The 116,273-nt window shown below is 49.5% G+C and overlaps 2 protein-coding genes across 2 annotated transcripts; one reads left to right on the top strand and one right to left on the bottom strand.

Moving 5' to 3' along the window:
* Positions 1-25,294: 25,294 nt before the first annotated feature.
* On the top strand, positions 25,295-35,138 carry TACR2 (tachykinin receptor 2; the record flags this gene model as incomplete). The annotated part of the gene is given in 6 exon segments (XM_081250673.1): positions 25,295-25,562; positions 25,565-25,685; positions 27,243-27,470; positions 30,754-30,904; positions 31,517-31,710; positions 34,629-35,138. Coding segments are annotated over 6 exon segments (1,179 nt in total). The 3' UTR covers positions 34,846-35,138.
* Positions 35,139-36,857: 1,719 nt separating this feature from the next.
* On the bottom strand, positions 36,858-108,035 carry HK1 (hexokinase 1). The gene is made up of 18 exons (XM_081227604.1): positions 107,830-108,035; positions 87,463-87,625; positions 76,411-76,559; positions 70,798-70,917; positions 68,483-68,578; positions 67,796-67,895; positions 67,499-67,682; positions 60,172-60,327; positions 57,317-57,550; positions 54,404-54,708; positions 52,878-53,026; positions 52,452-52,571; positions 50,998-51,093; positions 49,221-49,320; positions 45,222-45,405; positions 43,196-43,351; positions 39,620-39,853; positions 36,858-37,744 (listed from the first exon to the last, which is right to left on the bottom strand). The coding sequence occupies exons 1-18, from the start codon at positions 107,890-107,892 to the stop codon at positions 37,600-37,602; spliced, it is 2,754 nt and encodes a 917-aa protein (XP_081083730.1). The 5' UTR covers positions 107,893-108,035; the 3' UTR covers positions 36,858-37,599.
* Between the last annotated feature and the right edge of the window lie 8,238 nt (positions 108,036-116,273).

The following is a 116,273-nucleotide window of genomic DNA, read 5'->3' on the forward strand; positions in this document are numbered from 1 at the left end:
GGGGCTAAGAAGGCATCCTACCTCAAGGTTAGAAGTCATCCTTTCTGTCCTTTAAGGAGGAAGAAATTAACTCTTTACCCCTCTTTGCAGGACTACCTTCCCTCACCAGCCCCACAGAGTCAGGCTTACACCCACTCATGGAGGTGCTCATCTCCATGCCCAGGAGGGCTAGCTCAACACCTTGCCCTCCGAGGGGTTGTCTGTCTCCCTCTCCCTGGGGGTTCGCCTCCTAGCCTCCTTCCCCACTCTGGTTTTCTTTCAGTTGCCCCCCCCTTAGTCCTGACCTCTCCAGCTAGCTGCACTCTCTCCTCTTTCAAATCTTCCCTAGGGACACGCACACATCTGAGTGGTCGCTCTCAGCTCTCCCTGAGCCCCTAAACGACAACGCCCTGAGGGATGAGGCTGAGACACCCGCACAGAGGGAGCCTGGAGCTCTTTGGGGCTATAGCACAGCCTTTCCCGGGGTCCTGGGCAACTTCCTTGTCCCTCCCACCCCCAACCTGACCCCAAGCACTATGGGCTGCTCCTCAGACACACCTGCAAATACTGAAATCTCAGAAGAAGTAAAGACCTATTTTCAATTTTTCTCTCCTTTTGCCAGGAACTCTGGGCTGGGGGTCAGCAGGCCTGGTGCCAAGCCTGGCTTTGCCATTAACTTTGTTAGAATACGTGGCATAAATAGTATGACACAGAGGTGGGAGTGTGACCCTGGCTGCAGTTTCGAACCACATGGTGAGCTTTAAATGTATCCTGATATCCAAGCCCCACCCCAGTCCAGTTAAGTCAGAATCTACACCAACCAGGACCTGGGAATCAATATTGTTGTAAAGGTGCCAGGTAATTTCTAAAGTGCAGCTATGACTATCACCAAGTCTAGAAGTAGTCATGAGGGTGCGGTGGTCAGCCAGAATTTATCAGAAAGGCCACAGTCCAGAGGGCTCTAAGCTATCCAGTGGTGTGCTGGTCAGTGTTTAGTAACTGGCTCTCTGGTTGGTGGGGTGGGCAGGGAGACCCTGTTGCCACTTTCCATAGTGTAAATACTTCCACCATGTCTGAGATGTACACAATCACACCCAATCAGCTCAGCACAGCCCTGCAGCTCTCCCTATCTCAATAATGATTAGCCTAGAGAACGCCATAATGAATGCATCAGTGAAATTCATGGCTTATTAATTAGCACAACAGGTATTAGAAATAAGCTATCTTTTGGTGAAATTACTGCCGGCATACCTTGGAGATATTGTAAGCTGGGTTCCAGACCACTACAATAAAGCCAATATCGCAATAAAGCGAGCATGAATTTTTGTTACCCAGTTCATATAAAAGATACTTTTAGGGCTTCCCTGGTGGCGCAGTGGTAGAGAGTCTGCCTGCCGATGCAGGGGACACGGGTTCGTGCCCCGGTCTGGGAAGATCCCACATGCCGCGGAGCGGCTGGGCCCGTGAGCCATGGCCGCTGAGCCTGCACGTCCGGAGCCTGTGCTCCGCAGCGGGAGAGGCCACAACAGTGAGAGGCCCACGTACCGCAAAAAAAAAAAAAAAAAAAAAGATACGTTTATACTATACCACTGTCTACTAAGTGTGCAATAGCATTATGTCTAAAAAAGCAATGTATATGCCTAATTTAAAAATAGTCCACTGCTGGACTTCCTGGTGGCGCAGTGGTTAAGAATCTGCCTGCCAATTCAGAAGACATGGGTTCAGTCCCTGATCCAGGAAGATCCCACATGCCATGGAGCAACTAAGCCCACAAGCCACAACTACTGAGCCCGTGTGCTGCAACTACTGAAGCCCAAGCACCTAGAGCCTGTGCTACACTACAAGAGAAGCCACCACAATGAAAAGCCCGCGCACCGCAACGAAGAATGGCCCCCGCTTGCCACAACTAGAAGACCCAGCAACGAAGACCCAACACAGCCAAGAATAAGTAAACTTTAAAAAATATATATATAAACTTTTAAAAATTACAAAATAAATAAAAATACTTCATTGCTAAAAAATGCTAATCATCATCTGAGCCTTCATCGAGTCATAATTTTTCTGTAATAGTAACATTGAAGATCACTGATCACCATAACAAATATAATAATGAAAAATTTGAAATATTGCAAGAATTACCAAAATGTGACACAGAGACATGAAATGAGCAAATGCTGTTGGACTTGACACAGGGCTCCCACAAACCAATTTGTAAAAAAATGCAGTATCTTCAAAGCACAATAAAGCGAAGTGCAATAAAACAAGGTGTGCCTGTAGCATTCGAGATATGTAGATTGGCTAAAATGATGAGGGGCACCATCCATTCCTTCTTCAGAGTAAAAAAAAAAATCTCACTTAAGGATGATGCACTGGGATAAATCCTTGAGGCATCCCAAATCCTGAGGGATTCTGGTTGCCTGATGTGACCATCTGTCTAGCTGAATCCTGCCTCTAGAATGTTGTATCTTTCTTGAGTGGACCCTTCATGCAAGGTGACAGAGCTCCTAAAAGGACAGAGGGCTGAGCCTTCATTGACTTTACAGAACAGACTATATGAACCGGGTTTGTGGCTTCCTGCTAGTAAATGCTTGTTGTATACATATTTGTATGGGTAACAGAATTTGTTCTGAGATCTATTATCATGATAACCTGGCAGGGAGATTGTAGGGGGAAATAACTAACCTCACCTTTAGCGGCTACTACTGCTTATGAAAGTGAAACCTACGGATTGTACACAATCAACTTGGCTCTCCTAAGTGTGCATCCCTGCCTCTGCTTCCCCATCTGTGAAACCATGAGGCTGGACTGTTTTTCTTCTATCTAGTTCTAACAATCTTAGCTATAGTCCTCACAGACAAATCAGTCAGCCAATGTACACTGAGCTTCTACTATGACTCAGGCCCTGCCCCAGGCTCTGGGGATACAGCTGTAAACAAGATAGACAAGAGCTTCTATTCTCTTCTACTGGGGCATGGGAAGGGGTGGGGGGGACGGAGGGGGCGGGGACATGCAACACGCATGACAACTACTACATGAAAAGGGTAATTTCAGGTACTGATATGTGCTAAAGATGCGGGAGAAGAGCTTCTAGTGGAAGAAGCAGCAGGTACAAAGGCCATGAGAGAAGAAGCAGCTTTGAGAGGGTCCACGTGGCTCATGAAAGGACCTCAGGAGAGTAGAATGGGGAGAGGTCAGAGGCATAGGAAGAAGCCTCACAGCTTTCGTAAACAGTGTAGATTTGTTTCCAGTTTTAGTGAGGGCCACCGGTAGGTTTTAAGCAGGGACGTGATACTGAATGTGATTTAGCTTTAGAAGGTTGCAGCTGGGACTTCCCTGGTGGTCCAGTGGTTAAGACTCTGAGCTTCCACTGCAGGGGACACAGGTTCGATCCCTGGTCAGGGAACTAAGATCCCACATGCCGCATGGTGGCCACAAAATAAATAAATAAATAAGAAGGTTGCAACATGGAGGACAGACAGGAGACAGGGCTGGGGGTGAGGAAGGCTGGTTAGGAAGCCCTTGCACAGTCTCAGTGCAAAAGGCTGTGGACTAGGCGTACAGCACTGGGAAGAATGACAAGTGGCTGCACTGGGGGTATATCTTGGTAATAGAAACAACAGAGCTTACTGACAGATTGAGTGTAGAATGTGAAGAAAAGAGAAATCAAGATGCTCCCAAGTGCTTTTGCCTTGAGCTACTAGGTAAATGTTGCTGTCATTTGCAAAGGTGAGGGAGGTCACAAAGAATGCTGCTGGGGGGAAGTGGGTCAAAAATCAATTACTGGGGACTTCCCTGGTGGCGCAGTGGATAAGAATCTGCCTGCCAGTGCAGGGGACATGGGTTCGAGCCCTGGTCCGGGAAGATCCCACGTGCCACAGAGTAACTAAGCCTGTGTGCCACAACTACTGAGCCTGTGCTCTAGAGCCCGTAAGCCACAACTAGTGAGCCCACGTGCCACAAATACTGAAGCCTGTGTGCCTAGAGCCCGTGCTCCGCAACAAGAGAAGCCACCACAATGAGAAGCCCGCGCACTGCAACGAAGAGTAGCCCCCACTCGCTGCAACTAGAGAAAGCCTGCACATAGCAACGAAGACCCAACGCAGCCAAAAATAAATAAAATAAGTAAATTTTTTTAAAAAATCAATTACTGGACTTCCATGGCAGTCCAGTGGTTAAGACTCTGTGCTTCCACTGCAGGGGGCACCGGTTCGATCCCTGGTCGGGGAACTAAGATCCCACATGCCGCATGGTGTGGCCAAAAATAAAGAAAAAAGCTTTCCTTTAAAAAAAAAATCAATTACTTTGTTTGGCCATTTAACTTTTTGAGCTATCTTTTCAAAATCCGGGTGGAATTGTCCAGGGAACTCAGAGGTAAGGTTTAAGCTGGATGATATAAATTTGAGAGTCATCAGGTCAATTTAAATCATGGGTCTGGGCTTCCCTGGTGGCGCAGTGGTTGAGACTCTGCCTGCCGATGCAGGGGACACGGGTTCGTGCCCCGGTCCAGGAAGATCCCACATGCCGCGGAGCGGCTGGGCCCGTGAGCCATGGCCGCTGAGCCTGTGCGTCCAGAGCCTGTGCTCCGCAACGGGAGAGGCCACAACAGTGAGAGGCCCGCGTACCACAAAAAAAAATAATAATAATAAAATAAAATAAAATCATGGGCCTATGTGAGATCATCTAGGGAGAAAATGTAGCAAAAGTAGAGGGACAAAGACCCTGGGGCCCCTTCCTTTGAGAGGAAGAGAGGCTGGCAAAGAAAACAGAAAAGATACAGCCAGTGAGGTAGAAGGAAAATGAGGCCAGAAAGGTGACAGGGATGCCTAGAGAAGAAAGGGCTTCAAGAAGTTAAGAGACACACCATTGTAAAGCAATTATACTCCAATAAAGATGTTAAAAAAAAAAAAAAAAGAAGTTAAGAGATGCTCAACAGCACTTAATGTCCTGGGAACCCCCCTTAATACGCTGAGGTTTCAACTATGTTCTGAGAGGGCGGTGGGGGGTGGGTGGCACAGAGCAGAGAACTGACCATCAGCTTTGCAAGATGTGGGTCACTGGTGACTTTGATAAGAGCTCTTTCAATGGAACAATAGGAACAAAATCCTGATTGGAGTGGATGGAGGAGAGAAAGGAAGGGAAGAAATGGAGGCGGTAAGTGCAGACAACACGGGGATGTGTACGCTAGCAGGCAGGTGTACGAAGCCATTCACATGGGAGTGCAAACGTGGACTTCTTCCCAACCCACCAAACAGCCTCCCAGGCTAAATATGCAAGAGTTAGCACCTATGTGGAAGAGTTTCAATGGTCAGGAATTTCAGCAGCTTCTTCATCAAGAGATAGAATCTGTTTCCTTACCTCTTGAATCTATGCTGGCATTCTGACTTGCTTTCACCAACAGAATGTGACAGAAGTGAAGTTGGTTGAGTTCCAAGCCTAGGAATCAAGAGCCTTGCAGCTCCTGCTTTGGTCCCTCTTGGAATGACACTGCCATGGGAACAAGTATGAGCTAGTTGGAGAAACCACATGAGATAGAAGCAAGGTTCCTGGCTGGCAGTCCCCAACCACCAGACATGTGTGTGAAACTATCTTAGACCATCCAGCCCGTCCACGCCACAGCTGACTATATCTATGTGAATGAGTCCAGGCACGAGCAGCTGAGCCCAGCCTAAATGTGCCAACTTAGAGAACCAATTTAGAGATTGTTGTTTTAAGGCACTAAATTCTGGCATGGTTTGTTATACAGCAGAAGTTAACTGGTACATTCTTAGAGCCAAAAAAATTCTTTAAACTCAAATACCCATCTCCTTTTTTCCTCTTCCTCCAATTCTTCCCCCAAAGTACTGCATTTTTGAGTCTATATATTTCTTCTTGAGGAGAGACTTCTGTTGTCCTTCAGGTTTTCCTTGACTCCTTTTAGTGCCATCTCGTGGCTCAGAGCTTAGGCCACTTCTCCTTCCCATCCCATCTTAACTCTCAAGGATCTCCATTTATTCTTGACCAGTTATTTATTTAGCATCAGGCACTGAGCTGTGGGCCTTCACATAATCACCTCTTTTGTATTTTTGTATTTTTGTTTTTTTTGGCTGTATTGGGTTTTCGTTGCTGCGTGTGGGCTTTCTCTAGTTGTGAGCGGGGGCTGCTCTTTGTTGCAGTGCACGGGCTTCTCATTGCAGTGGCTTCTCTTGTTGCGGAGCACAGGCTCTAGGCACGCGGGCTTCAGTAGTTGTGGCGCACGGGCTCGGTAGTTCTGGCTCGCAGGCTCTAGATCGCAGGCTCAGTAGTTGTGGCGCACGGGCTTAGCTGCTCCGCAGCATGTGGGATCTTCCCGGACCAGGGTTCGAACCTGTGTCCCCTGCATTGGCAGGGGGATTCTTTTTTTTTTTTTAACATCTTTATTAGAGTATAATTGCTTTACAATGGTGTGTTAGTTTCTGCTTTATAACAAAGTGAATCAGTTATACATATACATATGTCCCCATATCTCTTCCCTCTTGCATCTCCCTCCCTCCCACCCTCTCTATCCCACCCGTCTTGGTGGTCACAAAGCACCAAGCTGATCTCCCTCTGCTATGCGGCTGCTTCCCACTAGCTATCTATTTTATGTCTGGTAGTGTATATATGTCCATGCCACTCTCTCACTTTGTCACAGCTTAGCCTTATCCCCCCCATATCCTCAAGTCCATTCTCTAGTAGGTCTGCATCTTTATTCCCATCTTGCCCCTAGGTTCTTCAGACCATTTTTTTTCTTTTTTTTTTAGATTCCATATATATGTGTTAGCATACGGTATTTGTTTTTCTCTTTCTGACTTACTTCACTCTGTATGACAGTCTCTAGGTCCATCCACCTCACTACAAATAACTCAGTTTCATTCCTTTTTATGGCTGAGTAATATTCCATTGTATATATGTGCCACATCTTCTTTATCCATTCATCTCTTGATGGACACTTAGGTTGCTTCCATGTCCTGACTATTGTAAATAGAGCTGCAATGAACATTGTGGTACATGACTCTTTTTGAATTATGGTCTTCTCAGGGTATATGCCCAGTAGTGGGATTGCTGGGTCGTATGGTAGTTCTATTTTTAGCATTTTAAGGAACCTCCATACTGTTCTCCATAGTGGCTCTATCAATTTACATTCCCACCAACAGTGCAAGATGGTTCCCTTTTCACCACACCCTCTCCAGCATTTATTGTTTGTAGATTTTTTGATGATGGCCATTCTGACCAGTGTGAGATGATATCTCATTGTAGTTTTGATTTGCATTCCTCTAATGATTAATGACGTTGAGAATTCTTTCATGTGTTTGTTGGCAATCTGTATATTTTGTTTGGAGAAATGTCTATTTAGGTCTTCTGCCCATTTTTGGATTGGGTTGTTTGTTTCTTTGATATTGAGCTGCATGAGTTGCTTGTATGCTTTGGAGATTAATCCTTTGTCAGTTGCTTCATTTGCAAATATTTTCTCCCATTCTGAGGGTTGTCTTTTCGTCTTGTTTATGGTTTCCTTTGCTGTCTAAAAGCTTTGAAGTTTCCTTTGGTCCCATTTAGTTTTGTTTTTATTTCCATTTCTCTAGGAGGTGGGTCAAAAAGGATCTTGCTGTGATTTATGTCATAGAGTTTTCTGCCTATGTTTTCCTCTAACAGTTTGATGGTGTCTGGCCTTACATTCAAAATCCATTTAGAGTTTATTTTTGTGTACGTGTTAGGAAGTGTTCTAATTTCATTCTTTTACATGTAGCTGTCCAGTTTTCCCAGCACCACTTATTGAAGAGGCTGTCTTTTCTCCACTGTATATTCTTGACCATATGTGTGTGGGTTTATCTCTGAGCTTTCTATCCTGTCCCATTGATCTGTATTTCTGTTTTTGTGCCAGTAACATACTGCCTTGATTACTGTAGCTTTGTAGTATATAGCCTGAAGTCAGGGAGCCTGATTCCTCAAGCTCCGTTTTTCTTTCTCCAGACTGCTTTGACTATTCGGGGTCTTTTGTGTTTCCATAGAAATTGTGAAATTTTGTGTTCTAGTTCTGTGAAAAATGCCCGTGGTAGTTTGATAGGGATTGCATTGAATCTGTAGATTGCTTTGGGTAGTAGAGTCATTTTCACAATGTTGATTCTTCCAATCCAAGAACATGGTATATGTCTCCATCTATTTGTATCATCTGTAATTTCTTTCATCAGTGTCATAATTTTCTGCATACAGGTCTTTTGTCTCCTTAGGTAGATTTATTCCTAGATATTTTATTCTTTTTGTTGCAGTGGTAAATGGGAGTGTTTTCTTAATTTCACTTTCAGATTTTTCATCATTAGTGTATGCAAGAGATTTCTGTGCATTAATTTTGTATCCTGCTACTTTACCGAATTCATTGATTAGCTCTAGTAGTTTTCTGGTAGCACCTTTAGAATTCTCTATGTATAGTATCATGTCATCTGCAAACAGTGACAGCTTTACTTCTTCTTTTCCGATTTGGATTCCTTTCATTTCTTTTTCTTCTCTGATTGCTGTGGCTAAAACTTCCAAAACTATGTTGAATAATAGTGGTGAGAGTGGGCAACCTTGTCTTGTCCCTGATCTTAGTGGAAATGGTTTCAGTTTCTCACCATTGAGAACGATGTTGGCTGTGGGTTTGTCATATATGGCCTTTATTATGTTGAGGAAAGTTCCCTCTATGCCTACTTTCTGGAGAGTTTTTATCATGCATGGGTGTTGAATTTTGTCGAAAGCTTTCTCTGCATCTATTGAGATGATCGTACGGTTTTTTTCCTTCAATTTGTTAATATGGTGTAACACGTTGATTGATTTGCGTATATTGAAGAATTCTTGCATTCCTGGGATAAACCCCACTTGATCATAGTGTATGATCCTTTTAATGTGCTGTTGGATTCTGTTTGCTAGTATTTTGTTGAGGATTTTTGCATCTATGTTCATCAGTGATATTGGCCTGTAGTTTTCTTTCTTTGTGACATCTTTGTCTGGTTTTGGTATCAGGGTGATGGTGGCCTCGTAGAATGAGTTTGGGAGTGTTCCTCCCTCTGGCAGGCAGATTCTTAACCACTGCACCACCAGGGAAGTCCCTCACATAATCATCTCTTAATTCCCCACCACCCATGGAATTTGATGTGATGAATCCCACTTTACAGATGAGGAAACTGAGGTTCAGAGAAGTAAACTGATTTTTCTCCAGTGGGAAGTTCAAATACTCTGAGCCAGCAAATGATGTGCTTTCTACTGAATGCAGTTGTGGCCCAGTTACACTAGAATGAAATGTGTTAACTATGTACCTTAAAAAGCAACTAGAAATAATACACAACAGTGCAAACATTAAGAGTTCAGGGCTTCCCTGGTGGCGCAGTGGTTGAGAGTCCGCCTGCCGATGCAGGGGACACAGGTTCATGCCCTGGTCAGGGAAGATCCCACATGCCGCGGAGCGGCTAGGCCCGTGAGCCATGGCTGCTGAGCCTGTGCGTCCGGAGCCTGTGCTCCGCAACGGGAGAGGCCACAACAGTGAGAGGCCTCCGTACCGCAAAAAAAAAAAAAAAAAAAAAAAGAGTTCAATACTGATCAGAGCTGAAACTTTACGTAGTGTTATTGTGTGTTTCTGCAAGATAGTAGTTCTGTGAGTTTTTACGTGTTTCCTTAAAAAGGATCTATCAAAAAAGCCTGGGAGGGCTTCCCTGGTGGCGCAGTGGTTGGGAGTCCGCCTGCCGATACAGGGGACACGGGTTCGTGACCCGGTCCGGGAGGATCCCGCATGCCGCGGAGCGGCTGGGCCCGTGAGCCATGGCCGCTGGGCCTGCGCGTTCGGAGCCTGTGCTCCACAACGGGAGAGGCCGCAGCAGTGAGAGGCCCGCGTACCACAAAAAAAAAAAAAAAAAAAGCCTGGGAAATGCTGCAGGACTTTTTCATATCCTTTAACATGAGAATGGATATTGTTTCTCTCCAGGAGGAAAGATGGGGATGCAGCTTTTCCCCCAGACAACAGCTGTTAACATCTCAATAACTAGTATCTATCAGTGGCTTGGGGTACATGGCACATTCAGTTTTAAAACTGGGACAGTCCCTAGAAACCATAACAGTTCACCTGGGATTGAGGGGTTTCCTGGGATCTAGGAGTTTTGGTGCTAAAACCAGAAGAGTCCTGTGCAAAACCAGGACAAGATGGTCATCCTATTCCTTTCTACTCTTCCCATGATCTCACAGATGTTCAGAAGGGACCAGCCAGTGGTGAGAGGGCTTCAAACTGTGCCCTCAGAGGAAAAGTCAGAGAAAGAGGAAGGGAAGACTCAGGGGATAGGACCAGTGTCTTCAGCTATCTGAAGGTTATCGTGGGGGAAAGAGGAAAACTCATTCTAAGGGATCCCTTGGGATAGGAGTGGGACAAAGGGGACCTGCTGAGGGTGAGTCAAGCTCCCTGAAGCAGCACAGCTTCGTGAAAAACATTTGATTCACAGTCAGGGGGCAGGTTACATGCCAGACCTACCACGTGCAAGCCGTCTCTGAATGAGGACACTGGGAACTTTCGTTACCCTCCTGGGACACCAATGCCATCTGTGAAATGGGACGCTTCAAGGTAACCAAATGAAATTATCAAACACTGCACCTAGAACAAAACAGCTCCTAAAGAACTGAGTCAAATCTGCCCACAGCGGGCCTGCCTCTGTCCAATCCAATGGGGACCAGTAGACATGGAGGGGGCCAGGCCTCGGAGACGACCGGAACCCCTTCCATCTCTTCACAGCCCAGGTGCTGGCCCTGAGCCTGGCATCCACCCTCCTAGGACATTTATCCTCTGGCTGGTTTTCTCCTTCAAAATTTTTGGAGCCACCTGCCAGCGCTGGGAGGTAGGCTGGATAGGTGTTTGTATGCCCAATTACAAATGAGAAAACAGGGAGGTTAGGATATTTCCCCTGGCCACAGAGGGAATTAGCAGTAAACCAAGGCTGACAGTGGTGATTCAAGGAGTACCCGAGCTGGGAGGATCTTCAGATATCATTAGGTCCACCCGCCTCATAAATGGACAGAGGAACTCAAGCTCAAAGAAGGCCAGAATCCTGCTTACAGCTACCTATTTATGTTTTATGCCCTTTTATACATGTGTGCTATATTGCACAATAAATGTTTTGTTTGTTTGTTTGTTTGTTTGCGGTACGCGGGCCTCTCACTGTTGTGGCCTCTCCCGTTGCGGAGCACAGGCTCCGGACGCGCAGGCCCAGCGGCCATGGCTCATGGGCCCAGCTGCTCCGTGGCACGTGGGATCTTCCCGGACCGGGGCACGAATCCGTGTCCCCTGCATCGGCAGGCGGACTCTCAACCACTGCGCCGCCAGGGAAGCCCTAAATGTTTTTTAAAAAGAAAAATGTTCCCTTTTATTTTGCATTTCCCTGATAATTAGTGAGGTCAAGTGTATTTTTACATGTTGATCAGTCATTGGGGGTTCTATAAATTTTGTTTTTATCCTTTGTACATTTTTAAATTAAGTAATAGATTCTTTTAAGTGGGCAATGCCAAGGGCTGACAGACTGAGAAAACACCATTCCCATCTCTTCTCCTCATAAGGGAGGGGCCCTTCTGGAGGAGATTCCAGGCTGGCCTCACAGAGCTTTGACAGAGAAGTCTTGCAGCCGGCCACCTGTAGGGCTTGGTCTCGCTGGGGCCCAGCCAGGCGTTCTGGGAAAGCAGTGCGGGAACACTGGCTGCTGGGCCAGGCCTGCGTGACTCACTGGGAGTGGTGAGTGCCAGGCATCAGGGCGGCAGCAATAGCTCCACCTGTCACTCGGGAGGGCAGGGCACTTGTTTCTGGAAGGCTGGGTGCTGCTGGGGGAGGGGAGCCTCAGAGGAGGTGGCTGGGCCCCCAGGGTGGTCAGAAGGTACCAGGAACAGGCCTTGGGGGACACAGAAGTGGAGTCTGGACTTGATCTTGTCGCTATTGAGGAAGGGGTGTAAGGTTTTACACTCAGAAAACGTACATGGATCTGCTGGCCTATGCCAGGAAGGTTAACAGGCCACAGCATCCTGCCCTGTGCTGGTTGCTAGGGGACCCCCTTAAAGGTAGACTGCCCAGTTTATAGCTAAGTGATTTCACCCACATATTAGAACCCTCACCACCCCCAGATTTACTTAGATATCGCCCCCCTCCCCACTGGGTTGTCGGCAGGGGCCATCTCACCACCTGGTATCTGGGGGTCTGGGGTGGTGCTGGGCACATGTAGCTACTCATTAAACATGGAAACCACAGGTCAGCTGTCCCTCGCCGTGCAGGCCGGCTCTGCCTGCAGCCCCGTTCAGACTGCAGGTTCCGTCCTCCCCCGGGCTCCCACCAGAAAGCCAGTCACACAGACATTTGAGGAAAAACTTGTCCCAGGAGGAGCCAGTTCTCTTCTCCCAGAAACGCAGACTCCTTTCTCCTACTTCCGGTATTTTCCCTCAGGCCATTTCAACTTCCTCTTTCTGTTTGCTGAGCAAATTCACTTCAGCTGCAGCATCTACGTTCTGTCTTACATTCCCAAGTCCCCCTCTGCCCGGCTCAGAGAAAACAAAAGGCCTTCCACTAGCAAAATGCCATTTTCTGTTACAAACATGTGTTGACTGAAATGTGGTTTTTTTCCTTTTCTGTGGGTCATCAGAATCGTTTTGTGTGGGAAACAAGACAAGGAGGATACTTCTTGCTTTACTCATGAGGAAACACAGTCTCGGAGTGTGCGTCCAAAGTCACACAGCCCTTCAGGGTCCGCGCAGGAACTCGGACCCGGGGCTGATTTCCACCTCCTGCTCAGCCTCCTCAAGCTTCCCTCCAAAGCCTGGAGCAATGCTGGCTCCCTCTGCCCCAGCAAATGGCCCCGAGATTTCACGAGGACTGCAGAGAAAGCAGGCTAGTCTGACTTCTGGAGGGTCAAGTAGGGGCTGGGGAAAAAACACCATGAGTTTAGGCTGCTAAACAGTAGTTAGTTCTAGTGCATCATAAATGCCATAGGAACCTGGATTTAAAGTCAGCTGGGGGGGATTCCCTGGTGGCGCAGTGGTTAAGAATCCACCTGCCAATGCAGGGGACATGGGTTCGAGCCCTGGTCCGGGAAGATCCCACACGCCGCGGAGCAACTAAGCCCGTGTGCCACAACTACTGAGCCTGCGCTCTAGAGCCTGCGAGCCACAACTACTGAAGCCCGTGTGCCTAGAGCCTGTGCTCTGCAACAAGAGAAGCCACCACAATGAGAAGCCCAAGCACCGCAACTAGAGAAAAGCCTGCGCGCAGCAACGAAGATGACGCAGCCAAAGATAAATTTAAAAAAAAAAAATTTTAATAAATAAATAAAGTCAGCTGGGGTGGAGGGAGTTATGGAATTCTTCTAGTAAAGGATCTCATCTTCCTCTAATTTTATTCTCTTGTGAAGCCAAAACAACTGTCCCCAGAACATCCTCCAATTCAATACCACTTATACATTTTTTTTGTTTTTGGCTGCGCTGCATGGCTTGTGGGATCTTAATTCCCCGACCAGGGATTGAACCAGGCCACAGCAGTGAAAGCGCAGAGTCCTAACCACTGGACCGCCAGAGAATTCCCCTGCTTATACATTTTTTTTAACATGACCCACAACTGTAGTTTACGTTACAGCCCAATGTACATACAAAACACACAACTGAGCAAAAGTTGCATGAAACAAACTCACCCTTGCCACAGAATGCGTTCTTATATTTTCTATACTGTCCCTTTTAACACTAGTCATAACCCACTGTTTGAAATAACTAATTCAAACTCCTGACAAAATGCCTCCAGAGAAGCCCTACCAGGCCTGTTTTAGCAAACAGGTAAGTCACACCTGGATTTATAACATTTGTTTGTACAGAGTGTACCCAGGTATTAAGCAAAAGCCAAACCTTTATAAACTGGGCTCAAGTGAATCCCGAGATGGCCTTGATTGAGCACTGATTGCACATCCCTTACCCCCTCCCCCTGCCTGCCACCCACGCTCTGCGTGACATAAACCGGAAGCCAGGAAGGAGCACCTGAGGCCGCAGGGAGACCCTACATCTCCAAGGGCAAGAGCAGGTTTGGGGCTCCACCGTCCTGAGCTACAGCTGAAGGACCAGAGGTGGGAGAAGGGGCACAGCCTCCTTTTGGCACCAGGTAGAAGGGACTTTCTGGTTCCCAGAGTTGACCTGCCCCCGCCCCCGTGGAACCCTAACTCTTCTCAGGGAGGGGCTCCTTCTGCCTGCAGGCCGTGTGTGGTCCTGGGGGCCTGCGCCGCCCAGCTGACCACCACGGAGCGGGGGGCGGCACTGGTGGACTGATGGGTCGCAGGTGGCCAGCGAGCCTCCGGGGATGCCTAGAGTGGACAGAGGTGAAGGAGTGACTGTTTGCCAGACCTTTCCTTCGCCAAAGGCCCAGGAGAGCATAAACTGCTGTGTCTTCCACCGCTTACTGGCTTGGCCCATGTTCTAGACATGTCAACAGCCTGGCCTCTATGGGGACAAAATATGAGCAAGGAAAGAAAAATCACACCTATTTAAAAGGACTCAGTAACATAAGGGAGGAAGCCCTAGGTGAGCGCGTTAAGTAGCAAGAAAGAGAGGACTTTAAAGAAAGAAAAAATGGTTATGGGAAGATGCAGTTGGAGGACACACAAAAAAATTCCTGCTAACTAAAAAATATGACTTTCTTTTTTTTTTTTGTTTCTTTTGGCCGTGCTGCACAGCTTGCGGGATCCTAGTTCCTGACCAGGGATTGAACCCATGCCCTCAGCAGTGAGAGGGCAGAGTCCTAACCAGTGGACTGCCAGGGAATTCCCTAAAAAGTATGACTTTCAAATATAACAATTTAATAGAGACAGTCAGTGATGGGAATTGAGTCTGGAAGACAAAGGGAGAGAAGTACCTCACAATTCAGAGCAAAAAACACAAAGAAGTGGAAATCAGAAGAAAAAGATAAGAGATGTGGAGGCCAGATCCAGGATGAAGAAATGTAGCAGATGCCGCTGGCTGACTAGCTGAACCCCGTGCCCAACCTCCTCCTCCCTTCTCTGACTCCACTATGGAGGCTGGACACTTACTACCAGCTTCCCTTGCTATGTGACACTGTTCCAGCCCATGAGACATAAGCATCCAGAAACATTTTTGTCTTTTCTGATATAAAATGCATATGCAATTAGTGCCGCACATTTTTCTCCTTTCTTCCTAACTTGACTGCAGACACAGTGCCTGGAGCTGTGGCAACCGTCCTGTGACCACAAGAGAGAGGCCAAGAGAATTGAGGAGATACCAGCCCAAACCCTGATGTTGTCAAATGACAGAACCCAAGCCAGCAGCTGCCTACCCAGGGCCTTGTGAAGTGAGGAAAATAAGCACCTATTTATTCAAGTAATTCTTTACTCAAATGTTCTGCTACTTATACCTGAAAACACTCTTACCTAATATGAAAAGAAATAGAGAAATTATAGAAGAAAAGTTCCCTGTGAAGAAAAACTTGTGCTTTCAAACTGAAAGGACTCACTGAGCACCATATTTAAAATTGATACTCCTTTATACACAGGGTATAAATTGGCAAATTCCTGAATTCCACAGAGAAAAGAGAAAAAGCCACAACCTTCCAGCAGAGAGAACAGGTTCCTTAAAAGAGTATCAAGCAAACATTAGATTCTTCATTTTTAGCTCTTGAATCTAGACCACAGAAAAGCAACATCGATAGATGATTGAGAAGAAATAACCATAATCTATGATCAGCTTTAAATATGGGGTATTTTCCATAGTCTCAAGGTCCCTCAGGAATTATTAGCTACAGCTTGGGCATTTCAAACAGAAAACAGGAAAACACTGGCTTTAAGAGTATTAAGAACAAACATCTTTGTATCTACATCCACATTTAAAGAGAAAATGCTTTCCTTTATGCTTCAAACACTGTAAACAGATAAACTGCAAAAATAAAAACCTGGGGCAATATTCAAAATCATAAGATTAATAATACTTACCTCTCGTGTTGTTGTGAGGATTGGTTCCACTAATGTTTCCACTCAGTGAGGAAGGGGGTGGTGGTGGGGGGGGAAGGCAGACATTTGAAAAAGCAATAACAACACAGAGTGGTTAAGTGTTGAGGGGAGGAGCAGTTGCTTAGATCTGTCTGTTCCAGAAAGGCTTTCAGGAGGCAGCAATGTTAAAGAGAGGCCTGCCAGGGACTCCCCTGGTGGCACTGGATAAGACTCTGTGCTCCCAATGCAGGGGGCCCGTTTTGATCCCTGGTCAGGGAACTAGATCCCACATGCATGCCGCTACTCAGAGTTCACATGCCACAACTAAGGAGCTGGTGAGCCGCAACTAAGGAGCCCTGGAGCCACAACTAAGGAGCCCGCCTGCCACAACTAAGCCTCAGTGCAACCAAATAAATACATTTTAAAAAAAGAAAGAGAGACCTGCCAGATTAAGTGGAAGCTGCCCAAGTGAAAGTGTGTGGAAGAGTCTCAGAACAAGGGAAGAGTAGTTCCCAAACTTGGCTGCAAACTGGAACCACCTGGGGATTTCTAAAAACATTGATGCCTGCCTCCCACCCCCATACCTCCTGCCTTAATTGGTCTGAGGTGTGACGTGGCATCAGGCGTTTTCAAAGCTCCCAGGTGATTCTAATGTGCAGCAAAGCTTGGGAACCACAAGACTTGAGGCAAGAGCCTGTGGCTCTCAGTAGATTGAATGGGGAATTGGAGGGGGGAGGACAAACAGTGGGAATGGAGAGAAGTGGATGGGTTAAGATTTAGGATGTAGAAAGGATGGGAGTAGGTGATAGTGGGGAGAGAGCGAGGGCAGAAGTTGCTGATGGTGATGGCCCAGTTTCAGGCTTGGGGAACTGGGTGGATGTGGTCAGTTTTCTGAGATGCAGTAGAACACAGCGGGAGGAAGGGGTGTGTGCGGGAAGACCTGCTGATTAGAGATTATGCACACTTATTACAAGGAGGTTTGGCTCAATAAATCTTAACCCTGGCCATGGTTCTCGTTATCATCATCATCAATCATCATTTGAGACTGAGAGACTGCTTGAAGCCCTTGTGTTCACAAGGATTAAAACAATGATGGTGTCCTCAGTGTCGCCATCTGTGTACTACAGGCACTCAGGCAGCAGTTGACACACGTGCAGGGGACGGACCCAGGACCTTGGCCCAGGTAGGAACAGGGCTGGAGGTGAAAGATCAGAGATGATCTCCCTTAGTGCTCAGGCCAGGATCCCCCAGTGATCCCCACGCTCAGTCCAACCTGAATGAGGGTGTCCTTTGGATGAGCTGCTGTTTCTGCAAAGTGCTCACATCATGGAGGGAGCCCTGAGGAAACGGCACTGCATGGGGAACTTGGAGGCTGGAGCTCCAGACACAGCTCTGTTAGTACTGGCTGTCTGACATGGAGTGAGTGCCTTACCTGGGCATCAGTGTCCTTATCAGGACTAGGTGCCCCGGAGGGCTAAGACTGTATCTGTGTTGATGACCACAACAGTGGCCGAGACTGACATTCTCTGCCCTCCAAGGAAGAGACAAGGGGCAGCTCCCATGTCCTCCAGAAAAGCTTCCATGTGCCAGTGAGGAGTAGAGAGAAAGTATCCAGGGAGGCTTCCAGGAGGAGGCAGCATTCCATCCGGGCCCTAAAAGCACTCATACATAGTGTCTGTGGCAAGACACCCCACCCTTGGAACATTCAGGACAAATGTGTCATCTCAGAGAAGCCCTGTGGTAGGAGAAAAAAGTGTGTGGGCTCTGGAGTCAGACAGATCAGGCTTTGACTGTTGGCTCCCCCAACTGCATGACCTTGGGCAAGTTCTTTAACCCTTCTGAGCATATATTCCCATGTGTGAAATGGGGATATAATGAAATAACAACAGCAAACTCTTACTTAGCCCTATGCGCCAGGTACTGGCACAAAAACAGTCCCATGAGATAGGACAACTAGTCCCACTTGACAAATGAGGAAGATGAGGCATGAAGAGGTTATATAACTTGTTCAATCACCAGGCACAAGGGCACGTGGTTGGTGCACAGCTATTGCTGTGACCACAGAGATGATAGTTGATGGACTGTACTGGAACAGGTGAGCTCATTGGCAGAGCTCAGTCTCCTGGGCAGGCCAGTGTCCAGAAGACAATTTCAAGAGATAGAAAGTGACATTCTCCAGCAAGCATTAAGAACAATGCATGATTTGTGACCACATCATGATGCCCCATGGTCCCTTGGGCTTCCTGAATATAGTACCACGTGGGTAAGGAAGAGTCAAGGGCTCTTAGAACTGACTTCTTCCCACCAGCCCCAGTGAGTCCCACAGTACCAAAACCCAGTTGGGTCCTGAAGAAGGAAGACACTTCCTCTCCCAACTTCCCATGTAGCTAAGGGTGGTCATGTGACCTTGTTCTGGCCAATAAGATAAAAGGGACATCTACTGGGAGGGTCCTGGGAAAGATTTCCCTCCCTGACAAAAGAGAAAGACCTGGAAGGGGAGTTCTTTTCCTTCCTGCTCCCTTCCTGGGATGGGAAGGCTGTCACGTAAGGACATGATATTTGGAGCTGTTGCAGCCATCTTGAAGCCATGAGGTAAAGGCCAAGAAGAATCAAAATTCCCAAACAGCTTTGAAACCATTGAGCTGTTTAGCATGGAATCACTGACCTCCAGACTTCTGGTTATGTGAGAAAAATAAGCCCCCATTTGTTTAAGTCACTATTGTTTATAGCAAAAAGTATTCCTAATATTACACCCAAGCTGTTTCACTGTATTCATTCACTTAATCAGCAAATACCCTTGAGCATATACAATGTGCCCATCACAATGGAGGTAAGGGAAGATATGGCCATAATCAAAACAGACATGATTCCTGGCCTCATGAATTTCTTAGCTTAGCAGAGAAAACCCACTCTGAACAGATGTGATGGGTCAGGGTGTTAACAAGAAGGAAAGCACAGAAATACTACTGGAGTATAGAACAAAGACAGTTAACCTGAGTAAGCACCCAGGAAGTTCTTGAAGGATACTGTATTATGAAGGGTTAAGTGCTATAATAGAGCCCAACATGCAGTGCCTTAAATAAGAAAGAAGTTCATTTTGTTTTCTTTTTCTTTTTCATGTAACAGCCCTGGGCTCTGCCAGCCATAAGACAGGGCTGCCCTCTCTGGATTCAAGACGGCAGCTCCTGTTATTGCCATTTTCCAGCCAGTAGGAAGAGGGGAGTGGAAGTGAAAAGCAACCGGCTCCCTCTTTAAAGATGAGACCTTCATGACCATCATTAAAAAGTCTACAAATAACAAATGCTAGAGAGGGTATGAAGAAAAGGGAACCCTCCTACACTGTGGGAATGTAAGTTGGTGTGGCCACTATGGAAAACAGTATGGGGGTTTCTCAGAAAACTAAAAGTAGAATTACCATATGATGCAGCAATCCCACTCCTGGGCATATATCCAGACAAAAGTATAATTCAAAAAGATACATGCACCCCTATGTTCATAGTAGCACTATTCACAATAGCCAAGACATGGAAACAAGCTAAATGTCCATCAACAGATGAATGTGGCTTCCCTGGTGGCGCAGTGGTTAAGAATCCGCCTGCCAAAGCAGGGGACACGGGTTCGAGCCCTGATCTGGGAAGGTCCCACACGCCGCGGAGCAATTAAGCCCCTGCGCCACAACTGCTGAGCCTGTGTTCTAGAGCCCACAAGCCATGACTACTGAATCCCACGCACCTAGAGCCTGTGCTCTGCAGCAAGAGAAGCCACCGCGATGAGAAGCCTGCGCACCACAACAAAGAGAATCCCCCGCTCGCTGCAACTAGAGAAAGCCCGTGCGCAGCAACGAAGACCCAACACAGCCAAAAATAAATAAATAAATAAACATAAATTTTTTAAAAATAGCAAAAAACCCCCAGATGAATGGATAAAGAAGATGCGGTACATATATACAATGGAATACTACTCAGCCATAAAGGAGAATGAAATAATGCCATTTGCAGCAACATGGATGCAACTAGAGATTATCTTACTAAGTGAAGTCAGAGAAAGACAAATACCATATGATATCACTTATATGTGAAATCTAAAATATGACACAGATTAACCTATCTATGAAACAGAAACAGAATCAGGGACATACAGAATAGACTGGTGGTTGTCAAGGGGGAGAGGGGTGGGAGAGGGATGGATTGGGAGTTTTGAATTAGCAGATGCAAATTGGTATATATAGAATGGATAAACAACAAGGTTCCTACTGTATAGCACAGGGAACTATATTCAATATCCTGTGATAAACCATAATGTAAAAGAATATGAAAAATAATGTATATGTATGTATAACTGAGTCACTTTTCTGTACAGCAGTAATTAACACAACATTGTAATTCAACTATACTTTAATAAAAAATAAATTTAAAAAAAACGAGACCTTGAAGTTGTCCGTATACACCTCTAAATCGCTTTCTGCCCACATCCTATGGGCCAGATCTTAATCATGTGACCACACCTGGGTTGGAAGGGAGGCTTGGAAACGTAGTCCTTAGCTGGGCAGCCGGGTGACAGGTAACATCTGGGGAGGTTCTATTGCTAAAAGAAACAAGGGGAAAGTGGTCCTGAGGGAGAATTAGCAGTCACACCTGGTAAAGGAATAGGGCTATTTTTCTCTTAACCCAGAGAGCAATGGGAAGTCATTGAAGGGTTTCAAGCAGGAAATGCATGGTCAGATTTGTGTTTTCAAAAGATCATGGTGGCAGAGGATGGAGTGGAGGGGGACAGATAATACAGGGGGTAGTGAGTTCTCTCTGCTATTCCAGGACCCAGCTCCCCAACTTGGCTGGGAGCTTCATGAAGGTAGAGACATGACATTTTCTCCTAACTCTAGGCAGATCATCAGACCACCTGCCCAGTCGAGAGACCCACTGCAGGGCCCAGGACTCAGCCCTTTCAGTAGAAGCGCTGACCCTTTGTCACCCCCCTTTCCTTACCTCATCCCCCCTTTCCTCGCCACAGCACTTGCTGCCACATTTGCCAGCACCTGGGGCAGACACCAAGTCCCCTCTGCCTGCAACACCCAGGCTGCCTCTGGGATGACCCCAGTCATGCAACCAGCAAGCGGGTGTTAGGGTGTTCCCTCCTAGGGCAAGCCGTACCCAGTTCCTCCTCTGCCTGCCATAGATGGGCAGATTTTGCAGAAGCCTGATGTTGAGAAATGAACCCGTTTTGTGTTAAGAGCTTCTGAGCTCTGTGTACACCAGGACTACAGCAGATGTAAACACTCGCAGCCTCTCTTCTCCAGCTAGATAAACTTCAGGCTTTCAGGGGGAGGCACTGCCCCAGCACACTCACAGTGTTTAAAAAAGGTGTCAGCTGCAGCCCATGCTCTTGGCAGATGGCAACTCTCCCTCTCCCAGCTGAAGTCCCAGACTCTGGGCCAGGGGGTGGAGGGCCCAGAGCCCATCTGCTAAAGGGGCCAGGCTGGGACCCTCTAGTCTGTGGACAAGGTGGGGACTATCTGTGAGGAATAAATCCTGGAATGCTGCGGAGACCCTAACATCCTCCAAAAGGTCTGCCCGACCTACATGGACATGTTCTTTTAGTTTAAGCTTTAGATTCTGTGAAAATAAGAAGGCTACTCCCATCATCCCTGACAGGGTGATGTTTTAAACTTTATTCATTATTTGTTATTCATTTATTCATCTGGCATTTACTGAGCACTTACTGTGTGCCATGTACCAGGCTTTATACTGCCCTGCCCACTCAAAGTTCCCTAAAATCCCACTATTAGTGCCAGTGCCATTAGTATAAGGCTTTCAGATATATATATTAGATATAGATAGATGATATATGTTATATATACAATGTATCATCTCTCACCTCTGAGGCATATTTTAAATTTTATTCATCATTTGCATTCAATCAACATTTATAGTGCACCTGATATGCTGACTACTCTCCTAGACACCAGACATAAATAAGACACAATCCAGGTCCTGAGGAGCTCCCTGCCTGTGTGACAGGGAAGTAACTGGGAGGTGGCTTTGATGGGCCTCAAGCGAGCAGAGGTAGACAGGCCAGTGCAGGACAAGGGAAGCCCTCAGGAAGCGGCCCCCCTCAAGGGCCAGAGGACCCAGGGCAAGCCTTCCCCTCTCGGGGGCTCCCCCTCTCTTCTCCAAATGAGGAACTAGATCAGGGCTCCTGAATCTCTGAATTTCATAGACCAATAAAATATCAGAAACCTAATTGAAGGAACCACACAGCTCACCAGAATGTTATTCCACTGAGTAAGAAATATTAGAGAAAAAGAAAAACCAGGAACACAGCTACCATCTGCCATCACCATTATTTCATGAAAGGACACTTTAACCCAAAAAGCAAGAAGGGCATAGTCTCAGAACGAAGGCTGAGCCTTCAAACAGGATTCATTTACCAGAATAAAAAGCTCAGTGCGTTGTCCGCATCCTCATTTTGCCCACAGCCCTGTGAACTTCGTGGTGACTAGATGACCCACAGCTGCATGTGACCCGCCAAAGCCAGGACCAAGGGCCCAAGCCCAGCCAGAGACACGGTCAGGCGACTTCCAAAGGCATCTCTGGGACACTGCTGAGGGGCACCCAAGCCACAACGCTTCCCGGAGCCCCTTTTCTCTCCCTTCCCTCATCCCTGCAGCAGCTCCCACCTTCTTCTCCTCCAAACTCCCTGAAACACAAATCACTTCCGACTCTTGTCTTCAGGATGCTCTCTTCAAGACCACAATAGCACAAACCATGAGGGTAACTCTAACAGGCCATTCTAGCTCAGAGTGACTCAACCCGGGGCTGTCCAAGGCCGCTGTCTCACCATCACCGCTCAACTTCCTCTTCCGCCCACACCTGCTTCTTTCCCCTCCCTTCCCCAGGGGTGGATCCCATGCACTCCTTAATAAACATCCTGCACTCTAAAGTCTGAACCAGAGTCATCTCCCAAGGGTACCCAGCCTGCGCCATCACCTCAGCCCATCCAGCCAGGACCCACGGGCAGCCTTCCCCTCCACTTCCTGGCAGAGGGAACTTCCCACATACATGCTCGAAGAGCAAACTGGAGTCTTGACGCGTCCATAGGAGCTAAAGGAATTTAGAATGTTTTTCTGTTTTGACAAAGAGCAGCCTTCAAGGACATTGTTTAGCGATGAACTCAGCATGCCAGCTCTGAGCGGCAAGGCTGATTGGTAAACCCTTTGTCCGGGGCGGGGAGGCCCCCACCCTCTCCTTCCACAAGGACACGAGCACATAGTTGGAAAGCCTAAAGAGCACATGATTTAAGGGGGAAATAAAACTCTTAGATTCCACAGCTCCAAAACATAATCCTCACATACACAGTGGAGGTGGCGGGACGCTGTGGGGAGGAAGAAAGGGTGCTATTTGGGGCTTCTAGGGCAGGTGACACAGTCTTGGGTGTCCCAGCCCTGCACTGTGCTTGCACCTGAAACTCAACAAATTCTGGCTGCCTGGAGTAGAAGGCAGATCCGCAAACAGAGAAGACTGCCCTGTGGTTACGTCCTTATTTCTATACATTCTACCTCCAAAACCCTGGTCAGCTGAGCACGAGACAAACAAGCCCTAAAGTTGAGTGGCTACCGCTGCTACCAAAAAGCATCAAAGGCAGAGGCCCTTCAGCAAAGGGCAGACATCCAAACAGAGGCTGGTGGCCGGATCCAGACAAGGAACAAGCCTCTGCCCCACGGCCTGGCCGGGGCTGGAGCCAGTTGTGTCTGAAGCTGACTCTGGGCGAGAGGAGGCCCGGGGCCCCACGGGACACATACCCACGGGAGGAGCAGGGGCCCCTGCAAGCAGCCCCTCCTCAAGGAACGGGGCTGGCTTCCCAGGAGACCAAGCACACACTTAGCACAGCAGCCCAGCAGGGCCACCAATGCTGGTGACTGAGAGCCCTCCTCGGCTTTAATGAGGGACACGCCCTGCCCTTCTGAGCCTGCCCGGCCTTGAGGGTCCACACACCCACAGGTGTGCACAGGTGCACGAGTGTGTGTGTGCTCACACACGTCTGTCACACACACAATCACTCAGACACAGCACTGCAGCTTCAGGCAGCACCCGACACACATGCACACAGTCAATGACCGAGAGTAGAGTCTGTGGGCAGCCTCTCGGGGTTTTCTGGAGCTCACAGAAGAGGCAGCGAGCCCTGCCCTTGTCCTAAGACAGTGGTTCTCAAAGTGAGGTCCCTGGACCAGCAACACCAGAATCACCTGAGAAAGTATTAGAAGTGCTTTGCGTTCTGCCTCGGCCAGCAGAGCCCTGAGCTGTCTGGGGGCCTCCCACAGGGCTACAACTCCTTGTCATGTTTTTTAACCTGCCAGCTCCTGTGCTAAACAGACTTTACGTACGTTATCTCATTAAAACTCACTAATATCTTGTGAGATGGGCACCGTACTGTTCCTTTTTTTTTCAGATGGGAAAGTCGAAGCTGGGAAAGGTTAAAAGACTTGCCTGGAGTCCCTGGGGCTCCCAAGCCCATGCCCCTAATCACATTCTAGATGTAGCTCCAGCGCCACTGAATGTAAAGACCCTACCAAGGACTGTGCCCCCCACGCCAGGCCCCACCGCTGCCACCTCCCATTTCCCCTGGGTCTCTCCCTGCCTCAGCAGCCAGTCCTAAATCTTCCCTCAAGAGACAAGGCCGGGCCCTCCACGCAGGGGTGGGACGAAGGGCAGGAGGCAGCCCCACCTCGTGAGCAGAAAACACCTCCGCCAAGGCCCTCACCACCCAGCACGCCCCGCCCGGAGAGCAGCAGGGAAGCAACCATGGGCTGGCAGCCCTGCCTGCACCCCAATGCCTGGAGAGAGAGCCTGATGTGCAGTTGACCTATGGAATCCAAAGACGGCTGCTGTGTGCGCGTCTGATCCAGAATGTTCCCTGAATCGCATTAGCAAGGACCTGGGTTTGAGTCCTGGCTTTATCACCAACTTACTGTGTGGCCTGAGCTGGTCTCCTCTTGGAATCTGTTTTTCCATTTCTGCAGCGAAGGGGTTAACTGATGATTTATAAGGATGTTTCTTGCTCTGAAAGCATGTCTTGGATTCTAAATGTCCACATGACATTGGAGAAGTCTGGCCAGGACGTGGGAATGTAAAATGCCAACGGCTCTGGACCCGGCCCTCTGCTCAGCCTAACTCATCTTTGCTTCAGACTTGGGAGTGCCCCCCCGGCTCCCCAGATGTGCCTGGCTTTGCACAGAAGTGCTTCCCTCGCTCCCCCATACTCATGCACCAAAAAGGATTTGTCTTCTATAGCATATCCGGCAGGGCACCGGGGCCTGGAAGGAGCCAAGGAGCTAGACTGTTGTCCCAGACCCAGAGGCAGCCATGGGAGCCTATGCCATGGTGACTGACACCAACATCTCATCTGGCCTTGAGAGCAACACCACGGGCATCACAGCCTTCTCCATGCCTGGCTGGCATCTGGCATTGTGGGCAGCAGCCTACCTGGCCCTGGTGCTGGTGGCTGTGATGGGCAATGCTGCGGTTATCTGGATCATCCTGGCCCATTGGAGGATGCACACGGTCACCAACTACTTCATTGTCAACATGGCCCTGGCCGACCTCTGCATGGCCACCTTCAACGCCGCCTTCAACTCGTCTATGCCAGCCACAACATCTGGTACTTTGGCCGTGCCTTCTGCTACTTCCAGAACCTCTTCCCCATCACAGCCATGTTTGTCAGCATCTACTCCATGACTGCCATCGCCGCCGACAGGCAAGAGGGGGCAGCTGCGGGGAGTCGGCTCGCTTTTCTGGGTTCACACAGGGCTGGTAACTTGCCCACAGTCACACAACAAGTTAAGGGTAGAACCCAGTGAATTAACTGCCTCCTAACCTGATCATGATCCTAAACTGTGCATCTGGAAGACAGGGGACTGTGGAACCGAAGCAAGTAAGGTTCAGGTTAGACACAAGGAAAAACATTGCACTAGATGGCTGTTCAAGGCTACAGGGGAAGACCAACGGCGTTTTAGGGACCTTCTGAAGTGTTCTTCTCTGGAGTTGATCTTTGTTTTACTGAAAGGAAATTGCTTATATTGTCATCCTATTCCTAGATATATTATATGAGGGGAAATTTTAACACTGCACGCAGTTACTATATAATTAAGATGGGGCCAATTACTTCCCTGATGCTGCTCTCTGGGGCTGCAGACTGTGACGTTCTGATGGGGATGGGGTGGGGGCAGGAGGGGTGGAGGGGTGGAGGAGTGATCAGTCGGCAAATCTGAAAGTCCCCTAAGACTTTCTTTTCATTCACTCAGGTATTTAAGGCACTGTTTCAGGCATTGGGGAATAAACACCAGTGGCAAAAGAGTCCCGAAATCATGGTCTCATGGAACTTCCATTTTAAAGGCTGGGTGGAGGGTGGGTAGTACGGACTGTAGAGGGCAGGATGGGAGCAAGGAGACCAGACAGGAGGACATTGAATAATAACCCAGGTGAGGAAGGATGGTGGCTCAGGTCAGGATGGTAATAATGGTGACTTGTCCATTCATTTTTTCATTCATTCTTATGTTCAATGCCTACTATGTACAGATACTGTTCTGGGCATTGGGGGAAGAAACAGAATAAAGATGCCTGCCCTAGTGAGAATTTAAATAATAAACACAAGACTAAATAAATCATATGTTGTATTTTGACGTCATGAGTGCTATGGAAAAATATCAGGAAGGGGATCCGAGGCACCAGGGTACGTGTGCCGGGGTAGGGCAGGTTGTAGTGTTAGATAGGGTGTCAGGATCAGCTTTATTGTGAGAGTGGGATTTGAGCTGCGTCCTATTGTTCTGGCCTGGTCTCAAGGTTCAGATTAATCCCAGGGAGGAAGGCCCGGGGGTCATCTAGGACCAAAGCCGCTTCGGCGTATGTAGAGCAGTTCCTCCACAGCAGAAAGCTGGTGGGCAGCTGCTTCGGGCTTTGTCCAGGAGACCGTTGGGCTCTGTTAAGGTTTCTGAACAGAAGACAGGCTGTGTGACAGGCTGGGGAACTCGGCAGGGCTGAGCTTCAGGACAAGGCCCCAGACGGACTGCCAGTGTGGCCACACTGCTCTCTTGTGGCCATCCGAGAGCACATCCGCGCTCAGAGGGAGGCCATGTGGTAGAACGGGGTGGGGTGGGCTGGCGTTTAGGGCGCTAGTGTCCCACATGGCTGTGGGAGAGCACCAGCCCAGCTGGCTCTCTGCAGGTCGTCAGCCAGGGTGCGGGGAATGGGACTAGTGGATCTGGACTGGTCTGACGGGAGGGCACCCACCACTCACACCGCCCTCTGCTCACAGGTACATGGCTATCGTCCACCCCTTCCAGCCACGGCTCTCGGCCCCCAGCAACAGAGCAGTAATTGCTGGCATCTGGCCGGTGGCCCTGGCCCTCGCCTTCCCCCAGTGCTTCTACTGCACCATCACCATGGACCAGGGTGCCACCAAGTGCGTGGTGGCCTGGCCCGAAAGACAGCGGCGGCAAGATGCACCTTTTTTAAGGCCTGGGGGTGGGGGAGCATGGTATGTGTGTGCACGCGTGCATGTGTGTGCGTGCATGCACATATGTGCACGTACACATGTGCAGTGTGTATGCATGGGTGTGCACATGTGTCTGTGAGTGAACTGGGGATTATGTGAGTACAGTATCAACTAAAAGTAACACTTAGCACTTACTAAATGTCAGGTTTGGTCTAAGTACTTTACATATATGAACCCACTGGATTCTCCTAACAATATGGGTATGTATGTATTATTATTCCCATTTTTCAGATGAGGAAACTGAGGCACTAAAAAAAAACTAAGTAATGTGCCTAAGACCACACAGCTAGTAAGTGGTAAATCGAAGACTTTAATCCAGGCAGTCCTGCTTCAGAGCCCAGTCTCCTCACCACTCTTACTTAAATAAGGGACATGTCAGGGTACCGAGACAGAAAGAAAGGGCAGGTGCCAGAGCCTGGGATATTTTCAGGAGGAGCCTGGAGTGGACTTGACCTGAGGCAGGCACCGTGGGCTAGGGGATGGGGGGAGAAAACAGAACTCAGGCGTGGTGCAGCTGCTGTGTGACCCTGGCTAAGTCCTTTCCCTTTCTGGGAGTCAGTTTGCCCAGTTCTCACGGCGGGTGTGGCTTTGTCATCCCAAGCACGGCGGGGGTTGGTAGTAGAAGATAAAGAATTGGTTGAGGTTCTGGAGACAGTAGTCGAGTTGGAGTCCTGCGCTGTCCCCTGCTGGCCAGAGGACCCTTTGTAGTCACTTAACCTCTCTGACCCTTTGGCTCCTTCTCTCTTAAAGGGGATTAGTAAGAGAACCTTGCTCAGGGGTTGTTGTGAACACAGAAGAGAAAATGTACCTGACGCAACTTAGCACGGTGCCTGGCACAGAACCGGCGCCCAGCAGGTGGTAGTTTAAATGGGGAACAAACGAAAACAAACCTGGCAGATTTAGTCCAGGAAAAGCCCAGCTGCCCCAAGCATGAGGATGTGCACGCTCTGAGCCCAGAGCCTCCAGACCACAGAGATAACTCGACTCCCTCTCCCGCCTCCTTTAACACTCCTCCCCCAACGCCCGCCCCTACCTGGTCTCCTCCCGTCCCGAGCACCAGACAGAAGAGCGCCACGCTACGGGCTTCGGGGAAGGCGCCATTCCTCTGAGGAGCCTGCTCCTGGCAACTGCTGAATTTCCCGGGAAACTGCTGCCCTGGGTCTCTGCCCTCGTTCCGTAGCCCACGTTCTCAGGACTCACGGCTCCAGGGGCGGAGTCCACGCAGGGACCCGCCCTCCTTCTTGGCTTTGGAAAGGGGCGGAGAGCAGAACATTTCCTGACTGGCCACTGCGGGGCGGTGTTTCTCCACCTTAACAGTGAGCTTTTCTCTCTGAGGTGCGGACCAGTAAGAATTTAGGGTACCAACCACCACCTTTCTGGGGATGGTGATTTCCGACTCTGCTTCAGGCAACAGGGGAAAACAGGAGGGCAGAGGTGGGCTAGGAAGGCTATACTTTGGTGCTACTTCGAATTCTGAGAGGATCTGGGGGAAAGCCTGGTTTCTCATGTGTAAGAATATATTATTTGTTCTTGGGTTGGGGAGTTTCTGAGATTTAGACTGGGGGCTCCATCCGTACAGGCTCATATCCTGTGTGTGTAGGAATCTAGGAAAATGCACATACGCTCCCCAAATCAAAATACAAAAAAGGCAGTCCAGGCTATGAGATTCTGGCAGGCCCTAGAAGATGGTTACCAAAGCTCCTTGGCACTCCCTTCTGTGTGGGATCCTAGCCCAGAGTGAATTCCTATCCTGAACCGACTCAAGAAAGAATGAGGCAACAGAAAGGCATCACTCATACTTGGGAAGGATGGTAGAGATTAACTCCTTGTTTTACAAATGGGGAAACAGACTGAGGGAGAGATCTGACTTGCCCAAGGTCATGCTTTAAATTAGAGGCTAGGCAAGAACCCAGTTCTTCTGACTCCACAGGGCTGACCCTCAGTGGAAGGGAAATCATTTGTCTGTTAAGTCCGTATAGAGCTGTTTCACAGGACACAGACTTCCTGTGCCTCTCTGAGCCTCATTTTCCCGCTCTGGATGCTGAGACAGGTGGCCCTGCTGATCCTCAAGGTCTATCTATCTCAGACACTCTGTGACCTCACAGTGAAGGTAAGGTACAAGGGCCTGGCATCTGGCTGCTCCTCCGCCCTCACCTGCTCCACAGTAGGACAGATGATGATCAGGGAGTCTAGGAGCCCCCAAACCTTTTGTAATTAGCATGCTTGCCAAAAGAGAAAGCAAGCCGAATTCTAAACTCAGGCTTTAGGGAAGACATTTGCTGGAGCCACCTACTCCCCTCCCTCCAGGTGTCAGTACCTCTTGAAAGGGACCCAGCAAGGCTGGCACATGGGGAGGAAAGGAGGGGCTTGGGTACACCTCTGTTCCCCCAAAAAAAGGTCACATGACAGGGCCAGGGGTCTTGGGTCCATTCACCGGATGCTCCTGCTTGGGCCTTGTCAGAGAGAGGCTATAGCATCTCTCAGAAACCAGAATGGGCAGCATGCATCTTTCCAAAAGGAAATGAGAAGGCCTCAACACAGCCCCGGGTGTCCTCCACGGGGACTGGATGAGCGCCATCAATGGTGCTCTGGGCCACTTGCTCACAGGTGGTGTGAAAGAGTATCTGCAGATGTGAGCCATGTTCCCAACCAAATGCTCATGGTCAGGAAGGGATGATTCACTAGCACGTAGAGTGTGGCCTGTCTCCACTGCCCCCTTCCCTGCTAGGGATGTTGGTGCAGGATAGAACCATATCAACTCTAGGAAATCTATCTAGACAGAGAGATGCAGATATAGAAGATATACATAATCTATCTAATACATATGTGCATATACATATACACATATATTACATGATTTTGGAAGAAAGATTCCAAACCATTAACAGTGGTGGGGGTGAGATACATAATTTTACTTCCTCCTTTGTGCTTAAGGGCATTTTAAATTTTAAACAAATGTATTACTTGGTTAACTTTTTCGTTCCTATTTATTTCCTTGTTTGGTAACTTGTCTGTCACTTGGAAGGACTCAGAGCTAACACAGGTGTCCCTTTTGCAGCAGGGGAAACTCTCATTGGGCACATGTGCCAGTCTGCCCTTCTTTTTTTTTTACTCTTTTTTTTTTTTTCAAACCAAGCCCTTGGGAGGTGGCCCAGGGTAGCCCGCCAGGGACAGCTCAGGAGCGTCAGCAAGGTCCTGGGGATTGAGTGCTGGCGGATGCTGGAGTCGCCCTCAGGTCGCCCCGTGCCCAGGCCCTTGACTCTCCTTCCAGGTACCACCTCGCTGTGATCGCCCTCATTTACTTCCTGCCTCTCGTGGTGATGTTCGTCGCCTACAGTGTCATCGGCCTCACGCTCTGGAGACGCACTGTCCCAGGGTACGAGGTGCATGGCGCCAACTTGCGCCACCTGCAGGCCAACAAGGTGAACTCCGGGAGTGGGGCTGGAAGTTTGACCCCGCCTCGGGATCAGCCATTCCGGGCACGTCCCCTAGAGGGCGCCGCGGAGGATAGACTCCACCTGTAACTTGGCCTCGTCCCAAGTCCCTGGCCAGAGCATTCATTCCTTCTTCCCGGGGTGGGGCGGGCGGACTTGCTTTGGTCTTTGGGCTGTGGCAGACACAGATTGCAGGGAGAGGGAGACCTCGGAACCCGTAGCTGGCATAGTCTCCTCTAAGGATGGGGTTAGGAACGAGAGCTCATCCACTCTCCAGGGACGAGAGCTGCTCTGCTCAAAGAGGGATCCAAGACGCCTTTTAGAGGAGGTGGCCACCGAGCTGGGCTTTGAGGAGTGAGGACTTCAAAGGAAAGACAGCAGTGTGGACAGAGAGACCAGCCTGAGCAAAAGCCCCGAGGTGGAAGGCCCAGTAGTGTCTGGGTAGCAGAAGCTCTAGGGGCCTGAGCCTGTGGAGGTAGACAGGGCCTGCTTATTGAGGGCTTCTCAGGCTGGCCTGAGACATGCCTCATGCTTCCCCTCGGGAAAACTGGGGCTTGGGGCTTCCAGGCTAAGGAGTGACCTGAGTCTCTCCTGGACCAGTTTGTGAAGACCATGGTGCTGGTGGTGGTGACATTTGCCATCTGCTGGCTGCCCTACCACCTCTACTTCATCCTGGGCAGCTTCCAGGACATCTACTGCCACAAGTTCATCCAGCAGGTCTACCTGGCGCTCTTCTGGCTGGCCATGAGCTCCACCATGTACAATCCTATCATTTATTGCTGCCTCAACCACAGGTGAGCCCTCACCCCAGCCCCTCTCCTCAACCTGGCTCCATCTGGACTCCCCTGCACAGCTTGAGCCTGTGCCGGTCCATCCCCGCCACCATGGGATTACCATCCTCCCAGGGAGCCCCCAGCACGGTCCTCCCTCGGGTCCAGGCCTAGCTCGAGCCCCACCTCCTCCCCAAAGCTTTGCCCCATTGCCCAGGCCACAGCTCTCACGCCTGCCTGCTCCTGCTCTTTCTTCTGGCGGCTGCATCTGGGACAAGGATAAGAAAGGAGGGAGGGACAGAGAGGTGGAGGGAGGGGAGAGAGGGAGAAGGACAGCCAGAGAGGGCGGAAGGAAGGAGCCAGGTAAAGGAGGGAGGGACTGATGGTTCTAAGAGCTTCCTACACTGAGGAAGAACAGAGGACTGTCCCTGGGCGAGGAGAACAGTGCCAACCGCAGCAGAACGAAGCACTCAACCTGAGGCCCGGGGCCAAGACTAGAGGGGGAGCAGGTTGCTCCCTGGAAGATCACAGAAGGGGTTTTCAGGGCAGCTAGGAAGTGACCTTGGCAGAGACTGCCAGAAAGGAAGGAGCCAAGTTCTCACTTCCCCCCAACCCTTGTACTTCTAGAGGAGTGTAGTCCCAGAGAGGGGCTGGTGTTTGCTCAGGGGCGCTTGCACAGGTGAGGAGGTGCTGGGCCAGGCAGGAGCCCCAGCCCAGGAGTCCTGCTTGCAGAGCAAGTCGTTCAGCCTCAGAAAGCCTTGACGGTGGAGCCAGGTAAGAGGAGATGAGAGGTGGACACTGAGTCCTGGCCTTAACGAGGCAATGAAGTGGGTGAGGTTGGCCCTGGGCATCTTTTATCACCTCCCTGCCCACATGTCCACGCCACTCATAATGCCAGTAGGATCTTTGTTGCTCAGACATCCCACCCGGGGCAGGCCAGAAGGAAGTAAGAGACTGTACTTTTTTTTTTTTTTTTTTTTTTGACTGTTTAATGGCTGCCAGAACCCTCCATTGTCTCCTGAGAGGCAAGTATATAATGGGAGGGAGGTGTTATCCCCATTTTACAGATGAGGAAACTGAGCCTCCAAAAGGAAGACTCTCCTAAACTCATACAGCAGGAATTCCATGGGTCTCCAAGGCCTATAATCTCATCCCCACATCACACATTTCTCCTGCATGCAGTTGTAGGAGCGAGAGCTTGGAGACAGGGACAGTCACATCAGGGAGGGGCTCCCAGCCTTCTGTGTCTGTGCATTGGCCACTCTCCTGCTACCCAAAGACACAGTCCCTGGGAGTCAGAACACCCCGGGGCTTTACAACTTCTGAATCATTCAGTATTTGATGACACTAGCTCTGAAGACTGGTATTCCTGGCGGAATTTTCATTCTTCCGCAAAATGTTCACCAGGGGCTCTGTGTGCCCAGCACTGTTCCAGGCCCTTGGGATACCCCTGTGAACAAAAACAGTGATCCCTATCCTCGGGGAGCTGACCCTCTAGTGGGGAGGTGGAGATAGACAATAAGCAAATGTAATGAGTAAATATACATTGTGTATTAGGTGATAAATCCTATAGAAAAAAGAAAAACTAGAGCTGGGTAAGAGAGGACAGGAAGTGCTGGGGGAAGTAATGGGCATAAGGGTTGCGATTTTACAGGATGGTCAGGGTAGACTTTACTAAAGGGTCTTTTGAGCAAAGACTTGAGGATTGAGTGGGCCCTGTAGGTGTCTGGACAAGAATTCCAGGCAGAGGGAACAGCCAAGGCAAGGGCCCTGTGGTCAAGGTAAGGACTTACGCTGGTTCTCAGACATGAGGAGCCCTGCAGTGTTCTGAGTGGGGGAAACACATGCTCTGATTCCCTTTTAAAAGAATCAGTCTCGCAGCTGTGTTGGAACTGGACCACAGAGGGACAAGGGAGGCAGGGAGATGGTTAGGCAGGTGCAATAATCCAGGAGAGAGATGGTGGGTTTAGACGTGTGAGAAGTGGTCAGAGTCCGGAGATTGCTAAGGTAGAGCCAACAGAATTTGATGGAGAGGGAGTCAAGGATGACCCCAGGTGTCTGGCCTGAACTAGTGGAAGGACAGAGTGGTCAGTTGTCAGGAACTGAGACGAGGACGACTGGGGGGGTGTGGGGGGAAAAGGGTGGGGAGCTCGGGTTGGGACATGCTGAGTGTGGGCAGAGGCCATGAAGCTCCCATAATAAAGGCATTTATTGGGCTGCCCAACGGAACCTTCAGAGCCACAGGGGGAGGAACCAAAATCAGGCCTGCTCTTCTGAAACTCGGAACCCTGCGTCTCCTGGGAACAGACCATATAGTTCTCTCCCTCCCTCCGCATCACACAGGGTCTCATCTGTTTCTGCCCCTGACAGACCAGTGTCCTCTCTCTGCCAGCTCTTTCTCATTTCTTCCAGTCACTCTCTGCTTCCTCTGATCTCCAATTTACAGGTGGACCCTCTTTGCTGCCTTGGGGAAAGTTGTTTATTTTTTAAGCAAATGTACTAAAACTTAGTAGTTCCATGTGTATATTTTCTTTCAAAGCTGTCCCCTTGGGGGAGCATCCGTATGCTACCCAACATTGCCAAAGCCCCAAGTTTTTAAGACTCCTCTTTGCATATTCCTTTAGAAGCCAATTAACAAATCGAACAAGAAAATCTGTTGTGTCTTTATGATTATACTTGGTTTATTTTTGTTTGCTTGTAATAACAAACAGTCTCATTCGGCTCACTTCAGTCCTTGGACTTAGCTCCAGATTACTTCTGGTTGTTTCCAAAACCCGAATCCATTAAAGAACGTGTCTCCCCAGAGACCCTGAGCTCGTAAGAGCGAGGCAGCGACTTTCCTCTGGAGGAGAGATTGGCTCCTGGAGGTGGGAGCAGCCCCAGGACAGTTCCCATAACTGTCGCCCTCACTCCGTTGCTCAAGATGACCCTCCATTCCCCAGGTTCCGCTCTGGATTCCGGCTTGCTTACCATTGCTGCCCATGGGTCATGCCAACTGAGGAGGACACGATTGAGCTGACTCACACCTCATCCCTTTCCACAAGGGTCAACAGGTGTCACACTAAAGAGACTCTGTTCGTGGCTGGGGATGTGGGCCCCTCTGGGGCTGCCAGTGGGCAGGCTGGAAGTCTGCAAGCTGAAGTGTCTACTGACCCCTGAACCCTTGTGCCTGGCTGCAGGGGGAGGCTTAGCACCCTGGAGAAGTAGCCAGTTGAGAGGACCACATCGGAAAGTTTGGCCCATGCCTCACCCTTCAGTACATCAATGGAAAAACAAGATGGGGCCAGGAACTCTGCAGTGGGGGCTGACTCTCCCAGCCACCCCTCTGACAGTGCTTCAGGGCATCCAATAAGTCAAAGAAGACAGTGTGAGCTAACACTTATCTAATCCAGGAGTTGCAAGCTTGAATGCCTCCCTGGGGCATACAACATAACGAGTAAACCGAATCCAGTATAAAAGAAAAACTGTAGATATAATGATAAAAGGTAAGTGACTTCCAGCGTTGGGGCAAAAGGAAGGGTGGGGACTGTGGCAAACTGGAGAGCACAGGAATCTAAAGGGGACAACAGCCCATCAGCTCTGGACAGATGCTGCCACGTGGCTGGGAGCCCACTGTTGCCAGATCCTCCAAACCTTTCAAGAGAAGCCAGAAATCCAAAATTGTGAAACTTCCAGGTTTGTTAAACTGAGCTCACATTTTTACAAATGTTGCATAAACCAAACAAAACACACCTGTCAGCAGCACCCAACCATGACACTGACCTATTATTAGGCTAAAGACACAAGGAAAGAAGCCTCTTGTTCTGCAAAGCCCCTAACCTGTGAGCCAATCCAGGGCCTCTCTGCCTTAGCATCTAAGAACCCAGATCCACCCTAGTGTAGATGGTGGTTAAAAGGAGCCTCAGCTGGGTGGCCTCAGACTAGTCACAATGACCTTCAGCTCCTTTCTTTCAATGGCAAAACTACCTCACAGGGATGCTGTGAGGATGATGGGAGTGATGCCTATAAACTGGCAGGCCCAACACAGGTTAAGTGCTTCATAAACAGCAGCTGTGACTTTTATTACTACCAGGGCAGCCGTTTGACCTGAATTCCGCAAGTCAGCAACATAGCCCTCACCCTTACTTCTGCTCAAGGAGGTGGCAGACAGAGAACACCCACTGTCCCATCTCCCAGAAAGCTCCAGGCCCAACGCAGTCCACACCTCACCCTGCTTGCTGACTCACCCTTCCCACTTCATGGCCCCTTCAGAAGAATCACGTAACACTGTAAATGCACACCTAGAGTTCAATGTTACCTGTGTTCTCCACAAGATCACTGTCATAGGCACCAGCAGTGACAAATAAAGGGACTCTGGTCTCACCAAACCAAGGGAGCATGCAGCCTGGTGGGAAAAGCCACCAGAGGTGTGGTCAAGGCCTGGGAGGCTCACATCGCACCTCAATCACAGGGTACCAGAATGTGGACTGATGTGGGGCCCACAGACAGGCTGGGGGAGAACCCAAAACGGCAGCCACAGAGTGGAACAGCACCCTCAAGACTGCGGTGGGGCAGGGATGAAAGGGTCAGACAAAGGCCCACAGAAGGGGTTCGTTTATGAAGGGGGTTGCGGAGAGGACAGCAACCCTGCTACCCTGGGCTGCTGCAAGGCTTCATCTGCTCAGGGCAGGGGATCTCTTCATCCATCATCCTGGAGCTGGCAACGAGGGTCATGAGGGTAGGACCTGCTCTAGCACAGCAGGATGGAGGGCCAGTGTTGCCCTGTCCTCTCATGGGGCTTCCAACAGCCCCCGCAAGCCAAGCTGACTTTTGCTTTGTTCCAACTACAAGTGAGGAAGCCAGGCTACTGGAAGACGGAGGCCTTCCATCCCTTTACCTTCTGAGAGGTGTCGAGGCGGGGGCTGCAGGAGTCCCTCCCTGCGGTAGGCCCCCGCGGCTGGAGCAGGGAACTGGAAGGGCAGGTGCTAGAAGAAGGGGAGAGGCTACTTCTTGACCCTCTGCAGGGAGAGTACAGAAGTCCTCAAGCCAAAAGAAGGCTGCACGCTGAAGAACACAGCCTTCATTTCAAACTCTGCCCTGACCCAAAAGGCCACAAAACCCCCCAGGGTTTGGTTTCTGCCACATCCCCCGACGTCCTCCCCACTCCCCAGCCATTAAGCATCACTCGGGTCTTTGAATTGATACAAAGTTTACTAGGTCATACAACATGGCTCACAAAAGCGATGGGAAATTCCAATGAGCGTACTGTTTCTTGATTGGTTCGTTTTACCCAAACGGAGACAAGACACTTTCCCGCAGGACTGCCCACCTCCCCTCCCCAAGACAGACAGAATGCAAGACTGTCACAATGTGGCTATGACCAGTTCCACGGACACACAGTTCAGCGGCATTGACACGCCCTGATGGGACACCAGACAGCAATGGGTGCGGGGCCGGGAGGAAGCGGCGGCTGATGCACCCGTGGGAGGAGGAGTCCCGGCAGTGTCTGCTGGTGAAAATACATTGCACACAGGGGACACATCCCCAAGGACGGGCTGCAGAGGCCCATAAGGCCTGTCAGATGGTGTGACTTTTCATTTTGGGCCAATAAATAACTGTTGGACGAATGCATAAGTTAGAAATGGACGCCACTAAACTTCACATGTGGGGAACGTACGACCAGGTTGAAGTCAAATCATGCAAAGTGGCAGGGCAGGTGAGGAGGGATCTGGAGGTCAGGGAGATTACCAACAGCACACACTCTATTTTGTACCCTACGTTACGCGCCATTAGTTGGCTTCTCTTTTCCTCCCCGCGGTGGTGCTGGCGGGCTTTGGTGCCGGCGTCTCCCAGCACAGCTCGCTGGGCAGAACAGGGGGTCGCTGCTTGAAGAGAGAAGTGCTGGAAGGGCAGCAGGCTGGGGGGCCAGGACTCTTAGCTGCTCGTTTCTTGCCGGAGCCGAACGCCCACTGCCGTGATGAGGGCGGCTCCCTTGCCGCTACCGTCTTCGGATAAGAGGAAGGACACGTTACACTTTGGTGACAGTTCCTTCACGGTTTGGTGCATGATTCTGGAGAAGCTAAAAAGGACAAAAATAGAGAAGGGTAGATAGAGAAACATGAGGAGAGACGCCGGACCCACCTGAAGACGCTGAAGCACCCTAACAATAAGGAGGGAAGCGAGATGGGAGGGGCTGCTTGGAAGCAGCTGCGGCTTATTGAGAATGGCTGGGAGAAAGTGGGTTTACAGCCAGTCCTGTTACAACTTGCAGCAGGGAGGCACAACAGAGAATCCAAAACAAGCTGCTCTCTACACCTTCTGAGGGCTATGGCATGAGTAACACACCCAGACGGCTCCCATCCTCAAAGCCTGAGGCTCTGAGGGGACCGAAAACCATGAAGGGGTGCTGGGACCTGGGTGTGGACCACTGAGGCGGGCCAAGCTGGTCTGGCACTGGGTCAGCTCAGCAGGCTGCATGGAAACGAACATCACCCACCCCCAGCTGCAGTCCTCTGAGACCCCAGCCCAGCACCTGAAGCTAAGAGAGGGAGCCCCCCACCCCCGTGAACTATAATCTCTAAATGAGAGGTGACTCCGGGTTCTTGCATTTTGTGCTGAAAATGAGATAGCGCCAGGCTGTGGATGCTCAGGGCAGTGGGGCTCCTAGAGGAAATACTGACTGCCCTTTGCTGAGTACCTACTAGGTGTCCCACACTTTACGTATATATGTAATGTCTGGCCTGCTGGTGGTCATTTTCCCATGAAGAAGAGGAGACTTGGCAGAGATGAAGCCACTGAGCACAGCTCCTAAATGGTGGTACCAAGATTAAAACCAAGCGTGTCCATGTGCGGCTCCAAAGCCTAGCTCTAAACCACAGTGACAACGAGGACAGCTATGAAGGTGGAGAGATAGAGGTCGGCGTGGAGCCCAACAGATGCTTTCATCCCAAGCCACGGCCATGACGTAGGCAGGCAATGCCTACACTGAGTTGGGTGAGGTTGCTTTTAAGTGGAGTGAATGGCCCAGTTTACTGGGGACAGTCCCAGTGTGATTATTAGTAGCACTCTCTTGACTGGCAAAAGTACCTCCGTTTCGACAATAATATGGTCACTCTATTCATAAGAGCCAAGCTTTGGGATGTGTGGTAGATCAAAGAGCAGATGGGGGCTTCCCTGGTGGCGCAGTGGTTGAGGGTCCGCCTGCTGATGCAGGGGATGTGGGCTCGTGCCCCGGTCCGGGAAGATCCCACATGCCGCGGAGCGGCTGGGCCCGTGAGCCATGGCCGCTGGGCCTGCGCATCCGGAGCCTGTGCTCCGCAACAGGAGAGGCCACAAGAATGAGAGGCCTGCGTACCGCGCAAAAAAAAAAAAAAAAAAAAAAAAAAAAAAAGCAGATGGGCTCATTTCTCCTCCTCCAGCAATGGGGTGCTGGACACCCGACCAAAATGTCAGGGAGGTCACATCCCACCCGCCTCCCTGCTACAAAGCCCAGAGCCAAAACCGCTCCTGCCTTCCAAGGCTCTTGACAAACTGATTTAGCAGGTGGACAAGACAGTGGGCCCTCTTCCCCTTTCCTTCACTCCCTCGTCCCACTTACCAAACACAGCCTCCGGGCCAGGCTGATGGGTAAGTGCACGCCCACCCTTACCTCCTTTCCTGCTCCCCACCTGGATAAGAGAGGCCCAGGAGGAGGGGAAAGCAGGAAATGCCAGGCCACAGGTGTGAGCTGCCCAAGTGAAGCCGCTTCTCCACCTCCCCAGGCATCCCAGGTAAACTTCAGAGCAGCTCATTTCCTCGTCCCAGACAAGCCCCACCCTGACCACACAGCCTGCAGGTTGGCTGTGTCCTGGCGAGGAATTTTCCTGGTGGGAATCACATCCTGATGTCCCATAGCCATAAAGGGGCCTTGCCTGCCCAGGAAGCTCTGCCCATCCCCCCCGGAAGCCCCACTCACTGCGGATGAAGCTTGTAGAGCGTCCCGTCCACACCCACAGTCACGTTGAGGTGGTCCAGCCCCCTGTTCTCGCGGATCTTCTCCACCACGGCAGCCATGCCCGCGCCACACAGCTGTGCGGCCCTCTTGGACACTACCCCGCACACGGTCTTCACGAGGATGCTGTCGTCGCACGTGCTGTTCAGGCCAAGCTGCTGGAGGATGGCCCGGACCTGCAGCAGCGCTAATCGGTCACTGTAAGGGGACAAAAGCCAGGAGGCTGGATGAAGCAGGACCCACGAGAGCAGCACAGAAGCCGCCGACTCCAAACGAGCCGGCCCCAAATCACTGCACTTATCCACGAAAAGGGTCATGGCGTTTTCTCTCCCCTTCAAAACATTTGTCTATTTTTTTTAATGATCCCCATAGTATTACATGTTAAGCTGTAGAATAACTAGCAAAGCTAGAAAAATAAAAATTGGAAAATTAGAACTATCTACAATCCCAGCACTGGGGAAAATACTATTAATGTTTAAATATATTTCCTTCCAATCTATTTTTCTTGGATATCATTAAACAATGTCTTTGTCCTGATATGTGAATAGGCTTGTTCTTTATTTATTTATTTTTAAATTTTTGTTTTATATTGCAGTGTAGTTGATTAACAATGTTGCAGGCTTGTCCTTTATATATGGTTTTCTTTCTTGCTGTTTTTCATGCTTCATACATCTAAGCAAGTTCCCACCTCCTTATCTGAGACCAAGATTGGTAAAAGCTGCCACAGCAGTCTATTCTGGGGATGACCATAATTTATTTAGCCAGTTTAGAGAAATTTAAGTTGTTTGCAATTTTCTGCTAATATAAAGTAACACCCTGATGATGTTCCTGTTGGTGCAAGTCAGAGTTTTCCCTTAGGGTTTTTGATGCATATTGCCAAGCGCCTTTCTGAAAGTTATATCAATTTACTGTCTCTGACAGAGTATTTGGCCTTACTTGTCCCCAGTGGAAAGGGGCTTCCCTGGTGGCACAGTGGTTAAGAATCTGCCTGCCAATGCAGGCGACACGGGTTCAAGCCCTGGTCAGGGAAGATCCCACATGCCACAGAGCAACTAAGCCCATGCGCCACAACCACTGAGCCTGTGCTCTAGAGCCCGCGAGCCACTACTGAGCCCACGTGCCACAACTACTGAAGCCCACACACCTAGAGCCCGTCCTCTGCAACAAGAGAAGCCACTGCAACGAGAAGCCCGTGCACCACAACGAAGAGTAGCCCCCGCTCGCCTCAACTAGAGAAAGCCTGCGCACAGCAACAAAGACCCAACACAGCCAAAAGTAAAAATAAATAAATAAATTTTTTAAAAAAATTGAAAACACTGGACAATTTGGTAAGAATGGCATCACACTGGTTTAATCTGTGCTCCTCTCTGTTAGTGAGGATTACTGTTTTTGTTTTTGTTTACTGGCCACATGAACTACCTTATACCAAAACTCTTGTTCTCCTGAGATATTTGTCTCCTCATTAAACTGAAAGAGTTGACAATGACGGATGATGAACACAACAGCAGTGGTAAGAGCAGTCAGCCTTTTTGAGGACTTACTATGTGACACGTGCTTTACATACATCACCTCATTTCTCCTCCTAATAGCCAACTGATCCATGTATGATTATTCCCATTTTAAAGATGCAGAAATTGAGGCTCAGAGAGATCGAGTAACTCACCCAAAGCTCACAGCCAATGGGGTAGAACAGGTCTCAAGACCAGACCTGCCAAAGCTCTTGCCCACCATGCCACGCTCTGCATCTTGCATATATAATGCAAATGTTTTCCTTAGTTTTCTGTTTGTCTTTTAAGCTTGATGACTGATTTTGTTTTTATCTTACAGAACTATGCAGCTAAATTTGGCAATTTTTTCTTTATGATCTCTCCCTTTGCTATTACACCTGAAAGGACCTTCCCCAGCACTTCACACCCATCAGTATAGCTATTATTAAAAGAAAAACAAAAACAGAAAAGAATACGTGTTGGCGAAGATGTGGAGAAGTTGGAGCCATTGTATATACTGCTGGTGGGATGTTAAAATGGTACAGCCACTGTGGAAAACAGTATGGCAGCTCCTCCAAATAAATAAATACGTAAAATAATTATGTGATTCAGCAATTCCATTTTTGGGTATACATCCCAAAGAATTGAAAGCAGGGACTCGATCGTGTACTTGTACACTCATGTTCATAACAGCATTATTCACAACAGATAACAGGTGGAAGCGACCCAAGTGTCCATGGATGGATGAATGGATAAACAAAATGTAGTGTATACATACAAAGAATTATTCAGCCTTAAAAAGCAAGGAAATTCTGACACATACTACAACATGGATGCACCCTGAAGACATTATACTAAGTGCAATAAGCCAGATGTGAAAGGACAAATGCTATATGATTCCACTTACATGAAGTCACTAGAGGAGTCAAATTCATAGACACAGAAGGTAGAAGGGTGGTTGCCAGGGGCTGGGGGGAGGGGGGAAATGGGGAGTTAGTGTTTAATGGGTACAAAATTTCAGTTTGGGATGATGAAAGAGTTCTGGAGATGGATGGTGGCGATGGCTGAACAACAATGTGAATGTACTCAATGCCACTGAACTGTCCACTTCCAAAATGGTAACAATGGTAAATTTAATGTTACATATAATCTACCACAATAAAAAAATGTTAACAAGAAATATTCACTGATATTTTCTTCTCATTCTTCTCAGGCTCCTATTTTCCACACTTGGCCCTTGGGTGAACTTAGAATGAGGAGAGAAAGCAGTGGGGAGCTTGGTTCCCTAGCATGGTGCCCCCCCTCCCCCGCAGCTGTGAAATGCCACCACTCCACGTGCCCAAGTCCTCCAGGGTCAGTGCCGCAGGGCCGCTGTCTGCAGCTATAGCACTTCACTGCGTGGGTTCCGGTGGGAAGTGAGTTCTACCTGAAGGTTACAGACCCAGGCCTGGGCAAAAGCGAGGGGCAGACCCGAGCCAAGCCAATGTCAGTGCTGCTATCGTGACCATTCTAAACTGAAGGTGGCTTTTGCACAAGCTCTTTTGATGAGCACTTTTCCACCTCTTCTCACAGCTCACTGCGGAAGATGGCAAAGGCACAGGTGAAATGTTCACTCTACATGAGAAAAACAGGAGGAAGACAGAAGCAGCTCGCTGTGGGGCACGGTGGGCGGTGAGCTATGCATCCTAGGCTGCCTTTCAGAGGAAAAGAGGGTGAGGCCAGACTAGGGGTGCTTGGTGCTTGGCTCTTCTGGACTCAATGGTCCTTCAATACAAGTATCTGTGATGCACCTTTCCTATCCTGAAATGTAACCTACTTACACACAGGATGATTTCAAACAAATCAATATAATGCCCTAACATACAGGATGAATAAAAGGAAATGACTTATAGTAAAATTATGGAACTTCAAAATGCAATTGCTCAGGGCCTACGACTCCAGTGGAAGAAGAAAACCCTCCCAAATGGCCAAAATGTCCCCTATGTTGCCTACTGCCCCCATTACAGCCCCCTGGCCAGGTCCACCTCTAATAGGGAAGGCCCTGCCCACTCACCTCTCGATCTGAGAGAGATACTTGGTCTGAAAGATGCCCCGAGTCTTCAGCGGCTCAGAGATCTGCCCTCGGAAGAGGAATCCCCTCTTGGTGAAGTCAATCAAGATGTTGCGGACGATTTCACCCAGGTACATACCGCTGATCATCTTCTCATATCTGCAATGAGAGGAGGGGACTGGGTGTCTATATGAAGCCTGTGGTCTCACAGTAACCCCGGGCGCCTTACTGTGCCTCACCGGCATCACCAACCCGTGCACCCAGCCCTGTGCTCCCTGGCAGAGGCACAGTGTGAGACCGGGAAGGACTGAGGAATCCCCAACCCTCCCAGGGTCAGACGCGAAAGTACCAGCACTCTGTCTCACTGCTGGACCATCCACTTCCTCACCTGACTCCCTGCCTTTGCCTGGCAAAACCCCACTCCAGCTCTCAGCTCCCAACTTGCCCAGCACTGCTCCAAGAGGTCTGTCCTCCCCCTGCCTTTCTCAGCTCCCACACACCCTCCCTTCTTCACAGCACACACAGGTCCTCCGCCCCTTGGCACCCCTGCAGCGAAAGCCTTGAGGGGACAGAGAATGTGTGTCTTGCTCAGCTTTGAGTCCCAGGGCCCAGCACAGCTCAGCGTTGCTCTCAGTCAGGTGCTCAATCAATACCTGTAGAATCAGCAAACGGCTTAAAGGAACAAGACAACACAGGGAAAGTTCCCACTAGATTTTTGGAAGGTTTTGCCAAAACCCAGAGTGCTGGTCAAGTACCCACAGAGTGATAAAGCCACACAGGCTGGAGGACACAGGTGGCCACCACACCCCTGAGGGTCACCTGTTCTTGGGGGCTTTTAATTCCTGTCCTCTCCATGTTCAGGAGCCTCAAGAAATGACATGGGCTTTAAATGCTTCCATGCACACACCCCATCCCAGTGTCCCCAAGCTGGCATGACTCCACTGGAATCTGGATACTCCAGAAGACTTCGGGTGGTCCACAGGAAAAACACGAAATAGCACTATCATCAATTCCCATCTAGTCCTTTTCATTCCATCAAGGAGACATCTCCTTGGTGTTGATAAGTTTGATGCTGATATGGCTCTAATCCCTTCCAACCCCTACTGATCTCCCTTATAACAAAGGGGGTCTTCCTGTAGAGCTGTTGGTAGACACAGTAGCTAGGATTGAAATAACGCTGTTCTTCACTATATCCATTTTATGGTAATATTGGTTTTCCTCCCTCATTAAATGTAAGAATACAAGATGATTTAAAGAAAAACATTAAGCATAGGTGGTATTTGGAAAAGACAAAAATCTTGAGGTTAGTTGGAGAACCACTTATGTTTGGGAGGTATTACCCCCAGCTCTTCATTCTGTTCCTGGGGGCACGGCCTAGACCACCTCGTCTTGGCTATGGCAGAGGATGGCCTGATCCCTGGGAGCTTGAGACAAGGGGTCATTTGTCTCTATGCTGGGAAGGGTGGACACTGCCATCTTGGGGAGGGTCCCTGACACCCGAGCTGCAAAGATCCAAATAGCCACTAGGCGGTGCAAGAGGTCTGCCGTGGGAAAAGGAGGAATTGGCGGTGGCGGGCCTCTGCCTCACCCGTGACGGGGAGCCCCCCACTCCCACTGGCGACATCCTAATTTCCCTTGCCCTTTAACAACTGCAGGTCAAATGTGTCCTACTAAACAAGGCAAAAACCTGCCGACCAACAGATCTCTATGAGCCTGATGGGGAAGAAACAGAGCAATGAGAAGGCCAGAATGTTGCAGGATAAACACGCTCACTGAGAGGAGTGGTGTGGCCACTGCTACCCTGTCCCCAGAGACACCTGCACAGAACATCAACCCTGGGCCATCTTGTACCATGTGCTGCCACCACCCTCCACCCTTAAGTTCTCTGCTCTCCTTGGGCCAAAAGCCAAGGTCAGGAGTGAACCTGAGGGACCACAGTCTCCAGGCTTTGTGCAAACCCCACTCCTAGAAACTTCTTCCGTTGTAATAGGCAGGATGCCCTCCCGTCTCCTCCACCAGGTGGGATTACCTTTGCTTCCCGGCGTTTAGAGAATATTCATCCACCAGTTTGTCATAGATAGTTCTGATATCGTCCAGACACCCGTTGTCCCCAAAGGCACCCCACTCCATGTTGATACACATTCGGCCCTCGTTTCCTTCTAGCGTCTCGACGTTTTTCATTTCTTCCATGTAGCAGGCATTGCTGCCCGTCCCTGGAATACACGAGGAGAGAATGAATGGCCACACCACCGTGCTTAGTGGGGAGAGGGATTGCAGCTAGACTTGGGTGGGGCCTGGGGCTCCACAGAGAGGGGCACACTTTTCAGATGAACCAAGTAATAGCTTCACTTTCCGAATGTCTCCCAGGAAAGTCTCAAAATATAAAGGCAAAATCAGAGTTAAAACTGCCCAGAGCATTTGATTAACTTACTTTATACTAAGACATCAACACCGAGAGCCTCGTATGTTTACCTGTCCACACAGGGCTATGTCTATTTTAATACAAGATGGTCTTACAACAAAGGGATGTATTTTCAATTGTGGAAGTTCAGGCAGCATTCAGACTGGAAGGATATTTCTCTATTTCTCTTTTCTTCTCTCTCCACATATACATACACACACATATACTGTATTTATATGTATATACACACATACATATAAAATATTACATGGAGGGGTTGTCTACTATCCCACCATGCATGTCCACTTATCTTTTCTTATCAAACTTGGCCGTGGACTCTGCCTGAACAAACTCTCCTGTGGGTTCCAGAATGAGGCCCACAGTTCGTTCAGGGAAGGACAGTGCCCTGAGCATCTCCAGGGTGCCCTTCTAAAGCAATGGTTCCTCACCATTTGGTATCACAGATCTCTTTGAAATTCTGATGATTCTCCTGAGAAAAGAGATGTTTCCCTGAGTGCACCCCTACACTGTATACACACAAACAGACAAACGGCTGCCAGGGGATCAAGCGCCTCTGATCTCCATCCCTGACCTCCCCAGGGCAGGGCTAGTCAGACTGGGGCCCCCCCAAGGACTAGGGCTGGACCACAAACTGTTTGCTGTTCTCGACTAGGAGTAGTTAGGTACAGATGCTGAGAGGAAGCGTTCTAAAACTTTCACAGCAGATTTAATCGCCAGACATCCAAACTTGTGGTCACTGGCCTTGTCTCAGTGAATGGACGGGAAATTTAAAAACCAATCAACTAACCAAGGAGTCCCTCACACAGATATTTTAACATACACCTGAATCCCCTGAGGAGCTATTAAGATGGATTTTCTGATTCAGGAGGTCTGGGGTGAGGCCCAAGACCCTGCATTTCTAACATGCCTGCGGGTGATTCTGATGCTGCTGGCCAGGGATCACACTTGCAGCCCTTGCAAGGCCCTCGAGCACTGTGGACCCACCCTGGGTGGGAGACAGAGGTCGATGGATTTTCAACATCCTTAAGGGACACAAGGACACCTCTACCAGCTAGCCAAGTGGGCTCTGGCTGTTTTATGCCCTTTAAAGAAACTTAAGTAGAATTCACAGATGCTTCTGACTGTGTAACTGTAAGCAGATAGGGTAGGGAGTCCCCAGAGAAAGACAAATAGGCATGACTCTCTTGATATAAGAGGAGCCATTTTGGCCTAAGCCATTTTGTGATCTAAGCCTGGCCACAATGCTTGCTCTAGAACAGGTCTCAGTAATAATGATTTTAAGGGAACAAAAGGACAAACTGTTATCAGGCATGAGAAGTAACAATAGCAAAGATAACAAATCAGTTGTAAAGACTCCTAGCTCTGTTTCAGTGGTAAAGATTAGCCTGAAGCACTTTCCTGAGCTGTTTTGCAGAATTTAAACCCTCGCTGGGCACTCAACCACCAGATCAAGTGTAACCTAAGGGATGGTGATGTTGACCTTTTCTGACCCTCCTGACTTAAATCAACTGAAGCCTGGACTCTGTCAACCTTTGCCCCAATTCTATACTGAATTCTCCTCTGCCCAAGCCCCTTCATGAATATGCTCGTACCCTTAGCTTAAAACTTCCCCAATTTTTCTGTTCGAGGAGACACTGCTTTGGGAAAGACCCCCAGTGTTCTCTTTACTTGCTGCAAGTAATAAATCCTTCCTTCTGATCTTTGGTTTGGTTGTGTCTTTTGGCTCGACACCCACCAAGAAGCCAACCCAGTTTTCGGGTAACGTAATTTTTGTTTTCTCGGCTCCCTTTCACCCAAACTGTAAAACTGAGAGGAGAGGAGCCCCAGAAATGGAAGGGGTGCAAAGAAAGCCAAAACATGTAAATTATACTTCTTGTTCATGGGCGTTCTGAGCAGAGATCAACTGATGACAGAGGGAAAGAGTGACTTTGAAGGCAACGGGAGAACCCCCTACCCCCACCCCCCACCTCCGTCCCCACCCTGGCATTTGCGGGCCTGACCTCTGGGCAGGAAGGTGAGGTCAGGCCCGAAGCAGAGAAAGTGCTGTGTCACTCTAGCTTTGCATTTCACACCTAAGCCCATTCATAAGCAGAAGGAAGGGAGGGGCCGGGTGGAGAAAGAAAGCTTTGCAAAAGAAAGGAAGAAACAAAGAGCCCCAAAGCCAGGCCCCAAACAACATTTACCTGGAGCTGCTCCCTAGCTTTTAAAAATTTCCACAGGAGCCAAAAGTGGTTTAACAAATGAAAAGGGCTTCCTGGCACCAGGAAGGCAGCCTGCTGGGGCCTTCTCCCAATCTCCCAGGTGCACGCAGCAGGCTGCTTGCTGACTCTCTCCACCCAGGGATGTTCTGCAGGTGTTAGCTAAGAAACCGGGCCTTTTCCCAGCATCCCTGACATTAGGAACAGGACCAGTTAGGCGAATGTTTTTCTTGTAGCCTAAATCAAGATGCTTCTGGGATTTTGTGCTCTCAAGGCCCAGACCCCTACTGTGCTTGGATTATAAAGGAACAACCTGCAAAGCCAGATAATCCCTGTCTGTAACCGAGCAGGACCCTGTGGGGCCTTCCCGGGACAGCCCCCTCTCCCATATCCTCTGCTTTAGCTCCCCTCTGAAGTACCTAGATAATAGTGTCTGATGCACATTCCCTAAGTTGTTTTACTGATGCTAAAACCCCCACCAAATGGAAGATATTAGCTTCTTGTCGACCTTGAGAACATAGCCGCAGGCCTGCTGGAGCCTAAGGACCGATAATGTTGACCCCAGTGACACCGCCCTGTTACCTCGCCATCAACCAATCAGAGAATTGTGCATGAGCTGATCACAGACCCTGAGACGCCCCTCCCTCACCTGGCCTTTGAAAAGGCTGTGCTGAACTGCACTGAGGAGTTCAGGCGTTCTGAGCATTGGCTGTCCTGGACTCCTTGTACGGCGCCTCACAGTAAACGCTGCCCTTTCCGTCCTATGCTAATCTAACTCTTTGTCTATCCCCGCTCCCCCCCGACAAAAAAACCAAAAACATAACAAAACATAAAAAATGCTGCACTTTTCCTTCACCACAACCCAGTGTCAGTGGATTGGCTTTACTGTGCACAGGTGAGCAGACCCAGATTTTGGCTCAGTCATATACCTCCCACTTCAGCAGCTGGGACCATTGGTGCTAAAGGCCAAATGGTGCCCAGGCTGCCCTCTGGCCCTTCTCCACAGTCAGGAGAGGAGGAAGCTTGCTTTCTTCCCAGCCACAGGCCCCGGCCCTGCAACACCTGCCCGGGTCCCTCCCTACAAGCCCTGCTGACCAGGCCAGCTCCAAGCACTCCCACCCTGTCCGCCGGGGGCGTGTGAGCCACCTGGGGGCCGCACTCCTGGAGAGCTCCGTTCCTGACAACCTGCTTACAGTCACCTGGAAGCCTCGTGGGCTGGGTGTTGGGAGGGGAAACCCCTGGAGAGCCCTGCAGCCTCAGGCTATGATGAAACTCTGGAGGTGGTTAAGGGGACAGTGCTGACAGATACACTGTCTCACACCGAGGGCTGAGCTGTTGGCTCAGGGCCCCACAAAACAGGGAAACCCAGCCTACCCTGCCCCAGAAAAAGACCTTCCAGGACACCCACCTACGATGAGTCCAACCTCGCAGGTGGGCTCCTCATAAGCACAGGTCATCATGGTGCCCACCGTGTCATTGACCACAGCCACCACGTCCAGGTCAAATTCCTTTGGAAAGAAAGAGACACAGGTTTAGCTTTAGGGGAGGGACAGCGCTGCCCGGCTTGAGTTCTGCAGGGTCACTCTGCTGCACTGCGGTCAGAAAGCTGCTGGTGCATCATCTGAAATAGTTTCCTTACCAGCCTGTGAAAGGTAATGAAATGCTTCTTCACTAAACATCTACTATTAATGATGTATCTGAAGCTTGAGCTCTGAAGAAAGGAAGTATTCTACCCATTTCACAGATGGCAATGAGTCCTAGAGAGGCAGCCCAGTGAGCACTGCGGAATGGAGAAGAGACAAGGGACAATGGCCAAGTAGCTCTTTCTCTTGGCAGGTTAAAGTATTATAGCCTTTCAGAGGGCAAAATGGAAGTACCAAATCTATGTCTCAGAATCTGTTCTTCGGAGACAAGCATACAGGTACACAAAGGCACATACAAGGGTATTTGCGTGACTTATGTGAGCCAGAAGGAGAAACAACCCAAATCTAGATCAAAAGGGACATGTAAGGCCCGGTTCGGGCAAACTCTGGAATCCTGCACAGCCAAGAAAGTGAATGAAGTTGGCCTCTATGCAGCGAAACGAAAGACTCCTATTTCATAGTAAGTGAAAAAAGCCAGCTGTAATATAGTATACGTGGTATGACTCCTATTTTTTTAATGTATGTTGGTATATGCATGGAAAGTACATTGGAAGAACACTGAGATTAAGAGTTGTGAAATAGGCAAAAAGAGGGCATCAGGTTTCTTTTCAATGAAATATTAGCTGTCGTCTAGCACCCTCTTCCAGGAACAATCGACCCCTCTTCCAACTCATACATATCAGCTTCCCTGACTGCCTGTGTATATTAATTAATCTGCTCTTCTGAACTGGAGACACTTGAACAGACCTTTTTTCTTTTTTAACTTCTAACTGATTCCCTCATTAATTAATGAGTTAAATAAAAACTTCAGAATTTTTCATTTTATATTTTGTCAATGTCCTCCAGCCAAAGACCACCGGAAACATACCCACAGTGGACAAAGCTGCACTTCCTGATTGGTTGGTTGCAACACAGGCGAACACATCCCATGGTGCGTGCCAGAAAGTGCTAGAAAGCACAGTTATAGGATCTGAGCCTGTGCTGGTGGTTTTAGGGAGGGTTCTAAGAAGTGGGGTTTTGCTCAGGACTGGATGCTGTCAGAAAGCAGGGCCATCTCTGAGCACGTGCCAAGTTCTGCCATGATGACGCAGCGCTTCCTGCTCATTTGATTCCATTGCGGTCACAAGGGGGCTGTGATGACGGCTGTGCTCCGCGGCAGTGCCAGGCTGTGCCCCACGGTCAGGGGCTGCTTCTCCCTTTTTCAAGCTGGAGGAGAGCCATGATTTTACATTCCTTAAACTATCTTTTAATAACACAAAACTGTTCTGCTCTCTTTTATTGCCATCAGTTGGGGCAACCTTAATAACCTTGTCACAGGGTTCTGTATCATTTGAATTCTTTACAACAAGCAAGTACTTTTTTCTTTGGCTGCCGAGTGGCATGTGGGATCGTAGTTCCCCAACCAGGGATCGAACCCATGCCCCCTGCAGTGGAAGTGCGGAGTCCTAACCGCTGGACTGCCAGGGAATTCCCGAGCAAGTACAATTTTTATAACCTGAAAAAAACAGGAAAGATTTTTTAAAACATCCTTTTAATAGTTACCTCTCTCCTTTTTACCGCATCCCTCAGTAAGGTCGCTACATCCTGCCCCACGCAATCAGTTGCCTTAAAACCTTTCGTCCAGGTGATCAAGATTCCCTGCAATAGGAAGGGCAGTGGGAGAGTCCTGTGTCATTAATCCTTCTAGACAGAATACAAAATCCCACCCCCTCCTTCCAGAGTAAACACCTGCTAAGAATTTACAGTGAGACAATGCTGGAACATCTGAGGCACAAACCAATAAAATACAGAGTCCTCCGCAGGCCTGCCCCCTCTCACTGTCCTCACAGTGGTCTGGTTTGTAATCCCCACTTCACAGATGGAAAAACTGAGGCATAGAAAGTTAATGGTGCTGCCTGTGGTATAACCAACTAGTTCCTCTGAAGAACAGTTTACCAAAAACATAAGTGGAGAAATGCAAATTTTTAGTAACACTGTTACTACCTAAAGTAAACTTTAGGTTTGATTGGACTGTAGTGTATACACTTGCTGGGTGTGTACTCACTATGATGACGGTATAAGTGAACTGCTTTTAAAAATCACCAGACCTTTTAAAAACTGCAATACCAAGTTTACATGGATCCACCTGTTGAGATCTAAAAGAGTTATTAAGACGGAAAAAGACCCGAGTCAGCACTGTGCCTGGATTAACTGGCTTCTAGAGGCAGATGGTCCTGCCCAGCTTGCCAAGTGCTGCCAATCATGTGCCTCAAACCCTGGCCTAAGGCCCCGTGTGATGTGATGCCAACACCAGGGTCTGCTCCCTGGCCACACCTCTACCTGTGCAACACAGAGGATGGGCCTCGCCTGCAGGATTCTGCACAACCGCTCCCTTCCACACAGAACATCCCCCTGGGCCTGCCAACACCCCTAAGCGTGGTGCCGGCCGGTGTTGCTGGAGTAGGCTGGGATGCTCCACTAGACTGGCGGCTTCCTGAGGGCAGGAACTGTGTGGCCAGCTCATGGTCCTCAGCAGGCGCTCAAGCCCTGACCTTGAGCCCTGGTTCATTCCATTTATTGAATAAACATTTATTAAGCATCTTCTCTGATAGCACACTGTGCTGGGGCCTGTGGGGAACACAGGTCCTCGGCTCAAGGAGCATATGACGTTGCAGAAAAGAGAGACACCAAAGATCACTAAAAACTGTGTAAGAAGTGCTATAACCAGGCAACATTAGAGGAAACAGGGACCACTCATGAGGGTGAGATTCTTTTTGCCTGGAGGACCAGAAGGCTTCCCAGAAGAGGTGAATGCTTTAAATGATAAAAGAAGAGTAGAGTCTTAAGATGTACTGGAGGGTGTGGCGTAAGGCCTGAGTCAACCCACTGTGACGGCTAAACTGTCCCAGAATCGAGGGATGACACAGAGGCTGAAGGAGGCTTCAAGAGCTGACCCACACTGGCCAAGGGACAGTCAGCACCGCCCGGTGTCTGATGCCTGGAAAAAGGAGACTCACCGCATCCAAGCTCGTCTGCTTGCAGGGAAATGAAAACGTGAAGCCCAGAGGCATTCTGGGGCCCTTGATACCCATGTAATCCAGGAAGTCAGAGATGCAGGAAACGATGTGGTCAAACAGCTTTAGGAGAAAAGAAGGGCTTACTCATGTACCCTCTAGCTTCACACCTTCAGTGCATACATACAAGTACACACACACACACACACCCGCCCCCGACACATGCAGAGCAAGCCCCCTTCCCTAGTATCTTCCCAGCCCCTGAGCATCCTAAGCCCAGCATGGCTGAATGTACCTGATGCTTTCGGGCCACACAGACACAACTGCACAGCGGCATGTATCACATGCAGGTTCTGGGGCCCGACGGTGCCACTGGCCAGGTCTGTGACGCACATATGTCATGGTGGTGTAAAAGCAAAACTGTCTCACCTCTTCCCCGGTGCCCTGCATGATTTCCGTTGGAATGGCGTAGATCTTGTTGTGCATTTCCACTGTTCTCTTTTTCCCACTACGAATTTTCACCAGCAAGACGCGGAAATTTGTTCCTCCAAGATCCAGGGCCAAGAAGTCACCGTGCTCTGTTGTGGTCAAGAACATAAAGAAGGTCAAGAAGAGTTAGTATTGCCTCCTGACAGCCAGTAACCCCAAGACTTCAGACTTTCAAGGGAGGAAGCCGCATATTAAATATAGGGGAGAAGCTATTAAGTCTTCCCTCAGCACACAGCCCAGGCTCAGAGAGGGTGGGCATCAACTCATGACCACCACAGCCTCTGAGCCACACTAGAAGGACAAAAGGCCCCATGGATGAGCCATCTGTCACAGTAAACAAATAAATTTTACCAGGCTATTAAAAAGCTTGGCAACAATGCCCTGATCTTAGGGAACCTCATATAAAAATTAATAATATATGTCAATGTGTAGAGTGTTTGCAAAAATGGCCACAATCATTCCTCCCTGTATGCAGGCTTCTTTGTAAAGTGACTTTGCAGTTCTTCCCGTCAAAAGATGGAATCTATTTCCGCCTCACCTTGGATCTGGCCTGGCCTTATAACTTGCTTTGGCCAACAGAGTGTGGCAGAAGCGGAGCTGAGCCAGCCCCAGCCTAGGCCTCCAAGAGGCTTTGAGGTCTCCCTCTCCCTCGTGGACCCTGCTGTTACCATGTGAACAAGCCCAGCGACCCACTGGAGGATAAGACACGTGGCCAAGCACTCCTACACCCCAGCTGACAGACAAATGCTGGACATGTAAGGGAGAGCCCCCCAGGGACTGCAGACGCATGAATGAAAGATCAGCCAAGCCTGGCCCAGATGAGCAATGATAAGTTGCCGACCCAGGGGCCCCTGAGCAACAATAAGTGGTTTCTGTTTAAAGCCACTAAGTTTCAGGGTGGTATATTATGCTAGAGTAAGTAGCTGACACATAGGACATACTCATATCACAAACAGTCATCAGCATCCGCCCAGTGCTGAGCTCCAACAGGACCAGCAAGGTCAGCAGTATGGGGTTGGACGCTGAGCTCCAATCTGCCTGGGTATAACAATCCCCAGGCCTCTGTGTGCCTCTCCACCAGGACCTAGGAAGGGGGCAGTGAGTGTTTATCCTTCTTCTGCTTTCCTGTGTTTATCAGAGGCCCTATAGCAATCTCAGTGCTTTGGGATCTGCCCAGCTCTGTTCTCTTAAGAACACTTTCTAATTCTGAACAGGGCTGTGGTTTTGGAGACAGCGCCTGCCTGGGAGTCTGGACCAGGGGAAATAGACTGCCTTGAGTCACACACGCGGCAAGTCGGTGGTAAAAATGGAAGAGAGAGGTTTGAGTGAGTTTCTAGCTCTTGCCAATCATGCCACCCCAGTGTAAGCATCCACTGGAGAGGCCAACCACCCTGCAGCCCCACCGTGACTCAGCCACTGGTGTGAGAAGCAGGAGGGGCGTGTCAGCCCCCAACAGAGGTCCTCACCTGTCCCATCGGGAGTGCTCCGGACGAAGGAGGGCAGCATCTTGACGACGGCCTTGTCATGCGTCTGCTTGCCCAGCCCCAATTCCATCTCGGCCCGCATCCTCCTTTTCACCTCCAGCAGCATATCCTTCGTGAGACTGAAGTGGGCCAGGGTCTCCTCTATCTGCCGGTGCTGCTCAGCCAGGCGGTAGGCCACCGCGGTCACCATGGCAGCCCCCTTGCCACTGCCACTCTCCGAGAGGAGGAAACGCACATCGCAGTCGGGCACCAAGCGCCTCAGGGTCTTGTGGAAACGCCGGGAATACCTGGGGCGGGGAGGCCACAAAAGCCGACTGAGCCGGACTGTAGGGAGCTCTAGGACCCCTTTCTTTGGACACCTTAATTCCATTTTCTACACTTGCTTTCCGCATTACTCCAGTCACACAACACATCCACTGTAGAAAAGTTACCAAATGCAGACAGGTAAAAAGGGGAAACTGAAATCACCCACAGTGACACATAAAAAGAGAGGGCTCTCATTATTACATGAATATCGAGGGACTTCCCTGGTGGTCCAGTGGTTAGGATTCTGCACTTCCACTGCAGGGGACCACAGGTTTGATCCATGGTGAGAGAACTAAGATCCCACATGCCACGAGGCCAAAACAAACAAATAAAGAATATCAAATACAGAAAATTCAGGGTCCAAAAAAATGTTGTTGTCTACTATGACAAGGAGGTAATACAGCACAGTGGTCAAGAAGGAGCCCAAAAGAGCCCAGTGTTTAAAAGTCAGACCAGGAGACAGGGTGAGTGCCCCCACTTCTATACCAGGGGACCTTGTTCCGTTACTTAACCTTGGAGTCAATGTGGATGACAGCACCTGGCTGACAGTGATGTGGGAACTCAGTGAGTTCATCAAATCTTCGATGAATAACTGGCGCTGAGCAAGGGCTCAATCAAGCAAGAATCTCTCTTGTTTTCCATTTTCACTTGGCCCTTTCCCTCAGCCCCCAAGACCAGGTATATTTTTTAGTGGTTAGAAGAGGACTTTAGGACAGGACTCAGTGAGACACAGAACTTTCTCCAGGTCTGTGGTCTGTTGTAAATATGGAAGGCTGCCTGCCATGGGAAACTGGGAAACTGGAACCTCAAAATGTTAACAGCGGTCAACTCCAGGGGATGGGATTAATGATGACTTCTATTCTCTTTGTAATTTTTTGAACTATCTGAAGTTTCTATACCAAAAATATTTTATTCCTGAAATAATCAGTATTGAATCAGTTATTTTTTAAAATGTGATGTTGCAAATGACAGAGTTCTAGAGATGACTGGTGGTGATGCCTGCACAACAGTGTGAAGGTACTTAAATTTACTGAACTGTACACTCAAAAAATGGCTAAGATGATAAATTTTATATTATGTGTATTTTACCACAAGTAGAAAACTATTTTAATGTGATGTAAATCCCTAAGCTGTCTTGTCCAAAAATTAGCCAAGAAAAAAAAAAAAAAAAAAGATGGCTAATTGCATTATCAAGAATTTTACAAAAACTCTAAGAATATAAAGAAATAAAATTATGGGGCTTCCCTGGTGGCGCAGTGGTTGAGAGTCCGCCTGCCAGTGCAGGGGACACGGGTTCGTGCCCCAGTCGGGGAGGATCCCACATGCCGTGGAGCGGCTGGGCCCGTGAGCCATGGCCGCTGGGCCTGTGCGTCTGGAGCCTGTGCTCCGCAACCGGAGAGGCCACAACAGTGAGAGGCCCGCGTACTACAAAAAAAATATATATATATATATGAACCTGGCAGATAATAGCAGCTAACTAGCTCAAACCCTATCCCCTCAGCAACACTGAACTATTTCAGTTTAAGTCAATCCTTATTTAACTGTTACTAGAACTGGGTATGAAGGCACAGTATCTGCAAGGCCACTTCACAGGCACATTATATATACAATGGGAGAAATACCTGAGATCCCGTACAAAAAAATCATGTCACAGGCAGTTATTGTTAAAATTTGGAACATAAAGACTTAGAATTCACCTTTAGCCTTTTTAAAAGATTCAGGGGCTTCCCTGGTGGCGCAGTGGTTGAGAGTCTGCCTGCCAACGCAGGGGACACGGGTTCAAGCCCTGGTCTGGGAAGATCCCACATGCCGCGGAGCAAGTAGGCCTGTGTGCCACAACTACTGAGCCTGCGCGTCTGGAGCTTGTGCTCCACAACAAGAGAGGCCACAACAGTGAGAGGCCCGCGCACCGCGATGAAGAGTGGTCCCCGCTTGCCACAACTAGAGAAAGCTCTCGCACAGAAACGAAGATCCAACACAGCCATAAATAAATAAATAAATAAATATATTTAAAAAAAAAAAAGATTCAGGCCGTGTCCTTAGTGGCCACAGAAGGCTTCTGATGCTAAGGCGTCCAGTAGACAAGAAGGCAGCATCAATGGGGACCACTTAACAACTTAATCTCTCTCTGGCTCTCAGATGCAAAGCATCAACAAGTTACCCATTTTTAAAAAGTACTACCTGAGGGTTTGAGGGGCTTTAGAAACTCATCGGAGCTTCTAAAATAGGAATGTGGGCACTACACCTATGACCTGAGTGACAGTGAGGATGAAGGTCCCTGACGAAATGCAGAGAAGCAAGAGAATTCAAGATACAGACATATTCCGCCCAGTGCTCCTGGCAGCTACAGAAATCTCTAACAAGACTTACGAAACGAGGAGAGATCACAGTGCAGCGCAGAAGCAACACCAGCAGGAATCAGCTGAGGGCTGGATACTTCCCCAGGTGGGCAACTCTGACCTTTCTGCCCAGAACTACATGTTGTCTTGTCTGCCAGAGACCTTCACTGGGTGCAAAAGTCTGCCCTCTGGAGAAAGTCCTTAGCCCAGGCGGGTATTGAGTGCCAATCATAGCAAAGGGCAGACTCACTGTGGGTGCGTCTTGTAAAGAGACCCGTCGACACCAACCGTGGTCCGCAGCCTGGGCGTGCTCTTGTTATCTCGAAGACGATTCAGGATGGCGCCTAGCGTTGCAGCCACTAGGTTGGCAGAGCGGAACGAGACAATGGTGCACACGTGCTGGACCGAAACACAGTCGTCATCAGATGGCTCCACTCCCAGGCGGGTCAGGATTTCTCTGGCATTGTGGAGGCCTTCCTTATTCCTGTGAGGTCAGAGGCCAGTACTTGTGAGTTAAGGGCCACAGCAGGCAGGGCAAAGCACTGAGGTCTGAAGGTCCTGGAGAGGTGAACTCACCGTTCACCATGTGTGTACGACAGGGGATGAAGGCAGTCAAATGCCTGAGAAGAGCCTGAGAAAGGGTCTCCTCCATAAGAAGTCAGGAGGCAGCAAGAGGAAAAACTGTACTAGGCTGGGTTATGACATGTCAGACAAACGGAGAGAAGTGAACAAGCCAGACCACGTGGGCCCTGAACACGTGGAGAAATAGATGCTTCCACCCCAGGGCTCAGTGCCCAGGAGGCCTGGGGGAAATCTCCTGCTCTTTGGGTCTGTGAGTTGCCCCTGCATTCTTACACATTCTTCCTTGATGTCTTCCAGTCAAATTTTAATTTGCTGCATACATACATGCTTTGTATATCTTTTGCTGGATTCACTCCAGGGTATAGTTTTATTACTATTGTAGATGTGGTCTTTAAAAAGGAAAAGAAGGGCTTCCCTGGTGGCGCAGTGGTTGAGAGTCCGCCTGCTGATGCAGGGGACACGGGTTCGTGCCCCGGTCTGGGAAGATCCCACATGCCGCGGAGCGGCTGGGCCCATGAGCCATGGCCGCTGAGCCTGTGCGTCCGGAGCCTGTGCTCCGCAGCGGGAGAGGCCACAGCTCCGCAGCGGGAGAGGCCACAACAGTGAGAGGCCCGCGCACCTCAAAAAAAAAAAAAAAAAAAAAGGAAAAGAAGATATATATATTCTTTATACACACACACACACACACATATTTTAAATATACCATATTAAGGTAAAATGTTAACAGTGTGGAAAACTGGGTGAGGGATATGTACTATGTTTGCAATTTTTCTGTAAGTCTAAAAATATTCTAAAATAAAAGATTCAAAAATATATATTTTAATTACTGTCAATATATAGAAATATAATTAATTTTTGTATCTTATCTCCAGATATCTTCCTAACCTCTCCTGTTATTCTAATCACTTGTCTAGATATTTTTGGTGTTCCATACAAATACGATCTGCAAATAATGACAGTTTTACTTCCTCTATTTTTGATTCTTATGCCTTTAATTTCTTTTTCTTTCCTAAAAAAAATTTGGCTAAGGCTCCAGGACAATGCTGAATAGAAACAGGTGATACTGTCTTGCTCCTGATTTTAAAGAGAACGCTTCCAACATCTGCACTGGTAAGATGTTTTTAATAGGTTTTTTTGAGATAGACTTTACTACAATATAGACGCCTTCTTGAGCTAGTTCAAGTGGGTTTTGTTTCTTGGTAACCTAAGAGCCAACACCAGAAACAGGCCCAGAGGAAGGCAGGCATTTCCTGACTTTGTCAATGATTCTGAAGACAAACCATGAGCCTCTTTCTCCCTCCCCTCCCAACAGTTGACCAGGTGACTTGAGAAGAGAGATGACTGGAAACTCAGTAGTGTGCCTCCCTATTGACTGTAGTTCTGTACCAATTGCTCCTAAAGGAGAGATCCTAGGACAAATGCCAGGACTCGGATGGGAAATAAGAGTAAGTTCAGATAAACCCCTCTCCGCTTACATTAGCATCTTCTCCCAGGAGCCAGAGCTATGATGCCACTGGCTCTGAATTTCTAGGACCACAGCAGGGGCAGTGGGATGACCGCCTCGTGTGGAAATGAAAGGACATTTCTGGCAACAAGCTAGCCCTATCCTTAAACAGGTGGCCTCTCACAGCTACGTGGAGTCTCCTGAACCAGGAATAGAACCTGGTGGCGCACAGAACTGGCCACAGGACAGGAGCCCTTAAGATGTGGAGCCGCCTAACTACACCAAACTGCCTGGCATCAAGTTCACCCAAGGTCTACAAATAACAGTCAAGGCAGAGACGTCTGGGTTTCTTACATTGAGGCCAAAAGGTAGCAGCCTGGTGGCTGGCTGGACTGTCCTTCTGTCTATGTGTCCTATCTCATCTGTTAGCCAATGTTTCTCAAACTTGTGCCAGGGAACATCTGTGGCGATGAACAAGTGAGAGAATGTAGGGGCCGAGACAGAGTGGGGAGGGAGGAGGCGGAGGGTGTTTCAGGCACAAGGCAATTTTGGGAAATGACCAGTTAACCAAGGTGAACTGGGTTTTCTTTAATATGCTAATGAATACTGTACTTCTCTAAGTATTTTCCAATCCTATTGGTCACAGAACCCTTTTTTCAGGGAACACCTAATGATCTTGAGGTCACTAGGTTTCCCTGGAACATTGTCTGGAGAAGGTCCTGATATCCCAAGGGGGAATTAACCGGACCCGGGCTCGGTCAGCTCCTGTTCACCACCAGGATTCTACTCAGGTAGGTGTGGTGGGGGGTGGGGGGGGGCGGTGCGGAGTGAAGGAGAAGAGGCTACTTTCATAACTAAACCATCCACAAAGCATGTGCTGCTAACTAGATGGCTCTTTAATGCCACCAGGTGCCCGCAGGGAGAGCAGCCCAGCATGGGTGAGCTAAGAGAGGGGAGACTGGCCCAGAAAGCCCTGACACTCTTGAGAAGCCCAGCAAACCAGGACTTAAGTGGTAACAAGGGACCTGTCATTCTTCTCTGCCCCACACCCCCAGAAAGCCTTGAGGGGAGGCACCTACTTTTCAATGGCTGACACGTCACTGGTGTTAAACTTCCCTCTGGTGAGCAGCTCCGGGGTGATCCGCCCTTCAAATAAGAGGCCCTCCTTGGCCATCTTGACCAGGATCAATCGGACCAGCTCGCCCATGTACATGCCACTGACCATCTTCTCAAACCTGCAGGAGAAAAGCGCCCAGGCACTTGTCAGTCATTCTTACGTACCCACCAGTGGGGCAGCTCTTAAAGGGTGAGAGAAACACAAAAGGAGAGGAAGGCACGGCCCAACCCCTCACAAGCTCACGTTCTCACTGGCAGGCAAGACCACGCCTTCTGTGATCATACAGCGAGCACACAGTGGGGGAAGAGGAGTCATCCAGACCCCACCCCCAGGGTAGGAAACAGCGGTCATCCAGACCCCACACCCACCCCCAGGAGGAGAGCACCAAGGGGCAGGGGCAGGCAGGGAAGGCTGCCTGGAGGCGGGGGAAACATAAGGATTTAGATTGGGGTTGAAGAGAAGGCCCCTAGACAGAAATGAGCAGAATATGATCATCTCTTACAAAACTTTATGCCTTACTTTTTATTTTATTTTTATTTATTTATTTATTTATTTATATTTTTTTGGCCATTCCACACGGCTTTCAGGATCTTAGTTCTCCGGCCAGGAATCAAACCTGGGCCTCAGCAGTGTAAGCACAGAGTCCTAACCACTGGACCACCAGGGAATTCCCAATGCTGTACTTTCTAAAGGGCTTTCATCTTCATTACCCTATGAGGGAGCTCTCCAATTCCTGTGGGAAGGTGGCCAGGAAGTATTCTCTCCATTTCCCAGCTCAGAAAGGGAAAATGTCTTCCGCGACGGAAGATGACAGGGCTGAAGTTCAGCCTTTCCCCATGGGACCCTCTGTCGCTGGTCACCTCCCTGGCATCCATGATCGTCTCCAGCCAAAAGGACCAGGAATGTGCTTTGGGGAACTCACTCCTTCCCCAGTGACCGGCCCCTACACTCCAGGAGAGGGCTCCAAGTAGCTTAAAACCAGTCAGCTCATCCTACTGCTCCGGCCACATTCAGCCACAGGCCAGTCATAGTGGATCCGCTCTCCTGCCTCCCCTGGGAGGTGTGGTGGGAGGTGTGGGCTCTGTGGCTGCAACAGCATTTTGAGCCCAACACTGCAGGGGAGAGGCCGCCAGGGACTGGGGCTCGATGACATATCTGAGCCAGATCCAGGTCCCGAATCCTGGCTGACCAAGGGCCAGGAGGAAGCCCTGAGCAGGACAGATAAGAGGCAGGTCCACATCCGGGCAGCCAGCCTCTCCTCTGAGGGAGCCCAGCTGGCACACCCAGAGCTGGCTGTGACACAGCAAAACGATCGGTGCCATTCAGAGCCAGGCCCAGGAGCCAGGGATGCTGCTGGGACCTGAGCACGCGGCCCTCCCTAGCCCCAAAACAAGGTGCAGAGAAACACTAGTTCTCATTGTTCTGCTCTGGACAGGACCAGACAGGACCTCCCCAGCCACAGGTGTGTTGAGGATCCCTGGCAGGAGAGCACCCTTCTGAGTCCTAGCTGCCCTGCCCAGTGGCTGCCCCAAACACCTGTGGGAACAGCCTGTGTGCAGCCTAATCTGGAGGCTCAGAGCAGAAAGGAGCCAGACTGCCTGGGCTTAACCCCAGCCCTGACACTTACTGTGTTACTTACCTCTCTGGGCCTCAGTTTCTTTACCTGTCTAATGGGCCTCGTGGCAGGGCCTACCCTTAAGGTTGTTGTATGGAGGATAGGGATTGATGTAGGTAAAGTGCTATGGTGCCTGATTAATGAGTGCTGTGGCCCTGGCTATGTGTCTCATACTTAACTAAGCACCTTGTATGTATTAACTTATTTTCTCCTCATTACAACCCGATGAGATAGACATTATCATTATCCCCATTCCACAGATAAGAAAACTGAGGCATAGTAGGATGAATTGGGAGGTTGGGATTGACATATATACATTAATATGTATAAAATAGATAACTAATAAGAACCTGCTGTATAAAAAAATAAATTAAATTAAATTCAAAAAAAAAGTATTCATAACATGTTTACAGAAAATTTTTTAAAAAAGAAAACTGAGGCATAGAGAGGTTACATAACTTGCCCATCGTCACAGGGCTGATAAGTGGCAAATCCACATTTTTAATCCAGTTAAATCCAGCCTCAGATTCTGTGCTCTAATCATTGTGCTGTTCTGCCTCTCTCATAGACAGTATCATTAAATGTTACCTGTATTACTGTCGCGCTCGTGGCCACTAGCCCCACCCCTAACCCAGCCTGTGCTTGTCCACCTCCAGCTCACTTCCTCTAGGTAGTCTGCCCCCCTGTTGGGCAAGTATGACAATAGGAAGGTTCTTCCCCCTTCAGATGAACAAAAATCAGCCTCCTGCCTGAAACCCCTCTACCCACTGCTTTTTGCTCCGCCATCTGTAGACACTCAGAATGATCTGCTCCCCTTTCTACAAGATGGTCTCTTAGATGCATAGATACTGCCATCCCCCTTTCCAGATAAAGGAAGCCCGAGGCCAGGAGCCTGTCCTTTCTCAGTCCCCAGAGTCCCTGTCAAAGCAGTAGAACGAGGAAACAGCACTTCTCATGAGCCTCCAGTGAAACCAAGCAAGTCGTGATCTGCTTCTCAGCAGTCAGATGCCTACAACCACAGGCTGGTGGGCAGCACCACGGTGTTGCAACCTCACTGCCTGCTGGTGGGCACAGGCCTGGGGGAGACTGGGAAGCCGGGGGCGGGGACCATATTCAGAAAGGAGAGCAAGGACTTGCACACCGACCAGGAGTTCCCTTGGCAGCCAGGGTCTGCTCCGACAGGCAGCGCAGGGACAGAGAAGGAGGGTGTGGTCTGTGGCCACCTAATGAGGATTAGAGCTGCTGAGAGATTCTATGCAGCAGGCAGAGCCACAGCAAGTAAGCAGGTGTTTGGGGGATGACTTGAAAAGAAGTGGAGTTACTCCACCACCATTCAGGCCAAAGAATTTTCCAGACCAAACCTTCCTGCTGTTACGATCACTGCTACTGCTGTTTTGTGGGGTGGTGTCTCCTTTGTTTGGAAAGATGTGAGAAGGAATCACAGGGAAATGGGATTCAAAATTCCAGACAAAACAGAGAAAAAGAGCCAGAGGCCCAAGAAGACAGGGAGTTTAAAATGAAAGAAGGTAGGGCTGACATCTACAGTAGGAGACAGGTATGGGACCAAAACAACAAAGGCCCAGGATGGAGGGCGACAGGGAGGAAGGCCACTGCCTGATCCTTTTTAGAGAGAGATCACCTTGGGGGCTAGGGTAGCGGTCCTGAATACTCGGGGCCATTCGTTCCCCTGCGGTCCTGAAGCAGCAATCACGAATGAAGGCAGGAGCCACTGTGCCACTACCCCTCCTGTCAGCCATGTATGGTCAGTACTCAGTAAATGCAAACTTCAGTCAAAACAGATGAGGGGGTGCGTAGTGGGCTAGAGCCCACCTGGGCACAGAGCCTTTACAAAGAGCTAACACACCTATGTTTTTAACCCTGGTTAAAAACTGGAATCACTTTTAGGCTCCTGAAGACAGGCCTCAGCCCAGGCCAAATGAATCAGAATTGGAAGGGAAGGTCGGTAGGGTGGGAGGATGCCTGGGCAACAATATGCTTTTTAAAGGGCTCTATGTAATTCTTCTTTATTATTTTATTTTATTTTTATTTTTTTGGCCGCACCACGTGGCTCGTGGGATCTTAGTTCCGCGACCAGGGATTGAACCTGGGCCCTCAGCAGTGAAAGCACAGAATCCTAACCACGGGACCACCAGGGAATTCCCCTTTTTTAAAAAAATTATTTTTTTAAATGTAATTCTAATGAAAAACATTCCTCTAGGGGACTTCCCTAGCAGTCCAGTGGTTAGGACTCCATGCTTCCACTGCAGGGGGGCATAGGTTCAATCCCTGGTCGGGGAACTAAGATCCTGCACGCCATGTGGCACGGCCAAAAAAAAAAATAAAGAAAGAAAGAAAAGAAAAACATTTCTCTAAAAGGTTAATAGAATGAAAGCTCCATGAAAACGCGTTGTATGTGTGTTTTGGTTTTTGTTCCTTTCAGTCTATTTCGTCACTTCCATATCCACAGTGCCTAGAGCAGAACCTTGAGGATAGTATGCCCTTGGTAAATATTTTTTAATTAATGTCAAAGGCAGAGAAACAGATGTTGATATAGATTATTTGTTGGGGGGTTACCTTCCTATGTGAGCAGTGGTGCCACTCATCAAGATGGCTTAGGATAAACTATTTATGTAACAATAACTTGGTAATAGTTTGTCAATGCTTACCAGATACCAGGTATTGCTAAATGCTTTACATTCCTTATATTATTTGATCCCCAAACATCCATATGATAAAATTGTATTATTTCTATTCATTTTAAAGATAAATTTTAAAGATAAATGAATATTTCTATTCATTTTAAAGATAATATAATTATATCCATATGATATAATTGTATTATTTCTATTCATTTTAAAGATAAATGAACTGAGGCTTAAAGGGGCTAATTAATACATTAGATGCCAAAACTAAATGTATGATAGAAACAGAATCTGAACTTACAGAGACTTACATAGACTTAATTACATAAACCAGGACCTAAGATATACTTGGGTTACAAAATAAATAAAGAAAATTATCATAAGAAGTAGAAATCCTAAATACATAAGGAAGCATGTACCATAAGTTTTTAAAATGTTATAAAATTAAAATAAAAAAATCTATTCCTGAAAAAAAAAAAAAGAAAGAAAAACATTCCTCTAGACCATCCTTGATGATTTTTGTTCATAAATGATGAGATGCCTCTTAGACATTCTGGAAGTTCACTATGAAAAACATGTACTTTCCAACAGGACACAAAACCCCAAACTTAACCCAGATTAAACCTCAACAGAGAGCCTTGGGCCAGCTTTGCCCTATCCCCGTAGCCTAGTGCCTTAATTTCCCCATCAGTCAAATGAAGCAAACACCTTTCCCTTGTACAAGGAAAACAAAAGGGTTTTGAAGAACTTGGCATTGCACAGAAGACATAGGGAAGACCCCCAAAATCAGGCAGAAATCTAAGGGACCAGGTAAATTTACTTTGGCAAAACACTCTCTGGCCAATAGCCTAGTTCTAGGAATATATGATACAACTCAAGCATCTGTCATCTCTTTGGAACTGTTCCTACCAAGACCTGACCTATGGTAAGCAGGGAAGCATATTGGAGATGGACTTTACCCCACCCTTCCTACTCTTTTATCCATTTACCTGTTTAGCCAGCCACCCATTTCCCAGTCACTCAGCCACACCTCTCATCCACCATCCATCTTCCACTCCCCCATCCATCCATCCACCCATCCTTGCATCCATCCCCTATTCATCCACCATTCCAAGAATGTTTATTGCAAGACAACTGTGAGCCCAGTTCACAGTTCAGCCCTAGGATATGGTTCAGCCCTTTAGAGAAATTCAGAACTACGTCAAAACGGAGGGCAGAGAATCCAGGTTTCCACCCAAGCCAGGTAGGATCCCTACACTGCGCCTAAGGAAACAGACAAGGGCCTGGGCCATATCTGCTCAGTTATCACAGGTAACTGCTCTACCTGCTCTGCTAAGAAGGGTGACTTCTGATTAAGTGATTGATAGTAACTACAGGTACGTAATTTCTTATCTGAAACCCCCAGGGTCATATGTGCTTGGGAACGTGGACATTTGAGGATTTTAGAGATGTAATATGTTACATATGCCACACAGTACAGAATAACCCCAGAGGGGCCCGAGGCAGTAGGTATAATCAAGCACAGATCTCCACTGACATGTATAAACAGGCACAGTAAATCGTTTCATGTCAGCTGGGGGCAGGTTTTAGAATTGGGGGTTAGGTCAATAGATCGAGGGGAAAAAACCTTTGGCTATCAGAGCTGGGGGCTCTTTTTTTTTTTTTTTTTTGCCATACGCGGGCCTCTCACTGCTGTGGCCTCTCCCGTTGCGGAGCACAGGCTCCGGACGCGCAGGCTCAGCGGCCATGGCTCACGGGCCCAGCCTCTCCGCGGCATGTGGGATCTTCCCAGACCGGGGCACGAACCCGTGTCTTCTGCATCGGCAGGCGGACTCTCAACCACTGCGCCACCAGGAAAGCCCTGGGGGCTCTTTATTACCAAGCTGGTTGGTGCTTCGATTCCACGCTGGGCCTAAGAACTCAGGATTCTCTCAGTGAGAGACCTCCTTTATTCACTACCACAACTCCCAGTGGAGGGGGGCTGGCCATTTATGCGATTCCATTAACTCTGGTGGAAAGTCCAATCGCCAGCCTGGGTAATAGGTAAAATAGGCTTCCAAATGACAAATCAACCCCCTGACAGTGTCTCTCTAACATAGGATAAGGGCTGTTAAGCCAACAGGGTCAATGAACATCTCCCAGAGGGCTGACGGCATCCAACTCCAGGATAAGGCTGCTGGGAGGCCGATCAAAGAGAGCCGGCAGGACGCTAGCATGACAGAGAACCATGAGTGTGCGCTGCAGGGGACAAGGAGCTCAGAGGAAGCAATGCCCACACCAGCCTGAAGCATAACTCTCATACTTCTGTAGCCAGAGCTCCCCAAGGCCGAAACCCACTTGCCCAAGACGTCCGATGTGATGCGCTTTATCAGCTCTGACCCATCTGCCTATACATGACATGGAAGAAGGAGGTCTCACCGAGGTCTGCACGGCTCACATGGCTCTCACCCACTCCTCTGCATGACAGGTATTTGCATGTGTGACTTCCCTCCCCAACTAGACCTTAAGTCCTAGAAGGGAAGGTGCTACTCTGTCTCCCTGGAGCCTAGCACAGAGGTGGCACATCCTAAGTGTTCAAGGAATGTGTGCTGAATGAACGGATGGCCTCTCCCACCCTGAGCAGCAACCCTAGTGAGGACAGCATATGGAAACGCTTTTAAACCTCAGCTTGGTGCTAATGCCTCTGTGCTTTTAATTTTCAAAATGTTTTACAAGGACACAATCACAGTGTAATTAAACAAAGAGGAAATCATTTAAACTATGCTTTTTGATCCCTGGTCGGGGAACTAAGACCCCACAACCCGCCCCATGTGGCCAAAAAACATTTAAAAAGTAAAAATAAAATGAAATACGCTCTTAAATCTGCACACTTCACAGCTGTGTATCTCTCCAAAGTGAGAGATAACACACACTTGATGGGCTTTTCCTTTTCTGATCACCTGGCTTCCTGCCCCTCTCACCTCCCACCCCAAATCTTCCGTTAAGTGTCCCCTAAGTCCTCTATATGACTAGTTAGAAAGGGTGGGACTCACAGCTGCTTCCCGGGGTTGAGTGAGCCCCGGTCAATCTCCCGGTCGAACTCGGTGCGGATGTCCTCCAGGGCCCCGTCGTCCCCAAAGGCCCCCCACTCGGTGTTGATGCACATTCTCCCTTCGTCGCCTTCCACCAGGTCGATGTGCCTCAATTCCTCCATGTAGCACGCGTTGGTGCCCGTGCCTTGGAGAGAGAGACGAGATCAGAAGCTGTGACCTCACGAAGTCATGAGAGAGGAGGCGGTGCCTTCTGGAAACACCGGCTTCAGGAAGGGATGAGGACACGGTGGGCGTTACCAATGATGAGGCCGACTTCACAATGCTGGTCATCGTAGCCACAGGTCATCATGGTTCCCACAGTGTCGTTCACCACAGCCACAACGTTGGCGTCATAGTCCTTGGGGGAGAAAAGGGGGTGTCACCGTCCACACACACGTGGAGCAGAGATCACAAGCTTCAAGACAGCCTGGTGGGAGGGCTCCTATTCACAGCCGCCACTGCCCCCATGGGCGGTGCTGCTTTCATTACTGCTGGCACTCAGATTCACTGGATTGGAGCGTGCCCTTCATTATCTGGCTTAAGATTCTTTTCAGAATGGATCTTACTCACAGAGCCACAGCCCTGTGCAAACCACCCCACTGCATCCATGTGCCTTCTGCACTTGATGCAACACCGGCAGGCTGCACTCGACCATGACAGCTCCCTGCACAGCTGCCCTCCTGTTGGAAGGAGGCCATCCCCTGCCCAAGGGCTTGGCTCTTTGGGGCAGCACCTCGGACAGCTCTGCTTTGAACCAGCCCCGACCTTCCAGACCGTGAACTCTCACCACTCACCTGCCTGGGTCTTCAAGGACTGCCCTCCCCCACACCATGTAATGGGTCAGGCCATGTACTACTGTCCCCTGAAAAAGCCTTGGTCACACAGCCTTCTCCCCACACTCCCCCACCTCTGAGTAGTCAAGGCAAGTGGCCAGTGAGAAGTTACCCCACGCTTTTTGATGGCTTTCTCAAGCAGCTTCACCACATCCGTTCCCTCCACTCCACTCGCTTTAAATCTCTTTGTCCAGGTGATCAGGATAGCCTGCAAAGGAGAGCAGATGGGGTTGGAAGAGGGCTGGGAGGCCTCCAGAACCCCCAGATCCCTGGGGGGTCTGCTGAAGGACAGTGACAGAAGCAGAGGCCCAGAGGGGACAAGAGGTTCACTCCAGATCACAATGGGTAACAGAGCCAGACTCTGTCCTATCTCCTGTTTATCCATCCACACAATGGATTTCTCTGGGGGCTGCCATGGGGAAAAAACCTGCAGCTCATGCTCAAATACAGCCAGTGGTTGGCCAGTGCCATGGTGTCACATGGCACACAAATCTAACTGATGTCAACGGCACAGCCAGACTTCATTTAAAAAGAGAACAAGAGAGGGCCTCCCTGGTGGCGCAGTGGTTGAGAGTCCGCCTGCCGATGCAGGGGATACGGGTTCGTGCCCCGGTCTGGGAGGATCCCATATGCCGCGGAGCGGCTGGGCCCGTGAGCCATGGCCGCTGGGCCTGCGCATCCGGAGCCTGTGCTCCGCAACGGGAGAGGCCACAACAGTGAGAGGCCCGCATACCGCAAAAAGAAAAAAAAAAAAAAGAGAACAAGAGAAATGCATTATTACCTGATCACCTGTCTGCACTTTCAAACCAGACCTTGGCTTCCACAGCCCCAAGGAACTTTTGTCAGAGCCAAATTGGGAAGAGAAACAATATGCTAAGATAATTTTTGGCTACTGAACTTCTAAGAGCCACGTCCTGAGACTAAAGGATAACACTGACCATGTATGATTCATGCCTCTTCCCCAAGTTTGGAACTTAACCGTCATTTGTAAGCGGTGACACTGCAATTTATACAATATGATCCATCTCTGTGTGTATGTTAATGGAGAAACATTAAGGACAGACATCCAATGGTTATTCACTTGGGAATGTAGAAGGGTAGGAATTTTTACTTTTTGCTTTACACCTTTATATTATTTCAATAGTTTTACATATTGCATCTGTATTTTTTTTTTAATCAAGGATACTAGAAAAGAAAAATAATTGCTCTACTTGACTTTTTCTCCGAATGGAGGAAGTCACTATAAATGCGGCAGGGTTGGGAGGGGCTGCTGTTCAGGCCCTGTAGCCTCCGGGGTGACACAGCGATGGGGAGCTTGTCCACACTGGGCTGCCCTGCGCTCTGAAAGCCACAGAGCCTGCAGGATGCACCGGGGAGGGCGAGCAGCAGCCTGCAGCCGAGCCAGGCATTCCAAAAGCCGCTGGATACTCTGTTTTCTTCCCCTCAACCCTCAGGCCCCCAAAAGCCTCAGAGAACATGGTATTGTGGAAAGAACGTGGGTTGGAAATCAGGAGATTGATCCTATTCCCACCACTTCTGCCCATTTCCTTGTGGGCAGTTTCCCCAACTCCTCTGAGGCCCACTTTGCTCTTCTGTGGAAAAAGGCAGCTGGTCTAGATTTGGACAACTTTGAAGGTCCCGGGTAGCCTTGAGGAGTGGGCACAGGCCTCCAGATGGGTAATTAGGGCCTGTGATCCACTGGCCTCCTGGCAGTCAGCATGCCCAGTTTAGGAAGCTCTCTCAGGATGGAAATCAAGGCTGGCAGGTGGGGGGCACACTTTTGGCTCCTTCTCTGCCAGGCACATCTGCCCTGCCCTGCGGGGCTCTTGTGCCCCTGAGGACGTTCCCTCTCCACTTCTGGAATGCCTCCTTCCCTGAAAGACTGCACCTCTGGGGGGCAGGCCACGTCTGCGTGCAGCTCTTTCCCAGGGCCTAGCCCAGCCCACACAGGGATGGCACTCGGGCCACAGCCACTGATGAACACACATACAGCCAGCACTGTAACTTCCCAGGCCATCTCCCACCTCTCCTTGTGGGAGGAGGGGTGCCTCACCCTGTCTGCCCAGGGAGTGTGGCTATCAAGCCTCAGTTCTCAAAAGCAAGGGAAACTCGTACCAACAACAGGCCTTGTGAAAGGTCACTAAACCTACTTTGTTTTCCTTCACTTGCTTGAGTTTAAGAAATGGTCCTCTCTACCTAATGGCCACAAATACCATGATTTGTCTCCAAAAATACATATATAATTAAAGCAATTAAAAAATAAACATGATTATCATAACCTTACATTAATTTCTACAAATATTTCTAAAAAATACAAGATACACAAGCCATCCTGTAAGCAAAAGGGAAAAGTAGTCAAGGGAAAGGGTTCATTAGCATTTCCCCTATGGGGCTTCTGTGGAGCATTATAATCCCAGAATGTCTTACCTCATCTATTTTGGATTGCCGACAAGGGAAAGAAAATGTGAATCCGACAGGTAATTTCTTGTCCTTGATTTTTTTTTTCTCCATGAAGTCTCCCAGGCACTCAGCGACATGATCAAAAAGCTGGAGGAAGCACAAGAGAGCAGTCAGGAGGGAGGAAGGGGACTTAGCATTTCAGGAAAAATGTGAACAATTCTCTGCCCCACACAGAAAGGAGCACGGCTACCCCAGCTGCCCACACCCAAGGCACCCAGTGGCCCTGCATGAAAAGCCACACTGGGGACTTCCACTGCAGGGGGCGCAGGTTCAATCCCTACTGGGGGAACTAAGATCCTGCATGCCTCACAACACGGCCAAAAGAAAAAGAAAAGCCATGCTGTGTGTGACTGGCAAAGAAGAGTCCCTTGAAAAGAGCCTGCTTCATGGGCCACCACGGCTTAGGAAGCCTTTTAAAGGCTTCACACAGAACTGGCCTCTCGGTGGTCACTAAGATGTATTATCTGGGTACTGAGGAAATGTAAAATTAAGAGAAAATCAGCTCATCCTCCATAACACACAGGCCATGCATCACCAGCAGCCACCCAGGTGGAGTGGCCATTTGGCCCCTTCTCTGTATCTCTATCTTCATCTCTATCTCCCTCACTCTGTCAATTCCAGAAGCTCCGCGGAATACATATATATTCCTAGCCTCTAGCCCACTTGCGTGATTTCAGAATCTTCTGGTTAACAAATTTTTACTTTTTCCTCAAGTATAATATGCATGCAAAAAGGTGCAGACATCCTAAGTATAGGGTACACTGGATTCTCACAAGCTGCACTCACCTGTGTCACCAGCACCCAGATGGAGAAACACAATGTTATCAGCACCCAGACACCCACCTCGTGCAGCCGCTGCTGCTGGCACCCAACCCAAGGGCAATCGGCAGGCACTCTGACTTCCACCACCCTCGATTAGTTTTGCCTGGTTGTCTACTACGTATAAATGGAACAACAGTGTGCACTCGTTGGTATCTGCCTTCTTTTCCTCTACACTATGTGTGTGTCATCCACGTTGTGTGTCTCTGTAGATTCTTGATTCTCACTGCTGCACAGTATTCTATGGTGTGACTATACCACAGTTTATTTAGTGGATTGCAATTTAAGTTTGCCAGCTCCACAACATGTGGCCGGGATATGTATACATATCTTAGACTCCACTAGAAAGAACCCAGAACACTGTTTCCCTAGCCTCTGCGAGAATACTGTCAATGATGGGATGCTCACCATCTCTAAGGCAACCTATTGGATCTCTCCAATACCTCCCCTCTTCTCTAAAATGTATCCAGAACTGAATATAATACTTTATATGTGTTCTGACCAAGAGGAAAGCTTAGTTGAACTAAGAACCTCCCTTTCCCTTCACTCTATACCTCTATTAATGTAACCAAAGCATATATATGCTCCTTCAGCAACCATGCCACAGTCCAGGTAACCTCTCTGGTTTTTTTCACATGGCTGTCGTCTAACACAGACCACTAGACCTCCCTTGTATATGGGATTGACACAGCTAATGGAGCTTCTTGAAGCCGAGAGAAGGCAGTGTTGGCAGAGCCAAACCACATGGTCACAGGAAGCAACCCCAGCCCATGTTCCCAGACAAGGTCATCTGCCTGAAGGCTTTATTTGCAGGGTATCCTTTTCTTACCCCCATATTAAACTTATAGTTTTATTCAGGCTCAATTTTAACAAAAGTGTCAGGGAGAGAGCCCACAGTAAAGAGTGAAGCCCACGGGGGTAGGTCCTTCCCAGATGCCTGAGGAGGGGGCAGGTCCCCTCCCCTCTCCTTCTCTTCCCTCCGCATCTAAAGGGATTTGGGGAGAAACACAGGGGAGGGGGCTGGTCCCCAGTCTGTGCGGGTATGTTTTGGATCAAGGGCTATGGAGGAATAAGGGACCAGCCCAGGGAGGAGCGGGGGAAGGGCACAAGGACCACCTGCCAGAATCCACAGCTTTCTGATTCCTGCCTGAATTCAAAGACAAAACAAAACTAGACCACAAGCAGCACCCACTCCCTCTCCCTGACCAGGGCTGTAGTTCGAGGGGAGAAGAGGAGGCCTCTTCACCGAGGCCACGGTTCACTCACTCCTGGCCAATCTGCCGGGGCTCCCTGACAGATTGAGGGGGTTGAGGAAACTAAAATAAAACGTCACATAAATTGTCTAGGAGGAGTCCAGCCAAGGGCCAGGTCAGAGCGCGGCCAGGCTGGGGGACGGGGCCTCTGCAGGCTGGGGGATCACTGCTGCCCTCACAGCCACTGTGCAGGGTCTCCTTGAGAGACCTATCCCCATCTTTCCCCAGGTGTCCTTGACTCAGCTCTACAGTCTGACTTTCCTGCCAAGGTAAATGAAAAATTGTCAGTTTTGACTTGGGAGTCTCTATCCCTGAGTCACTATTACTCAGGTCATGGCTACAGCGGCGACTGACTAAGGAGACACGTGACCACCTTCCCCGGAGAAGCCCAGCTAAACTTCCTGCGACCTACATTTCTGAGCGATATAAACCCATTACTAAGCCCGTCAGCTCGCCCCACGTCATCTGCATTCAGAAGCTCCAGGCTCCCAGGCCCTCAGGAGAGCCGGCTGGGTGGAAGGAAGGAAGGAAGGCAGGCTGCGGGCAGGAAGAGGCAGGGAGAGCTCAGCCTCAGAAGTGGATTCACAGGGCTGGGGTGCTGGATGCAGCCCCCCGCCCCCATTCAAGCCAAACACACCCACCCCTTAGTGCCCTGCTAAGAAGGAAATGTCCCCAACCCAGGGGCGTGCGCCCAGGCTAACCCACGTCTGTGACCAGCCAGAAAGGGAAGTTACCCAGCCTCTCGGCACGCAAAATTTTAGTGTCTAAAAAACATTTTTTTTCTTTCCCGACAACGTGTACATTTATTTAATTTAAATAAATTTAAATTATTTATTTAGTACTCAAAATTCCCAAAACTAAATAAGTGATGTTTTAAGAAGGCTGCATTTATGCTTCTGAAATTATTACAGTTTAAAACTGCACTGAAACTTTCGAGATACCTTGTGTGTCTGTGTCTGTGTGTGTGTGTGTGCTTGTGTAGAGAAAGAGAGAAAGAAGGATAAAGCAAATAGTTAATTGGGAAATCTGGATAAAGGGTATAAAAAGCTCTTTGTGCGTATCTTAAAGCTTTTCTATAAGTTTAAAATTATTTTGAATAAAAGGTTTAAAAATCTAGCAAAAATTCCTGTACATTACAGAAGACGAGATCACAACCCCAAGAATTCAGCACAATTCAGTCTGTAAGTATGAGTTGCTTCATGGGCAAAATGGGGCCCTTGGTTTATTAGAATATTCGATAGGTCGATAAGAGATCTCAGAAAAATGGACCACCAATACTTATTGCTCATCTCACACCAAACTTCTGGACAAGAGGTTACGGTTTCACCCCTATTTTTAAACTGCTAACCTCCCTCAATCACTTGGATCTTCCTCCTTACCCATAGCCCTCACATTTCCACACCATCAAACATTTTTAATAAAAATATAAATTAATTTATTAATTAATTAAAGACAAAACCCAGCCTATGAGTGTCCCATGTTGCTAACATCTGGAGCCAGACTGCCTGGGTTCAAATCCCAGCTCTATCACTTATGTGCTGTGTGACCCAAGGGGCTGGTTACTTAACATCTAAGCCTCAATTTTCTCATCTGTGCAATGGGAATAGTAATAATAATACCCACCCCATAGGGTTGTTGTGATGATTAAATGAGTTAATCCAAATAAAGTGCTTAGATCAGTGACATACATAACAAGCTCTATGTAAGTTTTTGCTATGACAATATAACATTATCGTTATCATCATCACCATCTTTTCTCTGCAGGAAGAAACAGCAGGAAACAAAGTGATCCCGGGGCTGGGAAGATGGGGACAGAGGCTGGGAGAGTCAAGGTCCCAGGGGCAGCAATAAGAAGAAAGTCACGGGACTTCCCTGGCGGCCAAGTGGTTAGGACTCCGTGCTTCCACTGCAGGGGGCATGGGTTCGATCCCTGGTTGGGGAACTAAGATCCCACGTACCCCAACGCGGCCAAAAAAAAAGAAGGAAGTCACTGTGGAAGTGACAGGAGGTGGGAGGCATCCCCTTAATTTATAAACCCTGCTCCTAAAAGGTTAGGCCAAAGCACACAGGAATGTCTGCAGCACAGGGTGTGAGTCTCAATGGTGAAGCAAGAGGCAGAGGTGGCTCGACCCAAAGACCATGGGGAACAGAGTGACAGGTCAGTACTTTTGGCAAATGGAGAGAGCAGGATGCCAACCAGAGGCTGCTGGCCACCTGCAAAAAGGAGCAACGCAGCAACCACTGGGCAGGACGAGGAGACCTACTTGCTGGCAGCCTTCATGCACACACTGGATGAATGAGCCAGTCTCTGAAGCCCAGTATGGAGGGATAGGCAGGGGGACCTCCCGGCAGGCCCATCAGATGAGTGATGCACTCTTTCAGCGGCTGACTGAAAAGTGGCCCATCTGTCCTAGGGACAGTGTCCCCTTCAGTGCTCACCGTGACATGGTCTGAAAAGCTCTGAACCCAACCCACCAGCAGTAGGTTAAAGGCCGGGATTAGCCCTTTTCTCTCATAGAAGGAAAAGGCAGAGAGCTTGCATCAGGTCCCACCCACGTTAATTTAGGAACAAAGAGGAGCCAGGAGAAGGCTCTGGGTCTCATCTCAAAGTCCAGCCCAGAACCAATAAGTTTTCTGGAGAACTCAGTCATGAACCTTGCCGTGAACACACCCTCCCTAAAGCAAATATTTGGCAAGCTCTGAATAATACGTATCCTGACAACAGCCATGACTTGGGAGGCGAGCTTCAAATGGGAGCGGCCAGAACACCTGCAGGAGAGGGTGAGGAGTAGAACAGGACCCGGAAATGACTGAAAACCTGACCGGGGGCTGCCCACATCCTGATCACAGGGTCCTCAGTGAGCCTTCGGCCCATCACCCACCACGACCACATGGGGAAGCAGGGAGGGTGGACAGGCCCTTCTGAGCATGCCCACAGCCTCGACCAGCAAAGGAAGGCAGCGCTTCCGTTGGCAGGGGTTACGAGTGTGAGAGGAAGGGATGGTGACTTTCCAGGCAAGGCCCTGCCCTCGGTGCTTTCTGGGCCAAGGACTCATAGAAGACTATTAAATCAGGTAGCCAGGAGCCCTTTATAATAGCCCTGGGGGTATAAGCTCAGATGCCTGCTGCCCCACTAGGTGACAGTCATAACCTATGAGGCCTGGGCCTTTGGTGAACTGGGTGAGGACAATGGCTTGGAAGAAGGGTTTTCACCCAAGGGCTCTGCTACCCCTCGCTGGGGAACCAACCCCAGGATCCTTAGGGAATGGATGCATTTACCTGCTGGGCTTCCTCTTCGCACCCCTTACCTGAAAGTCCCAGCAGCCCCCTCCTATCCACCAGTTTACGCACATGGTGGGGTCTCTTCGGGCAGTCATACTCTTCCACCCAAGAGTCCTCCACTTGTGCCTATGATGGACTCCCAGTGCTTTGGGGTCTGGTTCCTGGAGGTACCCTGGGGCCTGATGCTTGGGCCACAGGGGCTGATCGGAAGGGAGCAGGGACCCACCTGGCTTCCACTGCCGTGCATGATGTTCTCCGGGGTGTCGTAAACCTCGGACTCCATATGAACAGTCTGTTTTTGCTCATGATTCACTTGCACCCGCAGAATTCGAAAGGAAGACCCGCCAAGATCCAGGGCAATGAAATCTCCCTTTTCTGTTTAGGGAGACAACAGTATCATATCAGATTCAAGGGCTCCGGGAAAGTCTCATGCTCTGCCCGCTTCTCAACAGGGTCCGGTCCCACCGCGCTGTGCTTTCGGCCAGAAGCAGGAGTCATTCAGACCCCATAGGACCACTGCCCCGCCTGGAAGAGTGGGCAAGAGAAACCCTCTCTCAGCCGGGCATCCCTAGACAGACAGCTTCACAGTCCTGCTCACTCCCGACTACAGGAGAATGGAAGTATGGACTTAAGTACCAAGCCCTACTCATCTTTCTCTAATATCTTACCCTTTTTCACAAATGGCTATGTTATCCATAAAGACAAAAACAGCATTTCAAGTCAGAGAAAACCCTACATCTGAGGTCCATTCCATGCCTTGGGTTCCTTCCCCATCAGCTCAGACACCAATTCCAGCTAGTCCAGAGCTCCACTGATTCCCCAGGGGATTTTTTTTTTTTAATTGTGGTAAAATATACATCACATAAAATTTTCCACTGCAACCATTTCTAAGTGTACAGTTCACTGACACTAAATACATTCGCAATGTTGTACAACCATCACCGCCATTCCCAAAATTTCTCATCATCCTAAACAGAACCTCTATAACCATTAAGCATTAACTCCCCATTTCCCCTGTCCCTAGTCCCAGGCAACCATGATTCTACTTTCTATCTCTATGAATTTGCCTATTCTAGATATTTCATGTAAGCAGAATCATACAGTATTTGTCCTTTTGTGTCTGGCTTATTTCACCTTGCATAGTCTCAAAGATTCATCCATGTTATAGCCTGTGTCAGTAGTTCACTCCTTTTTGAGGCTGGATGATACTCCATTGTATGTGTATCCATTCATCTGTTGCTGGACAACTGTGTTGTTTCCACCTGGGGGATGTTTTTAACAGAAGTCCCTCTTGGTCAGATAGGAGTCAACTGGCTTGATATGGTTATATTCCTCAAGACCAATGTGTGCAGTGATTGAGGTGGACCTCAGTGGGACAGAGAAAGATGACGGGACCATATGCCAAAACCACGATACAGCACCAATGGAGGAGGCCATGATGGGCAAGATTCCAAACCATTAAGCCACTATCTAATATTCTTTACCCTAGTTACCCTCACACATTCTCCTCCAAAATCAATTAAAATCTATTAATTTTACTTCTGATGTTACATTCTCACTGTCTCACTATCTTTTCATTTTCTTGATGGTGACTTTTGAAGCATAAAAGGTTTTAATTTTGATGAAGTGCAACTTATCTACTTTTTCCTTCTGTTGTTAGTGCTTTTGGTGTTATATCTAAAAATCCATTGCCAAATCCAAGGTCACAAAGATTTGCACCTATGTTTCCTTCTAAGAGTTTTATAGTTTTAGGTCATACATTTAGGTATTTGATCCATTTTGAGTTAATTTTTGTATATGATATGAGGTAGAGGTCCAACTTCATTCTTTTGCATGTGGATATCCACTGTCAAATTCCAGCACCATTTGTTGAAAAGTTTACTCTTTCCCTCATTGGCACCCTTGTCAAAAATCAAGTGACTATAAATGTATGGGTATTTCTGGACTCCCCATTCTTTTTTCCCCAGTTTTATTGAGATGTAATTGACATAGTGAACTCTCAGTTTTGATCCACTGATCTATATGTCTATCCTTATGGCAGTACCACACTGTCTTGACTACTACTGCTTAGAAATTTTGAAACTGGGAAGTGAAAGTCCTCCAACTTTGTTCTTCTTTTTCAAGATTGTTTTGGCTATTCTGGGTCCCTTGAGCTCTTTCATTTTTTTCTTACGTAGTGGTTGGCTTTTTTAAAAAAACAGCTTTTCTTTTATAAAGCTGACGCCATTTTGTATTTGATTCTACCAAGCTTTAAGCTCCGACACACTGCTCTATTTCTGGAACTTAGAATGGTTGCTTGGCATACAGTAAGAACACAACAAATACTTGAACTAATGAGGGTGGTAAAGGAATCAATGAATGAACCAAAGTCTTCTCACACTGAATTTCTGTTCTTACCCTCTCAAGCCCCTTGAGGGAAGAACCACAACTCAGGATTCTTTACATCTGCCCTTGGCACCCAGGACAGCTCAATAAATGCTTGGTAGCTGCTTGATCACAAGGGTTGGTGGCCCATTCGTTCATTCAAGGCAGCCTTGCTTGTTGTTCATAAAACAGGAAGCAGTTATACCGCTGGTTGGTTGGTTTTTTTTTTAATAATAGCTTTATTGAGAAATAATTCACCTATCACATTTTAAAGTGTACACTTTGGTTTTAGTATATTTACAGAGTTGCGCAACCATCACCACTATCTGATTATAGAAATTTTCCGTCATCTCCGAAAGAAACTCCATACCCATTTGCAGTCACTCCCCATTTCTTTCCAAACCCCCTCATTCACCAACAACCACTAATCCATTGTCTGTCTCTAGAGATTTCCCTATTTTGGACATTTCATATCAATGGACTACAATATGTGGTCCCCTGTGGTTGGCTTCTTTCATCTACCATGATGTTTTCAAGGCTCACCTATGTTGTAGCATGTATCAGTACCTCATTCCTTTTAATGACTGAGTTTTATTCCACTGTATAGATATACCACATGATGCCAATGTTTTGGGGGGGGGGGTTTTGGCCACACTATATGGCATGCAGAACCTTAGTTCCCCGACCAGGGGTCAAAGCCGTGCCCCCTGCAGTGAAAATGTGGAGTCCTAACCACTGGACCGCCAGGGAATTCCCCACGATGACGTTGTTTTTAACTTGCTCCTATCGTGACTTCCCTGATGGCGCAGTGGTTAAGAATCCGCCTGCCAATGCAGGGGACGCGGGTTCAAGCCCTGGTCCAGGAAGATCCCACATGCTGCGGAGCAACTAAGCCCGTGCGCCACAACTACTGAGCCTGCGCTCTAGAGCCCGCAAGCCACAACTACTGAGCCTGCGCTCCAGAGCCCGCGAGCCACAACAACTGAAGCCCGCGCGCCTACAGCCTGTGCTCTGCAACAAGAGAAGCCACTGCAATGAGAAGCCCGCGCACCGCAACAAAGAGTAGCCCCCGCTCGCTGCAGCTAGAGAAAGCCTGCGAAGACCCAATGCAGCCAAAAATAAATAACTACGTTAATTAAAACAAACAAACAAACAAAAAAAACTGCTTCTATGGTCCAAAGGAAGGAGACCAAGGGAGAATGCTGGGAAGCAGGTGTCACAGCTTTGTGGGAAATTCTGACCCTGATGTTACAGGTTGTTCAAATCAGTTTAGGGTTTTCTTTGGGCTCCCATCAGAATCCTAACCTCTATGGTGCTTACACTACTACTCAGTTAAAAAAATGAATTTGGTATGAGGTGCTTCCTCTCAGGAGGAAGAATTACTAGAATACCAAAAGCACTTTATTTAACCATCATTCATTGAGCCTTTCTGTACTCCAGTTGCTAAGTACTTCATATGCCTCATTTTGCTTTTAACCCTCTCCACCCTATGAAACAGGTACTACTATGATCCCCATTCTACAGATGAGCAAGTAAAGGCTGGGAGGGATTAGGTAACTTGCCAAAGCACACGGCCAGTAAGTGGCAGAGCCAGAAGTTGAATCCAAAGCCCCAATTCATAACCGTTGGATAAAACTGCCTCCTGGACAGACCTCGGGGACAAGGATCCCCAAGGACAGCATCAAAGTGATACTTCAGCACGTCAGGAACAGCTACATCTCTCTTTGGGGGTCTCGTCAACATCCATGATTCCTTGCAGCTTCTGTTCTTTTGCTTTGATCTTTAATGAAGATAATGAAAACTCCTTCCGGTAAGCAACTATAAACCACTTGTGCATAAGGAAATAATAGGCACAAAAGCAAATACCGTGCTAGGATGAAAATATGGGTACTTTTTATTTTGTTAACATTTTAATTTAATTAATTTATTTACTGTTTTAATGGTTTTCAAAAAATAAAACCATTTATTTATTTCATATTTTACACTGGCTTTCATCATAACTTAAAAACAATAGTTTGGGAAATTTTTCAGTTGCCAGCCTGGTCAAAGGTCTCATTTTCAGTTGAACGAAAGGCCTAAGTAAAAGCAGGTTCTTGTGCTCAAGTTCCAGGTGATGGTCGAGCATCTCCTGCTTATTGGTGTCAGTGTCAACACACAACGGGTAAGAGCTTTCAGCCCTTCATGCAGAAAGGGATCAGGTTTCAAGCAGCACCTTTGCAGGACCCAGGCCTGAAGTTTTCAAGCAAGATAAGTAAAATGGTCTCAGCTGCCTCTAGGTCGGGAAGGAACCTGGACTTAGGGTGCATGGGGCTGGCCCACACTTCTGCAGCTCTGCAAGGCCCCTGCCCCACCCCAGCTCTCCACTGCTCCCTTTTTTTTTTTAACACAAACACAGGTCAGTAGTGTTCCAAGGAGTTAGGGTCAGAGAAGGAGACCAGAAAGGCGGCCTTAAGATGTCAGGACAATGCTAAGTACTGCATACTCCAAACACCTGCTAGTGGGAGTTGATGGGTTTGAGGGGGGCCTTTCCCTGAAGGCATTTTACAAGAGGTCACTGTTAAGCCCAGTGCAGCTCCTGATCTATCCCTGAGCAGTGACCTTGATTCCAGGGTGTGTTTGTGATTGCTAAAAGAAATGGTAGTTGGCCTCTCTTCTGTAAATCACATTTGCACCTCAGGAAATGCGAGACAAATATTAACTTACCTTCTCGGTTTATGGATAAGGAAGTTCCAACCAAATCAGGTGATTGACTTGCTCACAGTCACGCCTGTGGGAAGGCCAGGGCCCTTCCCTTTTCTTAGTCACTCATGTACTTGCAAATACTGGGATGCTCCTAATTTTTTATGTATATATGTCTTATCTTCCTCAGTTGGATGATAAGCAATTTGAAGGCCAGGGCAATTTAACATGCTTACTTCCCTCCCCCAGTACTGAGTCCTGCAAATCAGTACATGTTTGCTGCTAGTTTGATAAGAACTACCTGGGTTAAATGCATGGTCTGTTCAGTCCTATCCTCTGTCAGGCAAAGGACACCAAGGAACAACTTCTGGAAAGGGCAGCAAGATTTCCGGTAAGCTTTGTTTGCTGTCTAGCACCTCTTTAGATAACTACCCTTCCTGGTTTTCACCTGAGTTGGGGGTGGGGCTGACCACCCACTCCAGCTCCAAGGGAACCAATGTCTGACCCAAGAGCACCCAGAGTCCCCCACTTTGGCCATAATGATTGGTTCAGGATGGGCACGTGATCCACGTCAGCCAATCATTACCCTCTCCAAGACCACCTCTGGGACCTCTAGTTCTTAGGTGAGATGTCACCTAGGGCTGCCAGGGCTGTCTCTGCCACCATAAGGGAGAGGTGGCCTATGAAAGAAGCCGACACAAAGACTGAAAGAATAAGAGACAGATGAGTCCCTGTCAACTAAAGCCAACTTACAACTCCATTTCCCAGTTATGTGAACCTAGAATTCCCTTTCTTGCTTATACAACTTTGAGTTAGATTTCTTTCAGCTACAACCAGAGGCTTCTGGGTTCAATATTCTTTATTAGGCAATGAGTCCCCCAAATACCAACTTGCCCACCATAAAGGATCTATCCTCCCCTTTATGTCAGTTGGTTCCCCCATTCAGAGCTGTGGTGTCCAGTCACCCTGCTGCAGAGGCACCAGAGCTGCAGCCTATGGGCTTGTCCACATTATGTGGGGATACTGGGGTGGGGATGAGACAGCCTGCCTCTGCTTCCCCCTTTTTCCTGCCCCCTCACCCTGTAACATCACCGGGATGCCAGTGAATTCTGAAAAGCTCTGACTCTTTCCTCCAGGGCTAGACCTACACATTTAGGTCTGATGGGTGGGGGACTTTGACTGGCTGCATCAGCTCGGAAGGGGCCGCCCAAAGAATTCTTACAAAGTCGGTTATTAAGTTACAGTGATGATCAGGAGAACAATGACGCCTGTAACTCTCAAGGTGGTTTGCAGTTTCCAAAGCACTTTCATCTGATCCTCTTGACAGCCTTGTAAGGCAGGCAGGGCATCACACCTATTTTACAGATGAGGAAACGGAGGCTTAGAAAATTAAGTGACTTCTCCAAGGTCTCAGAGATAATAAGTAGCAGAGCCAGAGATGAAGCCAGTGTTCTGGGTTTCTATTTTATTTTATTTTTTCCTTTAAATTCAAGTTCAGCTTCTTTTTGCAGCAGTTGGCTTCCCTCTAACTTCCTCTTCAAATCTTTGGCCTCAACCTTCCTGCCGGCCGCTGCTGAGACTTCGTCCCACATTTCCCATTTCCACTGAAGCCAGAAAAAGTGCTCTTCTAGAGAAGGCTCATTAAACAAAACATCTGAAGGGCCCCGGCAACGCTCCACTTTCTAACGACAACCATTATTACCAGCAAATAATGGAAAACAAACACGGGGACAGATGTCTCTCTTGAGTCCAGACCTGCGCTGGAATACAGGGCAAACAAAAACTCTGCTTTCATGAAATGCCTACCTTTGCTCTGCTCGATGAATTAATTCTGTACATGAGATACAAAGCCTTCCCTTCTGTCTGCAATCCAGCTAGTTGATGAGAGTTTACACCTTCGTCAGAAACCCACCCAGAACGCTAGACATTCAGGAGATTTTATGGATGGAGAGAATTTCTGAGACAATCCAACCACCTTCCCAGATAAGGAAACAGGCAGAGAAAGGTGACCAGCCCAAATGCCGTGGAAAAAGGAAATATTTTCCTTCCTTTGGCTGGAAAGTAGTATATTTTAAGCCCCCAGAATTTCACTGTGACCACACTGCAAATCAAACTTTTTTTTTTTTTTTTTTTTTTTTTGCGGTACACGGGCCTCTCACTGTTGTGGCCTCTTCCGTTGCGGAGCACAGGCTCCGGATGCGCAGGCCTAGTATCCATGGCTCACGGGCCCAGCCGCTCTGCGGCATGTGGGATCTTCCCAGACCGCGGCACGAACCCATGTCCCCTGCATCGGCAGGCGGACTTTCAACCACTGCGCCACCAGGGAAGCCCAAAATCAAACATTTTTAACTTAACCTTTGAGCAAAGAGCCTGCTAGGAACCATGAAACAGAAACAAGGAAATGTTCAACTCAATTTACCCTCGAGAAGCTTACGATCCAATTGGTATTTATGGATACAATATCCTGAGTGATAAATGACAAGAGGAGAAAAAAGGGGAGGTTTCACAAGTGAGACAAAGTGTTGGCCAGGCCTTCTGAGGGAGGCTGGACGCAGCTAGGCACCTATCCCCGACTGGGCAGCTCTGAAGAGGGGTTTCTGTTTAGCCAAGTCATCGGAGTAAAAAGGCTTCAATATCTTCCTTCTTTATATATTATTCATACCTTTCCCACTCCAGAAAGGCTATGCAGCAGCTAAAAGCCACTTTAGGGTTTGTTTGTTGTTTTTTCTAAACCTAGTGTGTAGATTACTGGAGAGCGATTAAAGAAAAACCACTGCCCATAAAAATCGTCAAAAGGGGAAAAAATTAACAAAAATGGGCTGATAACATTTCCGAAAAATCAGTAGAGTTTCAAAACTCTGAGTCCAGTCATGAGGGTCAAGGTCAGTGGGAAAGGAAAGGTTTGTTTCTCCCTCTGACTTGGAAGTCACATCACCACTTGACGGGCAGGGGCATCTGTCAACCTCGGTGAGTCCAAGTTATCCCTCGGTGGTTTGGGATTAGCACTAATTCTGTCGCTGACTAATTATACAGTTGAAGCAGTAATTAACATTGCGAAAAGGGACTAGCACCATGGTTTACTATGAAGGAGGCCTACATTCCAGCTACTCCAGGGGACCTCCTGGTTGGAGGCACTTCCATCACAAAGGGGCAGGGGCTGGACTGGGGTCAGGGACCCAAGGCCTTGGTATTAATGTCAATGTCTGTGTGGGGCTGTAGTGACCGTTCCAAGGGGAGTGTGGGCACCTGGGCACATGACCTGGGCCCACCCATGAATATTAGGAATAGTCATAGGGAGAAGAAGTATAGGGTGTATTATGGGTTGCACAGTGGCCCCCCCAAAAGATATGCGGAAGTCCTAACTCTGGGTACCTGTAAATGTGGCCTTATTAGGAAATTGGGTCTTTGCAGATGTAATCAAGTTAAGAGGAGGTCATGAGTGTGGGTCCTAATCTGACTGGTATCCTTATAAGAGGAAAATGCTATGTGACAACAGAGGCAGAGACTGGAGAGATGCTACTACAAGCCAAGGAATGCCAAGGATTGACAGCCACCACCAGAAGCTAGCAAAGGGCAAGGAAAGATTTAACCCAGTGTCTCAGAAGGAGCATGGCCCTGCTGACACCTTGATTTTGGACTTCTAGCTTCCAGAACTGTGAGATAATTCACTCTGATTTAAAGCTACCCAGTTCGTGGTACTTTGTTACAGCAGCGTTGGAAACTAACGCAGGGTAGAAGAAACAGCCACCAGGGAGCACAGAGGTGAACAGGGTAGGGGAAGGCTGGGGGACCCAGGGCCTCATGCATAGGAGGGCAGGTCCTTGTGGTTCAGGGCTTTGGTTCCTCCTCCTCCCCTCCTCCTTCTGTTCTCAGCACTGTTCTGGGCTCCCAAGAGGCCCTAAACATTTGGCCCCAACCACGCTGGAGATGATAGGCTCAGAAGGAAGCATGGGGCCCAGGCTGCGGGCTCCAGTTCCACAAACCCTAGGACAGTGTTTCCCAACATGGGCATATTACCACATATGTCATCACATTTAAGACACCACTGATTGCAGACCCATCATTATTTTATGTAATAGGAAAAGAGAAAAAAATACTGCCAATAATAATTTAAAGATGCAACTATTGTACAATGCACTGCTGATTTCAGAGGACTCAAACAAAAAGGTGTCTCAAAATAGATGAAATATAGTAATAGATGTTGGGGGGAAAGTTCAAACAGGTTTGCGGAAAAGGCAGGTAGCCGGGTTAAACAGGTTTCTCCCCTGCAGGACTGCTCAGGGCCTTTAATACGTTGGTGTCTGCTTTGAATCTCTAAGAGGGGGCTGCAGAATGTTGTCTTTCCCAAATGAGGATGAGTTTTGGGCCCTGTTTTAAAGAGTAACTAATGGGAACAAATGGCTAGATTAGTAGCCATTTGTGTATGTGGATCACACTTTGAGCCCCTCAACCCTGGAAATGGTGTGTGAAAGAGTGAGGGAGGGCACCCCCTGCTGACACACAGTCCTGGGAAGGGGAGCTGGCTTGCAAGGCGCGTGCAGGAGGAAAGAGAAGCCATCTCTCATGGGATGTGCAGGCCCTGGGCCAGTCACACAGCATCAGGTGCCGCGCAGGCATAAGGCATCCTTCTGAGCTCTCCAAGCAAAGCCAAAGCAGGGGCCCTGGGGGGCTGCCCACCCCACCTCGCCTCCCCTTCCTCTTTTCTCAGCTGACAGCAGGCACAGCCACACCTCTCCTACAGAACTCAGCTAACCCTGGAAAGGCACAAATGCTCCTGGATGTGGATGCCATTCGGGGCTGGGAAAAAGCAGGAGCGAATTAGAAAGCCGGAGGCATCAGAACAAAACCCAGGGGACACCACGGTCTGGCCACTCTGATGGCTAGAATCTCTTTGGCAGTCATAAAAAAAACCTAAACTGCTGGTCACCAAGACCTCAAGGAAAACAAAAGGATAAAAGTGGAGTAGATTTTAAACAGTCAAGAAACATCAGAGATATAAGTACCAGTGTGTGTGCATGAAGTAAACCCCACCTGTGGCCACAGGGCAAACAGAGCACATGCCCTTCCTAGGTGTCCCAATCTTGTTCAGGACTTTAAAGGCCGGCTGCAGGCACAGCAGGACCTTTCCACTGCAGCCAGTCCTCCAACAAGCCATGCATTCGCCCACCTTTCATAAACATCAGCTGCAACAGCTGCAGTTTTCCTGATGTCCATTTTGTTGGCTCCATATCAGATGCCCCAAATCGCAGCTTTAAACTAGTCCCCAGAGTAGGGAAGAAACACAACAGCAGGAGTGTTGTCAGGGCCGTACTTTCAGGCTATGTACTCACAACCCCAAGAGAAACCTGACTTTCATGATCTCTCTCCCTCCCTCTCACAAAGGAGGCGAGCCCCAGCCTAGAGCACAGAACACAGCTCAGAGCAGGATTCCTGTGCGTGCGCTAAGCTGGGGCAGGCACAGCACCCACCCCTGGGTCAGCCAGACAGAACGACCTCCACTGAGCAGGCCGAGACCAGGCTGTGCCCTCCCAGCCTCCACCCTGCCAAGAGCAGGGGCTGAGGCCACTCCCTGGGGAGGGGGTACTGACAATCCTCAGGGAGCCCCCAGATCCCTACTGTGGGGCATGAGCCACACGTGCAGACCAAAAAGATAATTTTTTTTTCCAGTCCTACTCCTCTCACCATTTCTCTGCTTGAGGGGCTACCTTGACTTAGCATCTATGAAATTTGTACAAATGGGGACTTGAGTCTCCCCCCTGAGCCTGAGATGCACCTGGCCGCTAGGATCGCTACTTATCTGGGGTACTAAAAGGAGGCCTTGGTGCCCTGTTGGAGAGATTCTCCTAACGTGAAGGAGAATCATCTGTTCTGGAGCCATTCATGTTCTGAAGACATAAGAGTAACTCACACAGCATCTGTAAGATCCATAAACACTACACTTTCTTACCGTAAGTCACTAGACAGTCAGGCCAATGAAGGCAGGTCAGCATGGTCCAACCATGGTATCCCCCTAGCACATGGTAGGATCTCAATGGACATACACTGGATTGATGGATGGATAGATGAATGGACGGATGGGAGAACAAATGGATGGAACGGTGAATGAATGAATAACTGGATGAATGAGTAAACGAATGAAAGGTGAATGAATGAACAAACAAACGAATGTAAGTTGGAAGGGTGGCTTCACAGAGCTTTCAGCCCTCAGAGCCCAATCTCTGGGTGAGAGACTCACCTGAACCATCAGGAATGGACCTTACAAACGTTGGCAACATCTTGACTATGGCTGTCGGATTAAAATCCCGGGAGAGGCCATTCTTCATCTCCTTTTTGAAACGAGCCATGATATCTAACAGAGTTTCATCAGAGAGCCGCATGGCATAGAGATATTTGTCGATCTGGAAGAAGGATGAGAAGGAAAGAAAGTGAGGCCAAGGCTGAGGAAGGTCGTTTCAGCTCAAGTCTGGCTGGGGTAGGACGGGGCAGGCAGCGTGAGGTTCCCGCCTGCCTAAGACAATCCAGCTCCCGTGGGCACTGGAACACCCATGCTGGCCCATCATTCAACTGCGATCAACCATGTCACTCAGAGCAGGCTTGCAAATGCTCTGAGCCCCGGTTCCCCCCCTGTAAAATGAACCAGACACCTCCAAGGTCCCTTCCAATCCTTGAATGTTACATGGAAGCTGCCCTTCAATCCCCAGGTACGTGCCAAAGGCACCTTAAGCCTCCACGTGACTCCTTCCCTCTGTCAGAGGTGGCTGGCTCATCCTCCATGGATGACTGTGCCGCAGAACAAGGGCTCCAGAGCCATCTACCTGGCTCCATCACTTACCAGCTGTGTGCACTTCAGTTTCCTCAACTGCAAAACTGAGATGATAAATAGAACGTAACTCACAGAATGTTGTAAGATCAAAGGAGAAAGAGAAGCACTTAGAACACAGAAAGTGCTGCGTCAACATTAGCTATTATTAGCATTGTGAGGCAGTGGTGCTGGTGGGTTTCTTTGGGCACGACTTCCAGGTAGGTGGAAATGGTGGACGAAGGGCTGGAGCCCTTCGGGACACGGGGCTGCCGGCCCAGAGCACAGAGACCGTAACCTCACTACACCCAGCAGGTATGGGACAGCCCCAGTGCCCACGCCCGTGTGCCAGGGCCCATGTGCCCACACTTCCTGATCAGACCGCTCCCGACCCAACAGGACTAAACCAATCGCTCCTCTTCCTGGGCTCCCCACTCTCCTCAAGGATCCTGGGCTCCTAACCTCAGGCCCCGCTGCTGTCATTTGTTGTTCTTCCTTCATAGTATCTTCCCACTGACTCTCTCTACTTACTGGGCACCTACTACATGTCTGGCTCTTGGTTAGACATCTGTCCTCATGGTGCCTGACCCTGTGGAGTTCAATGAAGTCTCTCTGTCTCACCATTCATTCTTTCTGCCACTCCCTGCCTTAGGAAGCCCTGATAACCATGTGCCTGGATTCCCGACGCCTGATGCATAATCAGTGTAATGGTTTTCGATCTTCAATTTCTTTCCCTTCCAACCCATCCTCTACACCACGGCCACATTGCACCTTCTTTTTTTTTTCTTTCTTTCTTTATAAATTTATTTATTTATTTATTTATGGCTGCATTGGGTCTTTGTTGCTGTGCGCGGGCTTTCTCTAGTTGCGGCGAGCGGGGGCTACTCTTCGTTGCGGTGCGCAGGCTTCTCACTGCAGTGGCTTCTCTTGTCACAGAGCACGGACTCTAGGCACGCAGGTTTTAGTAGTTGTGGCTCGCGGGCTCAGTAGTTGTGGCTCACGGGCTCTAGAGAGCAGGCTCAATAGTTGTGGCGCACGGGCTTAGTTGCTCCGTGGCACGTGGGATCTTCCCAGACCAGGGCTCGAACCCGTGTCCCCTGCACTGGCAGGCGGACTCTTAACCACTGCGCCACCAGGGAAGTCCCCTACATTTCACCTTCTTAAACTGGGACCCTGGTCACTTCACTCCCCTGCTCAAAACCTTGCAAAGCCCCCCACACTGGAGGCGTCTACACTCTACGGGTGTGTCTCCAGGCTCTCTGCACACCAGCCAAACCACCTGTACCATTCCTGGGAGGTGCCTAGCTCTCCTGTTGAAACGCCCTTCCTTCTCTTCCCAGCTACTCAAAGCTCCCCTCCCCTTCAAGGTTCAAATCAAATGTCACCCCTCCTGCAGAGGTCGAGATCCTCGGGGTGCAGATAACGCCTCCCTCAGCACTGATCTCTCTGCATGGTCCAGCCTGGACCATCACTTTCTACGCCTGTCACCTGGACAGTGTCTGCTCCATTCACCTTGACCTCCCGGTGTCTCACAAGCAGCCTCACACACGGCAAGTTTCTGGCAGATGGACAGACAGATTTATGACCCAATGAGGATGAAAAGACCTTTGACGTGCTTTGCTTCTGAGAATGGCATCTCATGTTTACTTTTCAGGGTGGCTGGAAACGTCCGACTCAAGGACACAGAGTCATTTCTGCATATTTTGGTCCTGGGCAGCCTTCTCGCTCTGGACTCCATGCCTCGTGCTCCCCCAGGCCTTGCCTGTCTCCTGTCTCAGGGACAATCAGGGCACTAGCAGGAGTACCCCAGTGTCCTCTGTGGCCAGAGACAACCCTGCCCCCACCCGCATCTCTTCTACCGCAACTACCTTTTCCTTTCCCCTTCGTGAGAAAGCACTGCAGAGAAGGGCAATCAGAAACCGCCGAGAGCTGAAAGAGAAATGGCCAGAACACAGCCCTAGAAGACATGCTCTGTTCTACCCCCAAGGCTGGCAGCGCTGATCCCTCGCTGTCACCACGCCCACGTGCTGGTCGGGAGAGGCAGTCACACGTGCACGAACGGCCACGGAAGCACATAGGGGCTACTAAGCACAAACTGGAGAAGCCTACTGGGAGGGGTGATGTCAGAGAGTGCGTCCAGGCACAAACAGAGTGCGTCCAGGCACAAACAAGAGCGTGTGTGAAGGCCAAAGGTGAGGGAGGGAGGGTGGTCTGTGGGACGACGGAGCACACAGTGCGAGAAGTGAAGCAGCTGGAAAGGCTGCCAGGAGCTAAGCCTGCAGGGTCTCGTACACTGGGCGAGCAGGTTTAGACTCTAAACGTGACTCTACTGAGTATTCAACAGTGACACGTGTTTCAAAAAGCTCAGCTGTGCACTGGGGAGGGGACGGGTGAGCAGGAGCAGTGCAGTAACAGTCACGGCGCTGCTCTGGCATTTGGACATGTTTCCACTACCACACTCCTCACCCTACATCACGACTGTCTGTCTACTGACGTGCCTATCTCCTCCGATAACATGTGAGTTCCTCAGGAAAGGAAAGACGGAGGAGACCTTTGGAACTACCCAGTTGCCTGGCACAGAAGAGGAATTCAATGAATGCCGGATGCCAGAATAATACTTTATAATTATATCAAGGTTTACCGTACATCAGGTGCTTTCATATCCAAGATGTCATTTAACCTTCAAAACAACCCTGTCAGGGGGACGTTCTTTTTTTTCTTTTTAAAATGTATTTATTTATTTTTGGCTGCGTTGGGTCTTCGTTGCCGCACGCAGGCTTTCTCTAGTTGTGGCGCACGGGCTTCTCATTGCAGTGGCTTCTCTTGTTGCGGAGCATGGGCTCTAGGCACACGGGCTTCAGTAGTTGTGGCACATGGGCTTAGTTATTCTGCGGCATGTGGGATCTTCCCAGACCAGGGCTCGAACCCATGTCCCCTGCATTGGCAGGTGGATTCTTAACCACTGCGCCACCAGGGAAGTCCCAGGGGGACATTCTTAATCCCCATTCTACAGTTGTAAAAACTGAGGCTCCAAGAAGCTAAGTGGTTAGTTCAAAGCACACAGCCAGGGAGTCAGTCCCATACCTGAGAGCCTAACACTCTCCCTACAACCGTCCCCATCCCTTGGAGAAGGCCAGTCCCCCTACCGTGTGGAGATCAGGCCCAAGCAAAGCTGCTGAGATTTTCCAGCTGGACAGAGAGAAACTTCTAGAAGAGGCAGGGCTCCACAGCCAGCCTGCCTCCTAACTCAAGGCATAGCTCAGCACAGGGACAGTGATCCCAGAAGCCAGATGTTTTTAGGACAGCCAGTCAAACCTGAATAGAGGCAAGAAGCTCAAACAAGAAAACAGGCTGGGGATACAGAAGATGACCTGGCCCCCCAGCACAGAAGGAAGGAGGGCTTTCCCCCTCTGGTTCAGGTTCATGAATCATCACGTGGTACAACTCCTCTCAGAAGAGATGTGGAAATTGGGGCCAGAAAGAGGGTACAGCTTAGGCAGAGCTGGAACTGACTTTGAAGCCTCCTGGATCTCGGGTGCATAAGAATAAGCCAAGGGGCACCCCTCCTGATCCTCACTCAGGAGCGGCCAGGAGGGGCCTTTGAACGGCACAGATCCTGGGGCTGGGCTGCAGGTACCCCCCCAACGCTGCCCAGCCAGGCAGACACCTGGTGCAGGGCTCAGCAGATCCACACCATATGGACTGTGGCCCTTTAAGCAGCCCAGGAAGCGCTGAAACAAGAGACATTGCAGCATACTCCCAGGGGCCCAGAGTGCCCAGCACCTCACTGAACAAGGGGCCTCTTTCCTCTTATTCAGACTAGCCCTGCCTCGCAGCCGGCCGGCTGCCCCTGTCCACCTGGGAAAGAAGCTGGGAAAGGGTGGTGTGTGGAAGGGGGTAGAAAGGAAGGGTGTCCTCCTGCCCATTTGCTCCAGATCTCTGCAAGAACCCCAGTATAAGAGCTGTTTTTCTTATAGGAGGTTGGCCCAGAAGCCCAGGAGGGGAGAGATGGAGGAGGGATGCAGGGCTGGAGAAGGACAACTTCTGGCTTTGGGAGGTTTGGCCAAAGTCTGTGGTCCTTTCAGCATTTCTCTTTCCATCCCCTCTCCATAGCAACTCCAGATCTTTTCCTCTCCCCTTCTCTCCCTCCCTCTCACATTTCCACAGTCCTTGCTCTTCTCTTAGGACGCTGCCTCAGACTTTGCTGCTCTGGCCAAACGCTGGTGCCCAAAGAATCCCACCTGTTCCTCCAACCCCCAGCCCTACATTTTGGTGACAGGAGGGCACAGCACCTCTTCTGGTGGGCTTCAAGCTGCAAGCCTTTGGAACATCTCTCATAGGATGTCTGTCATCCTATGAGACAGAGACAGAGGCTTCCAGAGTCTGTGATAGGAACCCCCTGGGCTCCCTTGCACACACGGTGTCTGACACAAGCATTCAGGACTCGGTCAGACTGGGAAGGAACTGGGGGAGGTGCCAGGGTCCCAGACACCACATGGCGAGCTGGGTCCTGCAGACTCTCGGCTCAGACTGACGATGCCCCTGTCCAGCCCCCGGGGCATCTTTCAACGCCACCCCACCCCCACCCCCACCACCGCCAGGGGAAGAGCCCTTCTCCTGAGGGTGGGAGCCAAGGCGGCTGCACAGGGCAGGCACTGGTGCCCTACTACTGTGCAAATACTGGTCCTGGGCTGTCCTTCCTGCGGACCAAGAGGGCCTGGAAGCTCTCATCGGCTCCAGAAGCAGGAACACAGCAGAGGCAGGAGAAGATGTCAGAAGAGAACACAACCTCACCAAGCCCCGCTGGCCCAGAGCTGTCCGGCCAGTGGAAGAGCCCAGCGACCCCGCACTGCTCTAAACTCAAACATTTCTGTGCCCGACCCCAGCCCCACCTCCTGGTCCCAACAGACACGTATGAAAAAAACAATTCAAGACTGTACATGCCCAAGTGGACAGGCTGGTCGTGGCAGGAGGCTCCGTAACCACTGGTGACCCAGGCACTCTGACCCCCTGTGGGAGGGGGAACAGCCGTGGAAAATTTTCACTCCCTTTCTCGTCCATTCTTCCGTGAGGATCAAGAACAAGGCAGAGCAACAGGTGTGACTGAAGTTGATCGGCACAGGCTTATGAAGTGAACGTCCCAAGTGAGACACTTTACTTGCAAAGGAAATTGGGGAGGTGGCAGTGAAGCGTTAAGGACTCTTGCTTAAGGGCAGGGCAGAGATTTCAACATCAGATTCACTTCTCTTTCTTAAGGAGACTGACTCAGGAACGAACGGGTCCAGGGGGGCTAATATTATTTTATTAAGAGCTCACGTGGGCTTCCCTGGTGGCGCAGTGGTTGAGAGTCCGCCTGCCGATGCAGGGGACACGGGTTCGTGCCCCGGTTCGGGAAGATCCCACATGCCGCGGAGCGGCTGGGCCCGTGAGCCATGGCCGCTGAGCCTGCGCGTCCGGAGCCTGTGCTCCGCAACGGGAGAGGCCACAACAGTGAGAGGCCCGAGTACCACAAAAAAAAAAAAAAAAAAAAAAGAGCTCACGTGTGCAGAGGGCTCTGCTATTTATACACACAACTTTCACACACATCATCCCACCTGGACGGCATACAAAGAGAAGCAATGAGCTCATGGAGATGCCAGGGGCCTGGCATGAAGTGGTGCCTAATGTGTTAGCTCCCCTTCTCCCGGCACAGAAACCCAGCAAAGTAGGCGGGGCAGATATCGTTACCTCCATCCTGTAGTCGAGGAAACTGAGACCCATGACTCACACAAAGTCACATGGTTTATCAGTGGCAGCTGGATCTACATTCCAGGTCTTCTAACCCCTCATTTTGGGCTTCTTCTTACAGATTTCTATCTTTTCTTACATGGCGGGAAGAACACAGGGCTATGGATGAAGAGAACTGGGTTCAAATCTAGGACCTGCCATTTATTAGTTGTGTGACTTTGGACAAGTTACTTAACCTCTCTGAGTCCTGATTTCCTCACTTTTAAATGAGGATAATTATACTTTCACCTCAGAGAGCTATTCGGAGAATTTTAATTATGTGCCAAGAACTCTTCCCACCCTTCCAACGAAAGGGGATCCATCTCCCTCACTCCCTTGTCTAACTCATAATCACATATCCCTAAATCCTTTTACCTAAATACCTAGAGAAATGCATTGATTACCAAATATTACTGATCCATTTTGTAGAAAAGAAAACTAAAGGTAGGTGGTCATTTGCCTGAAACCATAGCAAATAAAAGATTCTCACAAAAGTCCTCTGAAACATTTTGATTGTTTTATTACTTTTTTAAAAAAAACTAACAGTACATTATAGTAACAATAAGTAATATACACTCATTATTAAAAAAATTCGAACAATACCTAAATGCACAAAAGTAAAAAGTCTGAGTTCTTCCCTCAATCTCCCCAGAGAAATCCCTGCTAAGAGAGCTTTATGTTCTAGGACAGTTTTCCTACCTAAGCAAACATTCATACACACAGGGCTTGGGTTTTTTTGTATTTCATTTTACAAAAAACGGAATCATATTATAAACAGTTCCTCCCTTGAAACCTTAACTCCTCCTCTATTTCCTTGGGGAACTGCCTCTAAGACTCACACTAACAGCCATACTTAGATTTTCTCAGGACCCTACCTGGCTCAGTGATGGGGCATGGATTGGGCAGTACAAACACCTGCGTCAGACTCCAGCTTTGCCATCCTGCAGGCACCTCAGTCTTTCCATCTGTAATGTGGGTGTGTTCACCTGACTTTGACCTATGAAGGCCTCTCTACCTTGCATAGCACTTTCACATGCTGGTCCTTAAACTATCCTGTCCAGAGAAGCAGGGCAGGTGCCATCACATTCAAAGCCCTAAGGAAAAATTAGTGGCTAGAGAGGTTATTCAACTGGCCAAGGTGACTGCTGGTCAGCAAGAAAACCGGAGTAGTAGACACCAAGTTCCTGATTCTGTGGTCCTTCCTCAGTACCTTTCTTGCTCAGGCCAGGGCGAACCCAGGCCCAGGGCTTCCGAGAGCAGCAAGACGTGGGAACACGGTGGCATTAACGCCACAGCTCCATCCACTGCAGGAGCAGCATGGCTCCCTTGCCTTGCAGAAAGCACGCTGCTCCGGCCTGATTATTTTGGAAGCCTCGTTCATCCTCCAGCAGCTACCAGGGATCTGAACTGCTCATTTCCCCTTTCACACAATCCTGGGAAGGAAGTTCAAAGGCCATAGCAAGCCCAAAGGTCCTGGCCCAATGGGATCCTCCGCCGTGGTGGGTGCCATCCCAAGCCCTCCTCCTGCAGGTCCAACCCTGTTCCTGCCTGCCCAGCCCCACCTCACTGCCAAGGGTGTTGGCCCCAAGGAACCTACTTTTCTATCCTGCTTTTGGCAGCTGGTACCTGAGCAGAGAGGGCACTGGCCACAAGGAGAGACATTTTGGTTCCCTAGCAGAATCATCTGCTCCCGGCACCCTCCTGCCTTCTGCACCCCCGACAGTCCTTCCTCACAGATCCGCCTCTATTACTCGGCTGGCTTGGCCTGTAACTGCCTCTCTGCACTCCACTCCACACCCACCTCCTCCGAAGGGGGTACCATGATCCGCCCGCACAGCACCAGCTGGCGCTCTCCTCGGCATCCCCTCGGCCCTCGTGCTACGTAGGAGCAACCTGCCCGCGCCGCAGCAACACGTGCATGGTGCACGCCTCCAGATAGACCCTGAGTGCCAGGGGTGCAGGGGCCATGCTTCCAAGTTCCTTGTGTCCCCACCCCCTCAGGTGGCTTCTCAGCTGGGCTGAGTGGCTGCTCTCCTGGAGGGGCAGGAAGGCCTCTGGAGACGCCTGGCCCGGGAGGTCTTCTCGGAAGGGTCTGCTGGCTCAGATAAGGCCAGAGACTCCAGTTCTCTGAATGACCCAGCCCTTCTCCAGCACCAGCCCCTCACTTCAGCCTCAGGGCGACCTGCGTGGAGCCAACAGCCCCTCCCTGAGCGATGGAGAGTTCCAGGCGCTCTCAGACGCCCGCTTCGCCTCACAACATCTGCACCTCAAGGCCCAAGGGGACATATAAATGCTCTACAGATCACCAGGAGTCTCCACTCTTCAAGGCTCCCAGAGACTGTGGAATATCTGAAAGAGGAAATGTGTTTGGGAAAATAAATTCCACTTTAGAGGCTTCTCAGTGAAAGCTGTGTGTGTGAATATCCCCAAAGCATCAGGGGTCCCTTTGGCATGTTGAAACACTATAAGGGGAGGTTTCCTTTCCCCAGTCCCTTTTTCAAAATTCAGACACAGCTTTCGGTGCCTTATCTATCATTTAATTGATGCTTCTGAACTGCTGGTTCCATTTCAGTGAGCATGGACGGAGCACCTATTAAGCACCATGGACTGTTCACACAACACTTCTGTTTAATCACAGCAAATCAGGAGGAAAACGGGATCCCCATTCTTGATGAGGAAACTGAGGTTCTGGGAACTGAGATGTAACAGTCAGCAAGGATGGGTCCCCTGCTGGGCACTTCCACCTGCCCTGATCCAAGCTGCACACTTGCAGGGTGGGCATTATCAGCCCTGTTTTACACGGGAGGAACCCGGGGCTGTGAAGCCAAGCGAAGGCCCGAGCATCCAGCACCCAGGGTGGCTCTGGCTTCAGACCCCAACCCCGGTGCTCCTTCCCTACTTCCCCAGACTCCTCTTGCTAGGAGGACCGCAGAAGGCCGTGAGGTCATGCCCAAGGTCCTCCTGGTGACCTTGGCTCCTGCTAAGAGGCACTTTCTACTGGTGAGAGACCAAGCCTTTGCCCAGATGAGAACAAAGCTGTCACACTGAACTAGCTAAAAATAAAGGAGGTACCCAGTCCCTCAAGGGGAACAGAACAGCCCTGGAATGTGGCGGGGCAGGAACAACAGGCTTCATTCTGGGCCTCATGGTCAATGGCTTGGGCAGGGCCAGGCACCAGACTCACAGTTCCCAATGTGCCAGGTGCCTCCAGACGAGAGGGAAGAGAGGGTCCAAAGTATGGACAACTCTGCTTTCACTATGAGACAACCAGACCCCCAGAGCCATGGCTCGCAAATACTGCAGTGATGGGAGCAGACTGGGCTGGAAAGTGAAGGACTTCAGGCCTCCTCCAGCTATACAGATTCCTTCTATAACCTTGGGCAAGTCACCTTCATCTCTGTGTTGTTCCATCAGTAAAAAAGCAACAGTGAAAACTGCCCTCTCGTCTTCATATATGGTGGACACAGGAGCTCCATGACACCATGGATTCCTCAGAACACAGGCTTTTCAAAATCTCATGGTGGCAAAGTAGAATGGTACCCAGGATCCCTGCCCCGGCTCAGGGCTCTGGCCGCTTACCCTCTGTTATCCAGGAAGCTACACTCCCCCACCATGCCTCTGCAGGTGCCTACAGGTGTGTTCTGGGTGAACAGCGATGATAACATCTGACATTTGTACAGTTCAGTACGCTTTCCAAGTGTTTCCATATCCATTCTCTGATTTGATAAATGGGCAGATAGTGAGGTAGGAATCATTTACCCCATCTGACAGATAAGGAAACTGAGCCCCGGAAAGCTTGATGTCCACCTAACAACACTGCTCAAGCTAGAGGGATCCTTGAGAGATAAAGGATTCCAGGCTCCTGGCTTTATAGATGAGGAAACTGAGGCCCAAGGACCGCGGGAACCCACTGCCTTAAATGCAGAGTGCCTCTGCCTGAACTTCTGAGCCATAAAATTCCCTGTCTAGCAGAGGGTTTCCAGCAGGAATACAATGCAAGCCACATATGTAATTTAAATTTTTCTAGTAGCCAGATTTTGTTAAAAAACAGGTGAAATTAATTTTAATAACATTTAACCCAATATATCCAAAATATTATTCCCACATGTAATATTTTTTAAATGATCAATGAGCGATTTTATATATCTTTGTCATACAGAGTCTTCAAAATCCTGTATTTTATGTCCAACAGCACATCTCAAACCAGACTTGCCACATTTCGAGTGCTCAAGAGCCACATGTGGCTGGTGTCTACTGCTGTGGACAGCAGGGCTCTAGCACTCCAATCACATCCCCATCATGGGAGCCTTGGGTGGTGATTTCTGCTGGGAGCCCACTGCAATGCACTGCTTTAGAAGCCTGAAGCCCTGGACCGACGTCCTGGATCTGCATGCACAGTGAGAGCTGCCTACTAGTGTCAGACAGACCTGTGTCTTCATCCCAGCCCTCTGTTCTCTGGCCACCAAAGATCACATCACTTCCACTTCCTGAAGCTTGCCTGCCCCACATGTAAGATGCAGAAAGAAACACCTACACCCGAGCTTGCCAGAAGGACTTCACTAAATCAAGCATGTAAAAGTATTTTGAAAGTGGAACAGAACTTTGCAAATGTGAGTTGGTGTCTTTGTTACAAGGATGGCCTGCAGTCTCCAACTCAATTCACTCTACCCACCCAGACAGGGTCCCGGAAGGCACCAGGGGACATTAGAGAAATTAGATCAGACTGAATGACAAGGCTGAAGGCAAACCCCACGTGTCAATCAATCAAGGAAATCAGCTGCTTACAGTAGGGCCAGGCTGAGGCTGGGAGAGCAAGCTAGAATAATAATGCCTTATAGGGAGCATGGGGAGGTCTTTCAGGATAAGCACTGGCCTCCCCAAGTGTCCTCTTTTAATTGCAAACAGGATGCAGGGAAGGGGACAAATGAAAAGGGTACAGAGAAAAATTTGAAAACCAGAGAAAATCCCTAACATTCACTTAAAGGACTTCATTGGGTCAATTTCCTGCCCAAGTGGAGGGAGCTGGTCAACACTGAGCAGCTTGGGGGTGGAGGGGTGGGGATGGGGAGGATGGGGAGGATGGGAGGAAGAGGAGGAAGGGGAATGGGAATCGGGGGAGTTTGGAGGGTCTCGTGCCCAGCTCTGCCCTGGCCCCGGCTCTTTCCTCCCTTGAATCTGTTTCCCTCAACAGCAAAATCAGAGTTGGATGTGTTATGGTGGAAAGAACATGGGTTTCTGAGTCAGGGGACCTGGTAGTGTTTCTGTCCCTATCACTCATGAGCTGTGTGGTCAGCAAGTCACTTCACTACGTGGGGGCCTCAGCATCCTCATTTCTAAATGAAGATGATGCCTACCTCAGGTGGACAGAAGCAGGGGCTCTCCCAGCAATTCCACTCCTACACACATACCCAAGAGAAATGAAAGCGTATGTCCACACAGGGAAAACTGTTCACATCAGCATTATCATAACAGCCGCAAAGTGGAAACAACCCAAATGTCCCTCAACTAACAAATGCATAAACAAAATGTGGTATACAGAAACAACTCAATATTATTCAGTAATAAAAAGAACTGAAGTACTCATACATGCTATAGTATGAATGAACCTTGAAAACATGCTAAGTGAAAGAAACCAGACATAAAGGTCACACATTATATAATTCCATTCATATGAAACGTCCAGAAGAAGCAAATCCATTAAAAAAAAGAAAGTAGATTAGTAGATACCGGGGTGGAGGGAGCAATGGGGAGTGACTGCTTAATGGGTATGGGGTTTCTTTTGGGAGTAATGAAAATGTTCTGGAAATAGATGGTGGTGATGGTTGTACAACCTTGTGAACATACTAGACACCACAGACTTGCACTCTTTAAAATGGTAAGTTGGGCTTCCCTGGTGGCACAGTGGTTAAGAATCTGCCTACCAATGCAGGGGACACGGGTTCGAGCCCTGGTCCGGGAAGATCCCACATGCCACAGAGCAACTAAACCTGTGTGCCACAGCTACTGAGCCTGCGCTCTAGAGCCCGTGAGCCACAACTATTGAGCCCGCATGCCACAGTTACTGAAGCCCACGCACCTAGAGCCCATGCTCCACAACAAGAGAAGCCACCACAATGAGAAGCCCACGCACAAGAACGAAGAGTAGCCTCCACTCACCACAACTAGAGAAAGCCCGTGTGCAGCAACGAAGACCCAATGCAGCCAAAGATAAAATAAATGAATTTATTAAAGAAAATTTTTTTAATGCTAAGTTTTATGGTATGTGACTTATATCTCAATTAAAAAAAAAAAAAAGCAGGCGCTCTGCCAGAAGACTTAATGCGTCTGAATGCTGGCTCTTCTGTTTATATCTGAGCCACAGAGTCCTCATCCAAAAGTGGTGATCATAAGGGTACCCACCTCACGGGGGACCTGTGAGGATGTAATGCCTTTGGTGCAGCAAATGTGACAGGCATTATATATGTTGGCTTCAATTAGTATTGTTACTTTTTTTTTTTTTTTTTTGCGGTACGCGGGCCTCTCACTGTTGTGGCCTCTCCCGTTGCGGAGCACAGGCTCCGGATGCGCAGGCTCAGCGGCCATGGCCCACAGGCCCACCGCTCCGCGGCATGTGGGATCTTCCCGGACCGGAGCATGAACCCCTGTCCCCTGCATCGGCAGGCGGACTCTCAACCACTGCGCCACCAGGGAAGCCTTACTGTTACTATTGATGATTAAATAAGACCCATTTTAGGAAAGAGAGGCCCCTAGTAGGCACTCAGTGCACCCTTCCCTCCAAGGCCCCTTCAAGGCCTCGGCGTCTGCGAGCCTGTAACCAAGCATGCAATCAGATGAACGTGATCTGACATTTTCTGCCTCCCCAGGGACCGCATTTGCAAAGGGCTGGGCTGCAGACCTCACACTGCAGTGTGCCTTGGAGGGGGGCAGGTGGCGCACAGCCACCCTCTCCTTTTACGGAAGATAGTCTGAGAGAGGCTGCCGGCTTGAGCTTTCTGTAATAGAGAAACGTTTAGGGGACAGATAAGCCAGCCCTGCCCCAGTCAGATCCACCCAGGAAGAGAGTGTGTGCAGGCAAAAGCACACTTGTTTGTTTTAATTCCCAGAAAAGTTTAACGGATTCATGCTAGAGCACAAGGGGACACAGCGAGCCTTCACGAGCCTGTCTCTGGACACCCTACCCCGCCACCACCTGGGCACTGTGCTAACAGCCAATGGGGTGGGCACTGCTCACAGTGAGCTGTCAACCTCACTCAGTAACACTCGGCAGCAAGGGCTCCCCTTCATAAGGTAAACTAGGAAATGGCTAATTTTAAGCCAAGCTCAAATGTTGTATGTGAATGGAAATGGCTGGGAAGAAACAGTTTCTTTCAAAATTACCTATTAAAAAATTTAGAGGGGGCTTCCCTGGTGGCGCAGTGGTTGAGAGTCTGCCTGCCGATGCAGGGGACACGGGTTCGTGCCCCGGTCCGGGAAGATCCCACATGCCGCGGAGCGGCTGGGCCCGTGAGCCATGGTCGCTGAGCCTGCACGTCCGGAGCCTGTGCTCCGCAACGGGAGAGACCACAATAGCGAGAGGCCCGCATACCAGAAAAAAAAAAAAAAAAAAAAAAAACAGTAGGTCTTCCCTGGTGGCGCAGTGGTTGAGAGTCTGCCTGCCGATGCAGGGAACACGGGTTCGTGCCCCGGTCCGGGAAGATGGGAAGATCTCACATGCCGCGGAGCGGCTGGGCCCGTGAGCCATGGCCGCTGAGCCTGCGCATCTGGAGCCTGTGCTCCGCAATGGGAGAGGCCACAACAGTGAGAAGCCCACGTACAACAACAACAAAAAAATTAAAGGTTTTACTGTAACCAAGGGTTGGCTGTGGAACCATATGAACCTGTACAAACTTCTGACTGGACTGGGAGCTGACATGACCACGGAGGCAATTTGGCAAAGTCTTAAAAGTGGGAAGATGCACTCACTCCTCCACTGAGCAATTTCAGCCCTAGAAACACAGCCTAGAGCAACTTACATGTGTACAGAAGGATCATGGGGGCACTGTCTGTAATTTGAAAAATCAGAAACTCAAAGGCCTACCAAAAGAATAGATAAATTAGTTTGGTGTATTCACACAATGTAAGGGCATACGGCAGTTTAAATTGATGAAACAGAGGTATACAGATCAACATGGAAGAATGTCAAATATACAATGTTGAGCTTAAAAAAAAGCAAGTTGCAGAAGGATACAAACAGGATAACACCGTTTACAAAAGGCTAAAGCCATATAAAGAAACACTACATACTGTTCATAGATACATGATATGTAATAAAAATATTAAAACATGCAGGAAATGATAAACACCAAATTCAGGACAGAGGTCACCTCTGGGAGGAGAAATGAGTGTGACTTGAAGGGGTTTCAGTCGTGTCTGTAATATAATTGTAATTGTGTCTGTTACCTCGCAAGCTGAGGAGTGGATACACAAGTGTTTGTTGTGTTAACTTCAATAATTTTTACGCACCTCGAATATTTCATAATAAAAAATTAACTCATATGTACTTTTTTTATTAGTTTCTGCTTTATAACAAAGTGAATCAGTCATACATATACATCCGTTCCCATATCCCTTCCCTCTTGCGTCTCCCTCCCTCCCACCCTCCCTATCCCACCCCTCCAGGCGGTCACAAAGCACCGAGCTGATCTCCCTGTGCTATGCGGCTGCTTCCCACTATCTATCTACCTTACGTTTGGTAGTGTATATATGTCCATGCCTCTCTCTCGCTTTGTCACAGCTTACCCTTCCCCCTCCCCATATCCTCAAGTCCATTCTCAAGTAGGTCTGTGTCTTTATTCCTGTTTTACCCCTAGGTTCTTCATGACAACTGATATGTATTGATTTGTGGGGGAGAGAATTAAAATACAGATTCCAAGTTAAATTATTCAAATCAACAAAGATGGGTTTTTCTCCTAAAGGAAAGAAGCGGGGGGAGCAAGAAAGGCCCTCTGGATCCCATTCTAGATTTTCTAAGACCTTGAGAGTCACTCATCTCCTCTGGGCCTCCAGTCAGTCCCTGTTTCTAAATGGGGAATAAAATCTCTGCCTTCTGTCCACTGTACACAAGGCAGCAGGATGTCCAGGGGAGGAGCTGCGAGGGGGAGGGAGCTGCCCTGGGAGCTCAGGAATAATACTTCCTGTCGTGACATCATCACTCAGGTTTCTGAAAGATCAGATGAAAGCATACATATACACACATGCATGTTAAGTGTGTCTATGTGTATTGTTAGGTATAGACAGACATATATACATATACGCACACATATAGCTACACACACAATTGATATCTGACATGGCACCCAGAAGGTGTTTTGGGATGCTCAGAGATAACAACCCATTAAAAAAAAAAAGAGAAAGCAAAGCTACACTTTGGTAACTATCTATTTGACTCTCCCTTACGAAGTTTCTAAGTATAATATTTCCATTTGTACATTTAGAGCCTGATTTTTTTTTCTTTTTTTTTTTTTGGTCGTGCTGCACAGCTTGTGGGATCTTAGTTCCCCAACCAGGGATTGAACCCGGGCCCTTGGCAGTGAAAGTGCCAAGTCCTAACCACTGGACCACCAGGGAATTCCTTACAGCCTGGCTTTAAGCAACTCTTAGGCTACTGATTTCCCACCCAAGATCTGACCACTGGCCCCTATAGCTCTCATAGCATTCTCTGTTTTGCAATTATCATAAGACAGCAAATAATTATTTATACTCCATGAGAATAGGGACTATTTCTACCAGGTTTATAGTTGTCACCCCATCCTAGCACAATACTCTGCACATAATAAAGAACTCAAACATTTTCTGAAGAAATGATTGAGTTCCCACGATCGGATTTGATTCTAAAGGGCCTCAAATCAATAAGCAGGTGCCTGCAGTCTAGCCACGACTGCTTCCTGGACACGGAGCTGTATGGATGCATCTCTATCCAGCATTTCCTCCAGGGCCTCCTCAGGCACGTTCAGAGCTGACTCCAGTGGCTAATTCTATCAGGCAGGAACCCCTGACTGCAGACACACATGGAGACAAATCAGCCCTTTTAGGAGAAAGCTGCCCATGCCTTCTCCAGAAAACAGGAGGAGTGTGGGAGGACAGCACAGCACGGCCAGATGTGAAAGTCCTGCATACCCACCCACTTTCCCAGTTTATTCCCTCACGACAATCCCAAATTATCAAACCAAATGAAGGGCTGGGCATTTTCTTAGGGGGAGAACTCCAAGGAACATCCAAGGTAGAGGGGACAGGGATTATGAAATAAAGGTTCCCCAGGGAGTGAGGCTCTTACCGGATGCTTGTATAACACCAGATCAAAAGGTGCATGAGATAGTTTTCATAATTTTCTAACTCTCATCTGTCTCTCCCCCGAGCAATAAGGAAATGGCCATTTTTTAAAATGCTTGCTCTTGCCGCTGGAATACATGGGCTCCAAGGAAAAAGAACTTGGTAGCCTTTTAACTGCTAAGCATACTCTCCTCTGCCTTCCTGAGCCAAGCACTCGAGGACTCTGGGTTCAGCCACTGGACAAATCACACCTGTTGCTCACCTGCTTATGGAGATTCCTTAGGGTCATGGGGATCCCTCCCAGAGAAAATCCACTGGCATTTGCTCACCATCTGTCAACCCTGAAGGAAAGGACGTCTAGCTTTTCTTTAGAGGCCAAGTTCTGACCTTGGTGGACCCATCGTTCCTTCCTAAAGGAACAGAGCACTAGGTAATCCTTTACCCTCCTTGGAGCTCTTAACGGCTATAGCCCAAGTGGAGGGAGCAGGCAAGGTGAGAGGAATGTTAAAAGTTACTTGGGGGCTTCCCTGGTGGCGCAGTGGTTGAGAGTCCGCCTGCTGATGCAGGGGACACGGGTTCGTGCCCCGGTCCGGGAAGATCCCACATGCCGCGGAGCGGCTGGGCCCGTGAGCCATGGCCGCTGAGCCTGCGCATCCGGAGCCTGTGCTCCGCAACGGGAGAGGCCACAACAGTGAGAGGCCCTCGTACCACAAAAAAAAAAAAAAAAGTTACTTGGAGGTCAAAAGACCCAGGGCTCTAGCTGCAGAATTAACAGATGTCTGGTATTCTGATGAATGGAATCTTTCACAAGCACACATGTGCATTCTTTTCCTCCTAAAAGCACTAGAAGAGTAAAAGGGAAATCTATGTTTTATACTTAACTTCAGTCTAATGCCACGACACCCTTTTCACCACACCACATCATCCAACACTATGCAGATGCAGTCTGGAAAATGGGACTCCAGGCTGGGAAGCCAGATGCTTGGCCTGTTTCAACCCAGGATATATTTATGAGGCTGAATTACCGATGTGTCTCATAGGCAATGGGGAGAGAAATGATACCCTTTCATGATCACTTCTGTATCCTGAGCAATCCCACAAACCTTCCCTGGCACCATCCCCATCTTCCCTCTATACCCAGGCCAGAGGGCAAGAAGATGGATGAGGATTAGTGAGGAGACAGCCAGAGCTGTCTCCAGAGCTCCAGAGGCCACCTAGGGCTGGAGGGCTGAATCACCATGGCTGCCCACGCTGGCAGGTGTGGCGGGGTGGGGACTGTCTTCACTGGGTCCTCATCAGGTTGCAGGTAGGGCCCAGTTCCCGCAGGAAGAACAGGGCTTGGAGTCCTGCAAGTGGAGGACTTACCTTGGAGTCCCAGGGCAAGTGGTAGGTAGGAAAAGCTGGTCTCTAAAAAGTCCTGAGTCCCAGGAGAGCACATGGAGTTTCCCAGGATCTGCTCGACTAGGGGCCGGGAAAACTGACTAGGCCATCAGAACAAGTGCCCACTATATGCTCAGGAGGCCCAGGAAGTTTCCTGAGGATCACAATCACGGATGGCAGAGTCACACAGCCCATCACGAAGGCCAAGGTGACCCCCTGGCAGGAATCCACATACTCCCCACATAGAAAGCAGCCTGAGAACTCCTCCATGAGGTGCAAGACAGCCAACCTGTTTTTCAGACTCTCCTTGACCAATAATATTATCTGGTGGAAGCTTTGGCCTCAAGACCCACCTCCAGCAAGGTTCTGACACCAGAGGAGGGCGGGGAGGGAATTTCAGAATGCCAATCTCAGAGGAGGGACTTGAGGATCAATTGATTCAGAAGTCACACAGTCAGACGCCTACAGGAGCCTGGTGGATAGAGTGTCAATCAGGCCACCACGAGAGTGGAAGGCTCTGGGGCCACATTAGATACTGCGTGCCTGATAAAATAGGTCCCACCGAGGGCAGTCCAAACCTCAACCCAGCTTGGCCCCTGGCGGCCACACAGATGTTGGTGGGTGTGGATGCTGGAGGCTTACAAGGTCATCTGGGTCCCCACCTCAGCTATCTGCTGTCTTGAGCTACAGAGGGCACCCTGTGCTAGGAGAGGGCAGTGAACTCATCTATGCCTTAAATCCCCCACTGTGAAATGGGAAGAACATCAAGGATACACAACACCACTGAAGAAAACTGGTGAAATGCACATGTTGACATGCAGAGCTCCCCAAGCTCAGTGGTCAGAAGGAGGCTCCAGGGTGCTCCACGGGAGTGAGCATGAGTCCCACGGTTTGACAACTCTATAGTCACTGCCACTTGTAGCCATGAGGGAACGTGGCAGATTCCCAGGCCTGTCTCCTAACTACCCAACTCTGGTCCCCACTCAGCGCAGGACCCAGGATCCAAGCAGCATCCCCAATGCCTTTGTCTCAGCACCTCCCCCTCAGCTGACTTCCAGGAGGAGCCTCAGTCAAGTTCCCAGTGGAGGGGGGCGGAGACCTGGGTCCCGCCCTGGCTCTCCCTCTAACTCCTCGGGTGACCTTGATGAGGTCACTGCCCTTAGCAGGCCCGTTTCCTATTGTGCCAGAGGAGGGGGCTGTCTTGGGTGGTTAGGAAGAGCACTGAACATCCTGTGGCTGCAGGCCTGTGGCTCCTGCCTCTCACCTGTAGGTACAGCTCCTTTGTTTGAACTCCAAAGTCAGGTTGACTTTGCTGTCCACCCCAGCTTATCCCAGCAATAATGTCACCCATTCTGGGTGTGGGTGGGTCAGGAGATCTGTCAGGCGTGGCAATGATAAAATGGGCGTCTTTCCCTACAGCTTAGGCTGTTTCTCAAAAACTTGAAGCCAAAGCTGGTATAAGAGAGAGATACACCTTTAACACCTGCCAGCAGACAGGATTTTATGTTAGACAGAGGTTAAAAGCAGCAATACCTCAGGGTAGGGAGATGTGTCCTTGTGCAAGTACACACATGCCACAAGCATACATGTCAAGGCCTCCATCCGACTCAAAAGACCAGTCTCTTATTTGAGCTCCCTGGGCTGGCTGGAAATTACAGCTTAAGAGAGCAGAGCGTTCACGAAGAGGAATAAAAAAATTCCATTCAGACATGCCGCTCCAGACCTGAGGCCTATGAGCAAAGTTTCCGGTGGCCTCCACGCTTCTCCTTGTTCCAGGAAGCTGTGCCGATCGCCCCGTCTTCAGATTAAGGAGCAGCCGCGAGAACTGGGAGAGCCGGGGTGACAGCTTTTCCGGGCACCCGACGCCCTCCACCGGGAACCCCAAATATGGGATGCATGGCCTCCAGCCAGCACCCCCGCCTGCTGCGCGCTCACCTCCCCAGCATCTCTGTGATCACTCCTCCGCCCATGGCGCTCGGACCGTACCAAACAGGCCCTGTGGACCAACCCACCAGTTGCCACACGGTCACCCTCCCCGCATGGCCCGGGGGCCCATTTGACATCCACATCCCGTTTCAAGGACACTGCAGCAGGCAGCCCAGACTCGGGGGTCTCCCCCACCACCCCCCAACACACACACACACACACACACACACACGCGCGCGCGCGCGCGCATACGATCCCGGGAAGAATCAAAGGGCGAAGCCTTCCCCACCGCCCTGCGGTCCAACCAATGCTGGCCTGGGGGAGGCTGGGCGCGGGAGGATGGAGGCGGCTGCGGCGGCGAGCGGATACCGGAATGCAACGTTGCGGGCAGAGCGCCGGGCGGCGGCGCCGGCGGGGGCTCACCTTTTTCACTTGGTCATCCTTCAGTTCGGTGAAGTAATAAGCCAGGAGCTGAGCGGCGATCATGCTGGCGGTCGGGGACGCGGGGCGACAGGCTTGGGGCCAGCGTCTGTCCTCCGCAGCCTGGGTGAGCAGTGGTCCCCGGGCTGCAGTTCCGCGGCTCCTCCTCCTCCTCCTCCGGCCGCTCCTCCCCCACGACCTGGGGCGCGGCGGCGGCTCGCGCGCTCCCAGTCTCCGCGCTCCCGTCCCCGCGAGGGTGACAGCCTCCAGCCGGCCCACCTCCTCGGCGCCCATTGGCTGCCGCGCGCCTCTGCAGCGCCGGGCGGTCGCGGCCGGGCCAGGGCCGGGGGGGCTCGGTGGCTGCTCCTCCCCGCGCCGGAAAGGGGGCGGGCGACGCCGCGAAATCCCCCACAGCCAGGCATCTCCCTGCACGTCCCCCACGTAGGGACCCGGCGCAGGGACGGGAGGTTCTGTCGCGCGCGCACCGTCACGCGTGGCGGCGCCCTGCTCGGGCGGGGCGCAGGCGGGGAAGCTCGGGACTCAAGAGGAGGCATCGCCCGGCCCGGTTTGCTGCCGAACGGGGCAGCCTAGAGGGGCGGTCCCCTTCCTTGGAAATTAGGGCTCGCCCCTGGGAGTTCCGTAGAAGGGGAGACGCCCGGAGGGGGGCTCGAAGAAGTGGGCGTGGAAAGCGAGCGGGGCCTGTGGCGGCGGAAGCGAGATCCGGGAGGCTTCGCGGTCCTCGCACCGGGTCACCACGCCAACCGGCTCTCGCGGGCCCAAGGGGCCGAGCGCCGAGCCCCACCTGGGCCCTCACCGACGGAGCATCATCCCACTCCACCCCGCCCCACCCTGGCCCGCCCGTGCTGCGGCGCCTCCAGGCCTAATCCCCGGCTGGCGGATTTGTGTTGCTAAACCAAGAGCGACGCCCCACAGCGTCCGCCCCTGAGTCACCGGTTCTTTCGGCCGGCCCTCCCGAAGGGCGCACGCCTGCTGGGCGGGACTTGAGCTGCAGGCCCCGGCCTGTCCCCATCCCCCCCCCCCGGCCCCCTGAGCACCCAGGCTCGCTGGAGTCTGGGGGACAGTTTGGGCGCCCCTCCTAGGTGCCCCCTTTCTCACTTCCCGGAGGAAGTTAGCCGGGCTGGGAGGAATCCCTAGAAAACCATTCGGCTTTAAACGGGGGAAGGGAGGTGAGGAATCAGAGGTGTTTATGCTGCTACCAGGACTGATGGCAACCACAGGATTCTTAGATTAATTGCTTCTGTGTGCCAACCACCACCAGGAGCTTTACTGCCTTACAAAAGGACGTGTAATGAGCTCAAAATACAAAGTGGTTACTATTCCGATTCAACGGGTAAGCAAGTGGAGGCTCACTGAGGCCATGTGTCTTGCTGTACAACCAGAAAGCTGTAGATCCAGGATTAGGTTTTGGGTCTGTGTGCTTTCAAAACGAGTGCTCACCCCTGGGTTTTGCTGTCCTCCCAGTCGTATGTAGCCTCTGCCTAAATAGGCCGTGATACTTGAACCAAGGCTGCACCACATGGTGCCCTGAGATGGCCAGTGTCCAACCCCATAACCTCTACCCCAGCCCTGGATCCTGGGGGCCCCTGGCCAGGCCTAAGAAAGGTACAGTGGAGTCAGGAGGGGGTGGTTTAGGTCCAGAACAGCCCTCAGGGGCATGGCTTCGACATCACCAATTGAAGAGGGTCTCAACTGTGGCCCTTGAGGCCAGAGCCCTCAGTCCAGAGCACAGATCCTGCCCCCTAGCTTTATGGCTCTGGCATCCAGGGTCACCTCTCTGAGCCTGCTTCCTCATCTATAACATGGAGATACTAATGCCCACCTACCTCCCTTGGTTGCTGTGAAATACTACAAATAAAATACCTGCTTATAATATACAATTAATAAATGGTAGGTATTATCATAAGATTGACTGGGAAGCTGATGAGGTTTACACTTCAGGGCTTCTTGCTTGCATTCCCCCAATTCTAGGCCCTCAGAGGGCCTATCAATTTTATATTTGTAATTTTGAATTATTTTCCAAAGAGGCTCCCCAACATTATTTTAAGCTTTAAAGCTTCACAAAACCTGGATCTGCCCCCTGGATAGTATCATTATAAACCAGGAACAGAGAGGTTTCCTGGCATCCATCAAACACTTATACCACCTGCATGGCCATAAAGCAAAATCGGGTGAATGGGAACAATTTGGTTGTTCTCAAGTGCCATTTTTGAGTCTTGCGAATGTGACTCTGCCAGACTCAGCAGGATCAAGAGCTGTGCTTTGTTAATTGCTCTGTCTCACGCTCAGCCCACGGCCTGGCACTCGAAGGTGGAATGAGCCCAGAGCAGCGATCAGGAACACACATACCCCTTAACACAGGCCCAGCCAGCATCATCACCAAGCCCCCATTACAACTGAGATGTCTTATCTGAACTGGAGCTAGGGAGAAGCTAACCCTTCCAACGGCCAGGCTACACGGAGATGTTCTGTTTGCAGGCAGGGAGGCTGCCAGTGCTTTCTCCTCCCTGCCTTCCAGAGAGAAACTGCTTCTTAAGGTGACTCACTCTTCCCCACCCCCTGAATGCAGCCATGTCCCAAGGCCTATCAGTATTTCCTGGGAAATATCTCTAGGCCTGCCCCACCGCCTCCTCCCAACCCTCAGTCCTCATCAGCCCAGGCCAGAAATATTGCAAGAGTCTTCTAGCTGCCCTTCTTGGTTCCTGGCTTCCTGCCATCCAAGTCATTCTGAGGTCCCAGCCACATTACTCCTGCTAAAAAGCAGCCTAATCACAGCATAACCCTGCCCGAAACCCCTGGGTGGCTCCCTCCTTCCTGATGGAGTGGTTCAAACGTCTCTGCCTGGTGTCTGAGGCCCTCTGTAATCTGACTCCACTCTTCCCCACTTATCTCTTCCTCCACTGTTGGCCACAGCGAAGCCACTTCCCACTCTTCTTGGCCCACTCCACATCCATCCTGTTGGAGCCCCTGCTCATATTTCCTTGCTTGCTCGGCCTTCTCCACTCACCTCCACCTGACCAGTGTCCCTCTCGCCGAAGGCCCAGCTCTCCCACCCTCCCCATAAAGTCTTCCCTGACCACGGCTACTCACTTCAGTCTCCCAGGCCTCAGCACCTCCACAGGGCAAACTCGGACTGTGCTCAGAGTCCAACTAGATCTAGACCAAGACTCTTCTTTACAGACTAAGAATGTGAGAAGCAGCAGGTGGGCCATATTGCCCGGCCAGTCTCTGTCCATCCTTCCCCACTACCTCACTGCAGCCTGGTTCTCAGATAAGTAACACTGAGTCATAACAGTCTGCCTGATATTTTTGACTGTCTTCTGGGGGGTGGCCTTATCTGCCCCAATCAGACAGCTTCCTGAGGCCAGAGTCCATTCTGCACTGCTATGTCCCACACTGGGCTCAGAGCTGGGCCTGTCTCCCCTTTCTGTCATGCCAGGTATCATCCCTTGCACTTCTTTATTATTCTGCCTCTTTTTTGCTGTCACGTATCTCTTGGACCCCAGCCAAGTCCTTTTGCTGATTACTCCACAGACCCTGAGGAAAAGCAGCAAAGACCTGGACCATGGGAAACCTAGTTCCACAGGTCTCTCCTCACCCTCGAGATGGCCCTCCCCTCTCCCAGAAGTCCCCTGGGTTTCTCTGTTCATTTACTGGGCTTCCTCCTGTATGAGTTGGGATGGCGCATGGAGGGTCAGACAGTGCTGGGCTGCCAAGCCACAAAACACCCCTGCTGGTAAGAGAATGAGGGCTGCAGCTAAGTCAGAATGAAACAATTTGCATCAGACCCATGGCACTAGGAACTTTACACCAGAAATTCTCTGCAGCGGATCAAAGCTGTACCCCAGCATCTGGCAGCACACTTGTAACAGCAGTGCTTGCATAATGTTGACAGTTTACAGAGTAGTTTCTCATTTATTGCCTCATTTCTCCTGATAACAGACTGGTGAGGTTAGAAGGGCAAATATTATTATCCCCACTTAATCAGTCAATGAGGGTTATGGAATTTAAAGAGCTTGTTTAAGGTCTCAAAGAGAAAGAGAAAGCAAAAAAATAAAAGAGTAAGGCCAGTGCCCACACCAGGGCAGCATCTTGGACTCCTGACACAGTGGGGGGCCTGTTGTGCACAGCACATTCTGAAAAGAAGCACCAGGAAGAGACCCTGACCCAGTGTTTATATTAGTTAGATCCGTGGTGTCGGGAATTCCCTGGCGGTCCAGTGGTTAGGACTTAGTGCTTTCACTGCCGTGGGCCCGGGTTCGAGCATTTAGGTCGGGGAACTAAGACCTCTCAAGCCGTGTGGTGCGGCCAAAAAAAAAAAAGAATGACCTGGAGAGCTTTTACAAATGCTGATACCCAGGGCCCAGCCCCAGAGATGATGGCTGAATTGACCTGGGGTGCAGTCCAAACATCCTTTTGAAAGTTCCCCAGGTGAGTCCCAGGAACTGCCAGGAATGAGAATGACTAATTTAGACCCTTACTTTCTACGGGGACCTCTGGAGGAAATGTCTGAAATGGATTTCAGCATGGAGACTTTCAGCAGTCTCTCTTGGATGCCGCCAACCAGTGGTTCCTCCAGGGTCCTAGTGGTCCTACAGATCTGGAGCACACTGGAGGCAAGTTCATCATGACTTTCTCATCAGCTTTGCACAGTTCTGCTTCCTGCGTGAGAAGGCTGGTGAGGAGTGTCTGGGGTTGGAAAATCACCTCAGCCTGCCTCCTTTCCTCTCGCATTCACCCGAAGTGCTGCCCTCCAGCAACATCACAACAGAGGTTATAGATCGACAACCCCCAGGCTAAAACATCTTATTTGGCCCACCGAATGTTTTATGAGCCAACACTTGAAAATGACAAGTCAGTTCACATTATTTATTTATGTATTTATTTTTGGCTGTGTTGGGTCTTCGTTTCTGTGCGAGGGCTTTCTCTAGTTGCGGAGAGCGGGGCCGCTCTTCATCGCGGTGCACGGGCCTCTCACTGTCGTGGCCTCTCTTGTTGTGGAGCACAAGCTCCAGACGCGCAGGCTTAGTAGTTGTGGCTCACGGGCCCAGCTGCTCCGCGGCATGTGGGATCTTCCCAGACCAGGGCTCGAACCCGTGTCCCCTGCATTAGCAGGCAGATTCTCAACTACTGCGCCACCAAGGAAGCCCACATGTCACTTTAAAAATCCAGGTTTCTGGCATCTAAAGTCTAGCCACACGTGATCACTGGCAATAATCAGCTGGCACTGAGCACCACTGCCCCCTTCAGACAAGGCAGGTGTGCTGCAGCTTGCCCAGGCCCCACCCGGCCCACCTGTTCACTGGTACACACAGCTGACTGGCCCCTGTAGGCATTTCAACTTTCAACTGATAACTGGAATTTGTAGACCGAAGGCCTCAGGTATTAGGGCCAGGACTGAGAGGCCTTGCACCCTAAGCACCTCTGTTGCTTCACCCAAGTCCCAACCCTCTCAGGTTTCATTAAGGTCCCTGCCTGCCTGCCCCTTGCTCAACCCTGACCTATTTACCTGGCTCAGAAAGGGCCTGACTCCCTAGAGACACCTTGCTCAGCTTCTGTCCCAAAAAGTCTTCTACTCCCCTTTAGGGGTGACAGTCCCTCAGGGAAGCCAAAGGAAAGCCCGGTCTGGTCCTGTCAATTCCTGGACATCCCATCCTCATTCCATGGCCTCTGAACCTGAGGAGCCTCCTGTGCACAAGGAATAATGGCCCGCAGGAAGAAGGGTTAACCAGACAGCTGAGGCCTGCCTGGCTTCAGCCCTGCTCCTCATCTGAGGCCAGCTCCTGCCCCAAAGGATGCCCGTATCGTGTTGGAAGAGAGCAATCTTAAATCACCCTGCTGGTTACCCTGAGTTTCCTGGGATAGTTCTCCCCAGTGCCCACACACAGCCAACCTCATAGGTCCAATAGAAGGTCCTCCTCAATCCTACCCCTTAGAATTAGCTCCAAAATATGGAGGGAAATGCTCACATAGGAGAGTCCGTGTCAACACTTAGGCAGGGTTCCCAGGCTATGGGATTGCACAGGCCAGCAAATTAAACATACAGACAAAACCTAGGCACTGGCTTTTCATTTTGCTAAGAAAGGATTTTTTTTCATTGTAATTTCCATCTCCCACTACCATAATTTCCTAAAGGAAGAACTATTTTAACCCAGAGAAGTAAACATAAGGGCTGGTTTTCAAACAAAATACTTTGGTTTTATAATAATACTAGTGCTTAGGTAGGACTTACTACCTACCAGGTATCGTTCTAAATTCTTTACTTACATTAACTTGCTTGACGCACAGAACAACCCGATGAGGTAAAAACTAATTTTATCCCCATTTTATAGACAAGAACACCGAGTCACAGGGAGATTAAGTGACTTCTCCAAGGTCACAGGGCTACTGATGGAAGAGCTGGGATCTGAGCCCAGGCAGTCTGACTCACGACCACCCTGCTGCTCTAACAAGGTGAAATATTCATTTTACTATATTGTCCTTATTTCTTTTATTTAACCAGGGCCAGTGACAGCTCAGTCACAGATGGGTCCAAGCACCTGAGTTGGGGAGCTTCTCCCCTAGTGTACTGAGCCATTCTTGGTTAGATTTATAAAACATGGCATGTGGATCCTGGCTCTGCAGAACCCTAATGATAGGGACAGAGTAAAGGGACAAAGCAGGTAATTAAACAGTTAATCCCACTAGGGAATTGTAAGTAAAGAAAAAAATATGGGAGACCCCTGTAAGTTAATGATCACGCAAGAAAGCAAGTTTTCTTAACCACAAAGCCAAGCAGGCTTGCTTAGCAAGAAAACCATGCAACAGAAGCATGAGACATGCCCCCAAACTATAAAACAATAGCGGCATGAGACCCACATCCTGCCCAGTGAGCTCAGTAAGTTAATGACCCTAGGACATGCTCCCTGCACACATAAAAAACAATAATTTATGGAAAGGTGACATTTCAAAGGGAAAGACCCTGAGACCTGAAGTAATTTTTCCATAGTGCCATGAGAGTCCCAGCTTGACCACGTAGGGACAAGAAAACTCCCCCACCCAACCTGGAGGAGGAGCTGATGATGGAAGCATGACGTCTACCAATGAATGAGGAAGAAGGGGATCTTCTCCCCATCCCCACTTTTCCTTTGATTATAAAACAATAGCCCAGGGGCTTCCCTGGTGGTGCAGTGGTTAAGAATCTGCCTGCCAATGCAGGGGACACAGGTTCAAGCCCTGGTCCAGGAAGATCCCACATGCTGCGGAGCAACGAAGCCAATGCACCACAACTTCTAAGCCTGCGCTCTAGAGCCCGCGAGCCACAACTACTGAGCCCGCGTGCCACAACTACTGAAGCCTGTGCGCCTAGAGCCTGTGCTCCACAACAAGAGAAGCCACCGCAATGAGAAGCCCGCGCACCGCAACAAAGAGTAGCCCCCGCTTGCCGCAACTAGAGAAAGCCCGCGCGCAGCAACAAAGACCCAAAGCAGCCAAAAATAAATTAATTAATTAATTAATTAAAAAAAAAAACTGTAGCCCAGTAAGTTCTCCGGGTGTGGCACCCTCTCGTCCACCTGCTTGTAAGCCTCACAAGCGTCCTATTCTAATAAATCACCTCTTATCTATCACTTTGCCTCTCACTGAATTCTTTCTATGCTGAGACGTAAAGGACTGGAGCTCCTTGGAGCGCCCAGAATCGCCTCCAAGCGGTTTCACTCTTACAAAGGGCATTCTCAAACCAAGTGGTAAGGCTGATCCCATGACAGAGGGGCCTATAACGGAGGTGTAGAAGTAGTTGCCCCTCCCAGTGCAGGGGCGGGGAGGTGGGGGGGGCATCTAGTTTGGTGGACTCAGCTGAGCTGACTGAGTATTCCCTCCTCTCTCAGTCTTCTGCGGGTCCATCCCAACGTGCCCTACCCAAAGAATCACTTTTGTCAAGAGTTGCGGCCTCCACCTCTCTCCTGAGCTCCAGACCCATATTTCCAACTGCCTGTGAATATCAACTCCTAGATCCCATGGGCACCTGAAACTCAATTTTTCTCCCATCGCAATTATTTCTTCTTCTTAAACTTCCTTTCTTCTCGATTCCTCCCCTTGTCATTTATTCACTCAACAAATATTTCTGAAGCACTTAAGGTGCCCTGCACTTCCTAGTTCACTAGAAATGTGCAGGTGATTAAAACAGAGTCACAGCCCACATTCCGTGGAGAGAGACAGACAGTAAACAAATCACAAATTAAATGTACCTTATGTCAGGCGCTAGGAGGAAAAATAAAGCAGAGTGTATGTGACACAGCTGCATCCTACAATTTCCATTTCCCGTGTGTCCTAACTAATAAATGCTCTAATGTTTAGGTGTCCTGGCCCCGCGCCCCAGAATAAAGGCTAGCCAGCCTGCAACTAGATGTGGCCAGGGGACCAAGTTCTGGCCAGAGAGTAAAGCCGATTCC

The sequence above is a fragment of the Mesoplodon bidens genome (assembly GCF_964165515.1).
Source record: "Mesoplodon bidens genome assembly, chromosome: 1".
Classification (NCBI taxonomy): domain Eukaryota; kingdom Metazoa; phylum Chordata; class Mammalia; order Artiodactyla; family Ziphiidae; genus Mesoplodon; species Mesoplodon bidens.

Bases quoted from the DNA above. Each gene is read 5' to 3' on its own strand.
- HK1 (XM_081227604.1), bottom strand. From the start codon at position 107,892: ATGATCGCCGCTCAGCTCCTGGCTTATTACTTCACCGAACTGAAGGAT. The intron at 68,579-70,797 runs GTAAGACATTCT...TCTCCTTTGCAG, and splicing joins GGCAATCCAAAATAGATGAG to GCTATCCTGATCACCTGGAC. The intron at 43,352-45,221 runs GTAATCCCACCT...CTCTCATTGCAG, and splicing joins CTAAACGCCGGGAAGCAAAG to ATATGAGAAGATGATCAGCG.